The following is a 144,179-nucleotide window of genomic DNA, read 5'->3' as shown; positions in this document are numbered from 1 at the left end:
TGCTGACTGTATTATTTGTTTCAGGTCAGAATTACAGCGCCCAGGCTCGCTCAGCGGCAGCAGCTCCCGGGCAGGGGCTGTAAACACGCTCTGGCCTGTTTTCATCTTCAGCCTGAATGCGCGCTGCCTGTTTCTCCAACACGCAATGTGGCAGTTAGCTTGACCTTCCTCCTAAGTTTTGGAGCGCCAGAAATCAGCAGGAGCAAAGACATGCAGACCCCAGTGCTCTCCCAATCTCCCGCTGGGGCTGTTCTAAGAAGATCGTCTGAATATCAGAGTAAAGTGACAGCTCAAATGATCACTTTGGATTTCTAGCAGAGCCACCGCTCAGGACCTCCCAGCTTTACATATCCGGGGAGGTGGTAAACCTTTTTCAGATGCAAACACAACACAAGAAGGGAAGGTGTCTGGCATATTTTGATTTCTACTATGTGTCATCTGAAATACTTCACATCCAGTCTCTTATTGAACCCTCACAACCACCCTGTGGTGACTGAATGATCGTTTCTATTTTGCAAAGAAAGAACTGAGGCAAGGAGTCGTTCAGTAAACTCACACTAGGTTACACAGTGGGTAGGTGGTAGAGCTAGGACTAGATTCAAAGACTGGATCCAGATCCTAGGATCCTTCCGTCCTCACATTCTAGAGGATACTATACAACCTCTAGGGACACGGATATTGTTTCCTTACTCTTGGGCCTCCCTACTCACCCGCAATATTTCCACCCTTATTTCTGAACAATGACAGATCCCCATGGATGTCATTTCTGTGCTATATGACTCAAGGCAGTTTTCTGATAAATGTTAAGAACACCCTTTATTCAAATATCAGAATTTCAGTGGGGTCGTTTGGCCAGAGCAGTGTGGTAAGAATAATTTTGCATCACTGAATTGCACTGTGTGTCTAATATTTGTGTGATACACAATCTGATTTTTTTCAGGCGTGGTCTACTTGCATCGATCCAGTTACACTTCCTCTCTTTAAAGATGGTGTTCAGATAGATACTGGCTGTCTGCCTCTGTGGTTATGAGTGGTGGATGGATGCAATTTTCTATGGCTGTGGTGTCCTTGGGGTTCAGCTTGGGGACCGTCCCGGCCCATGGTAAACTCACTAAACCCTAGGAGGTCCTTTGGAAGATGAGCTGCTGGCCTAGGCTGGGGTCTCCCGTGGGAATTTCACTGCAGATGCGGAGGCCTACTCACCTGGTGCTGCTTTTAGCTGGGATTCCTGGGTTATTACATGGCTCTGGTCACAAGAGGTTGTGGAATTAACCACAGCTCTTCCAGGAGGCCGTTCACACATTTCTCACGGGCAGGCCTGACGTACTTAGCAGCTAACATCCCTGTGCCTGTGTACATGACCGGGAAGGCTGGTGAGGCCCATCATTTCTTCACTGCGCAGTTAATTCACCCTCTAAGAATGACAGTTTCCTGACTACTCCGAAGGCCCTGGGGCTGCTTTTCTTTGGATCAGAGCACTTTGGCCATTTGTCCAGCAATAATTTATTCTGTTACTTTACTGTCGTCGTTGATTTTCCATTAAACCGTGAGTTCCTTCGGAGTAAGCACAGGCCCATTTTTACTTTGCTTACTGTCTTGCACATGACCTGGCACCCAGCAAACATTGAATAAATGGCTGGGGAGTGAATGGGAAGGGACTAGGCACAGCTGCCTGGGCGCCACTGGCATCAAACCCAGGATCCCGGCCTTGCTGTCGTGGGGCCCTAACCATGGCAGCTAACCAGCCGTGGCCGACAGCCGTCAGTCTAATGCCTAGGAAGAGCAAGTTCCAAGAGCAGCCTCACCGAGGTCAGAGAATGGGCATCCTGCATAAAGACAGAATCCACACTGCGGTAAAGCGCTGCCTTGAGTGTCCTTTGCCAGGCGTACTTCGGTATGACTAATGAGTAGAGATAACTAAATGAGAAAGGGACTTAACTTTTAAGTTTTCTCCCCCCTAAGGGAGTGGTTCTATTATTTCAGAACTGCCTCCACCATCATCCTAACTGCTGTTTTGTTTCTCTTGCAGATATCACACAGCTCCCTTAATGGAGCGTATACTATACGCAGAGAGTTGATAAACCTAATGACCAGGAAAAGCACTGTTGGCTTTTTTTGACTTTGGACTGACTTCCAGAGCCTACAGCCTGAAGGAAGTCAGGCAGAGTTTAGCTTGATCTTCAGCATAACTTGGCCAGCAGTTTCCCTGAAAGTTAGGAAGACTGGTCAAAGGCAATAGAAACTTCAGTGGGAGATGGCATCACACCAAAAGGAGCCCGGGCATCTGGGCTTCTGGAGCTTACCTGAGGAGATCTGAAGAACAGCTACTCCCTGAAAGAATTTGTACTTATTCTATTATTTGATGACAAGAATAGAAATGTGCGTGGGGTGTCGGGAGCATGTTGCAAAAGATGATGTTTACCTACCACTTCAGCCAATTCAGTTTCCTATGGAGCAGGAACAGCTGAGAAAATCCTGCAAAACATAGTGGGAATATTAGATAGACTTCCGACATGGTTTAAAATTCTGACTCTACTTCTTACTGTGTGGCTTTAAGCAAATTATTGACCCTCTCCAAATTTCATGTAAAATGAAAAAACATTGCCATTGGCATTGGGTTGCAGTAGGAATAAGTGAAACTGCACACAAACTCATACTAAATGCCTACCATGTAATAGGTACTCAATGCATATTTAGTTTCCTAGACCACCTAAAGTTTGAAACATGTGCCTTCATATCCTTTACCTCTGGAGTAGCCTCCTACTGGTTTTGTGTATGATTGGCTCCTATCAAATCCTGCAAAGGAGGAGTCTCCTCTCTGAAGCTTTTTTGGCCTTTCAAACAGAATTGCTCTCCTTCCTCAGGTCTACATCCAGCTTTGTCATCAGACTTAAATGATCATATGCATCACCATGTGTTAAAATTATTTATATCTGACTTTATTTGTAGCAAAAGAACCTCTTGTTATACTCTCTCTGAGCAAAGGTAAATAGCAAGGGTTGGGTTATCAATGCTCTGAGTCAAGTAGGAGGCAACTTTGTATTCTGATTGTTTAATTCTAAATTTTAAGACAGTAGGATGCCTTTGGTAGGAACCAACATGCTTTATTGGAAGGAGTATATCATAAAAAGATAATGTGATGATGGGACCAAGGTCAGCCAACCAATGACAGTACTTTCACTAAACTGAAACTCTAGTAAACTGGTGGCACTTTCACTACTGAAAGGAGCTATTCATTCTTATGAGTCATCAGATTATTTAAAAAAGAGATAAAAAAACTTTCATACTCCATTGGTAGACTAAGAGATACTGTAAAAAAAAATGTCCTTGAGAAATAACTCGGCACCAACTCTGGGTCATTAAGTGAGTCTGAGAGAGGAGTAGGAGGAGCAGGAGTGAGATAAGTGGTTTTCATATGTGGAGGGAAACAGGGGGTCCCTCTGGGGTCCTGGGGCTTTGCACAGGAGTACCACTGTTGTTGCTTTTTAATTTTTTATATATTGTTATTGATTTCAGAGAGGAAGGGAGAGGGAGAGATAGAAACATCAATGATGAGAGAGTCATTGATCAGCCGCCTCCTGCACGCCCCTGACTGGAGATCGAGCCCATAACCTGGACATGTGCCCTGACCGGGAATCGAACTTTGACCTCCTGGTTCATAGGTCAATGCTCAACCACTCGGCCACGCAGGCCAGGCAGGAGTACTGTTGTTTTATGAAGAGATAAACACACCTGTGCCCTGGGTTTGCCAGCAATGCCAAGCTGTTTCACATTTTAAACTCAACTCAGTTATAAAATCAACGGGTCCCTCTGGAATAGAAATGTGTCAGGACCACAAGCCCCTTCTCCAATTAGTATCAACAATCCAATACCAGTGCCTGAGCTAGAGCTTTTGTCAAATATGTGTCGCTGCAGAGCTGGCCAGCCTGGATGGTGGCCTGAGTCTCTTCCTGTTTCCCATCTCATCCTACTGACCAATACACAACCAAAATGTGCTAATAAAAAGTTCTAGATATTTTGAATAGTGTTGTCTCGGAAGGTCTGGAAAAGCAGACAGGCAAAAATCACTTTGTGAATATTTTATGTAAACACACGCACACACAAAAGGAAAAAAAAACAAGCCCACTGTATCATTTTCTGGGCTTTTCTCATTCTAGTATGAAAAAGCATGTGTGTGTGTGTGTGTGTGTGTGTGTGTGTGTGTGTGTGTGTGTGTGTGAAGGACAGCGGTCTTGGTGGTAGTGGTGTCCGGACCTAGAATTATGTACCAATAGCCTGTGTTTATTTCAGCTTTCAGTTAGAAGAAGCTCAACATTTTTATAAGGCAACTTAATACTGTTTATGTGTTTGTTGCCTCAATGTAACATAGATTTTTTTAAGGTTAAGGTCTAGGACTAGTGTAGTGGTGCATCCCAAATGCTTCTTACAGAGCCTGGAACATGGTAGATCACCAATAAATGATTATTGATTAAATAAAAGGCAATGGGAGGGTAGTGAGATATTTGAATTATCTGATAATTTGAGTTACTATCAGATAACACAAATCTGATAATTCCTAAAGTTCATTTGTACTCTTAGGAGCAGTATCCGGTGGAAATTTATCCCTAAGCTGCATGATAGTGGTGGCATCCAGACTGGCTCTTACTATATAGTCTTTGCTGAGCCCTCGTGAGATTGACCACCTAGTGCACTCCCAACTCTTAATTTTGCAAGATTCATAATGTGAATTAACCATCCTCCTTCTGTCAATCTGAATCTTTAAAATTTCCACTGGTTTTTCCTGCCTAAGACTGTCTTCCACCTTTGGTACCAAGCTGACCCACCGGGGTATATTGTTCCATGTTTCCTTCCACATAAGGCATATGAATTCCAGATGGTAGACTTTCCCATTCTCATGTCCATTCAGAGAAAATGCCCCCCCCCCATTCTTTACTGTGTAAACCAAAGAGGTGACTCCAGAGATGGACATTTCAATCCAGGTTATGGAAAGACAGAATTTATTTATGTAGTTTAATATACCTGCAGTTATTGGCTTATCAATTGCCCTTTGGTCAGATATTGCTAGAAGTGCCTACTCACACTGATTTTAGAATCAGAAAGTCAAAGAGCATGAGGTTGAGGTTCAACCTTCCTCACTAACCAAGTCATTTCGGTTTTATCATGAGTTGTCCAACACAGTAACCACTAACCATATATGGCTACTAAAATTTTAGGGTAAATAAATTAAAATTAAATCAAATTAAAATTTTAATTCTTCAGTTACATCAGCCACAATTTAAGTACTTGGTAGCCATACGTGGCTAACAGCTACTATATTGGAGATAACCAAGAGCACATCTTTGTCATCATAGAAAGTTCTATGCATAGCTGTAGAACCTACATCACTTAGAAAATTTACAAGGAAGTACGTTTGGGAGGCTACCTTAAGTTGTGTGTGTGTGTGTGTTGCACTTGGAAATAAGAAACAATTATTTTGATCAATTTGCTACTTGTACGTGATGTTCCACAATGTTTGAGACCTCTTCTTATGAATGGGTCTACTTTTGGAATGGTGCATGAATGAAAGAACTATCCAATACAAGGGCTAGAGAACTGTCACCAAGTAAAATCATGCTGACTATTACCTTTCTTTCACATCACTCTGTTTTTTTTTTCCATTTTATTTCTGTTCAGATGTTTGCATTGTTGGGCCTTGAGACTGAAATTCCATAGAATGTAGAGCTGACCGACCCTTTGCTGTTCACTGTAATAGAAACAGAAATGGCCTGTCACAGCAGGCATGATGGGGCAAGCGGGGCCTAGGTCATAAACTGCAGTTCCTCTTATGTCTGAGCAAAACTCTGGTGGGGTCCTGGGGCCAAACGCCTGTATAGAACCAACATGCCAGATGGATGTTTAGCTGCAGAGTCAGCTCAGGATTAACCAAGAGTTGACATTTCTTCTTTCGTCTCTGTTTCCCTGACCCTGCTTTCCCTCACCCTCTCAAATTCTCCCATCCCTACCTTTCTCCTCCCACCTCTAAGCATATATTTACTGAGTGTTCACGAGATGAGAGAAAGAGGAGCCTACAGTCAGGAAAACAGATTACAAAGGTAATTATTCAAGACCATTTTGATAGGTGCAATACAGGATAAGCAAACAAAAAGCCTTAATAACACGAGACTTGACCTGGCCTGGAAGGTAAGAGATGGAGGAATAATGAACACTGACATTCTGTTTACCTTTCATTCATTAATCCTTCCTACATGGCAGGCTGGGTATCTGTGCTCTACAGAAATGATACTCCTGACATTTCTTTCATGGAGACTGAGCCTCTCTGAGCCTTCTGGCCAAGATTTCAAGGCTGGTCTCCTGAAGCTGTTCCCAGAGCAAGAGTTAAGAGTTACTGCAGGTGAGCGGAATGGAAGACAGTTGGGGATGGATGAGGGGTGTGGGGGTGCTACTGTGAGCAATTTTCTATAACACAAAAATAAATTTGTTCTACCAAAGGCTCAGGAGGAGAAAGGTGAGGGCACGCACATACTTCTCTGTTGGCATTTATGTTTTCTTGGCAGCTTTGTTACTCCGGACCCATCAATGTCAACTCATTGATCCCGACTTAGCTTGTTGGCTCTCTCCACTGGATTCAAAAAAAGTGTTGCTACATTATGTAGGCTCCCATGACAAAATATACTCAGCTGTCCCCAGCCCTGCAAGCCTGCCTTGGCCTCTGTGGTTACACTGTGAGTTGGGCTTTTTCTATCTATTCATCTCTTTTGTCTTTCTCTATTATTGATCTTTAGATCACAGTATCTTTGGCTTTCAGCTCCATCCTGTTGAGATTCTGACGGATGGTAAGCTATGAGCTGTTAATCGCTGATGCCTCTAGATTCGGAGTGATTGCTTACTAAAGGGTTCAGGGTCTTCCTGCGATGACATTTAAACAATATGATAATGTGTGCAAATATCTGTAACATTGTGTGTGTGTGGGGGAACACACAATCGCAGGCGTATGCTTACTCTTTTCTCAAATGGGCTCCTGCAGGGTAACTTTTGGAATGCAGTTGTCCCCTCACAGTGGCTACCAAGGGAATCAGGACTCAAATTAAGGATTATTAAAAAGACATTCGCACTGAAATATGTTATTACTGCAAAAGCTGTTCCTGCTTTAGCAAAATGAAGTTAGTGCAGCAACTGGCATCGACAGATGAGGCTCTAAATGAACGTTCTGCAAAGCAGTCCTGCCTTTGCACCCTCATAGCATGTTCCTCTCCACAGTTCTGTCGCCACAAACTCTGGCTGCCGGGCGGGCTCAGAAACCAGGAGGCGGCTTGGCTACGGCCTCCTGCGTTCGCCTCAGACGCTGGCTGCTCCTTCTTGGCCTTTGGGAAACTGGAACTTCAGTCTTTGGACACTCCATTTGGGAATCTAGCATTATTGCCCTCCGTCCAGCCAGCTATTTGATTTGTGCTGCGCTGTATGTTGGGTTTTCTAGATGAAAAAGACGCGGGCCTGATCTTCAAGGGCAGCATTTTCGCAGCTTTCCCCACACTCGGCCTTCCTCTTGTATTCTTTAGCTCGCTTCCTCTATCTGTTCACCTCCCTCTAAAAAGCAATCTCCCAAACACACCAGACTCATCATAACGGCTGCTGCCAACATCCTCGATGCTTCTTGAACCTGCTCTCTCCTCTAGTGTTCTTCACCTTCATCATCCTCGGTCTACGACGGTGTCATCATGTGTATCCTGTGTAGCTACACTGACGCCCTAACTGGTCTCTCTGTCTTCAGTCTCGGCTTCCCCGCTCTGCTTCTCAGGATCCATCCACCACAGATCAGAAGTGAGATGCAAACCTCACCAATCACGTCTTTTACTAAAACTCCATCCAGCCCGACCTGCGTGGCTCAGCGGTGGAGCATCGACCTAGGATCCAGGAGATTGCGGTTTGATTCCCGGTCAGGGCACATGCCCGGGTTGCGGGCTCCATCCCCAGCAGGGGGCGTGCAGGAGGCAGCCGACCAATGACTCTCATCATTGATGTTTCTCTCTCCCTCTCCCTCTCCTTCCTCTCTCTGAAATCATAAAGATACATTAAAAAAAAAAAAAATCCATCCACAGTTTAATGGTGGGCATAGAATTCAGTTTGAGCACCTGAACTTGGCATTAACAAGCCCTTTCCTTCCTTTTTCAAGCTTTATCTGAATTCATGTTTCCTCTGAAATACATGTAGTTTTTCTATGGAATTCTCCACCACAGCATGACTCATCCCCCACTCCCATCTCTCTCTTTCTCTCACTATTCATACACATATGCACATGCTGACACACACACACACACACTGGCTGGCCAGATGATTTATCTAAAACTTGTCTGTTGCCTGGAGGAAGGCTCCACCGAACCCCTGGACATCCAGGCTGAGTTGGAGAACCCTTATCTATGCTTTTGTGAAACTACCTCCCATAAAAATCACACTCCACAGGTGGGTTTTTTACAGAAAGCTTTATTGAGATTTGATTCACATTTTATACAATTTATTCATTCAAAGGGTACAATACAGCGATTCTTTTAGTATTCACATAGGGCTGTGCAACCATCAGCACAATCAATTTTAGAACATTTTTAGAACATCAGCCCAAGGATACCTAGTACTCTTCAGTAGTCACTTTGCATTTCCTACCAAACGCCTCAGCTCTAGGCAACTACTTGCAATTCTTATTTCATTAGATTTGCCTATTCTAGATTTCTTTATAGATAGAGTCATACAATATATGTTTTTTTTGTGACTGACTTCTTTTAGTTAGCATGCGGTTTTCAAGGTTCATTCATGTTGAAGCATATGCCAGATCTCATTTTTTTAAAATTTCTTTACATTTTGAATATTGTACTGAATTGGTATACAACATTTGGTTTATCGATTCATCAGTTGGCTATTTCGGTTGTTTTCAATATTTGGATACAATGAATAATTCTTCTGCGAATATTCCTATGTAAATTTTATGGGGACATATGTTTTCAGCTCTCCTGGGTAAATGCCTAGAAGTGGAATTACTGGGTCCCATGGAAATTCTGTGTTTAATCTTTTGAGGAACTGCCAGACCATTTTCCACAGTGGCTGCCCCACCTCGCATTCCCACCGGCACTGTACAAAGGTTCCCATTTTCCACACCCTGAGGACTCTTTGAGTTCCTTGCCTTTTAGTAGGATGGTAGCTTTACGCTTTTTGTAGATCTCCTTCACCAAGTTTAAGAAGTTTTCCTCTATTCCTAGTTTACTGAGAGTTCTTATCAGGAACAGGTGTTGGGTTTTGTCAAATGCTTAATGATTTTTCTTTTTAGCTTGTGGATGTAATAGATTACACTGATTGATTTTGAATGTTGAATGAGCCTTGTGTACCTGGGATAAATACCACTTGGTCATGGTGTATAATTCTTTTTATTAATTTTAGGTTTTGATAGGCTAATATTTTGTTGATGATTTTGCATCTACGTTTATGAGAGATATTGGTCTACAGTTTTCTAGTCTTGTCATTTTCAAGTTTGATTTTTGTATTAGGGCCTCATAGAATGAGTTAGGAAGTGCTCCCTCTGCTCTGTCCTCTGAAAGAGATTGGCGAGACTTGGCATAATTTCTGCCTTATATGTGTGGGAGAATTCACCATTACTTCATCTTGGCCTTCTGCTTTATGTTTGGGAAAGTTACGAATTATTGATTCAAAGTTTTAAATAGATATAGGCCCATTCATATGATCTATTTTTTTTTTTATTGTGTGAGTTTTGACAGGTTGTGTCTCATAAGGAATTGCTCCATTCATCTAGATTGTTGAATTTGTGGGCATAGTTAAAACTGTGGTCAAATTTGAGGATTTTCATGTGGGTTCAAATTACTTTTTAAGGTTTGTCCTTCTTAGCAAAATTGTGCCTTCGGCGTGAAAAACTTAAGTATTTCTTGTGACATAAGTCTGTTAGCAATACTCTCAAATTTTGTATATCTGGGAATGTCTTTATTTTGCTTTATTTTTAAGGATTGTTTACCTGGATATAAGATTCTTAGTTGTTAGCGTGCCGAATATGTCATGAACGGCTTGCTGGTCTCCATTGTTTTTGGCGAGAAATAAGACTTTAATAGTATTTCATGTCTTTTGTGCGTGGCAAATTATTTTTGCTTGCTGCTTTTAAGGGTTTTGTCTTTATTTCAGTATTTTTCGTATTATGTGTTGGGGTGTAGATATCTTTGCATTTAATTGACATAGAGTTTCTTGAGCTCCCAAGATTTGTAGGTTAATACCTTTTATTTGGGATATCTGCCATTATTTTTAAAACATATTTTGAATATTTTTCTACATCTCTGTCCTCCACTTCTGCTAATGTCATTATAAACATCTTGCACTTACTTTTATCTGAAGCTCTGTTTTCTTCTTCTATTACATATTTTCTATTAATATATCTTCAAGCTTATTGCTTTTACGTTTTTGTCAAGTGCAATATCTGAGCCCCTTTCTGTATTAAGAGCAGTTTCTGTTGCCTGCTTTTTATTTTTTATGTATGGTCACACTTTTCTGTTTCCATGTCCTATAATTATTTTGTTGTAAACTGGACATTGTGGATAATTTAGCAGCTTTTGGTCCTTATCCCCCCTTCCAGGGTTTTCTGTCGTTCGCTTGTTGATTTTTTAGCGATGCGGCTAGAATATCTGATTAGAGTGTATTTCTCGCACAGAGTGTGCAGCCCTGAGGTCACTGCACAGAGAGCGCAGGCCGGGCACGCGCGCCGCCTGGGGGTGACGGGGCTAGCAGGGCTCCCCTTGCCTGCGCCCACGCCCTCTAGAGCTCTCTGCCTCTGTTGGGGTTTCATCCAGCTTTACAAACTGCGCTAATTGCTGGTTAATGAATTGTTCTGTTGTTTTTGACAACGCCAAAAGGGCATAAATTGCTCCTTAATCATTTAAATCTGGGACCCCGTGCGGGGATAGTTTTGGAAGCCAGCCTTTTGAGGTTAGCTCTAACCTCAGGTCTCTTGGCTGTTTCTTGCAGTGGTTCTCTCTGGTAAACTAGATCAACCAGGGTTTATCTTACCACTCTCCCGTAGCTACCTACCTCCTCTTAAATGCTTAACCCTAAAATCTCCATTGTTTTCAAGACTCAACCTTCCCCGTTCTCTGTTTCAATAGTGTTTCTTCGAGAAAAGTTTCAAACTGCTCTCTTCTTATGGCCCGTCCCTCCCCCAGGGGGAATCTTTAAGCCCCTGACTTGGAACTGGGGTAGGGACGGAGGCCTGCTGCTCTCAGAGATATTCTACTTTACAGCCCGGGTGCTGATGGAGGCACTAGCTTCTGCTCTTGGCTGGACTCTCCGGCATGGAAACTCCTCCTTACAAGCAGGCCGGAGTGAGGATGATGAGGGCTCATCGCCTTCATCTGGCCAGGCCTCTGCTCAGGCAGCGTGGCTGGGCTGAGAAAGGGGCTCCCGACCTCCGGGCTGGGCTCACCTGGGCCCAGCCTCTGCCCGGGGAAGCTGCGGTCAGCGAGAACTGCCCGGGGCCTGTCCCTCCCGGAGAGGACTGCAGCCGGGCACTGGGGCTGTGGGTGAGTGACCGCCACCCTCTGGGCCGCTCCCGCGGAGAGCGGGGCCCGTGGGCCTCAGCCGGGCCGGGAGCAGACTGAGCGCCGCGAGCTGTCGCTGTTCTGACCATACGTAGTAGCTTTGCTTAAGTAAATGTTTCTTTATTTGCTGCGTGACATTACGATGATTCCCAGAGACTGTAAATGTTGGTTTTCAATAATTTAAGCAATTATGGTTGTTTCACTGGGGAGGACACCCCCGAAGCTCCTCAAACCACTATTGTTGACGTTGTACTTTTGATGGAGTGCGTGTGTATGGGTGTGTTGCGGGAATCACTGTTGGATGCCGTTATTTCCAGGATTTCTTTTTACGTATGGTAAATGATATTGGTAGCGATTTACAGTACTGATATAAAGTTTCCTTTTAAAGGTAAATTAATTTAAACTGCAAGTTTCTATAACAAAGCTCCTAGTAGTAATGAAAATCATAGCCCTTACCAAAGCAGAGAACATCAAGATATGTTAAATTGGGGAAATAAAAAAGAAAGTAAATGAATGGCCCTAAAAGGAAATCTCTCTTTTTTTTTTTTTAAATCCTTGCTTGAGGATATTTTTTCCCCCCATTAATCTTCAGAGAGAGTGGAAGGGACGGAGGAGGGAAAAGAGAGAAACATTGATGTGAGAGAGACACGTAGATTGGTTGCCTCCCACACATGCCTGGAACAGGTCAGGGGATCAAACCTGCAACTGAGTTACATGCCCTTGACCTGGGAATTGAACTTGTGACTCTGTTGTCAGCGGGCCAATGCTCTAACCACTGAGCAAAATCGGCCAGGGCCTAAAAGGAAATGTTTTCTCAGCTGTGGCTCTAAACATGGATGAGTTGTAGCCACTCCACTTTTACTTCTCACCACCACTCATGTTCACTCCTAGCACCCAGCATCTGGTTTCTAAAATTCTTTTTTTTTTTTTTAATATATCTTTATTGATTTCAGAGAGAGGAAGGGAGAGGGAGAGAGAGAGAGAGAAACATCAATGATGAGAGTCATTGATCAGCTGCCTCCTGCACGCCCCCGACTGGGGATCGAGCCCGCAACCCGGGCATGTGCCCTGACTGGGAATCGAACTGTGATCTCCTGGGTCCTAGGTCGATGCTCAACCACTGAGCCATGCTGGCCTGGCTGGTTTCTAATATTCTCCACTGAGAAAGGACAAGGGCTCCCAAGAAAAAAATCAGTACAGTTCCAGAAAAGACTATTATTGACAGAAGGCAAGGACATTTTTAAGACTGCCAAGGGCAGTAATAAAAAACAAAATTTGCTTAAAGGAGCTCTACTGGGAAAGTAATCATTTGAATATTAAAGTAGATAACGATTATGATTAACTGTGAAAGTTTTTAAAGGTTAGAAAGTTTTCATACAAAAGAATGGTACAGTAAAAAAATTTTAATTGTACTGGTTTAATTAGGGAACAAACATTAATACATGTGAGCATTTTATCCATTCTTTTAAGTACACACTTGTAAAGCGCAGATATTTGCTTCCTTACGTCTGTGTGAACAGAGTTTGGTACATCAGATAGTTTTAGACAAATCGGGAGCTGTTCCGATGATTCATGAAAATCTCATCTGTAAAGCTGGCCACACATATCCTGGTGGCTTATCAGTTAGAAAAGGGTCCTTGGTCAACAACCACAAAGTATGACTTACTACCAAATTTTAGTATGTTTCAAGATCTTACATGTCAAATAACCTATGCCCCTAAAAACAGTCTAAATGTGCAATTGATTTTGCGTCTCCAAGGACAAATCGACCTCCAAGTGACATTTCTAATTAGAATAAAATTCTTATAAGGCCTACATTTGTTTACAATAATGATAACACAGTTAGCAAATGTGCTATGATGCGGAATAACGGCAGATACATATAATAAGGTAGCGAGACAGACAGACAATCCTAAGAAAACAAGATTCCAAGCGAATAGTATTCTAGACAAAAGGTGCCAGCTGGCAAAATACTTAAAGATTGGTGAAAGCTGTGGGCCCTAAAGCTTTGTCATCGTAACTAGTGAAGTTAAGACATGGAGAGGAGGCGCAATCTGATGTGATGTGGCTCACGTTTGAGTCACATTTGAACAAAGCAGCTTCAACTTGCACCCTGACCAAGAATTCATTAATTTATAACCCAGGCCCTGCAATCCTGACTGTTCTGAGATTGTACCATTTATCCTTAATTTCTGGTGAAGTTAGTACAACATTGGGAAAATATCTGAATATGTTTAAAAACAGCCTTAGGAAGGTATCATCTGAGTATAACTCCAGGTAAAGATAAACACAAGTGCATAAATAATAGTAAAATTAACTAAATCCATGCTACCTATAATTTAGAATAGGTTTAGAGTGAGCACAGTGATTTTCCCCCCAGAAAACATAGATAATAACTACTTTAATGTATATTTTACTTGGTGTTTAAGGTATCTGAAGCATTGAAAAGTATCAGTTTTCTGAATTTTAAATGTGGCTTAAATTGTTTAATAAAATTTTGTTAATATTTTGTGTCCATCCATGTCTAAATAATAGATACAGAGATACAGAACCATGGAGCAGCCAGATGAATTTCAGAGGGAAGGCAGGGGTGGGGTGGGGGGAGATTAATCAAAGAACTTAGATGCATATATGGGTGACCTATGGACACAGACAATAGTGTGGAGAAGGCCTGGGGGGGGAGGGCCGGAGCAGGGGTGAATGCCAGGTGCAAGGGATCAATGTTGGGGGGGGAAGGGGACATCTGTAATACTTTCAACAATAAAGATAAATATTTAAAAAAGATATGAAGATTCACACAAGTAAAAATAAATTAATTTAATTAAATTTATTAAATATGCATGTATTTAAGTGGGTGATTCCAAGAAAAAAATTAAAGAGTGATAAAGATGCTCCGTGGTTAAGGGTTTCAGGCAAAAAAACTGATGTCTGGGAAAACCTGTTTTAGGGTTAAACACATCTATTGGTGTTGCCCCCCAGGTCCACCATTCATTAGCTGTGTGATTTGAAAGACAATTACCTAAACTTTCAATCCCTAATTGTTTTCATCTGAAAAGCTGGAAAACAATACCTGTCTCACCAGAGTAAGGACACCATGATTAGCTTAGTACGTGACCCATGGTGACATTTTCAGTAAGTGGTCAGTATCTGTTTTATCATCCCTTAAAAATGCAACTATTGTTGAGAATCCATAATAAATTAAGCCAATTCATGCATCTTCACAGTTTACCACGCCTTTTCCTCTTTTTTCTTTCAAGCTCCTTAAAATACTGTGTACATAGTTTTCTCTCACTTCCTCTACATTTATTCACCTCTGAGCCCACCTCAACCTAATTTCTACTCTTATCATTTTACTGAAATATCTCTTACACTTTTCAGGCTTTATTAAAAATCCTCTGTTTGTAGCATTTGACAATACTGACATATCTTCCCATCTAATATCATTTCCTTTCTCTGTCTCCTGGCTAATATCTCTGCTATTCCTCCCCTTCCTCTAACCACTTCTCAGTTCCACTGGCTGAGGCATCTGTACCTGCCAGTCCTAAATAAGGGTCCCATTCCCTGACTTTTTCTCCTTCAGCCCACCCTTATTAGGGAGTCTCATCCGACCCAATACCACGATGATTCTAAAATCTCTATTCTGGCCTTGACCTCTCACAAGTCCTAGTACTCTATAGCCAAGTAGCAAATAATCCAATATATAAGCGGGCTTAGGTCAACAAATTAAAACCCAAATATGTTATTTTGTCTATTTTTCTTAACTTAGTTAGAGATAACACCGTTTATCTCATTCAAAAGTAAAACCTGAGTTTTTTTCTCTGATTTTTCTCCTTACATTATGAGTGCCCACTATGTGTCAACCGCTGTGCTAACCGCTCAGAATGATTAGGGTGCATGTGCGTCTGTGTGTGTGTGTGTGTGTGTGTGTGTGTGTGTGTGTGTGTGTGTATGATAGAAAGAGAGAGAGAGCATCTCTGTTCTCATGAATTTTGCAATCCAAGAATAAATGCTCACTGTGCCCTGGCCAGTGTGGCTCAGTTGGTTGGAGCGCTGGCAAGGTGGTAGGTTTGATTCCTCGTCAGGGCACATGCCCAGGTTTTGGTCTTGATCGCCAGTACAGGTTTGACTCCTGCTTTGGGCACAAACAGGAGGCAACCAAGAAAGTCATGGAGCCCGGCTGGTGTAGGTCAGTGGTGGAGCATCGATCCAGGAACCAAGAGGCCACCAGTTCGATTCCTGGTCAGGGCACATGCCCAGGTTTTGGGCTTGATCCTCAGTAAGGGATGTGCAGGAGGCAGCCAATTGATGTTTTTCTCTCATTGATGTTTCTATCTCTCTATCCCTCTCTCTTCCTCTCTCTCTAAAACATATTTTTTAAAAAAGTCATGGAAGTTTCCATTAAGAAAGTGTTATTGAGTTGCGGCTGAAAGAGGTGTAGGAGTTAGCAAAGTGAATGGCATTCCAATGAGAGGGAACAGAATGTGCAAAGGCTCTGGGTAGTGAAGGATCATGATGCAGTCCAGGAACAGAAAAGTCAATTTTAGCAAGAGTAAATAGAATATTAAATGAGGCTGGATGATATGTGGAAGCTAGGATTTTGGTCTTTACCCAAAGGTTAAATTTAAGTATTATGAGTTTGGTTATAGATATTTTTATTCATTTATGGTTCTTAAATTTATTGAATAGGACTAGATGCCGACCACTTGCCAAAGCTCTTGGGATATATGAAAAAACACAATAGACAAACTATTGCTGCCCTAGTGGAGCTTGTATACTTGTGAGAGGAGCAGGCAAAAATAACACAGTAAGTAAGTAAATGGTATGTCATGTTGGCAAGTGAAAGTTATGGAAATAAAAATAGAGCAGGGTAAGGGGTTGAGGCTCTCAAGATATATTTAAAAATAAAAATGTTCAGAAGGTCAAAATGAATGGAATGAAAAGCACCTTTTGGAAAGACCCAGATAAGTCCTTCACTGTAACAGAAGAGAAAGAGAGGAGGGGTGCAGATGATAGAAGATTTCTTTTGTTTGGGGAGGGGAATATAAAACAATTTCTGTCTGATAACTTATATTTTCTCTTCAAAATAATGGTAGAAGATATTGGAGAAGTGGGAGAAGGGGCTGAATAAAAAAACGATAGACCTGCTAGTCAATGTAGCAAACTCATCTTAGTTTGAAGATCATGGAGTTGTAATGAAACCAAGCTGGCCTCTTGGGTGCTGGGTTTTTGCTTCTCCCCCTTTATTTGTTCTCAGCAACTTGGGTGCAGGCATGGTGGACACATTTGCTTGGGCTCCTTCAGTATTGGGGGTTTGAAAGAGAGATAAAGCAAAACAGAGAGAGGAAAATGAGGTTAGCTTTTTATAGGCATTGTTGTTTCAAAGGTGGATTCTGGATTCCAGAGATAAGAATGGAAGATGGAAGAGTGGAGTGGAGGTGCCTATAAGATTAAAGTGGGGATAATTTGATAAGCAAGGTGGAAGGGGAAGGAAATGTTTTGATTAGAGACGTGGCTGGTTGCCTTCGGGAGTTTGGAGCGTGGAGCGGTCCGCCCTATAACCCAGCTCAGAGAAGGTGGGTTAGAGAGGGCACTTAGGGAGAAGGGGCTCAGGAGGGATCCAGGTGCTCCCTACGCCAGCCTGGTGGAATCTGAGGCAACGGGAGTCCATTCTAGTATTTCAGCAGCGTTGAGGTTGGCTATAGAGTAGAGTGGGATGGAATATTTAACGACTGAAATTCATGGGACAGACTATTTAATTACTGGAGAGGAATAAATTGAAGGTCAATAGTTACTAGTGTTTAGAGAATCGCATAGTCTAAGGGCAGAAATCTCGAAGGAGACGGTTTCATTTTAATAGGAGCAATAAGAAGCCACAGGGAACCAGAGGGAGAGCACCGGCACTTCTTTATCTAGAGTTTAAACACATGCTAGGAAACAATTATCTACCACTTGCAGTAAGTATGAAAATAAGTGCATAAATAATGACAAAATGAAGTAAATCAAAAATAAAATGTATATGTACATGTATATGTATATGTGTGTGTGTGTGTGTGTGTGTGTGTGTATATATATATATATATATATATATATATATATATATATATACACAGTGTCCCCCAAAAATGTATGCACACACTTTGAGTAATTATAAAGGCAGTGTTTATTAATATACATTTCATTGTCACTTAACAGCTCTCTGTTGGTAAAATGTGTATACATTTATGTGTATACATTTATATATACAAAGTGTGTAAATGTGTGTATACACCATATAACACACACACACACTATGCGTGCAGCAGGACTGAGTAAGCACGAAGGGGTTACACAAAGCATGTGCTGCTAGTGCAGTGGAGAGCAGACAGGAGGGCACTCACTGTAAGAGCATGCAGTGTGGTAGATTTGACCTCAGTGTTCACTTGGCAATAGGTGGGCATCGGGCCTACATCCAATCAATCACTTATCCTATATCAGAACAATACCAATAGCTAGAAATTCCAAAAAAAATGTTTCTCCAACCTGTATTATCATTTTTATCCTTGATTTCACCCCCACTACCTTAATTATCGTATCTCTCACTTTTAGATCTTACAATAATTTCCTAATCAATTGCCATGTCTCCCCCCACTCCTGATCCCTTTTAATTCACTCCCTACAAAGGTGCCTGAGCAATCTTTACCTAATGCAGTTTAATCACATAACTGCTCTTCAAAAACACCCATCAGTGATTTCCTAAGACAACGTTCTTGTTTTGTAGGGTCCTGCTTGTCTTCTAAATCTCTCCTTTCTTCCCCAGGGAAGGTTATTCTCTATCAGAATAGAACCACGTTTTCCAGAGCATTTTCCCTGTATTTTACAGGTCCACGCCCTTGCCCACATACATCCTCTGCCCGGAGCTTCCCTGCCCCTTCTTGTGCCTGTATTTCCTCTCCCACAGACGTGCCTCTAAATCAAAGCCTTGCCTGGTCTTAGTTTCCCAGGAGGCGGTCATCAATTTCTCCTTTGCATCTTGTATGTATGTCTGACCAAATTGCTTTGACAAATGCTCCTGGAATTTATTTCTTTTCTTAACAATGTTCTCTGTGGGCCACGGGCTCCTTGAACAATGAGACCTGTGACACAGAAGACCCTTCACCAAGGCTGCCAAATAGAAATGGACCTCACGCACCTGCTCTTGCCATGAGCGCCTTGCTTTCAAGTAAGTTTTCTCTCCTTGGCTCCACTTGTGAAACATAAATTGACCTCTTAGAATTTTCCCCCTAAAGCTCTTGTGGGAAAGCTTCCTTGAACCCCTCCGCCTCCTTAGTTTGGGGGGTCCCACGGCACCGGCTCTGAGAGGTGACGTTGAGCACCTTCCACTGCTGCGCAGCAGGCCGCTCCCTGGAAACCGATGGGGCTCTTTCTGGAAATAAATCTGGCTGCGGCAAAACAAATGGCTGTCTCAGTTGCCATTCATCTCCCTTTCTTTAATAACTTGCATTTATTTTGCTACATCCCTTTTTCCAATTAATATAACGAATGCATTTGCCTTCCAGAAATGGGAGTTGGCAGAATTTTCTAACACAGAGGACAACAAATGTCCCTTAACCAAGTCCCTTTACCTGTTTTAAGATATCATTTGTTTGGGAGTTTTGGTCAACCATTTGGAATCCTGGGTCTTACTTCTCCAAAAGAAATCAATGATCCTAACAAAAAATTTTTAAAGCAAATTTTAATTACTGGACAGGAATAAAATATTCACACTTGTAGTATATTAAAAGAAGCTATCAAGATGGTTTTATATTAAGAATTATTAAATGATATGACTACAGAATAAAGTGTAATTTCCCTTCCGGTTCTGGGGGTGAAAAATAAAACACAACTGGTTGCTGTCTTAAAAGGATGAGGTAAAGAAATCTGGCAAATATATATCAGACAAATTATTAGAAAATGTGGGTCTTTTGTTTTCAAGTATTATTAGAAAATGTGGGTCTTTTGTTTCCTTAAATTGTATTTGCCAATAAAGAGTTAAGAAAAAGAACAAACTAGCATATTTTTGTTGAAATGATAATCTTACCTATTTTTCCCTTGGTTTTAAAATTTTCTGCTTCTATTTTTTTTGAACAAAACTTGCTGGTCAGTAGGCCTCAAGCATCACTTTTTCTCTAGAAAATAAGAAAACTTAGGGTTCAGCAGAAAAAATAAGCTTAAAAATATTGCTCATCTCCTAAAAACCCTGCCTTAGTTTGAATTGCTTTTATACGATAGGTTTAAGTCAATACTGAATCAGAAAAAATACACACACATATGCACCCTTGCATGCACCCACCCACCCACACACACACACTACAAACACAGGAGAAAGCAAACAAATAATGACAACAACTACTCATTGTAGTTCCCCCGACTTAACCCAGCTCTGAAAGTCTTCCACAGAACTTGTCACTGGAGTAGCTGCTTTAGAATGTCTATCTTCGGTCATAAAAGAAGCAATCATGCGTTATCTGGGGCACCTACCAGCTCTGGTGATCAACACTTCAGTGAAAGTCAATTTTCACTCCTTATAATAATACCATTTTACATCCAGAAAATAGGGATGTCTAAAGAGTTCAGTTTTCCAAGACCTTCTCCAGTACTCTTATGACCTGGTGTTTTGTTTGTTTGTTTGTTTTAATATATCTTTATTGATTTCAGAGAGAGGAAGGGGGAGGGAAAGTGGGAGGTAGAAACATCAGTGATGAGAACCATTGATCGGTGCCTCCTGCACCCCCCTTGCTGGGAATCGAGCCCACACCCCGGGCATGTGCCCTGACTGGGAATTGAACCTCCATCTCCTGGATCCTAGGTAGATGCTCCACCGCTGAGCCACACCAGCCGGGCGTGACCTGCTTTTTGAGGCGCATCCTGCAGGGACTTCCAGTTCTATTTGAAGACAAGGAAGCCTGGAGTCAGTGAAGGGAGATTTAAGGGCCAGAAGCATGAACGCTCTGCCGAGTTATTTCACTGGACTCCCAGTTACACGGGGCGGGGCAAGAGGAGGCTCATAGTTGCTCATGTGGAAAATAATGCAATAATTAAAATAATACGAGAAGAAACTCTGTGTTTCATGTACTCACAACTGTGAGCCTCCCTGTACTTACTTACCCTGTACTTTGCCCCAACCTGTACTTACTTAACAGGTAAGCCCTTCACCCCCAAGCCAGCTCGCAAATAGAATATAATGATGCCTTATGGGCAACAAAACCATCAGGGACTAAAAATGTTGTAGGGGAATTTTAAAGATACTCAAAATATCTAATATCCATACAGTGCTTTTCTATATGCAGAAGGCTTTCATATTCGTTGTTTCAGTTCATTCTCACAACTTAGATTATTTTACAGCTGTGAGAAAACTGAAAGTAAGAAAATAGGTTAAAATACTTGCTTATGTTTACAAAATTCATTGTTGTCAGTGGTGGGATTTGAACCCAGGTATTTTGATTTATAGTCTTACTCCAGGGAACTCTTACGGGCAAAATTTATCTCTATAGGTACCAACATAAGTTTTAGTTTACAGTTGTTTTACAAACATTTACAAATATTTATTATGTCTTTCCTGGTATACACAGAGAAAGAGTACTGAATATAATTTTAAAGTTTTTCCCCTTGAGTCTGATGGGCTTAATTAATTTCCATTACTGTACTTTGCTGTATGAATATAAGCCTATCTCTGTATTTTAATGTTTCTTTCCTATTTCTCAATAGGAGTTTGTCAGATATCACCTCTCCTGATATGTGTGCTTGCCTCAAGGAGTATTTCCTTTTCTTTCTCATTTTATCTTATAATGTTATGCTTTTAATATACTCAAGGCAGAGAGACTAGATCATTAATCTTATTAAAGGTGTTGGTCATGGTAATGGGCAAAATGATCAGTGAGAGACTAAAATTCCCAAATGTTTCTATGCACAAACACTGCTTGGAGAGTGCACGAAATACCGATTCATGGCACCTACTCTCTGAAATTGTCACCTGGAAGATCTGGGATGGAGCTCAGGACTTTAGCCAATGTCTCATGTATTCCCAAGGGAGGCTTTCTCCTGTCTGCAGTTTAATCAACACTAATACAGGAACAAAATATATGCTTCACGCATGAAGTGTAATGATATCAATTCCATTTCTTTGAAAATGTTTCCTAGATCCCAGGAAAGGCAGCATGGTCCAGTACCTAGAATTTGGAGTCAGTGGCCCCTGGATTGAAATCCAGTTTTGTTACTTTCAAGTTAAGTGGCCTTGGAGACATTTCTTAACTTTCTTTACACCCCCCCGCCCCCCATGGCATCATCTGGAAAACACCTCATCACCTTACCTGACATGCTTGCTATTTCTGACCAAACCAGATCGCGCCTCTGAAAATATTTTCATATTCCATGTACTTGTCTATAGTTGTTTAGAATTTTAGCTTGTTGTTGCCAGGAGACTTAATGATGGATCAATCAATTATTACTTTTCTGAAGCGCTGGGTTTTCCACTCGGTGAAGCCAAAATGCTGTTAAACTACAATTCTTGTCTGCATCAGCAACCAAAGACATAATGTTCAAGGCTAGTGGACTCCGGCTCTCAGAACTTCAGGACTCATCGCCAGCCAGGTTTGTTCCAGATCCCTCTAGAATGTCGAAGAAAACCACACACAGAAAGTAAAGAGGGAGCAAGGAAGAGCCTGCTGCCAGTGAAACGGAAACTGGAAGGTTTTACTGCAGCAGGTTCTTCCTCCAGGTTTAGCACCTGCTCAGTCACCCAACCCTCCCGATTTGAATAAGTGATTAACAGCTCATTAACAGGTCATTAGCTTAATCAGCCCAGTGTAAGGAAGAGGACCCAGGTTCACTAATTCCCCTGGATTATCACCAAGTGCAGACTGAAAGGGAAATTAAATATATCTGATAAAAAAATGCTAGTAATTATTCTATTTTTATATCAGGGTGGAGTAAAATCGTTTGTGCACGGGGACTCTTCCCTTTGCGTCAGGAAACCAAGAGCTGGTCCCTGTATCTGTGACCTCCTGAGGACAATTCTGGGCCGTCTCAGATTTTCTCATGTGACCGGGTGGGTGCCTGATTGCTGCTGCATCATTAGACATTTCAGTTCTAAGCCTGCTCTCAGCAGCTTCTTGTGCTCATGTCAGATGTGGGTCTGGCTGCCCAGTGACTGTTCTCTGCACTTCATATAAGTAATTAACCTTTTCCCCTTAGCGGCTAGGCTCTGGCAAAGCCTTGGACACATTACACAAACCAAGCCAGTTAGATGCCTCCTTCCTCAACACAACCCATTGCCCTGAGATGCAAACACACCGAAAATGGTTGTGCTTTCATTTTATTCCAGAAGTGGCTGGAGTCAGTCCCTTCTGGTTGGGCCTTGGTTTCTGCCTGTTTCCAAGCCTGGGCCTCCAGCTTCCTCGCTCTGTGAATCCGTCATCTTTCCCATCCACCAGCTCTCCCTAAGCTATCCGGAGTCCATTTCTGTTGCTTTCCACCGAAGAACTCTAACTGATCCTGTGAATGTTTCTGCTCCTGCTTTCAAACCGGAGGAGAGAGACTGTGATGGGAACCGGTTCTCTCACCTGCATTATTTAGATAGCTCCCTGCCCGAAAAGGAGACTTTCCTCCTCTCCGAAACTGTCACCACTACCCACCCGTTGCCCAGGCCAGAACGCTGGAGGTCATTCTAGATTCTTTTCTCTGTCACCCCCTACATTTCGCTATCAGCCACCTGATTGTCTCATCTTCAGATTATGCATAGATTGTGTTCATGCGTCTCAATCCTCAGTGCCACTCCTGCAGGCCTGCAAAATGTTTTCATGCAGCAGTTCCCGGCCCTGCACATTTTAAGCATAAATTGGATAATCTCATTAGATTATTTAAACATCTTCGATGGCTTCCTATTTCACTTAGAATAAATTCCTGTTTGAACCACTGGCTGTCTGCCTTCTCTCATGGCCCTTCCCTCCCTGGGGCGTTTGAGAGACCCTGCACCCCTGTCAGTCCTTTGGAGAGGGATTGCTCTTTCCAGCTCAGGTCTCATCACACTGCGGTGCTATTCCCTCTTTGCATGGATCTTTCTTTTTTTTCTTTTCTTTTCAGGTCTTAGTTTAATGTCGCCTCCGCAGAGAACTGATCATCCTCTGCAAATATATTTAGTTTTCCTTTTTAAGGACCCATAAACTTACAATTGCATTCTAATTTGTTTGATCACTTATTTATTATCTATTTTCTCCATTAGTGGCATGGACAGAAATTATACTTTGTTTGCAACAGTCCTAGTCTAATTTTGTTGCACCAGAAAATTATTAAAGGCCACTTTAGAAATGTCCAGGTTTAAAGTTCTAAACTTTAGATTATAAGCATCATAAGCAATGTTTTGTTGTAGTTGCTATTTTTAAAAGCACACTAATGCATACTAAGTTCCTAGAAGAAAAGTCCTCTTGAGCACCTCCCTAGCTCGTGATTAAATTATTACTATCAACAATCTCACAAAAGAAACCTTTTGAATTATTGTAACAAACCTATAATACATCATCTGTATATAATATTATGTGTTCATCACCCCAAGTCAAGTCTCCTTCTATCACCATTTATCCCCCCATACCCTCTGCTACCACCCCCAAACCCCCTTTCCCACACTGTTGTCTGTGTCTATGAGGGTTTTTTTGCTGTTTATTTGTTGCTTAATCCCATAACCTTTTTCATCTGAAGCCCTGATATTTTAAAAAGTCCACACTATAGTCCCAAAGTTTTAAAAATCTCAATTCTTAGTTCACTCTCACCCGGATGCTTACCCTCTTGAACGACCTGCAACACTCATGCATTACTTGAGGCCTCATATAAGTATATTTCTGCCCATAAAATTTCTATTATCTAAAATTTACAACTGTAGCAAACCTGATATCACTGCTTAATCCTGATTTCTCCACTTGTCAAAATTCTAGTTGATACCTTCAAAACTCTTGCAAAGTGCTAAGAAACAAACTAAAACTCCAACACTCACAATTTTGGGCAAAGGTCATGAATAGATATTCATAAAAGATAAATTGCTCATGTCTAGTAAACATAAAGGGTGCTAAATCAAGTACAGATTTAAATGCAATAAGATACCTACTCATTTCAAATAATATAATAGTGCTTTTTAAAATATATATATATATTTCGTTTTGGCCAGGAGCTCCTGAGACCAGCAACCTCATTTTCTGCTATCGAGAATGTAACTTGTATTTTCTTTTTTGTCATATGTGGCAAAATGTAATGAGAATCCTAAAATCATTTTTGATTTAGTAATTTCACTCATATAAACTTATCCCGGGGAAATGATCAGAAATTCAGACAAAGGCTTATATGTAAAGATATTTAACCGGGTGTTATTTATCACAGCAAAACACCGGAAAATAATTAAATGTCCAATAGTAGGGGAATGGCCACATAAATCATTCACATGTAGCAATGTTTCCACAAGAAATAATGTTTGCCAAGACAGAACATCACAGAAAAATATGTGTGATTAAGCGGAAACCATCTAACACCTTTTGTGTATTATTGGTTGGGTGGGAACTTAAACCTCCCTCCTGTGCCCTCCTTGCGGGGCACGACTGTCCCTTAGGGACGCGCTCTGGCCTTTCCCTGCTCCCTCCCTCCCTCCAGCCCTTGGTGGGGTAACTTCAGAGCTGGGGAATTTGGACACTCAGCTCTTCCTCTGCCTTTTCTATTTTCTTATCTTTTTGACTCAGCCAACTCCCGTTCTGGATTTTCCTATATAAAAGCTTGAGGGGGCAGCTGTCCAGCATCACCTGTGCAGGTAAATCTGCCAAATGTTCCTTTCGAATGTGCTGAGTGATTTACATACATCACCTCATTTAATCGTCACAAAAATTCAGAGCAAATCGCTCTTCCGTTTTCACAGGCGGGGGGGGGAAACTGAGGTTACGCAGCTCATTTTCTATCCAGCCTTTGCCAAGCAGAAAACCTGCCGTCGGTGGGGCCTGTGCTCCTCACTGTCGGCACGCTTACTTCCCTGGCAGGAGAGGCCGCTTCCCACTGAACACCAGAACCGAAGTAAAACCCTGATTTGGCTTAGAGGAAAGGAATTGACTTCCAAACTCTTTCATTTTGGAATGTCCAGGAACTGCTGGGTAGAAGTTCAAGTGTCAAAAAATTACAGAGAAACGTCCAGTTCCAGGCAGTGGTTCTGAGAGAGTGAGGAGCCCGAGGTGAGAGGGGTGAGGGGTGAGGGGTGAGTTACTGCCCTTCCACGCTCTTCCCTGCGGCCTGGGCGCCCACACCAGAGAAGAAGGGCCCTCCAGGAGCCCCCTCAGCAGCACGCCATCCTCAATGAGATGCTCTTCAATGGCACGGGCTGCTTCGGGAGCTCCAGCGATTGCCTGTAAACCCCACTAGGCCCTGGAAGCTTCTGTCCCTTTGTTCAGCTCCAATGTGCTGTGAACCAATAAACCAATTCTTAGAATCATCTCTTGGGAATGGACTGCCCCAGGAAAATGCAAGTTTGTTCCCATCGGACACGATGACTTAGAGCAAACACCCGCCCTGTGGTGGGCTCGTGCAAACGTGTGTGCCCGATGCCCGAGATGCCCTGTTCCCTGGGCAGCAAGAAGCACCTGGCGCCCTCGTCGGTCATGGCACCGGGGGGGGGGTCAGTGGAACATGATCAGGGGCCGAGTCCAGGGATGACGGCACTTCTCTTCATTGCCAAAGGCCTTCTGAACACTGCTCCTTTCACTGAGCTGGACACAGACCCTCAAAAACCGGGCAATAGGCTTTTTATCTTAAGACTTTACAAAAGGTATTCTCAATATGTCTTCATTATCCCACTGAGAAAATAAAGGGGAAGATTGGGAGTAAAGTGGAAGCAGCACCCCCATTCCCTTCCCTCTCTTCGTGTTAGGTACTGTGAGGTCCTGAGCATTAACCCCCACCCTCATCAGCTGGCATCCTTCAGGTGGAGCCTACCATGTGCCCGGGTCCCATTTAGATGCCAGGTCTCACTGAAGGGGCTTCCTAATGCTTTATTCTCCCCCTTTCATCCCCTAGGCCTGGGACCTCAACTCAGTATAACCCCTAAGAAAATCTCTCAGAGACAGCACTCCCATCCAGAGCCAGGCTCCTGCTTGTAAGCTACTAAACACCCGCTCCTCAGTTATTTGCAAAGTGCAGACGTGGCAACCTAGCGTGCAAGCTTGAAAAATCATCTTTGGGCATACTTTACAGCCACCTCTCATTTCCTGCTATTGTCTGACACAAGGTTTTCCAGCAGGGCTAGATTTTTTAATTGTCTCCCAAGCATACCAGCTGTATTCTCTCCCATATATATATATACACACACACACACATATATACACACACATATATATATACACACATATATATATGTATACACACACACACACACACAGGTTGTCCCCCCAAAAGTGATAGCTCACTTTTGAAAATGAAATGTATTTTAAATAAACACTGCCTTTAAAATTATTCAAAGTGTGCATATACATTTTTGGGAATATATGTATATTATTATAGAAGAACTGGATAACTATCTCATGGAGCAGTATAATAATTATAAAGATCTTTTCAAGTATGGCAACGTTGAGACTTTGGTAAGAAATGTCTTGTGATTCACAGGACAATTTAAATTACATACAAATACTAATACAAGGTGTTATTCTTCATTATCGTCCAAAATGAAAATAATAATTATAACAATTACTTTCTACTTTAGGAGAGCTGGATGACTGAACAAAAGACTGATGAGGCCAGCTCCTCATGACCCTGGGGAGATATGGAAGGGGCTACAGAAATAGAAAGTTTTCCAAAACACATCCACATTGACTCTGAGTTGTCTGCTGGCTGGCATGAGAACAAACAATAAAATCAGAGCAAAACCTATAGGCACCATTAATGATTTCAAAGTTATGAATATAAAATTGAAAAAAAGAAAACAGTGGCAATAACAAGTGTGGCTTGTTCAACTCTTCCTCTAATTGCAGGTTGTAAGTTTGGCAGGCAAATCAGGTATGAGGAGGGAACAGCTGTCTGCATGGGTGGTGTGGAAGCAGGATTTGTTTTCCTGGACGATGGCTTTCCCAAACAAAGAGTTCTTGGCAGGAGATGCTGTTCATCTCGCAGGGAACGTGGGAGGAAAGTTGCTGACCTGACCAAAGAGCTTTAAAATGAAATTTGTAGACGAAAGTGAAAAATGCCCAGATAAAACTGCACAACTGGGTGCCCCTGAGGATAAAAATGACAAAGAAAGAAACATCATGACGCTGGCTCTATTCTGTTATTTTCTGGAGAAAATAAGAGGGCAGAGGATCACGATGCTCTGGCCCCAGATGTCTCTATTCCAGTGCAGGCCCGGCCCTGCCCTGTTCCCTGAGGCCTGCTCTCTGCCAGCTCCCTGCAGCTCTGCTGGCCGCTGGGCTTTGGCTGCCCACCCAGACTGTGTGGGCTCCTGATTCAATTCTGATTGGGGTGGAGGGCAAGTAAGATTCCTCAGGCCTCTCAGGGTTGAACCAAAGGCATGCTGCGCCTGCTGGGCTCGCCGCCGCTGCCAGGCTTCTAAGTGTCTCTGCTCCAGGTTGCCAGCGCTGCCAATGAGGCTGAGCCCTGAAGAGCCCCTAGTGAGGGTTGGGCATCGGCACAGATCTCAGCTCTGCCAGGGCCGACCTGCTCTTTTGATGGGAGTTTCTGCCTTGATTTCCTGCTTTTGAATATCCTCGCTTGAGTCACCTAATACTTCAGCCTTTTTATAACGAGGGACATGCCCTAAACTCTAGAACTAGCGGCTCAGTCAATACCGTGCAGGTGCTATTAAGATGAAAAGATTTGGGGTTGGAAAAACTCATGGTACTCACTGATCTCTCTGTCAATATTCTTATTTATAAAATGCGGATTGTTGCCCCCCTGTAAGTCTTAGAGAAGTTAGTACACGTAATAACAGTTCAGTGCTTAAGTCATAGTAAGGACCTGATACTAAATAACTTTTATTCCTTTTATTATAATTTTCATCATTATTATGATCCACACAAGGCACTGCCTGGTGTCTTTCTCTGGGTTGATCAGATGCTGAGAACCTGGGCACTTAGGTATAGATCTCTTGTTGCTTTTCAAGGCCCCAACAGGGATATTGATTTGACACTTAAATCTGTTCACCAGGTGCCCTTCCTGCCATATGGGATGTTCAGCACTGCTGTCCATTAGGCTCATTCCTATTTTAACATCCTGCAGAGGGCTGCAGCCCAAGCTTTTAACCAGGTTAGGAGACATACGGCATTTCCCCACACCGAGCCTCATCTTCTGCTCTGCTGGCCTCATTATATCAGCTCACAAGCATGGAAAAAACAAAATCGCTGGGATGTGTTCCCAAAAGACAAAGGATACCATTGCATATGCGCCCCTGGGGTTTTAATTGGGTGATATTAATGAATGGAATGTGGCAAGAAAAAAATACTCATTTAAAAAGGAAAACAGATATCATGGTAAGGGTGTCAGTGATGTATCTTCAAACACTTGAAGACTTGCCATGGAATCTTAGCAATATATTTATTTTGTGTTATTTCGGCCAGCAGATCGAAGACCAATGAATAGAAATTACAGGCAGGCTGATGTCAACCAATTAAAGATGAGCTTTCTAAAAATTAGAGTTGATGAGCGATAGGATGAAATGGCTCAAAATCTTTGCCTCTCTTCAGGATTCAAACAATAACAGCTCCGTTAAATAATTATCATGCTAACCATTAATTATTCCCCCTTGAGTTTAGGGTCATTTTAACAGCATGATCTCCACGTACTGTACTGCCTTTTGTGCTCAACCCTGGGCTTTCCAGACTCTAGAAACACAGTTATTTCTAAAGCTGAAAGCATTTTTAGTGAAAGTGAAAGCTATAGACAAAAATAAAGCTCGATTCTGACAGAGGCTTTTAACACATCGGCCAAAAAGTTAGCAGAATATCCCACACCCCTAATAGAAACCATGGCTTCTAGAAAACCTCCACAAAGTACCCTTATTCCTCTCACTATTTGGGGTGTGAATTCCTTTCTTCCACCTAATTTCAGGGCACAACTGAGACTGGTCTAGTTAAGGGAATAGTTAACAGATGGTTTGGGACTGGAGTCAGATTCGCCCACTTGGCGAGACAGCCGCTGGGGCAGAAGGTCAGTTCAGTACATGGAGCACTGTGCCCTAACTTAACGCTGGGGCAGAGTTTGCTTTCTGGCCCAGGTCACAGGTAACAAGCCCAGCACAAAGCTGGGGTGCCAGAGAGCCTCAGGACTGGCTAAGAGGAGCCGCAACCAGCAATAAGAAAATTCTGGACTGGGCGGTGTTCAGAAGTCAAGGTGGTCAGAAGTCTGTTACCAGGAACCCTTTTACTCTATATCTCCAGCTGCCAGCCTGTGGTGAGAGGAGGAGTCAGTCCCCCAAAAGGGTATGGAAATAAATCATGGCGAGGATTCAGAGGAATTAGGAAGGAGATGATAACATAGAATCTGCTACAGTGCCAAGGAGGCAAAAAGGCAGTGACCTTTATAGCTACATGCAAGGTGAGGGATAATGGGAGGGAAGGGTTTGGGTTTCAAAAACAAGGTAGAATTCCAGTTTCCAAAATGCAGAGCTGACCACAGGCATCCGCATGTTTTCCCAGGCCCCAGTTTCTCCCTCTCTCAGCTCCCCATCCTGATCATCGAACTCATGAAAAATCCCAGCCAGCACCACCATCCCATATAAACGGGGGGGGGGGGGGGGGGTTGGCAATATTCTGCCACAGCTGAGAGCACAGGCTCTGGAGCCAGACTGCCTGGTTCAAATCCCAGCTCTGCAATTCACTCCTTGTGCGGTCTCAGCAAAGCTACTAACCTCTCTGTAGCCCATTTTCCTCATTTGTGAAATAGTAATAATAATAGTATCTATATCCTAAGGTCGTTTGGGGGGTAAATGAGTTAATATAGGTAAAAGTCTGAGATGCTGTCTGACACATAAGTGTTACCTAACAAATTCAACCCAAGGGGGAAAGGCTTCTATTCGAGAGCAGTTATATAGTGCAAATGCCCACGTCCTGATTTGGGAAACAAAGATGGTGGTGATTATTTGCCAACACCTTGCCATTCACAACTAACTCTCTGAACTCCATCTCCTCTCAGGATCTTCTACATTTACTCTGGGTGGTTGACTGGTTGATGACTGCCTCCCTCTGTAATTTTACTTAATCAAGGAAAGCTTGCCTATGGTGTTTTAAAAGGTTCTCAGGCATGTAACATTCTGCTCTGAAGGGGCCACTAATGAAAGGTTGGAGGACAGTGGGACTTGGAGAACAGCCCAAGCTCTTGATTGTGCGAATGGGGTACAATCTCCTCCAATCACCCTTGAATGTTGATTAACACAGAATAAAAATATAAATATAGTTCCCCTCTTCATGGTTTCACTCTATATCTATATTGTTAGGATGGTTTACCTATGGCCCGTTTTGCTCAATAAGCTTTAGTTAACATCTTCTGTCCAAGCATGTTTTTCTCCATAGTTGGGGGCCACTGACACAAGCAAGCCCATCTGCAAGCAAAGATGGGACCTGACCATTCTGCTTGACCAAGGCTGACCCACAAAACATCCTGTTATCCTCCAAGACATCCTATTATTCTGACAATTCTTCATGGCCAGTGGATGCAACACTGGCCCCTCATTGTACCCTATCTTAAGTCCCTATAAAAGAAAGCTTAACCCCACTTTTGGGGCTGGATGCTTCAATAAAATTTTCTAAAACCTCTCACAGTGCTTCTCAGCCTGGGTCCTCTTGGCATCGACATAACATATATCATTTCTATCTCTATCTATACCATCTCTGGCTATATATATCTATCAAAAGATACATATAGAGAGATTTATTATAAGGAATTAGCTCCTACAATGATGGAGACTGAGAAGCTTCTTGATCTGCCCTTTCCAAGCTGGAGGCTCAGTAAAACCAGTGGTGTCATTTGAAGGTCCTGAGAGCTGATGGTGTAGATTCCAGCTTAAATCTGAAGGTCTGAGAGCCAGAGATGCCAAGGGGAGGAGAAGATCGAAGTCTCAGCTTAACATCAAGCAGGGAGTGAATTCAATTTTCCTCCACCTTTTTTTTCTGCCCAGTCCCTCTATATATTGAATGATGCCCACCCACATCAGAGGACTATTTCCTTTACTCAGTCCACCAATTCCAGGGCTAATCTCTTTCAGAAACTGCTTCACGGACACATCCAGAAATAAATTGCAACCAGCTACCTGGACATCCCTTGGCCTCTTCACGTTGACACATAAAATTAGCCGTTACTGTCCCCAGTGGTCATGACTGAGCCAATGTAGTAGAGCAGAGAGAGCATGGGCCCAGCATAGGTCCTGAGTCACCCCTGACTGTATATCCTTGGGTCAGTCACCTCATCTTTCTGAATCACTATTTCTTTTTTTTTTTTAAATATATCTTTATTGATTTCAGAGAGAGGAAAGGAGAAGGGGAGAGAGAGAGAGAGAGAGAGAAACATCAATGATGAGAGAGAGAGAGAGAGAGAGAGAGAGAGAGAAACATCAATGATGAGAGAGAGAGAGAGAGAGAGAGAGAAACATCAATGATGAGAGAGTCATTGATCGGCTGTGAGCCCGCAACCCGGGCATGTGCCCTGACCGGGAATCGAACCCCGATCGCCTGGATCCCAGGCCGATGCTCAAATGCTGAGCCATGCCCGGCCAGGCTGAATCACTGTTTCTTTATCTATCAGGTGAACTTAGCATTACCGATTTTCTGGAGTTGTGATTATTAAATTACATCCAGTACGTAAGGCAATAGTAAAGTGCCTTCTTATAGACAGTCTTTCATCTCCTTCTTCCATTTAATTATTATAGAAATAGATATAAGAGCATATACAATTCTTCCAAGTGCTTCTGATACCATGCTTCCTTACACTGGGTGTTAGCAAAAACCTCCTGAAGAGGGAAGACTTGATTAAGCAGAGGCAGCGATGGCTGGGATGCTCAGGGACTGAGTGCTCTATATATCCTTTGGGTCTTCAGGCATTTTCTGAAATGGAACTGAATACAATCAGAAAAGGGCCACTTCAGTGATCAAGGAGGTGGAAAGATTGACAATGAGAAGAAACTTGTTAAACATGAAATAGGTTTATGGGAACTGTTGACAAGGCTTTGCAGAGGGAGGCCTACGGGCCTCCTCCAAAGCAATGAAGAGGCAATTTCGTAGTGCAAAGAAAACTTAGTGCATAGTCGGGAGCGAGCCTGTAGACGTTACTCCCACAAAAATGTAGGATAGGATGAACGTGTTAGAAGTTCAACTAGCGTGAGATAGGCTTACTGGTTGGTTATGAAGGGAGATGAGGTTTACAGGGCTCATGTTTAATAATGTAATGTTCCTGTCAGACAATACTGTTGGTGGGTGCCAGGGCTGACAGGAACATTACATTATTAAATATGAGCCCTGTAAACCTCATCTCCCTTGGAGGGCTTTTGTCATGGGCATAGCAAGGGGCAAGTGTCTCCAAACAGTCCTAGGCCATTCGTAGCTCTATTCAATCCAAGGAAGTAGTATAGAAGCTCAGAGGGAGGCAATGTAGGGTAGTGTCTAAAAAGGGGGATTCTAAAATCTGATTGCATCAGTTCCTATCAAGGCTCCAGCCCTTATTACAAGTGTGGTTTTGAACAAGTCATCTAAGCTCTCTGCTTCACTTTGGCCACACGTGAAACAAGGATGATGGCAGTGCTTGCCTCATGGATTTGTTGTGAATGTTAAATGTGACGGCTTTCTGGGGGCAGTGTTAAGCTATAACTTCCTGGTGAAACAAGCAGATCTCTGCTCCCAGCTGACCATGTTAACAATGTCTGACTTCCCTTGCTCTCTTCTTTTATTAATATTTAGATAACTACAGTAACATAGCTTCCTTCTTCTTTGCCTCTTCCAATAAAGCAGCAGAGAAAATTAAACACAATTTGCTCTGAATCCTTTGCAGCTAGAGGTGATGTAGTCCTTTAACACAGTTCTGACCTAGCAGATACAAGTCAGAGTCTCCTGGGAGCTCTGAGAAGGCTTTTAGTTACTCTGATTTAAGAACAGGTATAGTTGCCTCCTCTACTTTTGTCTTTTTTCAAAGTGCATGCTATATTTGAAGATGCAAAAATGGTTTTGCTCCACGGAGGAAAGAATGAAGAAATCAGAGACAATAGCCCTGACTCATGGAGCTACTGAACCAATGCCAGAAAAACACACACAAATTATTATGTGAGAAAAGTAAATCCCTATTTGCTAAAGACACTAAATTATAGTGTTGTTTGCAGTCAAATGCATTCATAACAGATATAGACATACATATGCATTTTCTTAGGCAAGAAGGCAATGGGTTGGGAAGTATATATGTATTGGGGGTGAATTCTTTCCTGGAATAAGGAGTCAGAGGATGGGCAGGAGGAGGTCAACAGTCTTAAGCTCCTTGCAGACATTTTATAACTGTGGCCTTATTTAAGCCTCAACAACCCTCAGCGTTAGGTATTATTCTCACTTTTATAGATGAGAAAAGTCAGGTATGGTTAGGTTGTATCGCTTCCTAAAAATTATACTAGTAAGTGGTAGAGCCTGAATCAGGGCCGAGAATTGAATGAATCATAATGAATCCTGTTTTTCCCAGGATATCAGAATAAATGCCTAGAGGTGAAAGAATTAGATCACTGAAATATCTGAACCTAAATGGCCACCTTTATCAGGATCGGGGGATGAGAGAAATCTCTCATCTCAGGCACACATTTTTGCTCTCTACTTTCCTCCAGTGAATTCTGGGAACTATGGTGGTTTGTGTCAGTCGGAATAGAAGTAAGTTTTCCTTAGCTTATGTTGCTGTTCTCAGAACCACTTTGCCAACCTTCCTCCTTCCTAAATTCAGGCTGGAAACTACACCTTTCCCAGTCCCTCCAGTACATACACTCTTCTTTGATGAACAGAATTCACAAACTTGGAGGCTTCATACCTAGAAGCCTAATAACAGTCTCAAGGAAGTAATTTTGACAGTTGAGTGATATCAACCAACTGAGAAATGCAAAATGGAACACAAGGAAAAAAACCAAGGGATGCTGTGCTGAAAGATCGACCAGTTTTATTAAACCCCAGAAAGCATCTCAGGGTGATGGGCATGGGGCTGACACAAAGAGAACTCCTGTTGCTGCTCCAGGATGGTCATCACAATCTTCTTCTGGCAGCAGGTGCTCTGGAGGAAAAAGCACCCCGAGGTCCTACTTTGAGGGAGAGGCGAGCATGCCATTAGCACTCTATGGGATGGTAGTGGGTGTATGTTGCTGTGACTCGGTAGGGGGTGGAGTTGGAGTTGGTGGACTGGTGAGGAGTGGGGGAGGCGGTGTTCTCTTGATAGTCCCAAATCCAAGCAGTCTGCCAGAGCTAATTGGAGGCTGATGTCATCTCCAGCCCAGGGTCAGCTGGGTCATTGAACTGGCCATGACGCCAGAATGTACCCTTTCCCTTTGGAAAGGCCGCGGCCCACCAGCTCTGCCGCTTCTTGTGTTTCAGTTCCTGGATTCAGCGGGAGGCCTCTCTCCGGCCTCACATCTGAAGGACAGCTGCTTTCTTCTCTACTCCCATCTGGCACCACTTTGTGTCCCATGGATCAAGCTTGGCAGGAACCCAGCTTGGCCCTGCAGATTGATTCTCACTTCAGTTGTCCCAAGATCAGTCTCCAAGAAGTGACTGTGGGAATACAAAACCTAGAGTGGGACTGAGTGCAAAGCTTCAGCATTATAAAGCATTTTGAAGGGAGCTCAAAGCTTCTGCCTGTGGCAACCTAACTTGGTCACCCCGGCAGCTCCATAAATAGTATGTGTGGACATCTAAGTCAGCTTCCTGGGCTCCTGCTCAGAGCCCAGCAGTCAACTCCATGAAACTCTGAGTTTTGTCCTGGTATGGAGGCAAACAATCTTCAAGCTGCAAAGGCATCTCTCGTCTAACCTGAGAAACAAAGCGCACCATAGGACACCCAGCTGGAGCGGGAATACCTCCTGATAAGGGGGCTTGAGGAATGCTGGGCAGTGGTAATAATGAGAAGTGGGGCTGGGGCCAGAGCTGCATTGAGCTTTATGTTCTTTATGTAATACATGGAGAAAAATGCATTAAGCATTAGAAATAAGGAGCAGGCATAGTTTATTGGTTAGAGAGCGTACATGGCTACCAGCATTTAAAAAAAAAAAAAAAAGCAATTGCATAAGAAGACTAGCAGAGGGCATAAAGGAAACTGGAATTCCTTCCTCTTACCTCCTGCTGCACACATTTCCCCTGAGTCCTGCCCACACTTCCTACCTCGCTGTCTGCACCATTTGCACCTCAAGTCCTACCCCCCAGTTCCAGGCATGCATCTCCTATTGGGGATTGTAGCTCTAGATAGTGGGGGCATTGTAAAGGCAAAAAAAAAACCACTAAAGAAAAGAGCAAACATTAGAGGAAGAAGAGAAAGAAGGAGAAAAGTCTCCTTCCAGGAGATGCGTCTCTGACAGACCATTGTGGACACTTGTAAGTTGGTGCTTCTGAAGTGCGGTCCCAAACCAGCCGTAGCAGCATCACCTGAGGACTTTGTTAGAATGTAAACTCTCAGACTCCACCTCAGACTTCCTGAATCTAAAGCTCCGGGTGGGGCCCAGCAGAAAGTTCCAGAACTTCTCTAATGCCTTTGGTGAAAAGAAGCCTGCTATTTCCAGGGCATCCGATCTTCTCTTTGTAGAGCTCTCCTGTGATAGTGTTTATTCCCCTTATAACAAGCAGAATGACATTTATTTCTCAGTGATCCCCAGTTTTTCTTTCATTCACTGGAATAGTCTGAACTTATGCTTTAATTCAGCCACTGCAGACATGTCCTGCGTTTGGCTTACTTACCTTCACAGTACCTTTATTATCCCCATTTTAAAGATGCCAAAGACTGAGGCCCAGATAGATGGCTCATCTGGTAAGCACCCACTGACTCAGCTCTTCTCAGTCAATGATCAGAATCTCTTGTCATGCTAGCTGAAGCTGGCAGTCACTACGGGATAAAAAATACCTAGCAAATAAAAACCTTAAAGGGAGAAACAAACACTAATGGAAGAAAATATTCCTGGCAAATATGATGTAAATAAACCTGACGCTCGGTAAGTGTTACTGAGTGGAAATATTAGCTGAATAAAAATGCTAACTATAGACACAGACGTTAACAGCTGAGCATCGCTGGTAATACACAGCAAAAAGTGTCTGCCGAGAGAAAATATATTAACTGCGGGAGAAAGGGAAGGAGCTGGAGTGATTTATAACAAACAGACACCTAATGCGGAGGATGCCTCCTATGGTAATAGATCGTAGTAGCATTTATAGCTCCGGTGTCAAAGCGCCTCGACTTGACTTGGAAGCTTTTTTTTTTTACTCCCTGCTCTCATAAGATGGACTTACGTTCCAGCCACCAGCAGCGTGTATTCATTTATAAAAGAATTATTCCCCACACTGCCCCGGATTGTTTGCCAAATTGCTCTCCTGTAGCTCATACACCTGGCCTCGCACAGGTCCCTGACACTGCGAGTCGCCTCCTGCAGCATCAGGGGGACAGGACTGCAGACACAAAGGTCCCCAGGCTGGAGCGGTGTGGTGGCCTTTTAAAGGAAAAGTCATTAAAACAAGGACCCTGGATTCTGCAGACAGCTCGCTTGATCACTCTGCTCAAAAGGAACTTTTTAAAAAGTATAAGCTGCCAGGCCCTGTCTGTAAGAGGTAATTGTTATGACACATTCGCTTAATTACGTGAATGAGACGGAGAGTTTGCTGCTCTTCACTGTGTCAAACGAAAAGGAGCCCTTCCAAGTGCCCGTCTACGCAAATCCACTCTGGTACGCTGCGGGAAGTGCCAACTGATACGGGCGAGCTGGACGTGTTGTCATTTGTTCTCACGTTTATTTATTTATTCATGTACTTTTTGCAGCAAGTCTGGGATTCTGCCTGTCGATGGTAGATACAGTCTTTCTTCTGAGTATTGTGTTTGTTTCATTGACCTGATTTCCAAACTTTCTCTAGACTTGACCAGGACTTTAAAAGGTTCAGATAAGTGGATAATACATTATAAAAGAAAATATTGCAATTCTCTCTTACCCTGATACCAACCAACCTCTGACAAATGGGTACTTGACACATAGGCAGGCAATACACAATTATGGAATAATCAGATGAAGTATGTGTCTCAGGCTAGGTATCTTTCACTCACCTTTATGGATACCCCCACCCCCCAACCTGTGAAAATACTGAAAACCTGCAAATTTCACCTGTCAGTGTACCAGATTGTGAACTGTGGGACACATAGATGACTCATTCAAAGGAATGTTGGTTTAATAAACCCTTTGTGCACTCACACCTAGTTCTGCAACTGGATCCGAAAGGGTTAACATCCCCAGAGAGTGTGGAGAGGGGCTAATGTTGTGTGCACAGCTCAGTAAATAATTACTGCTCGGCCTATATGGGATTATGAGACAGCCTCTAGACAGAGAGAAGGAACATGAGGCCTTGGTGCTCATCTGCCAGGGCTAAGGACCCAGCCCTTGGGCAGGTGAGAACACCCTCCAAGCCTAGGCCTCAGCTTGGGGCCCACGTGCTGTCCCAGAGGACCTGCGTCCTGGCAGAGAGATGGTCCCCGTCCTGGTATTATGGACGGGAAGCTGTGAGAGGAAAGCTGTTAGCTGCCCGCAGGGCTCACCCCTAACACTTATCTCACATACAGTCAAGAAGGGGCAGGACTCTGCTGGTGCATTCCTTATCTTCAGAGGTTTGAGAATTCTGATTTTATTTTTCCGTGGGATAGGAAATTACCTGTGGCAGACATGCGTCTGGTGGAGGGAATCTAACCAGCACTCGGAGGCCCTGCTCTGCCAGGTTCTCTCCTGTCCTCACTTCTCCACGTGGGTGTGTATGTCATCTGTTTTGCCCAAATAGCCTGACAAACTGCAGCTGGGTTTGGGCTGGGTTTGACCTGGGCTGGTTCTGACAGCATTGGCCCCAGGGACCAAGCAGTTGGGTGCAGGTCCTGATTCTTCCATGAACTGGGCACTTGGCTCCTGTGGGAGATTTCTCTCCTCCAGGCTTCAGGCTCCTTGACCATAAAGTGGAATATAATGACACCGGCCTTTTTGACCGCACAGGATTGTTGTCAAGATGAATTGAAAGAATTATGGGGAAAGCTCTTTGAAAGGTATGAGCTATATATAGATCCAACATACATTTTTTAGAAACTGGGATCCTGTGACCTCATATAATCATGAGAAAAACTGGAAAGGTAAAGCTGAGAGGTTGCAGCTTCCCAGCCAGGCTCCTCCCCAGCTAGCTCTTCCCCCGCCAGGCTCCTGGTGTAAGATCTGGTGGTCCCTGGAGGAAGAAGGTGACCCCAGAGCTGAAGTTGAGACAGCAGTGCCAGGATCTGGGGACCGAAGAGAGCTGCGAAGTTAAGCTGAATGTTAGTCTCATGACTCTACCAGGATGACCATCTGAACCAAATTGGAACCGATCTTCCCAAACCAGGCTGGTAAGGAGCGTCCTGCTGTGTAACAGAGACCACACAGGGCTGCGTCCCTGAGTCCTGACTTTCCCCTGTGTGATGCCTTCTGTGATCCTTGGACAGGTCCACTGAACTTCTCTGACCACCAGTGTCCTCCCCCAAAGAATGGGGGGTGATTTTAGAACCTGCCAGATAGAGTTGTGGGAAGGGACAGACGCAGTGATCTGTGTGAAACCCTAGCACACGCGAGGCTCTCGGTGAGGCGGCCCGGCCAGTGATGTACTCACTCATTCACTTATTCCCTCATAGACCACAACAGCTCAGTCCTGGGCTGGTGCCTTGGCCAGGAGGTCATTAACAGTTAAGGACTTTTTCAATGAGAGAAGGGCCTGGCTCATAAATGCCATTTCCAGCAGTAGTTAAGAGAAGTGAGAACCCATTACAGCATCTTTATGTGTACCTCAAATTATTCTTTATTGTTCACAGAGTATCAGAAGTCCTGGGTTCTCTGCTGGCTCGGATCCCCCGCCCCTTGCTGCCTGGGTGTGGGGAGGGCTCCCCTGGGCCAGGCTCACCAAAGGGAATAAACAATAGGCTTGTTGCCTTTTGCTCCCCGAGGTGCCGTATAATCAGAGCAGGGCTGTGACAGTCAGCGCGCCTCTTCTCTCACGCGTCCCAGCCATAATACAACATTAGAAGCAATTAGAGCTTGTTCTAGGCTGTTTGCAAGATGATTATAGCCATCACAGCGACGTTTCAAAACAGTGAAGTTAAGGATGGCAACCGTCCACGTTTGCAAAGCTGCTGAAGGGGCCGGTGCTCCGAGCCTAGACCCAGAGACAGAGCCCAGCCCATCGCCCCTGCCAACAAGGCTCAGGGCCTAGAAATGTGTCCTTGGTGTGCGGCACCCGAGGCAAGGACTGTCTCCCTTGCAGAGCTGCTCTGCCCTGGAGGCCGGGCACCAGAAGGGTGGGCTGAACCGGGAGCTCAATCGATTTATTCCTTTGTTTCCCCAGCATATCAAAAAGTCCTCAGGGTGAGAACATCGGAAAGCCCCGGGCACCCGGACAATAGGAGGGCTCTAGCCACAGAGCCTTTCCTTCTGTCCCATCTAGCTCTCCAGGCAAATGCTTGAACACACCGGAGCAGGGAACTCTTTAACCCCAGTCTCCCACAATTGCATTGAAGCCCTCTTTTGTTCAGAGGACGCAGAAAACAGCTGGTAAGCTTGCTGCCTGAGCTTGTCCACCTGCCTTTCCTTGTTAAAGCTCTGTAAACACCATTCTTGGGCCTCGGGCAGGGAATCGGGGGGCTGCCTTGTACTTTCCCCCTCTTTTCATTCCAACAACTATTTCATGTGCTCCTACTACGTGCCAAGCCACTTTGTAGTTGCTTGGATTTACCAGTGAGTGGAACAAAGACCCCTGCCCCGTGAAACTTTTGTGATAAGTATATAAATAATGTAGTATGGCACGGGGGGATCCGTGCTAAGGAGAAAAGTGGAGCCCAGTAAGGGGATCTGTTATTAAGGAGCTCATATGCTCTGACTTGACTATGACCACTCTTTCCTGGGGTTTCCTTTCTCCTCTCAAAGCCCAGCTCTGGTGTCATCTCTCACAGCCTCCCTGTCACCTGCACAGCCGGGCGTTCCAGGCCTGACCTATTATTCCCAACCTGATTCCGCTGGCTCCTCCTCTACTTCATGAACCCCGTGTTCCAGCCCAAATGAACTCCCCAACATGTGCCTGTTCGTAGACTGCAGCGTTTGTGGGGAAAGGAAGCTAAGACTTATTGAGCCTTGCTCACGGACAGGACTTTGCACGCCTCTTACGCCGTTTCCTTCATATTTCATAACAATTCTGTGATGGGTAAGGTGAGGGAACAGAGGTTGACTTGCCTAAAGTCATACAGGAGAATGTGGCAGAGCCAAGATTCAGATCTCTGTGCATCTGAGTCCAAGTCCGATGCTCTTTTTTCCCAGATCACACAATTTATTATGATTCTGTTCTCCAATTCCAGATGGAAACTACTAGAAGAAAGGCTGTGTGTATTTACCTCTGTGCCACTTCTACTGGCTGGCACACAACTTCACACAAACTAGGTTAAAAATATTATCTAAATTATACCTCTTTGAATAAATTGCATTAAGTTTAATGTGCTTTTAGAAGACTGTTCATTAACTGATCTTTCAGCAGCATCCTGTGTAGATGGCTAGTTCTGCTTGTGACCCTTTGGAGGCCTCCTAGTTTCTCTCCTGACCTCTCTGAAGCTCCATGGGCCCACAGCCAGGCCCAACAGAGACCCTTTTCAAGGCAGATAATGGTTGACTTCTCTATCTGTGTCTCTCAGTTGTCTCTTCCTCGCCTTCTCCCTACTTGCCTTATGTTTTCATTTCAGGTCCCCTTAGGGACAGCCATTCCTCTGCTCAAATTTCTTCCTTGCTGACACACATGAGCCTGGCCTCTGGGGTCTTTGGTTCCCTCTACCTCTGTCTCTCATATGTTGGGGAGTCAGGGTGGCCTCAGGGAAACTGCAGCTTCTCTGGGGTGTTGGTTTCCTTATAAGAAACTGCACATATGGTTTTTAAATTCCTACCAGATCTACCATGTGCAATCCTTGTCGTTTAATGTACTGTAATTAGTAAGTACATATTTTTACATCCTACTGATAGAGGCCCTTTAGAGGCTCTCTCCTGGGTGTTCTTCCTATCCTAAGCGATTGTAGGCCAGGCAGCTTGCTTAATGACTCCTCGAAGCAGCTTCGCTTTCCCTCACAGGCCCTCAGCCATCAGCACACACCTCCCAAGGAGAGGCGAGGCCCATGGATAAAGAAGAGATGGAGATCTTGGTCTTTTCAATGAAGACTCTAGGAAAGAGGAGATTGAAGTAGGGGCACTTGGGGCATTTCTCAAACCCCTCTGCCTCTTAATGTGAAAGGCCTATGGGTTCTCTATGCAGACCTTTGATCATAAAATCTCAGTTCTGTGATTTTAACATCTTTAAACACCCACATAGTGCCTCTGACCACTCCCTCGTTCAGTAGCTGTCAAACCACAAAAAACCACCAGAGGCATGTGGTCCCGGTTTCAACCCCTCGGATGGAAATTTTGGTAAAGAGGGGTGAATTGCTAAATAAATAGGATGCATTATAAGCGTTGATAGATTTTCTGTTCTTTCCTGGCATTGTGCTCAGTAGAGGATTACCGCTGTGTGTGTTTAAATGTGACAGCTGTTCCATTCACTCCCTGGTGTGCTGGAGAAACCATGATAAAGCAGCTAGATGCCTTCAGAATCCTTAAAGTGAAATCCTCCAAGAGAAAAAAAAAAATCCCCTCCCAGCCCTCTCTGTCCCCAACTCCCTGCTGGTTCCTTACGCGTATTTCCATTTATTGGATTTAATCTTTGATTTTTAATATTCTGGATGAGAAATACCCCTAAACCACCTTTCACCTCTGGTTGCCGGGCATCCCTGAAGCAGTCGGCTTCATTTTTATATCCTGGGTGCAGAGGGAATACAAAGCATTTAGGAACCTTAATTAAGGAACATTTAGGGAGATAGGCTGATGAGGGGCAGGATTTGCAGCGGCTTTCACTGTTGCCTGCCGCGACTTTCTGTTTAATTATTACAAGGGGAGCTGCCAGCAATGCAAGAGCTGAAGGTCTGAGAGTGAACCACAGTGACCTGGATTTCTTTTTCATTAGATTTCATTTAATTCAGGCATTGGAAGCAATTTCTTAGACCCTAGGATAGCTGAATGTTAACCTCCAGGCCACAGGAGTGAGGGGGAAGGAATGTTTTTATCCTGAGCTCTACCAATTCCTGCCTGGATCCCAACACCTCTGACTGTTTTGGGGAAATAGAGAGAACTCAGACCTATTGCGTCCCACTGAGGGCTTAAATGAGCTGAATAATTCACTCAACATTTATCTTCTTTGAACCAAAGAGAGCCAAAGATAGTCCTCCCCACAAGATTTAAAGGAGAGGATCTTCCTCTCTCTATACTTCTGACTTTTTAGCTGAAATAATTGTGCTTGTTTCTGATGACCCCTAGGGACCACTGAACTTATGTAGCTCGTGGCTAAGAATTTTGGTTAGGTGCTGATTGGCAAGGTAGGGGGTGGGGATGGGAAGACAGATAGGAAAGAGGGGCTGGTTAGGGTTTCTATGTGGGCTGCAGCTAAATCACCATCTCCGTCTGTGTTAACCAACTATGGCCTTCTAGCCTCTTCTGCATCCTGAGCCAATGGTCAAAATTATTAGAGAGATTCTAAAAATTCAAGAAGGAGCTTTTTAGGACTAAAAGGCAGAGAATCTGGATTCTGCTACTCGTCTGGGCCTTAAGCATCACCGGTTTTTCTTTCTCTGTTGGTAAAGGTGTCATATTTTTCTAATGGTATGGGAATCCTAATTCTTATTTCACAGAAAGCTTATAGAATTACATAAAAAATGCCTGTGTGTTAACGATTTTTAACCCTTTTCATCTCCTGGCACACACAAACTAATTACTAAAATTCTGTGCCACACCAAAAAATGTATTATAATTTTTGCTGATCTGACCAAAAATAGGTATAATTCTTGTTCATTCATATCTGGTGACTATGGCTGTGTTGGCTGTTGTCATTTGTTATTCGACATTCTAAGGGAAAAGAGGTCATTGTCCCTGACTAAATAGTCAGGTACCTCGTGTTTTGAAAATTCTTGCAGGGCACTAGTTGAAAATCGCTGCTACATAGCATTCAGACCATAATAGGTTCTCAATAAGTGTTGGCTGCACATAGGGGAAGTAAGAAAGACCACCTTCTGAAGAAAGTCAAAGGATGTCTTACTTTTGCGGGGCTTGTACTCAGCTAAGATAAGAAAATGATTGACATACAAATAAAGTGTATAACTAAAAAAATAAAAAGCTAAGCTGTGATACATGCAAACAGTGAAATGCTTCTCAGTGGTAAAGCGGAGTGAACCACTGATCCATGTAAGAACAGGTGTAGGGCAGCCTTCTTCATAATAAGCAGCCAGCTGCTTACGATAACTTAATGGTAAGCCTCAAGGACTGATTTCAAACTGTCGCCTCCGCATATATATCTAAGGTGACCTGCTCATACAACAACTCTCACTTGATTTTTTATTTCCCTTTGGAAAAGGTAGAACACATTATGCTAAGTGAAGTCAAACTAAAATTCTACATACTATATTGATCAATTTATATGACATTCTACAAAAGATAAAACTTCAGAGATGAAACTCAGATCAGTATTTTTGGGACAGTAAGTGAGGGGAGGTGATTTACTATAACAAGGCACAGGGAACTTTTTAGCTTTGGGGAATATTCTCTATCTTATTTACGATGGTGGTTTTTCTTGAAATGTACAGCTAGAAGGGTGAATAAAGATTGTACCCCAATAAACATATTTTTTTGAAATTTCCTCAAGGTATAATTATCTATTCCCTCCTTTCTAGCTGCTATGACTTGTCCTCATTGTGGGTGCTAAAGGTCCCACAGAGGCATCCTTAGAACTCAGAGCCCATTGAATCCCTAGGGAGCCCCTGAATGGACACGGTGGGCTTTTAAATCAACTGTAATTCCATGCAAATGTTTGCATATTTGTACAAACAAATTTTGCTAAGGAGATGCCTCAGTTTTAAGTAGGAGATTGAAAGTTACTATGGCTCACTGTCCATCTCTCAAGAAGAACCACCAAGTGGCAAGAAAGAAAGGAATGGAGGAAGAACAGAGGGAAGGAAGGAAGGAACAGAGAGAGAAAAAGAGAAACGATGAACCATTATTCCAGAAGAAAAGATACAGTGAATTCATTTTTTGAGCTTCTTCAGATAAATTTCCAGAACCGAAGTCCCTGGGTGGTAAGGCAGTTTCATTTTTAATTTTTTCTGGAAACCCCACAGTGTTTTCCGCAGTGGCCTCCCCAGTCTGCTTTCCTGCCACCAGTGTGCCAGGGCTCCCTGTCCCCACGCCTCGCCAGCACTTGCTGTCTGCCGGTTTACCGAGGACAGCCACCCGACAGGTGTGGGGCGATGTCCCATCGCAGTTCTAATTGGGATTTCTCTGACCATTAGTGACTTCGAGCAACTTTTCATATGTCCATCTAACAGGCAAAATAGTTACAGGCTCATACACAGAGAGCAGGCTGACAGCTATAGGGGGACTTGGGGTGTGTGTGGACGGATCGAGCCAAAAAGACAAAAAAGAAAAAAAACTCCAGGACACGCACAACTATGTGTAGATTCCCCGGGAGTGGGGGAGGGCATAGGGGACGTAAATGGTGATGGAAGGAGACCAGACTTGGGGTGGTGAACACACAGTGCCGTGCACGGGTGATGTGCTGTGGAATCGTGCGCCTGAAACCTGTATAATTTTGTTAACCAGTGTCACTATAATAAATTCAATAAAAAGGAAAAAATGCAAATGAGGGAAAAAAAAGATAACAGTGAGATATGCTGTATGAGTTTGTCCCTGGTGATGGACCCGGGAGGCAATAGTTTAAAGTTGGTCCCTGAGCATTTTCATAAAGTGACTATCTTCGCTGGTGGTCCTTAGTGAAGATAGTGATGCTCTATGTGCAGGCTGGTTTCTGTGGGCCTCTAGTGTCACTCACTCGGGTTCCCAAGCTCCTAGCAGGGAAAAGGGAGCGAGCCTGGCATCAACCCGGCCTAACTGGGGACACTGAATAGGCTCCACGCACAGGGGCTGCGGAGCTTTGGAAACGGGAGCAGGGAAAGAGGTCGCCGGGATGGGTGGGAAGCGATGCCGAGCCCAGCTTAATGGAATCTGTGGTATTGATCCAAGGTGCAAATGCACAGCATTGTAACAGCACTGAGAGCCTCACGCTGAGCACCAGCTCCTGAAAGGCCACAGCTGCTAATTTGCAAAAATCTCAGGGTCTCAAAAGTTATCAAGGCCTTTAGAATATAAATCACTAGGCACCCCTTTAATAACCACAGCTCACTCCCAAGCCTTCACGGGGTGTTTCTATCTAGAAAAATGGGCCCCAAGACCACTCTCCTGCTAGTGAGGTTTTTGTGTCACAGGCTTCCAGATAGAAAAATCACTTCATGCCACACACACTGTGAATAATTAGTCAATTTGAGATGCTAATGGTGATGACAAGAGTAATAAGAGGGCTGCCATAAAGGGCCAGCTGTGCCCCGCTATGGGCTCGAGAGAATGGGTCATTTCGGACAAGGCATTTTTTGGCTGGGGTGCGCACCTACAGTTTCTGGCTACAGAGGCTCCATTTGTGTTAATGAAATGCTCAGGAATGTTCCTTTCGAACACAGGCCCTGGCACAGAAATGATGAGGGTGCTGTTTCTACTGAGCCACCTGCAGCTCAATATTGAAGACACATTTGCGAAAGGATGCATCACAGAAGTGCACCCTTAGATGCCAGTCCACCTCCCGGACACCGCCCTCTCAGTGTCATTGGTACCTGTCCCAGCACCTTGATGCTAACCTTATTTCTAAGCCAGCGATTCTGACAAGAGTCTGGGTCTGATACAATCCTAACAGGGCTGAAGAGGACTCCTTGCTCTCTTACTATATTTTTGTAACTGCTGTCCTGTCCTGTATAAACAGATATCACCTAACAGGACAAGTAACATGTAGAGTATGTTGGGGAGCTAGCAACTCACATGGCCAAGGGGGTTTGGACACAACGCTCCTGGCCCCAGGGGCCTAGACATAGATGCAGAGTTTGGGTAACAAAGAGGATGGAGTTAGAGCCTCTGTCAATAAAATACAAACTTCACAATTATCCCCAAGGCCGGGCAATGATGAGATGCAACACTGAAGTATCGTAGCAACAACAAGGAAAATTCAGGAAACGCTGACTGTTTGAAGAGGTCATAGGGGTCGTTACGTATGCCGAGCACTTGCCTGGAAGAGCAAGACACTGAGGAGGGAAACTTCCTAGGCATGAGACACATGAGAGTAAAGACAGGGACAGAAGGGGGTCTCTGGTGCTGTGCCGCAGGTCGCTCAGCTGGGCACAAGCAGTGGGTGGCGAGTTTCCCGTCTAGTAACTTAAACCATCACGGGAGCAGGAGGCCCTGGAACGACAGCCTTTCCAGGATATCACACCAGGTAAAATGACAAAATATAACCAAAAAAACCCCCACAACCACCCACCTATACTTCTGGTAATTTTCTGTAGAATACAGGAAACAGCAAATGGTATGGCTACTATATTATATCCCGACAAGAAGGATTTGCCAGTGACACGAAACTGATAGAGATTTGGGAGGAAGGGACTAGAGAACCAAGCACTGGGCGGAGTCCAAAGAGAATTCTAGATTTTTAAAGGAGGCTGTGGAAACATTTAGAATGAAGAAAACAAAAGCAGGTGACACAAGGGATTGCAAGGAATTCTATTAAGTGAAAACAGACATTTTTCCCAGCATTGTTGCATAGGGAACTCTCAGAACGAATGATAGAAATAAAGAAAATAACTAATGAATAGAGAGAGCAGCATACCTAAATGTTGGGTTGAATCGCAACTGAACTGGGGCCAATGGCATCTTTCTGGAGGCAAAGAGTGATAAGACAGGCTCATTTGGCCTTTATGATAAAATTCTGTTATTTCCAATATGGACAGAACTTCACAGCTCTTTGAATTCTCAGATTTTCTCTTCTGGGAGATAAAGAAAGATCTCTGTGCTGAAAATAGCGACCCAACAATTTTAAAAGAGTTTGTGCTCACTTATGTCCTAAGTGAGTGAGAGATTTATGGAAAGGGGATCCTGACTTCTGTAACCTCATTGAAACTCTCCAAAAATTCCTAGACAATGGGAGGAACGCTGGAAAACGGGCCAATTAGCATATTTGTTAGCAGTTTTCAAAAATAGAACATTTTCTTTGGTGTATCTAGAGAACACTGGAGCTGTGTATCTGGACTTTTGTATTCTCTTGCCCAACTCGTGTAGGAGAAAGGTTTTAGCAAGGTATTAAAGGGCCTTATCCTGTTAAATATTTATCAGTGACTTGGATAAACATCGTCTGTGTCGATGCTCTGAGTTACAGAGTTACCTGATGTGTTTGTTGAATGGATAGAGATGGAATCCAAGGAGAGTTAAGCAAGTGCTAGTGGCCTGTCAGTTCTAACAAGATAACACTGAATAGCTGGTGAGCTTAAAATCCCTACAAAACACAATCTCACCAACTCATGATGGGTGAGATAAGGTTTAATAGGAGCAGGTGAAACAAAGAAACTAAAAGAAACTTAGAGGTAGCTGGTATCAAAAATGTAAGACGAATTAGAAGGCTGCTGACTCTGCAAACAAATTCTAATGGAATCTTAGGAAAGAGGAATGAGCGGCCTGCTCCACACTGGGCAGGCTGTGTCTGAAATGTCAGGCTTTTTTCTTGGAGGGGGGTCATGTTTTTAGTAGTACATCATCAGTAAAGAAGGCATATTTTAAAAAAATAATAATGGGTATGTTAGAGATACTGTTTCAACTAAGACCCCAAATTGTTTTATGAGTGAGAAATAGTCTCATAAATTGGGAATATTTATATCAGAAAAATGGAATTTCTCTTTAAATATTTGAAAGGCTAACATGAGAAATCTTTTATTTTATTTTACGTTATTTTATACTTTATTTTATATTATATTTTATTCTGTGTAGTCTCAAGAGGCAGAACTCAGGCCACTATAAAAAATAGTAAGAAAATAAATTTCGGGAAATAATTTATTAAGAGACAGACAACTCTGAAGACAGAGAGGCTCTTTCAGTGGCTCAGGGTCCTGCCTCATTGGAAGTGTTCGCACACTTATCGACAACCTGACATGGAAGCTGCGGGAGACATTCAAAGGTCAGACGGACATTCATTAGTATCTTTCCCAGTTCACAGCCCAGGAATCTCCTAGTCAAATTTTAGCGCCTGCCAACTTTTTTTCTCCTGAGTTTCACTTCTTTCTTCCCCCTTCTCTCCTTCCTATTCAAGATTTTCAGTAGAAAATTTAGATATGTTGCTACTACATAGACTTCTGTTTATGTGGCTAATATTTATTTATATCCACAGTATCAGAAATTTAAAAATCAGAAGTCAAAAATGTATTTATTGATTCATTTAGAAATAAGGATACTAAACCCATTACATATAAAAACATAAATAAAATATTTTATGAAAAATTGATATGTTTTCAACACAAAAATAATGAGAAAGTGGAATTTTATATTTTTGTGAAACTCTTTGATACCAGGCTTAACAGAACACGATAGGATTCTCATATCTACTTTTACATTAAATCATAAATATGTACTTGGAAAAATGAAGGAGCAGGGTAATAGTTTTTTTTGGATAATTGTGAATGTTCTTTTTTGATACAACACCAAAATTCAAAAACACCAAAAACTCAATAAATGTTTCATAATCTGTTACACTAAAATTCATAGGTCTGTCTTGCACTTTGAATAAATCTTTTGTTCATGTCTGATTTTATAACATAATGCACTGCTCATTTAGAAAATATTGGTTTGCTCACTCATGTAGATGTCCCAGATGTTGACAGATTTCATTATAAAACATCAAAAAACTTACATGCATTAGTATTGGGCATGTGTCAAGCTACTAGTGAAAGTTTTCCAAAATTCTTCTTTCTCTGGAATGCTCCAAGTTTATCACTGGCAACAAATACTGTCAACTGGTTTTCTTGAAATGACAGGCTCACTTCATTCATTTAAAAAATAATCTGCCAGAATACTCAACTTTGAATTTTGAATAACCATAGTTTGTCAGTTATTCTTTCTAGGGGAAAAAAAAAAAGTTATTTCATGAAAAAAAGCAGCTAGTTCAGCTTGTAACTCAAGCAATCGCTAAGTTGCATTCCCTCGAGGAAACTGTCATTCTTTGGTTGTGCAGCACAAGTACACTGTGTGTACCTCCCATTTTATAAAATACAATATTAAGTAATGAAGAATCGAGATTCAATAAAATTAATACTTTTTACTACTTCTTTAAGATCATTCTTATGTGAAACTGGCTTTCTCTCTTTTTTTTTTTACTGCCAGTATAGGATGGTACAAAATGCAATGGCTAGTGATACAGTTTAGTGCCAACACTTTAATGCTAGTTACAATGCCAGCATTGCTTTTGACCTATTGGTGCAAATGTCAATGCAGTGAATGATGCTAATAATGTTGTGGTGGTTTTATGAAAATAGTTTTGATCTCATGAACTCCTTGAGAAGGTCTCAGGCACCCCCAAGGGTCTATAGTCCACCCTTTAAGAATAATTAATATGGTATACGGTGGCTTGGAAATCTTGCATCGGATCATTTTTAAGAGTTTCCAGCTTTATTATTCTGAGATTCTAGAGCTGTATCTCCTAAACCTTCTCATATCCCTCTTACTCTGGTCATGGGATTTGTACCTTCCATTTCAAAACACAGTTTTCCAATTCCCAATTACACCCATGTCCTGAGAAGTGTCACCTGTCTGTTAACTTTGGTTTGGGAGGGAAAAGAAGAGAAGGATTGGAAAAATGATATGCAAAGGGGGAGGCTCATGAGTCAGCCGTGAGCAGACTCAGCAGGTGAGCAGAGCAGGCCCTCCTGCCTGCACCTCCCCTTGGGGAACACGGCTCTGCTCCTGAGGCAACATAGGGTGTCATTACCCCAGAAAGAGGGCTGTGCGTCAGCAACTCCTAGAGACCTTTAATAAAATTCCCGCGCCGTACACGTGGAGTTTCTGAATTAGTGTGTCTTTGGGCCTGGGGGCTCAGGCGAGCTTAGTTTTCAAAAATCTCAGGTGATTCTGAAGTGCATCCTGGTTAAAAATCGTTGCTTTGCGGGGTAGGGCGAGCAGAAGTGCAACTAGGTCATCACAGTTGAGCCTGGAGATGTTGAGTTTATCTGTTTGAATATCAGGTAAGGAATGAGTGAGCTCCCTTCCATGGTTTGGGCAGAGGGGTCAGGTCAGGACTTGGAAATAGCCCTGGGGGTCGTCAGGGGAGTACATTCAAGAACACAGTTTTGATTGGAATTGATCCCAAATCCCAGGACCTCTTTCTTTGGTTGTGAACCTCTTTATCGAGTATTACTTCACTCTGCAGCAAGATAGAAGTAAATGACAACTAAGAATCTAAAAAGAGAGAGAGAGAAGGAAAGGGTAGACCACTAGCAGCCCACGGAAACGTGTCTGTGTTGTAATTGCCACTTTCATCAACCTAACTCGCAGTCACTCGAGGAAGAACACTTGGGGAGGAAAAATCTATTAGAACTGAAGCTGGGACTGGCTGGAAGCGCAGACTGCAGAGTGCTGCGTTATAGCTCCCTTTTTCTCGGTGTTGTAGCACTTAATCTTTCAAAGGCATTGAGGAGGAAATGGATAGGGCTTCCTTTTGATTTTTACGAGTGACATCAAATACCCTGCTCCTGAAAGATCCACGGGCCTAGTTTATTTTGGAGAAGATTTAGGGTGATGGGCTCTAGTGGGCACAGCCCAATAGATCTGAACACAGATAAGCGAGGCCAATCACGGTCTTTGATGAGCCCAATTCATTACCAACCTCTTCAGATCGCCAACAGAGGCCCAGGAAAGCGGTGGGGTTTCGCCCTGGCCAGTTTGGCTCAATGGTTAGAGCGTCGGCTGCCATGAGGACTGAAGGGTCCTGGGTTCGACTGTGGCCAAGGGCACGAACCTCTGTTGCAGGCTCGATCCCTGGCCCCTGTTGGGACATGTGCAAGGCAACCAATTGATGTGTCTCTCTCACATCGATGTCTCTCTGCCTCTGTTTCTCTTTCCCTTTCACTCTCTCTAAAAACAAAAAAGGAAAAAATATCCTCAGGTGAGGATTAACCAAAAAAAAAAAAAAAGTGGTGTTTCTATTTCTTATAGAATCACACAGTTGGGACAATGGCCACTTGGACTCACATAGAGCTGTCATCTCATGATTGGTTTTTGGAGTTTCAACTTCAAAGGAGATCATGCTTCTAGTAGAAAGCTTCAAGGTAGCCACCCTGCCACCCGGGAGTGATAGTGCGCAGCCTTAATGGGGTCCAAATTATACAGCGTATATTCTTCCTGGAATATAAAATGACTGCTCTAGTCAAGCTCTTATTTGTATTAAAACATCTACTTGCCATACATTATTTAAATGGCTTATTAAAACAATTAGAGCAAAACAAACGTCAAACCAAGTCCATTTTGTGACTCACATGACCTAAACTGTGAGCAAATGACACCTGACGTCTATGAAAAGCCTGCTATTTGCCTGGCATCAGTCAAAGCACTTGGCAAGTGGTGGCTCGTTTCAAGATCTCAATAACCCTGTGAGGCAGGTGCTGTTAACGTTACAATTTTTAGGTAAGAAACCAAATCACAGGTAAATAAAATAGTATCGATAAGTCACAAAGCTCACGAGGGATGGAATTTTCCCCTCACGCCTCCCAGGTGTTCGGCCTATGGAATTCCTACTATTAGCAAAGCTGCCCCGCCTCTGCAAGGCCTCTGTTACTCTAGTTGATGGCTGTTATTACTTTTACTACCTATTCTAATGTTACTCTTATATGCTAACCAATTGTGACATATTTGTGCATGTTTATTTACCCCAGGACGTCCCCATGGTACTAAGTTTCACGAGATATTACGAGCAGCATATGACCCCTTAACGAGGATCCTTGGAAGAGCTGAAATGTGAGAACAGTGCTTCTAATACTAAGTTATTGTAAGGAATTTAATTAATAAAACGTACTATACCTGGGGAGGGGGCAGGAGGAGGGTGGAGGGGGCCAATGGGGGGACATCTATAACATTTTCAACAATAAAGATTAATTTAAAAATATATACTCTACGCCTTATGTGTTGAACAGTATATTAGCATTATATTACATCGGCTCTCTGTTGATGAGACAGCTTCACGGTGGTCTCGAGGCACACAGACACCGAGACACTATTTCTTTTTCTTAGTGGGCCTGTGAGACTGACCACGCTCACTCTTTGGCTGCAGTTTCCCAGTTTTCATGGGTCTCCAGCATGTGCATTAAGTCCTACAAAGGACAAGTATTTCTCTCCTTGCTCTTTCCAACGGAACGGCTATCCCCCGCCCAGCACTGACCTCTCTCTCCACCTGATTTCTCAGGCTGTAATCCTCTGGTTTTCTGTTTTGTGGAAATCTACAGGCTGCCAGTAGCTTTTGTCTGCTTTAAAGCCCTTTCTTTAGCAGAGGCACATATTCTCACCAAAATACTTTAGGAAGCCTCTGGAAGGAAACCACCACCACAACAACGTTATAAAATGTTTTAGTCTTTTGCTGGGAGACCCCATGGCCTTCTCTTCTATTTCTAATCTCTTTTCCTTACTTAACCCATTAATTTTGAGGACCTAGGGGTCTTTGTGACCACTCAACCCTTCAACTCCCTGAAACTATACCCTTATATTCCAGACTTGACATCGAATATAAGCTTTTATCTTGCTCTCAGTCTCTTGCTGACACCCCACCTTACCAGATTTCAACTGGCCTGGTGCTGGAGTCTCGTATAGCTCTGTGCCCTCAAGCCCGGGTGTCGGTGCGGCCTAGGGAAGCTTTTCTGTGACTGACCTTTTCAGCTTTAAAATAACTGTGACATAGTGTGGCCACAATGATCTTTCTCTCCTGGGATTTGTGCCTTTGTATATCCCCCCCCCCCCTCCCGCCCATGGCACAGGGCTGGCCTCCGCAACCAATAGTATAGTGCGGGAGGGATGGTGTGTGACTTCCAAGGCTCGGTCATAAAACATGTCCTGGCTTCTGATGTGCTCCCTCTTGGTTCACTCACCACTCTGGAGCTGTCATGGAATGGGGACACGGGAGCAGCCCCCAGGGAGACCCATATGGCAAAGAACTGAGGCCTCCTGTCAACGCCTTGCACCAACCTGCGAGTCAAGTATGAGCCACCTTGAAATCCAAGCCTGCAGCCCCGCCGAGCATCTGGTGACTGCCATCTCAGGGGGAGCGCTGAGCTGGAACCACCCATCGAAGCTGCTTCTAAGTTCCCGATGCGCAGACACTGACACACAAATGCTGCAGAAATTGTTTATGCAGCGATAGATGAGTAAAGCATAGAGAGTTCTCCATCACCAACTGGCTCCTTTCTGCGAGAAACATTTGGTAATTCCTGTGATTAGTTTGCTGTCATCTAAGAAGAATTTTCTACTACTTCTCTCTCTAGGAAAGGGGTTGAATAGTCCTTCCCCACCTTCAAACCCACCCCCCAGGCCTGTAGCCATGGAGCTGATTTGCAGGGGATCCTGAGATTACTTATCTAACAAGCTTTGCTAAGTTGCCCCTCGCTTATTTTAAGTAGTTTAGAGTGGCCACATCCCCTGTAAAACTACAGGTAGTAAGCCTCTGCTGCATAGTGGCAAAAACTTTTATAGGGTTGGAGCCAAGAATATCTGGTTTTAAATCCAGTATTGGCCACTTAGTAACCCTGAATATTAAATAATGTGTCCAAGGAGCCAAAGGTCACCTCTGAGCTTTAGTTCCTTATCTGTAAAATGGGGATATTATGTATCGTGCAGGGCTGTGTGAAGATGGAATGATATACATTATAAACTAAATTCCACAAAATACAGTGCCATGCAGATAATGGAAATTTAATAAATGATAGCCACCATTAATATTAAAAGAACACCTTGAACAACAGATAAAAGTTAGAAAACTAACTTATTTGAGGTCAAAAACCCCAAAACATGTTTCGGTATCTCTGATTCCGATGCAGTGTGGGCAGGAAGGAGGCCAGCATCTCAAAGGCAGGTGAGGAGGGATGGCCTTTCAGGTCTAGGGAACAGCGTGAGCCAAGTTGGAAAGGTGGGACAGGATCACGTGTTTGGGGACAAGGTGAGGGCAGAAAGTAGTTTAGATTGGCTCGATCATGGGAGACACCGAGAAAGCAGGGGGTGATATAAGTGGGTGAGGACTGGAAAGCCGCTTGGGAGGACTCTGCTTTAGGTGTCTCAACCTCAGCAGTAATGACATTTTGGTTTGGATAAGTCATTGTGGGGGACCGACCTGCTCATTGTAGGATCTTTAATAAAGTCCCTGGCCTCCACCCCCTAGATACCACTAGCACCCACTCCCTACCAGCTGGGACAGTCAAAACCATCTCCAGACATTGCTAAATGTCCTTCCTGATGAAGGGCCACTGCCTTGGTCCAACATTCTCCACTTTGCTGAGAATGTCACTGGAGCCCAGAGAGGACGTGTGCCTGGGCCAAGGACACACAGCTGGAGGCTGCAGAGCCAGGCGTAGACCCTTCCAGACCTCTGTTCTTGTCTAGACACTTGAAAAGCAACCAGATGGCCTTTGACGTATTAAGCAAAAGAACCAAGAAAATTATCATGACAGAGACTTAGGGGCAGGAGCAAAGCATATCATTGGGCTGGGTCTCTGCTGGGGAGGGTTCCAGATGCCATCTTATTTAAGAACCATGAGTGTGGGTATCGAATGAATTAATACCAGGATGGGCCTGGCATAGTGTGTGATGCTGAGAAAGTGACCAGAGGTGATGAGCTCTCTCCTTCCTGTCCTGATAATAGTTTGGGCTTAATTCAGTGGGCCACAGGGAGCTATAGCGTACTTTTTATAGGTCAGCAACATTATCGTAGAGGAAAAGCGACATTCTACCTAAAGCTCATGTCTCTAGCTTCATCCTGAGGAGGTGCCCTATGTCTGGGGGACATATGCCCCCAGGGACTGGAGTGAAGCCTGCTCCTTAAGTGTCCTCAATTACCGTTTCCACCCACCAAGGAGGCTACTTTCTCTAGAGAAGATCGGGCCTTAATGAGCCCGGTGCCAGGAGTGATGAAAACAGATGACACTGCAGCCTCGCACGGTGGCAGGGCAGGGGGAGGTGGCGGAAGCGACAGGCTCCTCTTCACTGTTACCGCCCAACTTTGGATAACACAGCCGCGTGCCCAGTGGCCGTCGGACGCAACCCTTTGGCGGCTGGTCACCCTCCAGCGCCTCCGGGATGGGGTCACCGGGGCCGGAGCGCACTTTCTGAATTGAAGCAGCGGACTGTGAAATAGGAATTACTGACAGCTCTTAAGTATATCCAGAGAACAGCCCCATTCCTTAATACAGAGCCACTAATAGACATCTAGAAGCCTATAAAACAGGCAATTCCTCTACACCACCTTAGTGAAATCAATGTAGTTATATTACCTTCATCATTTTCCCTTTAACGTTTATTACATTTTGCCACAGTAATTTATTTTTTCATATCCATCAGCCGATTAAAGACTTCATTTTGAAGACACACACATCCTTGTGATCCACTTGAAACTGACCTACACGGGGAAGCAGAAGCAATACGGTGGGGATGTTTCTCTCCCTGTCTGTCTCTGTCTCTGTCTCTGTCTCTGTCTCTGTCTCTGTCTCTGTCTCTGTCTCGGGCCCTCTCTCTCTCTCCCCCGTCTCTAACACTTCTTCTTCTGGGGAGGTTACAAACAAGGGCATAAACTTACATTTTTTTGCACCATTCCTTTCTAGTTCTCCAGATGATGTCTTAAGCTCCCGGAGGGTCTCCTCATCAGCTCCTCTCCAGCCGAGTCCTTGCTTGCTTTCTTCCCTCCCTCCCTTCCCCCTCCAAACCCTTCTCTGTTTCCTTGCCCTGAGTTGCCTGTGAGTTCCTGATTGGATCGATATTCAAGACCCCCAGGCCCACGGGCAGCTGGAGGACCCTGGGGCTCCTCTTCCTGAGTCCTTCCTGCACCCCCTGCACCCCTGCAGCCTCAGCTCAGCTCAGCTCAGTGCACCTCTGCCCTTGGAGCCCCAGCCAGGGCCCACCTGGTAGACGGAGGAGGTGGCTGCTTTAAGTAGACGGTTGAAACCATCTTCCTGCCCGGCCGGTGTGGCTCAGCAGTTGAGCATCGACCTAGGATCCAGGAGATCCTGGTTCGATTCCTGGTCAGGGCACATGCCTGGGTTGTGGGCTCGATCCCCAGCAGGTGAAAACCTGGCATTGGCAGCACTGGGCAGTTTTGTGGGGAAGGTGGTTTCTTTTATATATATATATATATATATGTATATATATTATTTTTTAATATATATTTATTGATTTCAGAGAGAGGAAGGGAGAGGAAGAGAGAGAGAGAAACATCAATGATGAGAGAGTCATTGATCGGCTGCCTCCTGCACGTCCCCTGCTGAGGATCGAGCTCACAACCTGGGCATGTGCCCTGACCGGGAATGGAACTGGGATCTCCTGGATCCTAGGTTGATGCTCAATCTCTGAGCCACGTCAGCCAGGCAACAGATGCACCTCTTGTTTGCTCTTATAGCATCTTTGTGTGTGTTTCTACCATAATACCTGTGATACCCTTCGGTGATCATTGTGTGTCACCCCTGGACTGCTGGCTTCTGGGAGACAAAGGACAAGCCTCATTGAATGTGGTGTTTCTGGCACACGGGGCACTGCTTGGCCCATCGCTGCTTCTCAATCAAGTTCTGCCAAGAAAATAAATAAATGAACAAATGTTTGCTGACAGTGTTCGGTTCTACCATTTCAGATCAAGACCCTAGTCCACAGGCCCCTCTTCCAGCTCCTGGACCTACACACCACTTCTGTGTAAAGCACACATTCGTGCCGCCTGTGTGCTAGACTGTGCCCATCTTCCGCAGGTACCACTCTCCCTCACTCCTGGAGTAAACACTTTGCCTTGTGGCATTTCTCATCAATTTTCTCTTGCATTTGCTTATGTTCCCACTGGGCCACAGTTGTGTGTAAACACCCCTTTGTCATAGGCATTTCTTAGTGATAGTCCTCCGCAAACCTTTCATAAACAATAATTAATTTGTTCCAGAGATTTACTAAGATGAGATGGGCATCTTTAATCCGTTCTTTGCACGCACGTGGATACCTAGAGAGATGTAGTGATTTAAAAGTAACCATGTCTTAGATCAGTGTTCAGGATCGGCAAAGGGATTTAGTGCTTTCTGGACTTATGCTTTAGCCTCCAGGTCCTGCTGCCTCAGATAAATTATATACTTGGTCGGGGAAACCACATTCATACTATTTTGCTTACACAGACAGAAATCCCGTCCATATTCAAGATTTCTCACAGGCAACCTAGATTCTGCCACCCTTATTCTCACTCCTCCAATGTAATATTTTTCAGAGCCCTTTGGCTCTTTTGTCCAGGATTTTACCCCAGGGGAGTTCTTTGTAATTAAGTATGTAACTATAATTTTACTTTGTAATTAAGTCTTGCTAACATTCCTCATATGATCTTAACTGTAAGAAAATTAAGTGACAGTAACAGAAAACACACGTACATACAAGATCCGTTTCTTAGTTTATCCTGGAACCAAACTCAATCTCAAATCCTAACCCTAACTGGAATCCAAAAAATGCAACACTTCAGAAACTAAACTAAGTGCAACAAGTTAATACTTTAATGAATATCATGAATTCAGTGACTTTAAGATTAGCCAGTTAACAATATTAACAGTATAATCCTTACCTGCTGTGTAACCATCTTTGGCAATCCACAGGTTTCTAGTTATTTCCTAGTCTCTATATTTATATGCTGATATTCATGCCAGTTGTTAAGGATACGGATACTTGAAAAAAGCAATTAACAACCAGCTGCCTTAAGTCATTTCCTGCATAAAGAAGCATAAATGGATTTGGGTTCCTAAACTCTGGTTCCCAGAAACCTCGTAATATCTCCCACTGTTTCAATGGACTAATACAACTGACATTTACCGAGCGCTCTGTGCATCAGGCGGAGCTCTATGCATTGTACATGTTTAAACCCCTGTGTCTCTTGTAGCAAACTAAGATGCAGAGCCGTCAACAGCTTGCCCAAGGTCACCGTCATGGGTACTGAAAGATCTTGGATTTGAACCCAAGCAGTCTAGCTATAGAGCCCACATCTCAAAATAAGTTATAAGCATGGCACTTACTTACATCTTCTCTAAAACTTAGAACTTGTGGGCTCTTGGGGCCTTGCTGCTCAGAATGTGGTATATAGAACAATAATATTGGTATCACCGGAGAGCTTGTTAGAATAATAGCATCTTGGTCCCTCTGCAGATCTACTGAGTCCTAATCTCCTCTTTACCAAGTGAGTCACGTGCACGTTAATGTCTGAGAAATGCTGTTTTCGGTCTCCTCTAGTTGCGCAATCCCAGAGGCACACTGAGGAGTCACAAGGAACTAGGGTATTCGGAAGGATTTAAAAAAAAAAACTACCACACAGCCATGAGCACTGTTTTCTCTGCATACAACTTCACACTTAGCCCTGAGGGGTTTCATGAATGACTCCAAAGCACCTCATGTTAGCAGAGGGCCTTGGGGAAGATGACCTTCAGTCCCACACTCAGTTTCTGAGCTTCTACGTTTGTGTCTTTGACTGTGTCATTTATGACCAAGGATAAGATTTGCTTAATAATCGGGTTTGTGGAGAACACCAGTGTCTATTATTTAAGAATATTTGGCAGAAGTGTATCTACCTAGTAGAGTAGAAGAGCATGTGGGAACTGAGTTGAGTCAACCCAAGGCTGAATCAGTGTGAATTCTGCCTGGGTCTTGGATACAATCCAGAGCCAGCTGCCATTTACTATAGCAAGTGACAATTAAAGCTAGAATGTCTATAGTTTCCCCATCGATGTGCAAATGAAAAAATGCTCCTGGGTCTGTTTTGAGCACTGCCCTTATATTACTCGATTAGCTTTCTCTTTAGACGTGAACACTTTAAAGAGGGAGAAATCTTAAGAGGTCGTCCACTCTGTTCCAAAGTTCTCTAAGTGGCAGGTGGAGATGTGAGGCCAAGTTTATCTGACTTGTGCTCTTTCTTGTCGCCTTTCTACCAAGAGTGAGAAAATTACCTTTTTTCCCCCTGCGAAACTGCTGTTTGTATCTCTTGAACCTCAACCTCGGGCAAGGGCAGTCAGAATGCACAACATAATGGAACAGAGCTCAGAGTTGGGTTGGGATAAACAAGAGAAAAAAGAAACATCGCGACTGGTTTCCTCTGCCTTACATTCAGAATGGGGTTGAATTCCTAATATATATAAATATATATGTTTCCATCTCAGTGTGCTTATTGAAAGTATTAAAATTGGAAGGGATCTTTCTGATCACATATTAGAAATGAACATTATAATAGTTTTAGAGATGGACATCCAGGCAGGTTCCATGTCTTGCCAAGCTAGCTCATGACTGAACCAAGCCTAGAACTCAACTCTTCTCCCTCCCAAACAAGAAACTTTCCATTAACCTGTCTGCCTTTCTGCCTTCAAGTAAATCACAAGTCGCTTCTCTAGTGACCCAATACCCTGGAAATCAGACCAGGAAAACTTAGTTACACTCGGTTCAAGAGTCCCTTTGAGGAGCTATGTGGCTGACCCCCTTCCCTCCTCTTAGCTTCCCCCATGCCTGCCCACCCGGTCCTTTCCATTTAGCACACTTCTCAGGGTCTTACTGCATTTGTCAGAGTTGTCAGAGAACAGAGAGGTCATCAGTCCAAGGATTTCAAACTGCATGTTTCAGAGGCTGAGCTTTCAAAGGAAACGCTTTAGAGGACACCTTCCTCGGGTACGTGAGTGGGCAAGTCATCACTTCAACCAGAGCAGCTCTGCTTTCAGGGCTATTATACTGTGGTTTATATAAAATACTAGTTAAAAACGTGTTCCAGTGCCTATGGAAGGGGGGGCAGGTTAATGGACCCAGTCAGCCCCGTCCCTTTCCAACATTTTTCAGATAAGAATAGCTGAGGCCCCAGCTAGACTTAAGGGACTCATGCAAGGTTACACAGCTCAGTTTCGCTGTAGCTATGATGAGAAATAAGCTCAGAGAACATATTTTCTCAACCAAGAAACCAGGGTACAAGGCCTGACAAATCCAAGTGTGCTTATGGGGACAACAGGACAGAATATTTAAAATCGAGCCAGTCCCAGAAAACCCATAATATATGGTCACTCCAGGAAGAAGGTGAGAATATTTCCAGACTCTGAGACCAGCCGAATGACAGGTGAGTGAACTATGGAATGAAGTCACAGAGGGTGACTGTTACGTCTCTGCTATTTTCTGCATTCTCTGATCTATGATGGGACTTGCCAAATCCTATTGATTTTACTGATGTTTTCTGTATTAAGATTTATTTCCTAATGGCTCCTTAGGACGTCTTGGGCTGGCTAGACCCTCAACTTCTGGAATGCTTTGGGAAAGCTGGGGCCAGGAGAAAATGATTCAGTAACTCACCCGACTTCTGATAAATCCTAGAGGAGAAAGTCCTGTGGGGTGGCAGTGACTAGAGTTTTAATGCCATCACTGTGAGCAGCCATAGATAATATATGTGTCCCTTAAATTTTGTAAGAGCTTCTAGCTGCCACAGCATGAGGTATTCAAGGGACATATTCTCTAAAATAAATGAAGAAATACAATGGGGGAAAAAATGTGGTATTGGCACATATTCTTCCAGCCTTGATGGTTCTGCTCAAAATACAGCGCTGCTGGGCATTAAAGATATTACTCATGTAATAACACACAGCGTCCCCAGAGCCCACATCTCAGCCAAGGGGTGAGTGTCGGCAGCAGGGGGCCTGTGGTGACACAGCTGTGCTGGTCGGGGGCACGGGCCAGCCAGGGAGTCACCAGTATCATTTTTACTCTGCAGGGTCCAGAGTGGCCGATCTTTCATGCCACGAAGGAGTTACATTTCTCCTTTCTCTCGGTCTTCTTTTGTTTTGTTTATGTTCTTTTAGTTTCTTTTCTCCCCCTAAGAAAAACCTGATTTAAGGGACTGCTACCCTGACGCTCAAGTCAACCTCATTACTTTGAAAGCCTGGCTTTCTCTGGCCAGAAGGAGCAGGTCCAATTTTTCTCAGCTTAACATTTGGGTGAGTCCTGCTTCCTCCAACTTAAGGATGCAATGACATCTCAATAATAATAATAATAATAATAATAATAATAATATTGAATACATATAAAACTCCATAATTAAAAATCATTTAATTTAATTTAATTTTATTTTATTATTTTACTTTATATTTTATTTTATTTTATACTTTATTTTATTATTTTATTTTATTTTATTATTTTATTATTTTATATTTTATTTTATTTTATTTTATTTTATTATTTTATTTTATTTTATTTTATTTTATTTTATTTTATTGTTGAAAATAATTAAAAATCTTGTTCTTGGAGAAGTTAAGCCCATAGGATGAATTTTGGGGCTGGAATCAGAAATTCAGACTTGGCTTCACCGGCACAAGCAGTCACACAAGCCCCTTCTTAGAAAGGCTTCCTGCTCCGTGTCATGCTCTGTTGCTGTCATCTTAAAACTCTAAGTTGTGAGCGCGGGCCCTGATACTTCGTTGAGCCTGGGAGGGAGAAGTTAAGTCTCCAGTCCCGCAGGGAGCCCGTGCCCGGGCTGCGGGACCCTCCGGCTCTGCTCTCTTTTCGTTCCATGGCCGCTGGCTGTATCTGAACCGCACACGCTCCCACCTAGCAGCTCTTCCGTTGAAGGTGAGGTGCTGCTCCTTTGGGGTCTCAGTTTCCTGATCTGTGTAGTGGGGTCGGCAGTGTGATCGGTCCCATCACTTCGGAAGATGAGGTGCAGCACTGTATCTATAGCACTTACCTTAGCCGCTGTCGAGGGCTTGATCTCCGCAAATATTTGTTGACTAAAGGATCAGGGATAAAACCATCACATAGGGTCCTGGGATTTCTGTAGCGCTTTGACTGTCCAAAGCCAAAATCTCCTGAATTCTCAGGAGATTAAAATCGACTTCTTTTGTCTTGCTGTCTACTTTATATATTTTTTAATCCCCAAAGGCCTCACTGAATGGTCCAGGAATCAGCAGGTCTAGCTTTTAAAGATTAAGAATGTGGGAGCCAGAGCTGTAGATCAAAACTGGCCAGTGGAGAACTCCTGTGATACTCTGGGACCTCGAGGCTATTTCCACTTTGTCTCCTACGGGCCAGTCCACCAAGGCCACAGAGGGGTCCCTGCATTGATGGGTGGCTCTGGTACTTTTGCAGGTGCGTGCCCGTGGCGAGCATTGACTTCAGAGGGGACACATTACTTCAGTTTGTTTCTCTGGATCTGTGTATTGATGATCACATTATGAAGACTATGGTAGTTAATAAAATGTATCATTTAGTCGTGCCTGTGGGTGTTTAGAGATTTGTGACCTAGAGGTTGCAATCTCAAGCAAGCCAAAAAAATAATTTCAAAGCAATCCAGAATCTTTAGAAGAGACTATATAGAGCATGGTCACAGTTACAAATGCAAGAAAATATACAGATCACAGCAATACTTCCCAAACCCCGTTCTCTCCCCAGTCACCTCCATCACTCCCTCCTGCCCCACGCAGACTTTCCCTCAGCTTTAGCCTGAGAGGTCTTCACGCTCTTCCACTTCTCTCTCCTCCTAAGTCCGCAGTAGGAGAAGCCCGGCCTGTTAGCACGACAAAACGTGACTCTTTTTCAAAGAGTGGGAAATGAAAGAACTGAGAGGAAATTTGTTTCAGAGGACAGTGCAAGGAAAGGTCAATGTTAATTTTTTGTCCTATCACATACGATAACAATAACATCTATTAGAATGGTCCCCCAAAGATGAGGCAGTCACTCAAGTTGTGCTTTGCGAATCCCATTCTACTTATCTTCGCCACGGTTTTATAAAGTGGCTTGTTTACCAGGAGAGATACCAGTCAAACTAAACCCAAGACAGGCTGACTCCAGAGCGCATGCTATAGTCTTTGAACTTGCAGCAGTTACTCAGGAAACGTCGCCTGGGTGGCTGCGTATGGAGGGCTTTTTAATGGTCTCTGTGACGTTTGGCAGGGCCCCGAGTACCAGGAGCTTAAAATCAAGTCCCAAAGATTAGGCATGAGCGAAAATGTCTGCATTGTAAGATCATGATTAGTGTCTCATGAATGGTGCTGACTACAAATGCCAAACACAGTGATGTTCTTTTAGGGGAGAAATCCGGGTATGTCATTTGGAATGTCTTTCTCAGAATTACACAGGACAGAATTGCATTCTGGAACCTGGGCTTAAGAGATGTCAGTTGCCACTGTAATGAATCATGTTATGTACCAATGTCATGTCACATCGAAAATAATTAGTCCAATGTTTGCTGTTTTCCTGGCTTGACTTCTGTCTTCCCATAAAATGAAACACATTTCATCAAATATTCTTCTTAAGTCAAGTATAACTCCTTCCAACTTTTGGGTCTAATACAAGGTTGACTCATTTCACAGTTTACACCTCTGCAAATACCTGGAAGAAGTTGGGAAAACAGTCGATTAAGTACTCACCAGTTTGCAGAACCCTGCAGCCCAAGGTAACTGCACTGCACCAAGTTATACCTGTGCTGTGCTGAGTGAGTCTGGACCCAGATCTTAGACTCTGCGTGTTGTGTCTGGTCCACTTTTTCTTAGTTATGGCCTGGTGGGAAGCAGCAGCTAGGCTTTTGGAAGAATTTAAATTCAAATTGAGCCTTAAAGGGTGAGATGTGGACTTAGGTATTTATAAAAAGGCATTTATAGAAAGATGCAGCTTCAGGAGAGAGCTAGATGGGAAGGTCCCCCCCAAAATGGTTAATGATGGATTTAGAGGGGGCATGTGGCAGTGGGGCAAAAATTACAAGTTAGATTGGCAATGTTGGTTAAAATATAAAATGACAGGATATGAACTATTTTGCACTGATTTCTTTTTAGGCATGGGGATATATTAATTTTTAACGTAGGAGACTAATATGATCGGTTTTGGGGAGATAACAGCAATAGAGAGAGCTAAATAATGTTGATAAAGGACCTGAGACTGAGGCTAGGGTCTACTAGTTAAGAGTCTTCTGTAAAGTCTAGGGAAGTGATGTGAGTGTCTGGTTTGGGCCTTTGGTTGCTGCTGACGTGGAAAGGACGCCTTGTCTGGTGGCTGCTGCATTAGACTTCAGTGAGATGTGCAGGGACCTCAGGGGCACAGATAAGCGCAGGAGACCCTAATGTAAAAGAAATTTAGTTTGTTAGGTAAAAGAGAGCTCAGGGAGTCAGGGTGGCGATAACAATAACCAGTGGCATCGCTAATAGCTAAGATCTATCCTGTGCGCTCTGCAACATGCAGCTCTCTCAGTGCTAACTGATGTACCTGGGGTATCTTAATAAGTTTTAAATCAAGTTTATGAATCAGATATGGTTTTCTCTGTTTTAGATGGAAAGCCAAGACTCTAAGTAGTTAAGTAAACTATTGTTACTTAACCCAAGTTCATGCATCTGGCAAGTGGCAGGGCGGGGGCCTGAACCAGGCACACCGAGAGGGGAGCTTGCTCTCTGCCCCTGCACAGCGCGCTCTCCGATAGCCACAGCCAGGGATCATGGTTCCATTGCACCTGCATGGTGGCGAATGCCACTCCTTTCAACATGACCAGCAGTGATGCTTTGGCAGAAATATTGAACACCACCGAGCCTCAGCCTCTCTGTGCACGGTGGGGCAAAAGTTGTTCATATGGAAAATAATAGTATAATTATTAATAATAAATAATACAACACTAAACTCTGTGTTTCGAGTACTCAAAACTAGAAACCTACTTTTGTCTGAGCCTGTGCATGAAGCAGGAATAGTTAATAATCATTTCGTAGGGATATTTTGAAAGTTAAAGTTGATAATGTGTGTGAAATGATTGGCAAGATAAACATTTCATCTCTCTCTCTTTTTCTAAGATGAGTATTTCAACCAGCCGGATTAAGAAGGGCTTTGGGGTTCCAGGTGGTAAGCAATACCCGAATCCTGGCAACGTGGCTGCGGGCAATCGCTTCATTCAGCACAGGCCTCTGACGGGCCCTCAGGAGTGAGAGGCAGGAGGCCATGCTGTGTCCAGCTGCCTAAGACAGGACACTGTCCAGGGACATCCAGTGTACCTGGCTGCAAGTTCCTAGATGGCTTCAGTCATAGAACTTTTTAATAAAAGTTCAGTCCCATAGATTCCTGAAGCAACAGAGGAGTGACGTGGGGGAGACTTGGAAACATGCAGGCACGTGGCTACTCAAGTTTAGCCCAAATCAGAATAGATACGGTATTTATGTTGGCAAATTAATTCCAGACCCCTCCAGCTAGTGTCCTGCACACTCTCCTTCCAGGCAGGAGGGGGTGGAAGCTGTTGAAGGGTGTTGCTGGGCCCTGGACAAAGGGGTCAATCAGTTGAATGGAGGGTGGCCGTGCATTCAGCTTGGAGTTTGAGGTGATCATATACTATCACCTTACCTATTTATTTGTCTGTCTATGTCTCTCTTTCCCAATAGAATGTGAGTTCCATAAACACAGGACATCGTATGTCTTCCTCACTGCTGTATCTTCAGGATGTGGCACAGAGCTGGGTGCTCAGTAAATACCCGCGGAAAGAATGGATGAAAATACTCGGGCATATTTAGGCCACTGTCTTCTGTTAACCCAGAGTACTGCTAATAAAAAAGTTTCAAAGTTGTAAAAACAAACACCTAGATTTAGGTGCAGCCCTATCTTCTCTCTACTCCTCCCCCCACTTGACGGTTAAATAACTATGTTGTCAAGAACCCCCCACTGAAGTTAGAATTTATTCTATGAGCTTAAAGGAGTTTTGGGAGGAGATTGAGCTGGGAAGTAGATTTCTACTTCAGAAAGAGAACTTTGGAAACAGTGTGCAGCCCAGATTAGTGAGTATTGGGAGCCTAGGACCCAGTTACGAAGCTCTCACTTGTGATGAGCAGATGTGTAGGTGCCGGGCCAGGCTGGCGGTGGTAGGTGCTCTTAGAGCTAGTGGCTGTGGCAGCAGGTACTATTACCCCCACTTAATAATACTGACGATAGTAATACTAATAATGATAACAGTCATAATACTACACAATACAAATAGCTAACATTTATTGAGTATTTCTTCTTTGCCAGGAGCTCTTCCAGGAAGTTTAGGAGAGTGCCTGAGTTATCCAAGTTTGCACAGCTATTAGTAAGTGAAAAAGCTGAAATTCAGACTTAAGTCTTGATGGTAAACCCAGACCCCTCCTGGCCGTGCTACAAACGAAGTCTAAAAGTACAATATATGCACTTAACACATGCATACCATGTGTACATGTTACTTGTGGAAATGCGCTTTGCTTTTAGATGGTGAGTTTTTTAGGCTGTGAACCCCTGGAAGCAGAGCCTGTCTGCTTTTGTTTCCTGCAGCAGCAAACTGCATGCTCTCAGGGAGCTGCGGAGACAGACACCTCGTCCCCGAGGGAGGCCTTCGGAGGCCACGCTCCCTGGCAGGCAGCAGAACCCTTTGGAGAGTTTGCAGAGCCTTCCTTTATCCCTCAAATAGCAGGTTGGAATTTACTCGCTTAGCCTCCACCCCCTCGGCTGGGTAAAGGTCTTCACACTTGGGGGGGAGCAGAGAACAGAGGCGGGGAGAAGGGCTGGAAGGGGTGATGCTGGGCATCGCCTGGGCCCGGGGACCTCTTTAGTGTGTCCTGCAAAGCTAATGCTCTGTGCTCGCTTCCCCCTGACTTGCTGCTTTCTTTATGCAGCAGCTGCTTTTTCTCCAACGCTGCGTGACGCCCCAGGAATAAAGCAGCTCAGAGGAGAGGGTGGGGTCCACACAAGGATTTCTCAGCTGAGAAACCAGGCGCCCTTCTCCGCTGGCCCTGCGGGGGCCCGTGGCTGAGGCTGGGCTCCCGGTGGCCTTCCTGCCCCCTGCCACCTCTCCCTCACCTCCCTCACCCACTTCTTCTCAACAACACTTTCTTTTGGACGTTCCCAGGCAAACCGGAGCGAATCCTTGCGTGGAGATTTGCAGAGGTGGATTCCGGAGCCTTGGGGCCAATTCATTTGTGGGGCGGGTGGGTGCAGGCCTTGGTCCTGCCTAACAGAAGAGAGAGCTGGGAACCCCCAGAGTTCTTGGAGATCGTGGGCACACAGACTTTTCCCCGTAGGATTTTCATTTTAAGCAGACCCTCAGGTTTGGACTTGCCTCAGGGAAGTGTGTGACAGGGCAGAGAGCAGGGAATAAAGGGCCTGTGAGTCTCTGTACTTTGGTTTCCAAAGGCCCAAACCATGAAGCAGATCATGCTGGTGTCCGGGAAGCATAAAGTGAGTGTCTCTGAGACAGATAGCTGGGATCATCAGGAGGGGAAAGGGTCCCCTCCCCACCACCCCCAGTGGCAACAACAGAGTCCCCTGGCTTAGGGTGGGGAGAGAGACACAGGAGAAAAGATGAGACGGGTTCAGGAGGTCCTGGGGGAGAGGCCCCGGTGGGAAGCATGGCTGGCTGGGTGCCCCCATGCTGTGTGGGAGCAGAGTCCTTGTCTGAAGGCCGCCCTGTAGGCCCGCAGGGGCTCCTCTCAGCTCCCGCCCAGGAAGGAGAGGGCTCCCCTCCATCAGTAAGCAGCACCCCGCGCAGTGACTGTCCAGCAGCCATCTACGATGTGCCACTTGGCTGGACCGCTGGCCACCTGGCCCACATGGAAAAGTCCCACCATGAATGCTCCAAGGCACTTAGATGCCCCAAGAGGAGGAGGCTGGCCACAGTCTCCTTGCAGAATTGTGGGGAAGGCTCAGAGTGTCCTGCTGCAGAGACCTGGTGACTAATCACCCTGTAATAACTGTCAGCAGCACAGCAATGGCTACTGTCACTGTGTGTCCCACCCCTCAAATCTGGACAGAATCTTTGATACAGGATTTGCCTACAGCAGCACTTTCCAACTTTTTCACCTCACGGCACACATTAACTAATTATTAAAATTCCGTGACACACCAAAAAATATATATTTTTTGCCAATCTGACAAAAAATAGGTATAATTTTGGTTCACTCACACCGAACTGCTATTGTTGTTGGCTGTTGTCATTTTTTTGTTTGACAATCTCAGGAAAAAGAGGTCAGTGGCCCTGACTAAAGAGTCAGGTACTGCCTGTTTCAAGAATTCTTGCTGCACACGGGTTGAAAATCTCTGGCCTACAATAAAGAAATTGTAAATTGGGACAACCTCAGACACCCAGCATTTATGGTTTGGCCTATTGTCCTGAGGCAGATGCTATTTCCGAACACCACGTAGAAGCAGTTCTATGAATTCCTAAACTGCTCAAGCGAAAATATACATATATTCTCCCGCCACTGACATCTGCCATCATCAGAAAAGTGGCCCGGAGATAGAATTATCTTCCCTAGACTCTAACAGCAAGTGCATTTTTCTAGGTACAAGACGATTTGAGGCAGGGCTTGGATACCTACGCTTCACAGCACAGATTCGGCCTGCAGATGTTTCCTTCCAGGTCGCAGAGCACACAGATAAATAACTGCTGACTATTAAGAAATCAAGAGAGGACATGCAGATATCCAGGTGTTGCTTCTTTGGAAGAGCAGGAAGATCCGGCAGCATTGACCAATATTATCATGTGCTGCTCCCTTGAGTCCTGGCAGCTCTCAGGCTCTCGGCGTCCTCTGGCTCTGACTGCACCTTTGACACTGAGGGTCACCGGCGCCCTCTGGCTCTGACTTGCATCTTTGATGCCGAGGCAAGGCTGGGTGACATCTGTCACTGGAACCATGCTTTTTTGTTCCTCTCACACTCAACCAGCAATTTTCTTTTCTGTTACCATTAAAGTCCCAGAGAACATGGTGATTCTGTCTCAGCAAGAACATCTGCTCCTGGCCTTTAGCAAGTGTTTGGATTTGGAGTTGAATGTTTAGTCATGAGTCCCATGGGCTGGTCATCTCCTCACCTGAGAAATATTTGTGAGTTTGCTTGTGGAAATAATACCTTCAATTGCATTAGGGCGTTTTTTTGCATTTAAATCTCCAAATTGTTCTTCCTAGGAGTCAAAAAGTGTAGTGTGTGTGTGGTGGTGGGGAGTGGGGGGCAGAGACAAGACTCATTAGCCCTGTAGCCTGGAGCTTTTAACGTATCAGAGATTTCCCCAGCTATTCTCACTCTTATAGTGTGCTGCACCTCCCAGGTTGATCCCCTTTGGGCTGTATTGGTGGCTCTGCATATTGCCCACTCAGAGCTGACTTAAGGATTCTTTACCCCTTTCTCCATGTGCATGGAACTATGTGGTTCCTCGTAGATTATGCAGCTCTAAGGAACACATTTCTCTTAGGCTGTCTAGCAACTCTGTGGCTTGGAATTGTGCCTAATGTGTTTGATAATTAATTGTGTGACTTTAGACAAGTAACTTGCCCTGCCAGTGCTTCCCTTTCCTTTTATAAAATAAGACTAGACCTTCCCGAGGCTGGAGTGGCTCAGTTGGTTGTGTATCGTCCTGCTCACTGATAGGTTACCAGTTTGATTTCTGGTCAAGGCACGTACCCAGGTTGCTGGTTCGATGCCTGGTAGGGGTGCATGTGGGAGGCAACCAATCGATGTTTATTTCTCACATCAATGTTTCTCTCTCTCCCTCTCCCTTCTTCTTTCTCTAAAATCAATAAAAATATATCTAAAAAAAATAAGACTAGACCTAAACTGACCTGTATTTATTCATTCAAATGATATGCATCAAATAACTCCTATATCACAGACACTGTCCTAGGAGCTGAGTATATAACAGATGAAAAGACAATGTCGCCACTCTTGGGCATCTTAAAGTTTGGAAGTAAAGACATAGTTTATATCTACTTACCTCTTTATTATCTATAATAATTTGTGATAAGGATCCATATATCTGGAGTAAAAAAATATGTTCATATTATTTATAAAGCAGTGTGATAAGGGCAAGGATAAACGTGCACAAAAATGTGTGTCATCTTTGAAAATGAGCCCTTGCAGCAGACAGGGATGACTTCAGAGTAAAAGTTAACATTGCATGTCAACTGTAATTAAAAAAAAAAAAATTAAGTTGAGTTTTGTGAATGTCTTGAAGTATGAACAGAATCCCACAGGGACTCAAGGATTAGGGGGCATCACGTGTGAAGCCTGGAGGGATAAGTCAAAGTGTTTGGGATGTTGGAGCTTGGGAATAGCTGAAGTGGGGCAGGAAATGGGAGAAAACAGGGCTACAGATTCTCTCAAAGAAGGGTTCATACGCTGTGCAGGTGATGCTTAGTGTTTTAGAAAGTCATTCCTTTGGGGGTATTTGCACACTAATACTCATTTATGCATACATTCTTACATTTTCTGGAATATTTTGATATTGTTCTATTAACAACTGGAGATCGTTTACCCTCTTAAGTTTCACTTCAAAACCAAAACCTTTCAACAGTTGAGCTAACCTGCGAAGCACTAGTAGAAAGCAATGTATAGATTATGGTTGGGTAGTGTTCCTACAAATGTTTGGGTTGTGAAAAAGAAATACTCATCAGAAACAGAGAAGTACCTCGTCGCAGGTTCGGGAGGAAGGCAACCCAAGTAAACCGAACACAGATGGCTCTGGTAACCTCCGTCTCACGAGATTAACCAGTAACCATGGAGTATAATTTCAGATAAACTCGTTCCTTAATCTTTTGGAATGATTTTGCTTTAACAGTGCCCTCTCTCTTACTGGGTGAAAACCATAATCAGGGAATCTTCCCAGTTAGGAGCTCAAAGGTGAGAAAAAGAGACAGACTATGTTTCTTTGCAGCTGTACCAGACCAGGGCCCACCCGGGGGCCCTCTCATTTGTCAGCTGTGCTATTGCCCGAAGCTGCCTGGTGGACTCTGGTCGGCTCTCCGTCTTTATAGCAGTAACCGTGTAGCTCTGAAAACATGGTGCTTGTAGTTCAGCTCTCGGCCCTCTGCTGGCCAGATGTCGCCTCACAGCCGCACAGTGAGGCCATTCCAGGGGAGCGCCTTCACCAAGACGACCATACTGGCTCTTTTAATTTCTTGGCAACGCAGTACTGAAATTTTTTAAAGGGGATTTAAAACCCAACAGTTTTTCCTCTAGGAGATTATAATAATTTTAAGGCGCCACAGATTAAATTTGGGGCCTCCACTGGGTCCCTGGCCTTGGTATTAATTAACAAAGCTTGAAACGAGCTGTGATTAATTGCAAGTCCAGGAGCTCAACGCAGTTTGATGACTATGTTCAGATTTCAGGGAGAAAAACATTCAAACTGTTGCTCAAGGCAGGATCTTCTGCAATAATAACCACCAACGTGTCTTCGCCATACAAACCGCGGGGCGTATCACCCCTGGAGTGAAGTCTGCTGATAACGGTGTCGGGTGAGAATCTGCAGCCATCTGCACGGTGTGAGCCTTTGAAGGCTCCCACCTTCCTTCCTTCTTCCCTCCCTTTCTCTCTCTCTTTCCCCCCCCTCATTCCACCTTTCCAAATAATCAGGCTTGAATAATAAATTAGGTCAGGGTAGGCAGGGGAAGTGAGTACAAGATGTGGAATTGAAAGAAAGGAAGACACATGGACAGTTTAAAAATATAGAGAAATCTATCCTTGGACCGTTTTTACCTTCATTTTCAGAACCCTTGTAGAGATGGTTGTCCACTGGTGCACAAGGGTGTAGGGGGAAGATCATAGAACTTTGGAGGGGCAAGAGACCACATTGCTTATTTGTCTCCATCCTGGGTTGATGGTAGAGAAAACTGGGGTGTATGTCAGTTCAGCAGGATATGTGCAATGTCCCAGAGATGGTTGGAGGCAGGCCAGGTTATGGAATTCTGACACAGCCAGAAGAAGGGACTGAGAAAGGTGGACATGGACTTCAAAGACTTGAATTGGACCCTGGCCCCATCTCCACCCAGTAGCGGGGCCAGTTCCATGAGTGTATGACTAATGCGGTCACAGGCCCCCCGCACAGGAGGGGTCCACACTTGGTTTGATGATCTGCTGTCACCATCTTGAAATTTTTATTTTATTTTATTTTTTAACAAGACACCCTGCATTTTCAAATTATGCCTTGCAAATTATGTAGCCAGTCCCATCCAGCAGTATAGGATCGTAAGCACATCACTCAACCCCTCAACTTCTCAGTTTTCTTATATGTAAAGGGATCATATCATGCCTGCATTGGATGGAATAACTAAGTGGGGTAATTAGGGAGGGGAGACTGTAAATGGTGCTATGCAAAAATAAGGCAGACTTGTGAGCTCTCCTGAGCTGCAACTGGTCTTACACAGCAATATTGTTCATGTGTTTTTCTGGGAAATTGATGGGCTGCTTTTATGTTTTTACTCAGGGTGCTGCCGTCCCTGATTTAACTTCACGATGCCTTAAAAAGAACCTCTGCACCTCAGAAGTAGGGCTCCTCTCTCTTTCAGGACATACAGCTCTCAAGGGGAAAGAGAAAGGAGACAGCGGTGGCCAGAAGAATGTTTAAGATACGAGACATAATTGCCGTTTGGGGTGAGGACTTCAGGAGAAAGCCACACAGAGAATGATTTAAGGGTAAGAGTTAATAGCAGTTTTTCTGCCAGGTACTCGAGCGCAAAGGTCAAAAAAGCAAAGCTTCTGGTTATAGCTTTTATTTATCCAAGCATATCTGGGGGGTGAGAGGGTGGCCCTTCATAAAATGGGATGTGGGTGAATGCGCTGGTCTTGGAGGCCTCTGGCCTCTTCCTGCTGCTTTTCCCACCTCTGTGGGGTCCCCCTGCTCAGAGGGGAGAGAGAGCAGAGAGGAGCTCAGGGTGGGAGACCCCAGAGAGCAGCAGTTATGCTGGAGATCCTAGGCCAGCCTCTCGGCCCTGTAGAAACATCAGGGATTCTCATGACACTGGTATGGGGAGCACTGCGATGGAAAAGACGGTAACGATGATAGAGGGGAGTTTTAGAAAGACAGGGAGGGTTCCTCTTTGTTAATACATTTCTGTGCCCGCAGTTCAGTAAGCGTGAAGACTTCCCTGAGCATGGTATCAAAGAAAGCTGTTAGAATCCATGCTGGCAACGGACATTAGACCTGTGTTAGAAAGAAACATTTTGAATTTGTTCTTGGTGATCTGGTTTCATTATTTCGCATGTACCTGTCCAATTACCCTTTGGGACGGCATGGATGGACCTGGAGAGTATTATGCTAAGGGAAATCAGCCAGGCAGAGAAAGACAAATACCACATGATCTCACTTATATGTGGAATCTAAAGGACATAATAAACTGATGAACAAAATAGATCCAGAGACATAGGAGCATGAAACAGACTGAGGGATCTCAGAGGGAAGGGAGGGTGGGGAGGGATTAACCAGAGGATTTACATGCACGTATGCACAACCCAAGGACTCAGACAATAGTGCCGTGAAGGCCTGGGGTGGAGGGTGGGTGCGGGAGGAGGGGGCCAATGGGGAAAAAAGGGGACATCAGTAATACTTTCAACAATAAAGATAAATAAATAAAAAAGAGGGAAACTACAGACCCCAAATGGAGCACTTCTGCTAAGCCCCACCAAGGCTTAATACCTAATCTAACTGCAGTTTCGGTCTCTCCCAGCAGTGGAATTTTAAACCAGACTGGAATTGCTTGATCAACACTAGTGAGGTAACCTGCTTGATAAAAACCCTTCACTTCTCCCAGGAATGGTGACCTTGCCTGAAATAACTGGCTCTTATAACCTTGCCCCACACTCACCTTCTGTCTGTAAAAAGCTTATAGGACTCTGAGGTGCTCTCTTCTATTTGTTATATGGGATTCTGCCCCACTCATGAGTTGTTCCATAAAGCCAATTAGATCTTCACATTTACCTCATTTAATTTTTGTTTAACACCTGTAAGAAGCAAACAAGAGAAACAATGTAAGATTTGTTTGAAAATTGTGTGCTAATTGAGGTCATCGTGAGATGCATTAACATATTTATAATTAGTTCCCCCCCCAACACACAGTAACTGTTATGGATACCTTTACTGTGCAGAACATTTAGGGCTTTATTTGTGATGCCTGAAGTGGTGCACTTCTAGCCTTTGATAGTTAGTGTTGCGTAGTTGTCTGTGTAGGACTCACAGGAAGCAGGGAAGTGAGACATCACCTGTGGGGAGGGCACAGGTAACATGTTAGAAAATCAACAGTGTGATGGAAAAAGAAATAGAGCCGGGAATCAAAGGAGGGTGGGCAGGTAGGTCCAGTAAGAGGGTGTCTGAGAAAAAACTGAAAGCCTTGAAGCACAGGAAAGGAAATGGTTAGTAATTCCAGACCAGGAGAGACTTTTTCTTTTCTTTTTTTTTTTAAGTGTGGCTATCTTCAGCCCCATTAGTGTGGCCAAGGTAAAAAGGTATCAGACAAGAAGAGAGACAGGGGCGCTCAGATACCAGCGCCAGGCAAAACCCATCACACAGGCCTGCGTTTTGTGTCCGTGGAGCCAGCTCTGTGTCCCCGCTTCCCCGGCAGGGTTAGCTCTCCTAAGCCTAGCAGAGGAGGGACGAAAGGGACCCGGGTCGGAGGGAAGCCTGCTCTTCAAAAACACCGAAGGACAAGCAGTCCTAGGAGGACAGCCACCAGGAAAAGGCAGAGAAGGCTGAATTATTCTGATTTGCCTTCTCCTGCTAATTAGGACCCTTTGCAGCAGAGCAGACTTTCAGGAAGGAAAACATCTTCTTTCTCTCCTTTCATATGGAATGTAGTTTTCTGAGATGTCATTCAATATTCTGTATCTATCCTTAGAGAAATACTTTTGAGATAAGGCCAGTTTCTGGAAGGGGTGAGGCTCAGAGTCCTGCAATCCCTGGGTTAGAGGGAGGAGTAGATTCTTCCAGGACCTGAGACAGGAAATGCCTCTCAACTTCTTTTCTGGTTCTTCTGAGAAAGTCTGGAGTCCAGAAAGCTCATGAGCTTTTCCGCCCCCTCTTGACCTGAATCTTTCTGGTCTGAGTCTATCTCTACGAAAAAGGTTGCTGTTGATCTGGGCTCTCCACACAAAACCTGTCTGCAGGGGCCTAGTGGGAATTTCAGGCTTGCCCCGGAATTTGGGTGGTGACTTAGTAGTTAAAGTTGGGGTGGAAGTTGCTGAGTTAGTTGCTCCTGGAAAATAAATGTCCTTGACAGTAAATAAATGCCCTGCATTTCTTGGACGAGTGCACCATCTAGGCCCTGTCTCCAGATACAATAGTCTCCCTCCATCTTTTGTGCATAGTAAGCTCTTACCCACCCTCACTCTTGGTCAGGGAAATAGAAGACAGAGTAGGAGCGAAGGAATAAGCTTGCCTTGGGCATGCATTTGAGCCACACCCGATCTCGAATTTTTTACATCCTCTTGTTTTGTTTTTTGGTTCGATTTTTGGTTCTCTATGTTTCCATTTCTGAATCTCTTACAACTGAGTGTTGACCATTCATTGGAACAGTAAAAGAAAGAGGTAAACAGGTAAATGATCCCCAGTCTGTTGGTTCATAAAAGTCATTAGAAATTCCATGAGTTATTTTTGCTTTTTTAAATATGAGAAATACACAGTATATTTATTTGGAGGAGGGTATAATGGGTTGACTAAAATGTTTTGGCTCCTTTTTTCTTGGCATTAAACCAGCCCAATTGGTAATTCTGGTTATCTGAAGCTGATCAGAAACTGTGGCTGGCTTTGATGCCACTGTTCTTTATTTCTTTTTCCTTAGCATATCTTTGAACATTACATATTTACTTATTTATGGTGTTTCTTCTATTTTGTTAGTCTCTCCCTACTAGAATGTGAGCTCCATGAGGACTGAGCATTTTTCATATTTTGCTCACTGTCGTAACCCAAGCATCAAGAAAAGTACAGGGAGTGCATTATTTTTGTACAAAACAAATGAATGAAGGATTATTTACAGAAACTTTCAATTCAAGTCAATAATTTATTGTAGAGTTCCTACTCTGCTCTGTGTCCTATTCTAGTCACAGAATATCAGGGGTTCTTTAAGTCTACCCACCTACCTAGTTTAACTATACTGGATGACACCACCCAAGGAGGCCATTAATGAATGAAAGCATCTTAATATTAGGAAAGGAGTCTGGGCTGGGAGATTCCAGTTTTTTCACTGACCACCTGGGTATTAATCATGGATAAGGTGTATACTTAGTTTCTGCATCTCTAATGAATAATAATTACTAGGTCTTTGAAAGGCTAAAATAATACAAGCAAGAAGCACCTCATTTGTTGTTTGTCCTATAATAAGCATTCAACAAATGTTTATCCCTCTCGTCTTACTTTGATAGGCAATAAAATCAATGGTAGAACAAGCTATAAAGTAATGCATTTTCACAGCAACAGCTCCTAGGGGGTAGGCATTATTTATTTTATGCATTCTTGACAGCTTCTTACTTCCAAGTGCTTAAAGAATATATATCATCAATAAAAACTGCTTTTCAGGCCATTAACCTATCTTATTAGGGCGGGTAAAATATCATTTGATTATTGAATTACTGTAGCTATTTTTCATATGTGTGTATGGTACCCCTCCTTCAACTAAACTATAAGAGCCACCTATGTTCCCCTTTGTGCTTTATAATATATGTTTTGGGTAGAAGCTTTCAATACATTTTGTTCATAGGTTAATGAAGACTCTCACCATTATGTTAAATGTTCCGTGCTTTGCTTTAAGAGAAGCTCCCCTTAATCTCTACCTTCTCAACCCATTAGCCTTGTCTCTGGCCCCCCTCCGGGGAGTTTCCGATGCGGTTCACACCGTGTAGACACAGGGCCCTTCTCTCCCGAGCCTCTTCAACGCTGCCATATTTCTGGGAAACTCATTGGGAGCTGGTGCCAAAGGACTGTCAGTGTGTCTGGGCATCCTCCCAAATGTTAAACGCAACTGGAGAAACATTAGGCTCTTCTGGGGATGCAATTGATACAATTGACTAGATGACATTAAGTAAACTGCGCGAGAGTTGATAACTAAACCAGACCTCAGGGTTTCAGCCCAGGCGTAAAAACGAGAACGCAGGAAGGTAACAGCCTACACACTAGGTTTTTCTCATGGGGTCTGAGCCCCATTTTCAAAAGAATCACTTAGAGAGATTTTAAAATATGGAATCATAGGTCCAGCTCTAGACTTTCTGAATCCAAATTTCTGTGTTTAAACTAAACAAAAAAGACAACAATAAAAAAATCCCCCGGGAAGATTTTGGTGCAGCCAATCCCATCCATTGGCATCAACGATTGTTTTCCACTTACTGTTGGCCAGAGGTCTGACCGCATCAGAATATCTGTACGGTTGTTTCCTCCAGATGTGCCTGGCATCCTTAATTAAATGGACAACTGGGTGTCTTTGCACACCTTGTTCCTCTTTCTAGACCACCTTTCCGCTCTCCATATGGTGAATTCTCCAGATAGAGTTGATTTATCGCATTTATAAGCCCTCACTTATTGCCACCAGGCTCCACTCATCCTTGATCTCCTATGTGAGGCCTTTCCAGGCTGCCCTGGAGAAGACAATGGTTTCCCCCACCCCACTTTCATTTGTGTTTCTCTCCATTTCTTCACTTATCAAAATATGTAAAATTACTTGTTTGCCTGTGTCCGTCCTCACTAAACAGCTCTACAAAGGGAAGGATAATACCGTTTTTATTCGTATGTCTCCTCCAGTGTCTAACGCAGTAGTTAGTTTAGTCCCAATGCTTATTATTTAGATGGATGTATGGATGAAGGTATGAATTCTTGGGCGAATGTTTAATGAATTATATTAATAATTATTTTCAGCAGGAGGAAAAGGGCTCCAAGACGAGCACGGGGCTATTATTCATACTGTGGCTTTCTGGCCACTGCTCCTGTCTTCACCCACCCACACGCAGGCGGAGCACAGCGCTGCAGGTGAAAAAGAACAGCAGGGTCAAGAGGAGCGACGCCAATCCAAATTCAGAAAATGTGCCTTCCGTCCGCGAGCTGGAGCCGGTTACCTGGGGAACCAGATTTATCTAGGTATCCTCTGTACAGCACATCTCAATGAGGGCGCTTTTAATAACCAAGTGATGTGTAATTGCCTGTGTAAATTATGTGCCTCTTGTCCAGCTCCAGCTCTGGTGCTCTGAGTAAATTATGGAGAAAAACCTCCTCTTAGGATTATTATATGGCTGGTATGATGTGATTGCTGGGCTGTCCAGTGAGTTTTAAAGGGGACTCCATTTATTTATTTTTGGCTTTTGAGTCATTTTTTGAAGAGAAGGCAATAGAGGAAAAACAGTCATTGGACTCTGCAAACTCACGTAACAGAGAAGCAGAAATATCCAATTATCGAGGTCTTTCTAAGACCTCAGAATCACAGACTTCAGATTCCTCATGGTTTAATCACAGGCAAAAGACATGTGAGGGGGTGTTGGCCTCTGCCTGAAAGCCTTCAGTGGTGAGAGCTGGATTGTGCGGTGGAAAAGCAAAGTCTTTGTTTGGTTGGACAAAAGAGTGATTGATCACCGAGTGACTTAGTCAAGAGACTTAAGTCTCCATGGGCCTCAGTTTCTTTGTGGAATGGGAATGAGGCTGTTTGTCTCGCTGGGTTGTGACTATGAAATGAAAAACTATACAACGAGAATAATATTTTGAAAATATGAAGTGTACAGTAATTTCATCATCTTCCCCCTCCCAATCACAAGTCACCTTCCCATACAGTCCTTCTACCTGTAGGATCCTTGAGAGGGGGGAGGATTCATTATAGAGAAAGTCACTCCATCCGGGAAGGGCAGAAAAGAGCGCCCTTCCAGTTCCAAGGGCGCATAGGAGAGACACAAGAGGCAGGTATGTGGGAAACATGGGTTTCAATATTTTAGTCCCTACTCTCAGGAAAATCCTGGAGGAGTGGGGTTAGGATGGTCGATGGGAGAGCTGATGATGGGGGAATAAATGCTTTTTCCTTATGCAGAGTCTAGGAGGCTGGCCACTGCACGTGGTCATCTCATGCTGACCATGCGCATCAGTAGAGTGAGAATGAAAGTGAGGCACATTCGAACAGAGAGACGACATGTGTTAGCTTTTCTGGGCCTCTGTCAGCCTCAGTAGAAGGGATCTATGGGTCTCTGAATGGTCTTCAAGAAAAGGAGAGGTGGCCAATTTTAGAGCTTTTGGGCTTTCCATGGAGATGCCACCTCTAGTTGAGAGAGATGCCTCCATCATCACCTCTCCATTGCAGGGTGTTTAGCCTAAACCCGGGGCAAGGAGAAGCATGTGGCCAATGTCCAAAGGGATCTTCAGGACCAGGAGGAGATGAAGTGGGTCTGGCCAACAAGAGTGGTCTAGCAGGTCCTGATGGGACCATGAGAACAAAACCATGAGGTCACCAACCCTGTTGCCAAGGCTTGGGTGGATTAGGTAATTTGCTCAGGACTACACATGTGGTAAGTGTTAAAGCCAGAACTCAACTAGGAGCTTTGGTTAGATCTTCTGGGGCATCTGTGTGTCTATCACATATCTAATTATTTGACTTGCTCAGAGGGACATCAGACACTCTGTGTCACTTGGAAATTGAGCAGATTGTTTATGCGTCTCCTTCCTGAGAAGTGGAATCGAGCTGTGGACAGACTGAAGGCACATCCTTCTGACCAGAAAACTTGTTTTATTTACCACTCACTGTGCCACACTGTGCTGAATGTTATACAAGGTTTATTTCTTAAACACAGTCTGTGTTCTCCAAGAACTCAGAAATAAACAGCCATTGTCACAGGCACTTATGGGTGAGGAGCATGCAAAGCACTAAAATAAACCACAAATTGAATAAAATACATGTATTATAGCAAGACAAGTTTATCACATAAAACTATCACGTGTGACGGCTGGAGGGTAAGTGGGTATCACGGAGGTAGGTGAGGAGAGGCCAATGGCAAAGAGCGTGGACTTTGGAGACACAGTTTAAAACTCTCATTGGTGGTATGACCTTGGGGGACTTGACCTTACTACGCCTCGGTTTCCTCATGTGTAAGTAGGAACATTTTGAGCACCTCATAAAACGGTTTTGAAGATGAAATGAAATAGCGCCTGTGAAGCACCTAGCACGAGTTCTAGCAGAGATGTGGTCCCCTGGGAACATCAGCTGTGAGTGGTGGTGGTGTGACTATGACCATCCTTATTCCTGAGCACAGACTGGTGAGAGCTCTGGAAAGGCCATCCGCCCTTTCCTGACCCACACAGAGTAGGACGTTCAAAGGGAGCCTGAACTTTCTTCTATGCCTTCTCTAAGGAAGGACAGATGTTGAAGCATCCCTTAGACTTTATGCCTAGACTCAATTCTTAGGCCTCTAGATGCCCTCCATTCCCAGTTGCCCCAGCTCACTGTGCTTGCATGGGAGGCTCTTAATCTTGTGCGAGGGGTGGGGCTGAAAAGCTCTTCCAGATATGCAAGTTTCTCTCCTTCCCCATCACAACCTCCCCAGAAATGATCACCTTTATATGATGAATTGCTTTGTTTGAAGTAATTTTAAAATATTTTTCTCGCTTACTTCTGATCCTTTTTAAAAAGGTGCTAATGCAGGACTCAAAGAATTAGCAACAAGGGATAATTTATTATGTCATGTTTTGATACATTAATAATATAATTTTATACCTGATTAAATTGAAAGCAAACTCAATTCAGTCTCATTTTAATTACAGCCATTCTAACTCTCAGATGTCCATGTTTTTTTGTTTGTTTGTTTTCCTCCCCTAATTATCAAGTGTTCTAATGTGAATAAATAGATAATTCCCTGGGCTGTTCTTTTCTGTCACCCCTCAGGTTGAAACTGCCTTTCTTCTAAAAGGGCCCTAATAAGGGGAACCACTGTCTGAGGAATTCATTTTCAGTAGTGATATCTTCTCTAAGACCTTTTAATTTTCTTGGTAACTGGCTAAAACCTTGGCTCTTAACCACAGTGCCCTAGATACAATAGGATCACCTGGAATTGTAAAAGTGAGTTGAGATATGTGTGTCAGAGGAGCCTGAGTGCCTTGGGAGGGTCCCTATAAAATTGAATTCAGACCAGAATGGATAGGAGCTGATAAATCACTTAGGATGATAAGAGCTGATTGGAGACTTCTGGGCCCTGTCTTCTTGAATTAATTAATTACACTCTGTGCCATTTCCTGGTACCTGAGGTCTTTAAGGACTTGGAGTTGAAATCGAGTAATACCACAGAGGCTAGTTTGAATATTTTCCCTTTGCCCTGATATCTTCTGAATTGATAATTATGAATACTAATGGCTTCTATTAACTGAATGTCTTATTTGCAGGAATTTTTGCATATGCTATCCCTAAATCTCATGAAAATTCTTTGAAGTAGATGTTATTAGTCCCATTTTGTAGAAAGGGAAAAAAAAAACCATAAAAGTTCATACAAATTCACTATGATTTTATATCCGATGAGCCACAGAGTTAAAAATCAAACCTGAAACCCGCCTTCCTCTTCTCAACTTGGCCTACATCTCCGTAAAGCAGCATCTCCAAGAGAGGCAGAGTTTACTGAACTCTCAGAGAGGTTCCCCCGACTCCCGAATCACTCCTGTGACAGCTGTGGTGGAGGGTGGAACAGAAAGACGGGAGTGCAAGCTATTTTCAGAAGCAGCCCCTGTTCCAGATGGTGATGGCTCATCTCCATACAAACTGCCAGGACTCAGGTGGGACCCTCCCCAGGCAGCTGAGCCAGGGGGTAGCCGTTCACCGCGGCAGCTTCTGAATGCAGAGGGCAACCTGCCCTTGAGAAGGCGGGGGGAGGGTGAGCATTTTAGAGCAGAGTTAGCAAACTCTCTGTAAAAGGCCAGGTAGTAAATATTTAGGCTCTGTGGGCCATATGGTCCCTGTCTCCACTGCTCAAATGTAGTGTTTGAGAGAAAGCAGACACAGACAGCGTGTAAACAAATGGGTGTGCCTGTGTGCCCATGCTACAACAAAACTTTATTTATAGACTTGAAGCTTGAATTTCATGTAATTTTCATGGCAAAACATCTTATTCTTCTGCCCCCCCCCCCAGCTATTTTAAATGGCTGTAAACTCTCAGTTTACAGCCATTCTTAGCAAGCAGGGTGGGTTGGAGGGTAGGGGGCAGATTTGGCCATAGGATGCAATATGCAGGATCCTGTTTTAGAGATTCATATTATTTTTAACTTATAATTCATAATAACAGCTAATAATTTTAATGACTATTATATAGCAGGGACTGGTATACAATTTTAGGATCTTTTTTAAATATTATAAAATGATATTCATATAAAAATATATAAACACACACACACACACATATATACGTTAATCAGTATGCATATTTGGCACAATATATTATTTAAAATATCAGTTTACGTATACATATGCTATAACTAATAATATTAAAATAAACAAATATATAACCAACATCAGCTTTAAAAATTACTGATACCTATGAAGCCAATGGCCTTCGCCCTTGCTACACCCTCTCTGTCTCTTAACAAGACATACCTTTTGGGTCTCTAAGCATTTTTTCTTTTATGGTATAATATAAGGTACGTACAGAAAAATGAAACGTATATATAGTTTAACATGTAATTATAAAGTGAATTCCTATCTTTACTGAACAGAGAAATAAAAACAGAACATCACTAGCACCTTTTTCATCTTGCTTCTCCACGAGCGCAATCCCACCCTCTGCTCTCCTAGGTGGAGTGACAATCCTTCCCTGCTTCTCTTTTCAAATCTTACTCCATCTCTCTATGAAGCCCTTAAAAAATTCTATCTATCCATCCATCCATCCATCTCTCTGTCGCTCTATCTATCTAGACTCGCTTTTGCATGCACCCTGACTGGAAATTAAACCAGACCCCCGGTGCACAGGACAACACTCAACCAACTGGGCCACACTGGCCAGGACAAGCCAGTTTGAATTGCCCCTTTCCCCCCATGTGTATGTATCACATGTTCCTGTGTCTTTGCATGTTTCATATTTTTGTTGAAACGGATATTTTAAATAATGTATTGTGCCAAATATGCATACTAATTCTCACCCTCTCCCTTGATATATTATTGCTATTCTAGTTGTTTGGCCGTTTTTAATTTGTTTGCTGACTTGGTGGTGCTCTTTGCGTTAATTCTGTTTCTTCATAGTATGCAGCCTCTGATGTCTTCAGTGAGATTTCCCCCCTTTGTTTTACCTTTTAGTTTGCCTACAAAGGGTGTGCCTGTAGTTAACTAACTAAAGGTTGTGCTGAAGCTCTTTTAGACTATTGAGAGTTTTACTCCTTACTATTGAATGGTGTGTGTCTTAGAAGCTGCTACTGCAGTTCGGGGAATTTACATTATGTTACCACATGTCCAACCAGGGACTCATAGTTGTAGGATTCCTTTATAATCACTTTGAAGGGACACAATTTCTCACATTTACCCAGCCTTTCAGACTGCCAGAAGTGTGTCATTTTATTTTTATGCCTGGCTTTCTAGGAGTCTCCCCAGCATCAGAGTAGTTTATTATCTAGTCAATGTTTGGCCTGAGCTTGTGGTTAAGCTGTTTGTGCCAATGAAGCATCCACCCTGTACTGAGGGTCTATGTGAGTCTTGGGAGATATTTAAATCTGTCCCATGTCCTGCTCTGATTGTTCTTGAATGGGTGCACCTTTTCTGAATCCCAGAGTTGACTAAGATCCCAAAAGGGTTCTTCTTGACTGTCTCTTCCTATGATTCTCTATATCAGCAGTTTTCAACCAGTGTAGCACAAGAATGTTTAAAACATGCAATACCTGACTATTTAGTCAGGGGCACCGTCCTCTTTTCCCTTAGATTGCCAAATTAAAAATGACAACAGCCTAAACAACAATAGCTGTCCAGTGTGAATGAATAAAAATTATACCTATTTTTTTCTCAGATTGACAAAAAATAGATTTTTTGGTGTGTCACAGAAGTTTAGTTAAGAGTTGATGTGTGCCATGGGATGACAAAGGTTGAAAATCACTGCTCTATATTAAGCTTCTGGATGCTTTGCTATTTTGCTTGTATCAGAGTTACCAGGCTAAATGCTCTCCACCCAAATCTCCATTGCTGCACAATGCTCTTAGGCATTGAGTATTCTATAGTCTCTTTCTAATACAGGGAGTCCCCTTAGGCAGAACTACAGAATTCTTCATCTTTTTAAAAAATGTATCTTTATTGATTTCAGAGAAAGGAAGGGAGAGGGGAGAGAGTGAGAGAAACACCAATGATGAGAGAGTCGTCACTGATAGGCTGCCTTCTGCATGACCCCTGTTGTGGATCGAGCCTGCAAACCCAGGCATGTGGCCTGACCGGGAATTGAACCTCAATCACCTGGATCCTAGGTCAATGCTCAACCGATGAGCCACACCCGGCCAGGCAGAATTTTTCATTTTTATGGATGCCTTCCCTATGGGAAGAAACCCAGCAATACTGCACCAGAGGTGGAGTGTAGACTTGCTTTCCTTAGAGTGATTCATATTCTACAAATGGGCATTGAATGAGAGTTGTCGCAGCCCCTGGTCTCAGCTCTCCCCTCTTGGCATGGATCAGCCTATGAGTGATGTAGGGTGGGGGTGATTTAGGCCCCAGTATTCTTGGCCTGCAACAATTATCTTAAAGCTTCTTCTCCATGAGTAGGGGACTGGTGAGGGAAGGTGACTGCTCCTTTCTGCCATGACCACTTAGAGTAGAGGTTCTTCAGCATGGAGCTGGGGAGAGGGGATGACAAACCCTGGGATCTGTTCTTTCCGATGTAAAACTATAGCTCTACCCTGGAAGCTGGGAGTAGCAGGAGCCCTCATCTTCTTGACCGTGCTTGCCTGAAGCAGTCACCCAGGGTAGAATTTCCATAATACAGAACTGGAAATGGGGGTCAGGGAATGGCCAAGGCTCAGATGACATGGACTGTCACTATTCTCTCTGAGATTTAGTATATTTTTGTGAATGATTTTTTTATTGTTATTTTCTGCATGCTGCTGTTAGTACAATTCTAGAGATTTAAAATACAGTGGTCCCTCCATATCTGTGGGTTTCACCTCCACACATTCAACCACAGTCGGGACTCCAAGGATGTGGATGGCAAACCCTATGGATTCTTCTACTCCGCTGTACATAAAGGACTTGAGCACCTGTGGATTTTGGGGGTCCATGGGGGTCCTGGAACCAATCCCCCACAAATACCAAGGGAAAACTGTAATTGTTTTATTTAGTAATTTTCATTTATTTGTTTATCTATTTATTTATTTGCTGGAGAGAGGATCTGCCAAGCTTCTTACTCTGTCATTCCAGAGTCCTGCCTTCTTGCTCCTAGGTTGGACTTAAACTTTATCAAATGTTTTATCTGCATCTAGTCTCTTGAGTTCTAACATTACTTTTTATTTTAAATAGGTTTTAATTTTTATAAGTTCCAATACTCTATTAAAATTCTACATTTTTATACTTATTTAACTATTATCGATTTATTTAGATTATTTATGGTTACTTGAAAGTCTTTTCTGCTAACTTCAATACTTGGCTAACTTGTGAACTTGCTTCTATTTTATCTGTTTTTTTCTCTCTCACACACATATATCAATTACTTGGTCCTATCTGCTCACATGTTTAGTAATTTCATTTTAACTGTTGGATATTGTGTTTTAAAAATTATAGAGGCTTCAGAAGATATTTTCATGAAGATATAGTCTACCCTTTTCTCTGCTGGGCATGTAGAGGGTGCAGATGATCATGGTAATTTAATCAGGGAGTAAGCTTTGATGATACCCAGCCAACTTCTGGTTGGACTCTGCCTGTGAGCTTGCCAGAGCTTTTAATTGCAAGCTTGGCTAGTCTTAGTATTTCCCTCTTTAGATAAAGGAATATTACTACCATTGATAACAATAAGTTACTTATAAAAATGACCCCTTGTCTGTATCTTTGTCCTAGGTACTAAGAGATTAGGTCGAAATCTTAGGATATGAAATATTCCCTCTCCTACTTCATATGGATTTACTCTCTCTTACTTGTTTTGCTGAAAGCCAAAGTGACATTTCAAATTCCATTTAAAGTAGTGCAATTTATTCCTTTCATATGCAAAAGAACGATTGCTAAATAGAAATGCTTATAAGGATCAACAAACCTAGGTTCTAGCTTTTTGTGCCTTTATTAGATTGTAAGGTACTGTGAGCTTGCCAGTGCAGTGCAGTTGCTGATGTTCTGGGATCCAGTAGGTAGTTATAGGCATACCTTGTGCTATTGTGCTTTACTTTATTACACTTCACACATAGTGTTTTGTTTGTTTGTTTTTGTTTTGCTTATCTGCACAATTTTTCAATAGCATTTGCTCACATTATGTCTCTGTGTCACATTTTGGTAATTTTCATTATTTATTATATTTGCTATGATCATTTTTGGTCAGTGATTTTTGATGTTACTCTTGTAATTGCTTTGGGATGCCACAGACGATGCCCACAAAGTGAACTTAGTCAATAAATGTGTTTGTTCTGACTGTTCCACCAACCCACTGACCATTCCATCTCTCTTCTCTTTGAATCTCCATAATCCCTCAGACACATTTTTGAAATTAGGCCAATTAACAACCACAGGATGATCTCTAAGTGTTCAAGGGAAAGGAAGATTAACACTTGTTTCACTTTAAGTTAAAACCTAGGTTAAGTTTAGTGAGGAAGGCTTTGTCAAAAGTTCAGACAGGCTGGAAACTTTGTCTCTTGCGCCAAGCAGCCATGTTATGAACGCAAAGAAAAAGTTGTTGAAAGTAATGCGAAGTTTTACTTCAGTGAACACACAAATGATAAAAAAGCAAAAGAACTTTTTTGCTGATATGGAGGAAATTTTAATTCTCTGGATACATCAAACCAGCCACAATATTCCCTTAAGGCAAAGCCTAATCCCGAGCAAGGCCCTAAATTTCTTCAATTCTATTAGGCTGAGGGAGGTGAGGAAGCTTCAGAAGAAGAGTCTGAAACTAAAAGAGGCTTAAGGGAAGCTCATGAAGTTTAAGGGAAGAAGCTGTCTCCATAACATGAGAACGTAGGGCAAGCAGCAAGTGCTGATATAGAAGTTGCAGTGAGTTATCCAGAACATCTAGGTAAGATGATGAAGGTGGCTACACTAAACAACAAATTTTCAATGTAGATGAAATAGCCTTGTATTGGAAGAAGATTCCACCTAGAGCTTTCATAGGTGGAGAAGTCAATGCCTGGTTTCAAAGCTTCAAAGGACAGGCTGATTCTCCTGTTAGGGGCTAATGCAGCTGGGGACTTTAGGTTGAAGTCAATTCTCATTTACCATTCTGAAAATCCTAGGGCCCTTAGGAGTTATGCTACTCAGCTAGTGCTCTACAAATGGAAGAACAAAGACTGAATGAAAACACATCTGTTTACAGCATGGTGGACTGAATGTTTGTTTTAAATTCATCTTTATTGTTGAAAGTATTACAGATGTTCCATTTTTTTCCTCCCATTGACCCCATCCATCTCACTCCCACCCCCTCCCCAGGCCTTCACCCCATCATTGTCTGTGTCCATGGGTTATGCATATATGCACATAACTTCTTTGGTTTATCTCTTCCCACCCTCCACCCTCCTTCCCTCTTCCCTCTGAGATATGACTGTCTCTTGCATGCTTCAATGTCCCTGAATCTATTTAGTTTGTCAGATTCTTTTGTTTATTAGCTTCTTCTTAACAAAGACCCTTCAACATTTCATGTAGTACTGGACTGGTAGTGATGAACTCCTTTAGCTTTTTGTTATCTGGGAAGCTCTTTATCTTACCTTCAGTTCTAAATGATAGCTTTGCTGGGTAGAGTCATCTTGGTTGTAGTTCCATGTTTTTCATCACTTTGAATATTTCTTGACATTTCCTTCTGGCCTGCAAGGTTTCTGTTGCAAAATCAGCTGACAGTCCTATGGGAGCTCCCTTGTAAGTAACTAACTGCTTTTCTCTTACTGCTTTTAAGATTCTCTCTTTGTCTTTAACCTTTGACATTTTGATTATGATGTGTCTTGGTGTGGGCCTCTTTGGGTTCCTCTTGTTTGGGACTCTCTGTGCTTCCTGGACTTGTACATTTATTTCTTTCACCAGGTAGGGGAAGCTCTCTGTCATTATTTTTTTCAAATAGTTTTTCAATTTTTTTGTCTCTTTCTTCCCCTTCTGGCACCCCATAATACAAATGCTGGGCCTTTTGAAGTTGTCCCAGAGACTTCTTACTATCTTCATATTTCTGGATTCTTTTTCCTTTTTGCTTTTTGGTTGGGTGTTTTTTGTTTCCTCATGTCCCAAATTGATGATTTGATTCTCAGTGTCCTCTACTCTACTGTTAATTCCCTGTAAATTATTCTTCATTTCAATTTGTGTAGCTTTCATTTCTGATTGGTACTTTAGTATGTCATTGATGATCTCACTAGTTTCCTTAATAGTCTTACTAAGATCCTTGAGCATGTTTATAACCATTATTCTGAATTCTGTATCTAATAGCTTGCTTGGCTCTATTTCATTTAGTTCCTTTTCTAGAGATTTCTTCAGTGTTTTCCTTTGTGACATGTTTCTTTGCCTCCACATTTTGGCTGCTTCCAGGTGTTTGTTTCTATGTATTAGGTAGAGCTGCTATGTCTCCTGGACTTTGTAGAGTGGCTTTGTGTAGTAGGTGTCCTGTAGGGTCCAGTGGCTCAGCCTCCCCAGTCACCTGAGCTGGGCCTTCTAGGTGCTCCCCTGTGTGGGCGGTGTGCACTGTCCTGTTGTAGTTGAGCCTTGGGTGCTGCTGGCATCACTGGGAGGAATTGACCCCCAGGCCAATCAGCTGTGAGAACCAGCTGCAGCTATAGCCAAAGAGCTGCTGTGCTGGAGACACCCCTATGGAGCAGGATTTACTTCAGTGGGGCTTTGGTGTTCAACAAGTGTGCCCCTTGAGTGCGTCACTCGTGGATGTGGTAGGGTTGTAATCCAGCGTGGTCGAGTCTGACCACCAGGTGCAGTGTCTCTGGGGCCTCCAGGGAGGTGCAAAGTCAGCCTCTGCCAGTGCCTTGCCCAGGGCCACCCAGCATGAGCTATACAGCAAACCGTAGTTGGCTGCTCCTTGTGCTGGGCTTGGAGGAGCCCAGGAGAGGCCCAGCTATGAGCCAGTGCAGGTTGCCGCTAGTGCCAGGCCTGGGGCCGCTTATCAAGCCATAGGGGGCCTGCTGCTGCTTGTTTGAGAGATTTTAGGAGAGTCCTAAGCATGAGGCTCGAGAGGCCACTTGCACAGAAAAGCCCCTGGAAACGGCCTGGATGAGCTGCAGGTGGGGAGGGGCGGGGCCTCCGGGAATCACGGGGCGGGGCCAGAGGCGTGAGTCAGGTGCTGGCGATTCAAACATGGCTCCTGCCCCCCTGCCCCCCTCCTGCTCCCCGCTCTGTGGGGGAGGACTCGCCAAAGAAGCAATGGCCTCCGCCAGCCCTTCTGTCCGGGAGGAAGCCGCCCTCCGCCTCTTGCCCAGATCCCAGGCAGGTTAGTTCCTCCCCGAGTGTCCCAGGTCCTTTCAGGCTGCTGCCCAGCGCTGGGCTCAGAGGGTCCGTGCCGGGCCCTTTAAGAGGAAAGCCTGGCCGCCCCCCCCCCCCCCCCCCCCCCCGCAACCTCTGCGACCCTCAGCGACAGTCCCCGCTGGTTTCACAGCCGGAAGTTGTGGGGCGTCTCTTCCGGCCCTGGAGCCCTGGGCTGGGGGCCTGCTGTGGGGCTGGGACCCTCGTTTCTCCGGGAAACCCCCACCGCCGAGATGCCCTCCCGGGTTTACCTGCGCCACCGGGTGTGGGCCCGCGGCCGCGTCTCTGGGATCCAGCCCCGTCCCACCCGCGTCTCCACCCCTCCTACCGTCTCGGTGAGTCTTCAGTCCCCTGGTTGCAGGGCTTCTGCTCAGCAAGATCTCAGGCGGCTGTGTGACAGTGGCTCTGTACTTCCCTTGCGATTTGGAGGCGGTGGCGGGAGGCGGCGGGACGCGGCCCCTGCGCCGCCATCTTCCGTCTTGCCTGTCTTGCCTCTCGGGGCTGTGTTCAGTCCGCCCCCGGCACCCAGGGCTCCGAGCGAAAGCCCCTTTCAAAGTGCTGCTGCTCAGTGACGAGGCGCTTGGTCGCCTAGGAGCCTGAGGGGACGCACAATGAGAGGACTGCCTTCATGCTTGCTAACGCGTCTATTCTGCAGCCCATGGACCAAGGAAGGATTTAAACTTTCAAATCTTATTATTTAAGAAATACATTTCATAACGCTGCAGGTGACATACACAGGGACTCCTCCGATGGATCTGGGCAAAGTAAATTAATTACCTCTGGAAAGGATTCACCCTTCTAGGTGCCATTAAAACTATTTGTGATTCATGGGAAAGAGTTAAAATATCAACATTAATAGGAGTTTGGATGAAGTTGACTCCAACCCTCATGGATGACTTTGAGGCACCTGTAATATTTTGAACAATAATAAAAAAAAGACATTAATGGAGGAAGTAACTGCAGATATGGTGGAAATAGGAAGAAAACTAGAATTAAAAGTGGAGCCTGAAAATGTGACTGAATTGCTGCAATCTCATGATAAAACTTTAGCAGATGAAGACTTGCTCCTCACAGATGAACAAAGAAAGTGGTTCTTTGAGATGGAATCTACCCCTGGTGAAGGCGCCGTGAAGATTGTTGAATGACAACAAAAGATTCAGAATATTACATAATTTTAGTTGATAAAGCAGCAGCAGGGTTTGAAAGAATTGATTCCAATTTTGACAGAAGTTCTATTGTGGGTAAAATGCTATCAAAAAAGCATCACATGCTACAGAAAAATGGTTCATGAAAGGAAGTCAATCAATACAGCAAACTGTTTTCTTATTTTAAGAAATCGCTGCATCCTTTCCTCTCCTGACCTTCAGCAACCACCACCTTGAAATGCCAGCAGCCGTCAACATCCGGGCCAGACCCTCCACCAGCAAAAGGATTATAACTCGCTGAAGGCTCAGATGATAGCCTTTTTAAAGCAATAAAGTATTTTGAAATTAAGGTATGTACATTTTTAAAACAATGTTATTCACACATCTATTAGACTACAGGATAGTGTAAATATAACTTTCATATGTACTGAAAAACCAAAAAATTCATGTGACTCACTTTATTGCAATATTTCCTTTATTGCGGTGACCTGGAACCAAACCCACAATATCACTGAGGAATGCCTAGATTCCAAGGACGATCCTCTAAGGATGAGATTACATGTATATTTATAGTTCCTGACTCCAGCCATGCCAATATTTTTTTCTCTAAGTTAGCTTAAGGTTTCAGTATAATAGAAGAGTGTCCCTCAAAATGGCCCTTAATCACATTGGCGTGAAAACCTCCATCAGCTGCTCCTACAATTACTAGGCGAAAAGGCAAGGATGCAGTAAACTATTAGCTAAACTTCAGGCAGCACGTCAGCTCTGGGGTTGTGTTGCCATAGTTACCTTGACTGGTCTAATCATTCCACTTGGGAGGTGAGATTAAAATACCCCAAAAATAGAAGGGTCTAGGGGAAAAAAATATCATCTTCTGTTTTTATTTATTTGTTTCTTTGCTTGGAAATTCTCGAATTTTTTTTTTTTTTTTTTAATCAAAAAGCAGGTCCATTTTTCTAGTTCTAAACACGGAGTGGGTATGCCATTTTATGGGTTTATAATGGGAGGGCGGTAAATTGCATGCGTGTGTATTTGTTTGTGTTTGTGGGGGACTGTGTGTTAAGCTTTTGAAACAGGCCTACAAACTATTATTCATACATATGCCAAAGCCAGAGTAAATACATCTTTATTCCTTAACAATGTAGGTCCGTGGAAAAATGCTCGTGATTATTACTCACTTAAAAAATAGGTTTGTGAGGAAACACAATGCAATAACAGAAGCCCAATGCAGTGATGGAGAAGCTCAAAACTCTTAATAGAAACTCTTAATAAAGTTTTCAAGTTCTATTGACAGCCTACTCACCAAATGCATGTGTGCAGGCGTGGGTGCGCACACACACATACGCATATGTGCGCGCTCACACAGGCGCCCTTCCCCAATCTCTGATACTTTCCATCTGTCAGGAAGGACGCATCTTTCCAATCATTTTTAAAACCATTCTGTTTCTGTGAAGCTTTGAGCTTTTACCCAGCGAAAGCTTGGCAGGAAGCATACGTTTCTTCCTCAAGTTCCCAAACGTGACAGCTGTGCTTCTCTCACATAACTTGGGGAAAATGTTCCCAGTCTCATCAACTGGCAGGAGGCAGCGGAGGGGCTAATGCAGCCTGTGTCTCGGAGCAGCAGCAATGTGTCAGTTTCTCTCTTCTCCTAGTGCCTCTATCCTGTACCTTTTATTTTTTAATCAGCCCCTATATCTTCAGTCGGCGTCGCTTTTCTATCTGGTACTGTGCCGATTCTTACACAAGATGCATCTTTGTCTTGTTTTCTTGGCTGCATAGCAACTCAGAGTAAGTTAAGGAAAATTAGTCTCTACTTTTCCCCCATATAATCTATACTATAAGTAAGAGGCTAAAACAAGATCTTGCTTTCATTCTGGAGTAACCTCACAAATTCTGTGCGGTGTTGACACAAAATGCACCCTACGAACAATAATATAAATAATTGCACTTGAATTTTTAATGCTTGCTTACTAAATGCCAGGCACTATGCTAAGCTCTCTATATTCGCCATAGTCACATCAGTCATTGTATATATTATTTCTACCATTAAATTAAATTATTAAATTAAGTTATGAAATGAGTATTATCTTTACAGGTGTGAAAACTGAGGCTTACGGAGGTGAAGTGACTAGCCTTGGTCACACATTTAATAAATGTTTGCTTTGCAATGATAGGCTCTTTTTCAGGTCTGACATGAGGACTTGAGCCAACTCTGTATGGAAATAATTTCCTAACTAATTAGAGTTATCCTTGGAGTTGTAGCTGGGCCACCCAATAGAGCAAATTCATAGACAACATTTAACTTTTAGTCAAACTACAAAACTTATCCACTCTTCTCCCTTTAGGTGGAACAAGACTTGCAACCAGACACCTGGGTTTTGAAAAAATTCTGTTATTTCCAATGACTACCTCTGTACTCTTTGGAAAACCTTCAATACTCCTTGAATGTTTGTTTCTTTGTATATAAGACTGTGATTAAAATGTCTGCCTGACAGGGTTTCTCTAATGCTTAAATGAGATAATGTATGTGGTGGTGCTATTTTCCTTTTAATACATACAACATACATATATGCATATTCGATATGCATAAATAGGCACTTGCATACACATAAATATATATTTGAGGAGAGGCTGACTCTATCTGAAGTTCCACACAGTTTTCACAGATAGCAGATATATCTAGGAGAATTTGGAAACTTCTCCATACATGCCAATAATTTCAGCTAATGACAAGTAGTCCTCCAGGTGAGAACACCTTGGTGGCTTAGAGACATTATGGTTCGCGACTATTTAACATACATTGTGATAGTGGCCACTATCATTTCAATCATTATCATCATTATTCACTTTGTCATCAAGCAACTACCTGTCAATGTCAGAGGTTTCTTCAGAGACTTCTGAATATAAAGAAATATAAAATAAAACTACTGTAAACAGCAAAGATTAATTTGGGAATATCATGTGCTCTTCTGAGCTTTAAGCCCTGTCCTCTACTTAAGGCACTTGGTTGTTCCATGGCTTCTCATCCTGCAGAGCTTGCATATCCCTATACCTTGCTCTTACTATAAAGTTTTGACTTTGGCTGTTAAGGGCCCGTTTGGTCACCCCTTTTCCCCCCATCTGAATTTCGTCTGGTGATGGCCTTAGATCATCATTTAGTATCTATTACAGGACTCTGTTATAAGACAGGGATTTGGCATCAAAGTCGCTCTTGTTACTATTTATTTGCAAATATTATCGAAGATTCTCATATTTTTTTATCAAATAAAACCAATTCCAGGATAACTTACCATGTTTTAAAAATCAGAGTATTTCCCACTATTTTCTCCTTTTTGAATATTTATAATCTGTGTAATTTAAATAAGTGTATGATCTATGGGTAATGGTCATCAACCACACCATTAATGAAATGATATCCTGAAAACCTTGGATACACCAGTATTTGTGATGCAATGTCACAAGATTCTAAGAGCCAGCAGGGTGATGAGAGATTGAGAAATTTGAGGGTAAACAACTCTGAGTTCAAAATGAAGCTTCTCTTTTTTTGTCGATTATGTTCTTACTTTATCATGTGACATGGCTATTATGATATTGAAAGGAGATAAAAACCAACAGGAAATTGTGAAATATTAGGATGGAAATAGTTACTCTAATATTATACGTCATGTTCAGAACACTTATTTTGGAATTAAGTTGAAGAAATTTATTGACCTAACTTCCATGATGTCCAGGGACAGAATCATCATCATCATCATCATCATCATCATCATCATCATCAATCATCTTATTTAAGCCAAACTGATCTCTTTCTCATTTAAGTTAATCCAAGTCCCCAAAGAGGAAGGGGAGCTGTGTTGCAGGTGAGAGCTTACGCAGAGGCTTCTGCAGGAGCAGACGGGCTTGGCCTTCTCAGGCACTGTGGTCTGCATTCTGAGGTTTGCTGTTGGCTCAGGAGCCAGACACATCCCTCAGCTCTGCCCCACTGCCTTTTTTCTAGGCCAGTCTGTTCTAGTGATGTGGAGATGCTTTTGCCAGGGAGTCACGTGGGGATCACAAATACTAAAGCAAGGAAATGGAGCTAATGTAGCACGCCTCATCTTTTGAGTTTAAGCTCTTCATCTCTGGCCTTTGATATCTGCCAAATGAGACAGAGATTGTAGCTTTTCAACATTAATTAAATATTTACTGAGGAAGGTAGGGGATGGGTGAAAAAGGTGAAGGGAAATTAGAGGTACAAACTTCCAGTTATAAAATAAATAAGTCATGGGGATGTAATGTAGAGCACAGAGAATATAGTCAATAATATTTTAAGAACTTTGTGTGGTGACAGATGGTTACTAGACTTAGTGTGATGGTCCCATTGTAAGATATATAAATGTAGAATCACTATGTCATACACCTGAAACTAATGTAATATTGTATGTTGACTATATTTTAATTTAAAAATTTAAATATTTATTGATCACTTATTATGGATTAGACAGTTTGCTGGGCAATACAGAGCACTAAGGTGATTAGGTAGAGGTAATGGTCTACCCTAAATAGTATACACAGATTGTTGATTTTGAGGTAAAATGGTGATAAATAAGAAGAGATCTTTTTCCTCTGGGGTTAATAGAGGAAGTTGCTGTGTAAGATGGAAATGCTGAGTACCTTACACCAATAGGTAATTATTTCACTCTGAGAGTGAGATGAATTGGCATGAAATTACATACTTATTAGGCTATGGTCATTTATGAAGCAAGTGTTTTAATGAGATTAATCTTTAAAATAATAATTCAGTATAAAGTAGAAATGTTAGCTTAGCAAATTTCTTTAGAATCTCCAAAATGTCACAGTTTAAAATTTCTTCAGTCTGGGTTTTATATATACTCAATCATTTTAAGTCTTCTGTCTTATACACACACTTTCAGTCAGGTAATCAACCTTGAGGATAAAAGAAATTCATGGGGACAGGGAGAGATGAGTGTATCATTAAGTAAATATTTACAGAGGTATTAACTAGCTATAACTTAAATCTTGAATATAATTTTTAACTCTGTAATTTCCCTTTACTGGAAATGTTAAAATGATTTGGCCTCTCCATTTCAGCAGGCAGCATTGTTAGTATGGAGTCTCAAGGTACCCTCCTATGCTCATTTAATTTTGGGGGGGAAAAGGTATAAAATTTCTAAGTTTCTTCTATATCTCAGAAGTTCATCAACATAACTTAGACCCCAAATTGATTTTAACCCTTGAACATTCAGCATTGAGTCACATTTTCAGATTGCCTCTATTTTTTAAGGTTTTTATGAACAGAAAGTTGGTTGGGAAGCTTGAAGTCTTGGATCTAATGAGAGTGCAGGGGTCTCTAGGTTTAAAACTCCAGCCAATGCAGAAATTCTCTGGACTGAAAGACAGGTAGGAGAAACAGTGTGTCTTCTGATGCAGACTTCTCTGTGTCACATGACATTCTGTTGTATTTTGGTAAGTTCGTTATGGTGAATTCCATCTATAGGGCTATGTCTATCTCCCTATGATTTTCACCCATTTTTCTGTCATTCTGTCCTTTGGATCTCAGAGACTATATCTTCTCTCTCTCACTATTGCAAATGTTTGAGACCATATAGGCCTTTTGTTTATTACACTAACATCCAGGTTATTGAAAAAAAGTATGTTAAGCAATTAATTCAAAATCTAGTGCATATGACATGTTCAATAATTAGTAGCTATTGTTATTCCATAGGCTTCCTTTAAGATATGATGAGATGAGTCTCTGAAATGGAACACTATCTTTGTTTTTGTATTACCCATATCTTTTATTGGCTGTTCTGATACTTTAAATTCAGTGAATTTGCTGACTGGAGAGTCTGACCCACCCAGTGTTAGCTGATTCCTAGAGGCTGGGTTGTAAATAATGAGCCTGTGAGCAAGCCTTTCATATGTAAACCAACCACTCCAGAGCTTGTGCCTCCAATCACCTGCTTTGCTGGGCTCTCACTTTCCAGGCACTATCCACCTGTTCTAATCATCTGGAGCCAGGTACCAGACAGCTAGGGACAGCCACTCTGCCCCAGAGCCCTCGAAAATTATTCAAACCTGCCAATCCCAACTCTTTAAAGGTAACAATGCAATAAAAGTAAAAAAGTTAGCTTATCAAATTTTCTTAGAATTTACCCTGCATTCCTTCTTCTTGTCTGCAGAAACCACAAGAAAGACTCCTGCCCACTGTTTCTCCACCCCTCTGCCTCCTGACCCAGCCTAGTGTTTCTGCATATGTCCCCAGTGGCATGATGTGCTCCCTTCTCTTGGGATCCGTAAGTATAACAAACCATCTTTTCAATGGCCGTTGTCTCCTGATCTGTTGGCCTTATCATACCTAAATAATAATAAAACCTATATTTTAAGACTGGTTCCATCATCTGGGTACCTGTAGTCAGGTCTTAATTGTCTCCTGATTATAGACACTAAGAAAAGGCATTGTTGAGCAATCCATTTGCAAGGCCAACCCTCTCATTAAAGATTCTCGAATTGGTATTTCTGGTCTAAGATCATATCATCCTGAAACAGCTGGTTAGTAATTGCCTCCTCTTCCAACCATGTGATGCTCTAGGCATTATAATGCCCATTTGTGGAAAGGCCCAAGGCTTCACACATCTGGAAGAGATAGTTACCTGTATAATGGGATTGAAGGATCACCTCTGTAGCTAAGAGAATGACCAAGAAGTATTTTTCAGGATGTGTCTCCTTCAGCCCACAGCTTTGCCTTAGGCAAGAAGCCAATGGTCTCTATACAAGCCTGTTAAAAGTCCTTGATGTCTGTTGAAAAGGAAGATACCTTGCATTCAATTCAGGCACTCATTAATTTATTAATGTTTTCAATCAATATTTATTAGGCTCTTATTGGGTAGCAGAAATCATAATAAGTTTTAGAGATACTAGCAATTCATATATAAAAAAGATCCCTAATCTAATAAATAATCAAGAAAGGCCAAAATAAAACCACAACCACCAACCAGGTTGACAAATCTGTAAAAGACTGGCAATATCAATGGTTGATGAGAATGTTTCAGAGGTCCCTAGGTGCCTACTCAGTTAGCCACAGATTTCTAAGCTATCATTTAACGGCCTTCATGGCTATTTCAACTAAACAGTCCTCTAGTCACTTACCAATAGCATATGTATCAGTAAAGATGATAACTGGATGTACTTCAAGAGTATCCTGCATTTCAAGGAATTGTGCATGCTTTAATCCCATGCCAATCATAATCCACCTCACTGTTCAGAGGTGGATTCTTTGTCACACTGTCAATCAAGTCTTTTTGAGCTTCCAAACATACTGTTATTAGAACTATCATAATAATGGAAAACTGACATACTCTGAGTATTTACTAGGCAGTAGGTACTGTCAGCTTTGTCTCAATAGTCACAAAATACCTATTTAATGAGAAAAAATTATCAAAATATCAAAAAATGTTCAGTAACACAGCAAAGTTTATAGATCTGGCAAGAAGTAGTGGCAGATTGTAAACAAATATATTCAGACTCTAAGACTTTTTATTGACAGCTCACTGCAATTCCATCTTACGGATAAAGAATCTGAGGCTCAGGGAAGGAAATCCTTGTCCAAAGTACTTCTCTGATTCCAAACTTCGTGATTAAATGCTCCCTTCCTTATATACAGGTGGCACAAAAGTAGGTTTACAGTTATGAGTATGCGAAGCACAAAGTTTGTTCTTGTAGTATTATTTATTAATTATTGTGTATTTCCCACACGAACAACTGCAAACCTATTTTTACCCCACCCTGAACATGTATGTTCTGCCATTTAATAGAGTTAAATGCATATCGACCACACCTCTCTAGATAGTGGTAAGCTCTTGCTCTCTGGACTGTATTTAACTCCGAAGACTTACCTCACGCTCTTCCCATAGTATATGCTCAACCAATATTTGACAGATAGAATGGGACAAATCATTTAACAAATCTGAGGCTCTATTTTCTCACTTGATAAATGAAAAAAAAAAAATTGCCTTTTTATTTCAAGGGGATATTGAAGGACTTAGTGAAGTTATGTGCATGAGCATGTTTTAAACACATTGTACCATACAAATGTAAAACACTATGACAGAAATAACTGCAAAGAGACTTAATTTACATCTCCTTTCAAATACCCTTTGTGAAATACCCTGACAGGATACATTTCAAAGGAGGGGTTTTGACACACCAGACTTCGTAAGTCTGGAGAAGGTGGCGTTAAAAGTGTAGCCTTGGTGTTAAATATGAAAGCAACCCTTGAGATCTGGTGATGACCTGAACTCAATTATGTGCAGCTGTAGGAAACCTGCCTCCTGTGTCTCTGTGAATTAAGTTACCCAGAAACTAATTGTGAGTACTACTTATTTTAAATTCTTGCAAAATAAATTTTTCTAAAGAAGAGGAGGCACATTTCTTGAGAATTGATGAGCATTGGTGGAAACAAAAAACCAGAGGGAAAAAAAGAAACTAAAGTAAGAATACAATAAAAATGCTATTAGCCAACTTCCATGAGTGTGTTTTTCTCCTAAATGAACTGTCAGGCATTTGTGGGCTGAAGGCCCATCCATCTGCTCATCTCTCACTTTGTGCTTACAAAAGTCACCTCCTCAGTGTTAAGTCAGTTACTTAACTCAACAGTTTGGTTTTGGGTAACTAATTCAATGTGTGAAGACATCCTAAAAAGCCAAGAGGAAGGCTTCACACTTCTGCACAGCACAGGTAGGATACTTGAGGCATGGCATCTATCTATATAAAAAGAATAGCAAATAATGTAACTGAAAAATTGTCCCTAATGGAAAAGGTCAATACGATTTACTACAATAAAAATTTAAATCCTCAGAATTGAAATAACTACCATAAACAAACGATATGATGAAAAAATATACATAGCACAAGTGACAGATAAGGGAAATTTTTGAAAATTTAAAATGCCTTTATACATTAAGTAGAAAAGTGATGGGCAAGCCAAAAGGAAAATTGGCAAAGAACATGAACACAGCAATCAAAGGAAAATCAATGAAAATGGTAAATAATCTATGAAAAGAGGATCATTTTTACCTAAGTATGTCCCTCTCTTGCATCTCAGTACAAACATTTTTTCTCTCTCTCTTGCTCTTACTCTCTTTTTTTTGTGTTCCAAATATGTATTAGTTCATCACCGATGAACATACAATCTGTATAATTTTACTCTTCTACTTATGATGATTAAGGGAATTTCAACAATTCCTCCTCATACAGTCAATTTAAACTCCCTTCAGAGACTACCTTCCATATGGTGTACATTTTAAATCCATGACATCATTTTCTTTGGGGGCAAAATTATTTAGTTAGGAGAGATTGGAGTGAAAGTTTTCCAATAGGAAAAAATATTGGAAAATGCTGAATGGGGGTAGTTTCATGGCAGTAATACAAGTCATGTTGCAGTCAGCATGATTGGGCACTCCTCTGAACACACAGCATGACCCTGATTTCAATCCAGGGGTCAGTTTCAGGCGCAACATGTCATAATCACTTGCACTATTGAGAATATTTTGTAAACATCATTTAACCAAAAATTAGGGTAGGGTCAGTTCTTTGGTGGAAGTAACAAGGACCATTTACATAATCCTATTTCTATAGTCATATACACACACAGAGAAGGGAGATAAGCCAACCTCAGGAAAGACATCTGCAAAGCTGATGTCAGGACGAAGCTTCACATTTTCATGTTTTCCTCAAATAATCTTCATTCTGCGGATGGTCTGTTTCATTTTCACAGGGCTAGCTGGAAACTGCAATGATTAATACTAAACGGACTCTGTCCCGCAGCCGCCTTGCTCCCAGGGAAGCCGAGGCAGGGCACTGGTTCCTGCTAGACAATCAGAGGGAACAGTGACTGTGAAATTAGTGTCCGAGTGGGCCCTGGCACCATTAAAATTTAGAACAAGGCACCAGCAGACTGTGCCACTTTCCCCATCATGAGCTCTCAGTTTGAGCTGATCGGCTCTATACAAAAAAGAGAGTGTCATAGAGTTAAGCCTAAAATTCAGCTCTTAGTGCAATTTTCTTTTACTGAATTTAATACGGGATGTATTGTGATAGAGAACAAATTTACATTCCCTTTGTCCCTTAAATGGAAAGGTGAGGTCTCCTCCGTGGCCAAAGCAATGAACCCACAGTCCAATCAAGGGCTTTGGAGTTCCCTGTGCCCCTGCCTTTTGCTGTCTTAGAGACTTGAGGATTTTCCCTTCATTTCTTTATTTCCAGTTTAAGGAAAAAGGGCTTTAAAAATCTCTTGAACCTTCAGATTAACTTTCTGGGCATCAAAGAGTTTTAACAATAGAGATTTTCATTATGACTAAAATTAGAAAATCATGGCAAGTCCTTTTTCCTTGAACTAGCAAGGCTAATCAGGGTAGAGTAATTAACCTAGGACAAAAACAATTTTATCGTTTACCTTAAATTTTCAATAGATAGAAAAAAGTATTTTAATAAATAGGTACAGAATAAAAAAATAAAGAAAAATAACATTAAGGAATGTGCCACTTGTCTAAGGTGTAAAATAATACCAATACTTTCGGAATCCTTCTGCCTCCTGGTTCCCAACCACCTCCCTCTTAGAGAAAGACCTAGAGATAACCATTTTCCTGAAATCTGTATTTATTATTGACTTATTTTAAATATGTATATTATATATGCATATATGTATATTAGTAAAAACATAATATACATATAGCATAGATAATATATGTAAATATATTATTTGTATAATTATATCAATATGTTATATATTATGTAATATATAAAGTATAGTATATCAATATGTGTGTGGCATGTGCTGTTAAGTTGGCTCCGACTCCTGGTTCATTATTGTGTTTTCCCTATTGTCACGATGTGCCAGAAGTAAGACAGGTCAATTTTGTCAGTTTTTGCCTCCAGAAATATTTCAGGTTCAGTTTGTTCTGGGGCCCATCTGTTGGTCTTTCTGGCAGTCCAGGGTACCTATAGAGCTTTCTTCCAACACTGTATTTGAAATGAATCAATATTTTCTCCTATCAGCCTTCTTCCCTGTCCAATTTTCATACCCATACAAAGCAGTTGGGAATATGAAAGTGTGGACGATCTTAGCCTTGGTCTCTAATGACACACCTTTGCTCTTGGTGATCTGTCCTAATTCTTCCATTGCTGCCCTTCTGAGTCTGAGCCTTCTCTTGACTTTTTGGCTCCAGTCTCTCTCTTGATTACTGAAACAAGATAAGCAAAATTTTTACCAAGTTTTCAGTGTTTTAGTGTCTTTGTTGTTTATATTAAAATGTATTTTTTTCTGTAGTCATTTATCTATCTATCTATCTATCTATCTATCTATCTATCTATCTATCTATCATCTATCTATCTATCATCTATCTAATCATCTATCTATCATCTATCATCTATCTGCAGATGTTTTTAGGTGATATAAATGGAGGGAGACATTTTATGGCACTTCAGTGATTTCTTTTTTTAATTCAATCTTACCTGGCTGCAATTTAGCTGCATTGATTCACAGAGCTATAGCTCATTCGTTTTCCTTACTCTATAGTATATTATTGGATAGATATCCACAATTTATTATCTATTCTTTTATTTATGCACATTTGGATTGTTCACCACAGATTTTTGTTACTTCAACTACTGCCATGTCCTTTGCATGGTATATAAGGCTCCTCACCAGCTGCCCCTCATTTGTCCCTTCGGCGATATTTTCCTGGGCTTACCAACCACTTTTGTTTCCCTGTGCCAACGGCTGTTTCACCTCCTTGTTTCTGAACATGCAATTCCCTTTGCCCCATGAAGCCCCCATGCGGCTGGTCTGCCTTGAGAATTCCTTTGCATTCAGATAAAAGGTTATTGAGTCTGATCCTCCTGGCTGAGCACTCGCTTTGACCCTGAGCATCTGTCACAATATCAATGATCGCCATACATAGGAGTCAAGCTCCTTAAAGATATAAACTATTAATACAGAGTTTATCTCTGGATTACTAGAGTCAAGGAGACAAAAAAAGGCTGAATATTCTACATTTCTGACTCTATTGTTTCCATAACACTGCCTAACTTTGTGTTTATAAGAAATATCTTCTTTTAATAACATACCCCATCATTGATACACAAATCACACATTCTATTATGCCCTTTACATGGTGATTTCCAATTTGTAGTCCATGGAACACTTATGCCACTCCCTTGCTACTTCAAAAAAATGTTCCAGAATTAATGGGGATTACAGCACTACTTTCAATAACACACATTAATTCACACAATCAGTGCAGACATGGATACACACGCCTCCCAGATGATATTCAAAGCCTGTAGGAATATCCAGGTCATACTTTGAAAAATCTTATTTTCAATGGACTTGAAATTTAACATGGTGCTTTACGGAGGCTCACACATTGCAATGGGCTTTGTTAACGGACATGTTATTAACAGGACATTTTAATGATATCTTTTTTGTTAGGAGTTTCAGCTTTTATAAACTCAACATTCAGTATAAAATAGCAATGACCTATTTAAAATTTTTTATTAATAATCTATTTAGTTTCCAGATTACCATGCTATGCCTAATACAACTCTTGAACATTTTTTTATTAAAAGGTATTTCATGGAAATTTACAAAATTATTTTTAATGACAACAAAATTGTAAACAAATTGAACAGATTGTCAATGCTTAGATACTTTTTTACTAGCTGCCTTATTGAGGCGGATTGCCCTAAATGTGTGCTTTTGCAGGACAAGCCAATTGAAACATTCTGATCTAGCACAGCTCTAAGAATTCGGAGAAGGTGGAGAAATCAGGCAACTTACCCATCTTTATGCCCCTAAGTCCCGAAGGCAGGAATTGCACCATTGAGCAAACAAGTGACCAAATGCCATAGACGCATGCTGTGAGCAAGATGGGCAGACATCCAATGTCTGTATTCTCATCAGTGTATCTCTTTCTGTTATATATTCAGAGACCAGAACTCCCAATATACATCATGCCAAGGAATGGGGCTGTGAGTGAGGGTAGGCAGTGTTATTTGCATACTAGATCCTTCATCATTTAAGGTGAAGTGTGAAAAGCAAAGGCAGAGAGAGAGGTAGCCCTAAAAGCAGCGCATACCGAGAAGAGTGGCTTCTATATTTTGCATGACACGGAGAGCACAGTAAGCATCTGATTCTCTTACGTAGAAGTCATGGGCGCCATAACAGAAACATGGGCGCCACACCAGGTAAAGAGTGCTAAGTAGCATAATTTATGGAGGAGCTGTACATGTCTTTCTCATCTACATCTGATAGTAGCTTGACACTAGCATCTAAGAGGTTGTGGAAAGGAGCTAAGAATACGAACTGACCCAAATTTCTGAAAAAATGCAACACCTGAACACTCATAGCAAAATAAAAGCAGCCTGGGACTTTGGAAAACATATTACAGCATAAGGGGATTCGAAGCATGGCACGGAAAACCCTAAAGAAAAACGTGTCTCAGAAAAGTTGTTTCTAAACAAAACAGTCTCAGTGAAACGAAAATAAGACCCCTACTTGAAGTCTGTAGAAAAGCAAATTTTGACCTTCATGGAATGTGAAGGAGAAGTATGGTAAAATAACATGTTAAGATTAAATCAGAGATTTAAATAAGCTCACTGATGAAAGGAAGGACTGCAAAGAGAAAAAGCAAAACAGCACTTAGGAAATCAGATCAGATATGCCAAAGGAAAACTGGTGAATCCCTCCTAAAATGCAGAGTAAAAGGAAGACAATGGTAGATTATAAATATAGTGATGAGAGAGGAGATGCAATTTAGACATTAGATAATTGTGGGGTGAAAAAACAGCAGAAGAACTAGAAGAGATGCAATAATCAAAGAAGAGAAAGAAGAGAGCGAAAGAATTCCCAAACTGAAAAGAGAGTCCCAAGATACTAGAAAGGAATTGTTCCCTCACTTACAGTCTTCTTAGCTTTTTTTTCAAATCTTGATGAAAAACTTGGAAGCTCACATGGAATATCATTAACATTACAAACAATAAAACAAAATAAAGCAAACTAAGCTCAGACATCTCTTAATACTGAGATACTAGAAGATGCACATCAGTCTCTAAAGATTTTCAAGATTAAGTGGCTGTTAACCAGGGAATTGTATACCCAGCCAAACTCTCAATAGGTCAACATGTGCATATTTTCTAAAGCAATTTCGTAAATATTTATTTCCTTTACATGAGAACAATTTATTTAATATAAGACTTTAAGTATGGGTAAGTACTGAATATATGATTACAAAACTGAGATTAAGTTTAAAGTCTATTCTTGAACACAAAATATACAGTAAAGTATGTTAAATTTAGTCAATAACGCAGAATTTAATTCACACAGCATGCAACTTTGAATGAGTGAAAAGCAGGGATGGACCGTCACAAGATATAATGTCATTTATTTATTTGTCATAAATGTGGGAAAAGCTATTATTTTAAGGAGTTTTATTTCTGATTGTTGGGAAATGTCATTAAATGTTATTTCATAAGTTTTAATTTATCCCAGAAGTCATGAAGGAAATAAACAATAAAATTGATTTTTTAATGTTTAAAACAATGCCCAAAGGTCTTATGTTTAGAAAAAAAATATCAAAAAGTAAATGTAGACATCAACAGCAATGAGACAAAAACCTGCACATTCTATGAAAGACAAGAGCTAATTTCTTTAATGTGTAAAAAACTCATATATTCAGGAATAAAACTATTAACAACAGTATAGAAAAATGCACAAAGTCCATAGATAGGAGTTTTATAAGGAAAGGAAAAAATGCTGAGAAAATATTTAAATTGTGAGGCAATTTTGTAAGAAAAGAATATTTACTATATTTTTATTAGTTAAAACTGAACTGTCATAGTAGAGAGAGCCTAAATATCATTATTTATGCAGGAAAATCTGATAAGTGAAGAGGTAACAGTTCTAATCAGTGGGAAAAGAGCATATAAATAATGCTGTGCCAATTAATTATTTATCTGGAAAAAAAACCCACCAACAAACCATACACCAAATAATTAAATCTCTATTTCAGAAGGAAACCTTAGAACATTTAGAAGAAAATTTAGCATAATAACTTTTAGCCTTTGAAGTAGTGGGAGATTTCTTAAACAACATGCAAAAAGAACACATCTTAATAAAACATACTTCATGATATATATATATATAGAGAGAGAGAGAGAGAGAGAACTTTAAAACTTTTGTACAGAAGATAACATACACAAACAAAAAAGCCAAGTTATCCACTAGAACACATTTGAAATGTATAAAACAAATGAAGAATTTATAGTAAGAATACATAATATATAACTCACACAAAAAAATCATAGAGCATATGTGCAAGTGAATCACAAAAAAAGGAATCTCAATGGCCAATAAAATTTATAAAACTAGTTAAAAATTATGAAAAAAGAAAGTTCTCTTTTCTTATAATAAATTAAAATATAAAATATTTAGAAGTACCAATGATTTTTTTCACAGAATTGGAACAAATAATCCAAAATTTATATGGAACCACAAAAGACCCCCAAATAGCCTCAGCAATCTTGAGAAAGAAGAGCAAAGTTGAAGGAATCACACTACCTGATATCAAATAATACAAGGATATACTAATCAAAACAACATGGTAGTGGTATTAAAACAGACATAGATTAGTGGAACACAGAAAGAGCCCAGAAATAAACCCACACATATATGGTCAATTAATCTATGACAGTGGAGGCAAGAACATACAATGGGGTAAAGACAATCTATTCAATAGTGTTGGGGAAATTGGACAGATTCATGCAAAAAATGGAACTAGACCACCTTCTTACATCATATACAAGAATAAACTCAAAATGGATTAAAGCCTTAAATGTAAGACTCGAAACCATAAAACTTGTAGAAGAAAACATACAAAGTAAAATCTCTGACATTTTTCTTAGCAATATTTCTTATTTATCTCCCCTCAAGCAAGGGAAACAAATGGGACTACATCAAACTAAAACATTTTGCACAGCAAAGGACACCATCAACAAAACAAAATGATAACCTACAAACTGGAAGAAGATAGTCACTAATGATACATCTGATAACTTGTGTAAAGAATTCATACAATTCAACACCAAAAACAAAACAATCCAATTAAAAATTGGCAAAGGACCTAAATAGGCATTTCTCCAAAGAGGACATACAGATGGCCAATGGACATATGAAAAGATGTTCTATGTCACTAATCATCAGACAGATGCAAATTAAAACCATAATCAGATATCACCTCACACCTGTCAGAATTCCTATCATAAATAAATCAGCAAATAACAAGTGTTGGCAAGGATGTGCAGAAAAGGGAACCCTAGTGCACAGTTGGTGGGAATGTAGATTGGTGCAATCACTATGGAAATCATTATGGAGGTTTCTAAAAAAATTAAAAATGTAACTGCCTTATGACCCAGCAAATCCACTTCTAACCACTAATTTGAAAGAACATATGCACCCTTAAGTTTATTGCAGCATTATTTACAATAGCCAAGATATGGAAGCAACCCAAGTGCCCGTCAATAAATGAGTAAATTAAAAAAGCTGTGGTACACATATATAATCAAATATTACTCTGCTATAAAAAAAAAAAAAAAAAGAAAGAAAAAGAAATCTTACCATTTGCAACAGCATAAATGGACCTAGAGGGCATTATGCTAAGTGAAATAAGTTAGACAAAGAAAGCCAAATACTGTATAATTTTACTTATATGTGGACTCCAAAGAGCAAAATAACCAAACAAAACAGAAATAGACTTATAGATCCAGAAAACTGATTGATGGTTGCCGGAGAGGTGGGGGTATGGGGGTGCATAGGTGAAAAAGGTGAAGGGATTAAGAAGAACAAATTGGTAGTTACAAAATAGTTTCAGAGACATAAAGCATAGCATAGGGAATATAGTCAATAATATTATAGTAACTATGTAAGGTGCAGGTGGGTACTTGAAATATTGGGGGGATCAACCACTATGCTATACATCTGAAGCTAATATAAAATAATATTGAATATAAACTATAATTAAAAAATAAAATTTAAAATAGAAAGAGAAAAAATGGGTTTTTTAAAAGAAAGCATTCAAATAAGTAGGAAGTTTATTTTTTAACAAATTCTAGAGCTAAATAGAATGTGAACTATTTCTATCTTTAAAATGTTGCTGTATGTGAGATCTAAAGGGATTTACATGGGGAGGAAATGATTGACATTCTGGTTACTAAGGTAACTAAAGTAAAATTCTTTCTGATTGGGAAAGAGTCATGAGTATCCTTTTTATTTATTCATGTTTTAAAAGTTATAAGCAGAAAGCCATGTTATATGGTAATGTCTCTAAAGCCTGAACATTCATAAATAGAATTGATCATTTTATCAGGTAAAAATAAAACTCAGTATTACGCTTTAGGGGAGGTGCAAAAGTAAAGAAATTGTGAGTGGTTGGGAAATGGATGAAGTCGAGAGAGGGTTGAATGCAGCGTCTCTTAGTTATAAAATTATAAACAAATTAGGGGTGGATGGTGATGTGGGGCAAAAGAAAAGATGACAATAATAATTTTCAATGAAAGAAAATTCACAGTTCAATTTCCACACGGATTAGACACACTGGTTAACCAACAACTACATTATTTGAATTTCTGAAAGGTACCAAAGTAGAAGTTCACAGCTGGAACAGCTGGTGATTAGGTCTTACATTCCGGAATGGATCAGGGTATGTGTAAGCCTTTTTAATTTTTTTTATTTTTCGTGTGTGTGTGTGTGTGTGAGTGTATGTGTGTGTGTGAGTGTGTGTGAGAGTATGTGTGCAAGTGTGTGAGTGTGTGAATGTGTGTGAGAGTGTGTGTGTGCGAGTGTGTGTGGATGTGTGAATGTGTGTGTGTGAGTGTGTGAGTGTGAATGTGTGAATGTGTGTGAGTGTGAGAGTGTGAGTGAGTGCATGTGTGTGTGTGAATGTGTGTGAGTGTGGATGTGTGAATGTGAGTCTGAGTGCGTGTGAGTGTGAGTGCATGTGAGTGTGCGCTGTTTCTCCTCCCCCTCCTCCTGTTCATTCTCATGTCCAAGTACGTCCCCGAGACACGGTGCGGGAAGCTCGGGGTCCGCTCTGGGGACGGAAGGCGCTGTCCTTGAAAGGCGCGCCCAGCGAGCCTTGAAGCCGGTGCACCAGCTTTAGTGGGACGTGGGTGCCCAGGGCCTGAGCAGACAAGCAGTCGCACCCCAGGGTCTCACACTCCAGCTGGAGCGGGGACCCAGCCCTGAGTGATGCGCGGCACACAGACCTACAGGGCCCCGGAGCTCCGGTTTGGACTCGGGGACTGTGCGCTTAGAGCTGTTCCATGTGCTGTGGAGCGTTCCTATCAATTCCCAGTGCCACGGGATGCGATTTGGTCTTTGTTTCTTCCCCATGTCTCTCCCTCTCTGTTTCCTCTTTAGCTCATCTTTATATTAGCTGTTTGGTAAAGGCCTCCAGGCCCTATTTCTGACATTTTCAGGAATACTAGGACAGTATTTGTGTTTGTGGTGTGGCAGGATCCAGTGATTCACTGGGGCCATTTGCACAAATGTGCACAGACACAAAGGTAATAGGAGTAAAACATAAACATTAATTAACTCATTAAGTGTTTTACTGAAAATGTACAATATGTGAGCTACTGTCATAGTGGGCCGTAGGGTACAGAAATATGGAAAAATTTTATCCTTGCCCTAAAAAAAACGTAGAAATGAGTGAAAATGAAAATAATTACAATAATATGCATAGTAAATATCATTTTACATAGCAATTAGGAAAAATTACAAATAGTAGATTCAGTGACAGTAATTAGCATTGCTCTTACACAAATAGACATTTTATAGCTTTAAAAAACTTTCTTAGTATAAATCAGCATTAATATTCACCAATTTTTTAGATGCTATCCACATATGGAAAAATCCTCGCATTATACTCACGGGCATGCACAGAGATTCCTCATCCATATAAAACGGAGGCCTTGGAGCCGAGACCTCGGCCAGTCTTCTGTGTCTCCCTCCCTCACAGCCGTGGGCTATAGCCAAGAAGCCCTGGGTGTCTTCGGGGCACTTCTCTTTGGGATGACCTTGAGGAACAGTCAGCTGCCTTCCTTGGTCATGCCTGGAGTATCTTAGGTCCTGCGGCCCTGAGGTTCCAGAGCTGACTGCATTTGTGCTGAGAGTGGGGGTGATTTCATCCACAGATAGGCCCGCAGAAGGAATGGGACACCGAGCAGACAGCGCTAGAAAGGACTCCGCATGATTAATATTTGTGAATTTTGTGGTGGCGCAAGGGGAAGGTTAAGTTACGGTCAGTTGAAGAGTAGAAAGAAATGGGCAGGGAAGAAATATAAGAGGAATTTAGTAAAGGTTACAAAATCATGGTTCTTATAATTTAATATGCATAATAATTACCCAAGTGTCTTATTAAAATACAGATTCCTGAGCTCCATCCCAGGGAATATGTCTCTTGAAAGTGGCCCTGGCCATTCTAGGACAGGTAGTAATATCTTTAAGGAATATTTGTTCAAGAGACAAATAATGACAGGCTGACCTCTCAGCCGTCATAAGGTCGAAATGGTATTAGGTAGGCTCAGCACCCACGTCTGCAAGAGGAAGCAGCTTCCAAGTCAGCTTGCATTATCCTGCCCTTACAGCTCCAGAAGTTAGTCCATAGGTGGGCACACATAGTTCTGTTTGGTTGGTTTTCTGCAGAAAGACCTGGGACACCTGGGGAGGAGGGATCGTGGGCCATGTTTTGTTTTCCCGCTCCTTCTCACCCACTTGCACAAGAAGACTTTTGGGAAGTTATGCCTAGACTTTCTTTGCATATGCAAAATATCGATTTGTGATTTTGGGGTTAAAATTAATTTCCTCCAGACCTTCATGGCCTGCTGATGCAGAGTTCCATTAAGAAGAAAACAGTTTTTAATTCTATTTCCAATTTCTATAATTAAGGTTAAAAAGCCTAAAAAGCGAATACTTAAGAAAGGGATTAATACACCCAAGTAATTCAATGTACAGGTGATGCAAAATAGTTGTTCCCTGCTCACAGGAGCTTATACTAGTGGGGAGGCTCTGTCTGAATGAGGGGTTAGGTCCGTCCAAGGAAGCAGGAGAAAAGTAAGAGTCTGGGGCAAACTGAAGACGGAGTGCTTCATGCATTTTCCTGAAGGCAGCACAGGGGATGGGGTACTGCAGAGGCAGGAGGAGGCTCTGCTCCTGGTTGAGGCATGAGAGAAACCATAATACAGAGTTTTTCTCATCAGAGCAGAAGCAGAAGCTAGAATGGCTCTGAGTCACAAGTGCTCAAGATCCTGGAGCAGATATGATCCTTTTAAGGTAAAGTAAACAAGTTAATGAAAGACTTCAAGCTTGAAATGCAAGAACAAAGCCAGAAATAAACTTCCCAAGCAATGTGTTTTCTAAAAATGAGAGTAGCACCCATGCAATGGAACCCCCTGAAGCTCTGTAATTCTGGGCCAGAGGGAGAGAGAGAAGGTGCACTTGTAAGGTATTTGGGGGCAACTTCAAAATTGAAATTACGATGAATTTCAATGTTTAAGTTTAGCAGGCCAAATGGTACAGAGACTTTTTTTTTAAGCAGTCTCTTTTATATTGTATTAATTTTGTTATATTGTTAACTATAGTTTTGATTTTTAAATGAAGGGTAAAACTATATTCTCTTCGTTCCAAGATACAATGGATTTTGAAATGCACCACCAATTTCATAACAGGTTTTGGGGGGTGGGGAGCAGAAAGACCTGCAAGATTAAATGTACACGCAGATGCATGCATGTACCAAAAGTGTCAAATGTATTTGAGAGAAGCTATTGTATTTCTCCAAGCCAGCCTGGATTGTGCCAGCCTCCCTCTCTATCATCTGTGCTCAGCCACACTGTTGGACAGGCTCAGAGGTCACGTGGTAGCACCTGCCAGAAATGCAGGCAGATAGGCCAGGAGGACTCTGGTAGGCACTTCTAGGTCAGCCTTGCATTTACCAACATTCTCAACAATGACAGAGGTCCCTGCTGCCTAAGCAGAGTCCATTATAAAAATCCCATGCAGAGGAAAAACATCCCTGCCGATTCTGGAACGAGAAACAGAAGTATTTCAAAATAAGCTCATTAGAACATATGGCTTTTCTCCATTCACAGTCCTTGCTAGAAACCCAGCTGCCTTAAGAACATGTGCTATTTCTTGTACCTGGAAGAACATTCTACAGTTGGCTTATCCAAGGCGGAAAGGAGTTGCTTGCAAGGCCTGCTTCTGTCAACACAAAAATATCTGGCCTTGTGTAGACGAAATGCAGCTCAGCCAGAAAGCATCGGGTCTGCCTTGTGGGAAAGCACACCTATGTTTAAAGATTAATTTAGAATCTGCAACACTTTGTTAAAGCCTTACCATTAATCCCTAAGAAGTGTAGGGATTTTACTGTCTGCAGTCAGACTGTGATGTTTTTCCTCCTGACTCTAAAGGCTGTGATCATCAAAGTGGTGAAGGCCCTTAGGGATGGAGCAGGAGGGCCCTCCCTTTATCTTACACTGGGGAGCCCAGCCCAGCCCTGAGTTTTACATTTCAAGGACAAGCATTTCCAGAGGGACTAGTTATCTGACTTTCCCGTTAAGGGTCATTTTATTTTGAAAATCGGTGCCTCAATTTCAGTTCAGGGTTTTCACCTTCAATTCCTAAGTAAAATTAATCGCTCAATGGCTTCCCTTTAGTACCTGTTTTCAAGGAATCATGTGTGGTAGTGGCAATAAAGACAGAAGCATTACAGTCACACAAAATGTGTGTGGAAATTCTAACAGTAACTGAGAAGGTGTCCCACCCATGCTTTTGATTCCTGCGTTGTGCTATTGGGTGTACAAATTTTAAATTAAATACATATAGAACTCATCTCTAGCTATGATGGCTAGTAAAATCCAAAATGACTCCCATCTGGAAGACTATACACGGTAAACTCATAATATGTCCTAAGAAGTATAATTTGCTACACTTGTGGTTGTGACTGTTTCCACAATGGCCACTCTCCCTTCAGAGTTTCTGAAGGCTGGAGAGTAAACCTGACAACTGATTCACATTTTTGCTCTTTTAAGATCCATTGCCCTGTGACCCTTGTTGGGATTTCAGACTCTCGGAAGGCACACCAAGGGTAATACTGCCCTTACAGCCGTCATGAATACTGGACATCTCTGCGGACTGGGAGGAAAGCTAATCCAGAGACCCCAGAGATCCTCTCCTGTCTGTGGCGTGCAGGGCAGAGGACAGTCTGACCAGGGTGGAGCAACAATAGCATCAGATGCAGACCCTGATCGATCGGGAAGTTGGCCAGCCCTCCGCTAATAGATGTTTACTCATGCAGGGAGGGAACGGGGTAATTTTCTCTGTGAAAAACACCAAGCGCCCTCATCAATGTGTCAGGGAGCAGAGCTTTTACAAGGAAATCAGATATAGAATTTGTCCCTTGGATCAGGAATTCGGAGGAATGTTTATTAGACCAAGAATCTTCTTGCTTTTGTCACCGTTACTTACACACACACACACACACACACACACACACACACACACACACTCCTGAGGATGACATTTCATAGGTGTGATCTTAACTCCTGTTAGTATCACAGCGATCAGCATATGAGGGCCAAATGCCTACCCACGTTTCTGTTCCTTGACCCTAGCTCTTCCTTACAGACCACAATCTTGTTTTATTTTATTCAATATTTCTTCATCTATTTGTTGATTTACTTAACTATTCAGTAATGACTCATTGACCATCTGTTCCTTGCTGCACAGACTACGAGTTGCTAGGTGTCTAATTGTATAGTCCCTGATTTTAAAAATGCATCATCTTGAATGGAAATACGATACTCCTATATGTTACGAGGGAGACAATAGTAAGTGGCTTGCAAGAAGTAGAGTGGAGCTCTGAAAATGGAAAAGAGGAAGGTCTTGTAGAAGATGTGATGCTAGAATGAAGGGTGAGGAGGTGATATGTTGCCAGGTTCTCAAGAGGTAGGACATCCTGTACTTTAGAGCACGCATGCACCCATATGAAAGCTGTGGCATTTTAAATGTGATTAATGACAGAAGGAAAATAATTACAGATTTTTAAAAAAAGTGTGTTTGTTCGGTAGTAGTCTTGGTTTGGCAGGCTGAAAAATGTGGACCGTATGCCAGGAAAGCAGATACCAATAGTAAAAAATATATTGCTTTTTTTGGAAATTAACACAGGGTAATGCACAGAGAAGCTGTTTATTATTATGTTTTTCATACTCTATGGATTATCACAACAGTCACTCCTTTGTGTTTAACACAAACCTGATTAACAGGCTTGTCCTCAACACATGTACTTCACATTAAATAATCAATCACATAGCTCATAGATTGTTTACATTCATTTTCCCCAACAAGTTCTTATCGAGCACTCACTGTGCTTTATGTACCATTTTGAGCTCTGGGAACTCGGTGGTAAAAAGAGAGAGCAGAGGGTTTTTCTTTTTAAAAATTAAAAATGAATAAAAATGTATTATAATTTCAGACAGAGGGTGTTATAAAGAAAAATATAGTAGGATAAAGGTATATAGGATTGTTTGGAATAAGGAGACTATGAAAGTACCCTAAATAAGTAAAATCTGAAGGGGGCTCTCAATGAAACGAGGGAGGAAGCCATGTGAAGATTTAAGGGAAGAAGTGGAGATTTCATGCACAGAAACTAGCAAATGCAAAGAAGGTCATACAGGGCCTTGTAGGGCATGAATGGAGGAGTTTGGATTATAGTCTGAGCATAAGAAAGGCTATTGGAGGATTTGTTGCTAAAGGCCATGCTGATTGCCATGTAGAGGAAAAACTGTAGCAGGACAAACATAGAAGGAGCTAGAAAACCCTTCTAGGAATCCAGGTGATGGAAGATGCTAGCGTACAACAGACGAAGGTGGTGAAGGGTGAGAAAACCATTCTAGTTGTATTTGGAAAATTTCATGAAAGCTGAACCACCAGGACGTGCTCAGGTTGGGGCATGAGGAGTGAGAAAAATTCCACATGGCTTGAGCAGCCAGGAGAATGGCTGAAGTATTTACCGAAATAGAGAAAGCTAGAGGTGGAACCAATAACAGGGTAGTTAAGACGTTTGATTTTGAAAATCCTGTTTTAGGTAAGGAGATGAATATACACCTGGAGCTCTTGGGAGAACCTGGACATAGAAACACATGTTTGGGGCTGAATAAGTTTACTCAGGGAGAGAGTTTAGTTGGGGGAAGTGTGTCAAGGAAGAACCTTGAGAAATGCCAACACTTTTAGAGTTGGTAAGAGAGGGAGGGGCCAGCAAAGAACACAGAGACTGAGTGACCAGTGAGGTAAAGACGAAAGCCTGGGGTGGAGATGCCCAGGGCCAAGTGAAGAAAATGTTATGAAGTTCTGATGTGGCTAGTGCTGCTGAGAGGCCACTGAAGATGAGTTCTGACCATTGACCATTAGGTTTTTTAATGCAGATGGAGCTGGTGACTTCGACAAGAGTTAGAGTAATATTGACAAAGTGGCAGGGAATCAAGTGGAGTAGGCCTAAAAAAGTATTTGGGATGAAGTGAAAAGAGTTAGTATAAACCATCCTTTTGAGAGTTGTGCTTGATAGTAAAATTACTAAGTGGTACCTGGAGGGGTGGGCGTGTTCTTTCAGGTGGACTCTACCACTGCATAAAACAGTGGGCTGCTATTGTATTGGGAATGGCCACTAGTGCACTAGGAAGGTAAAGTTGATGAAGGTATGAGAGGGGAGATAACTGCAGGAACAAAGTTCTTGAGATGTCTGGAGGAGACCAGGTGCAGTGTTCAAGTGGACTTGGCTTTTGCTAGCAGCAGAGAGGGTGCCGTTATTATAACAGGAGGGAAGGCAAAGTTGGGTAGAGGTGGAAGGTAGGTAGGTAGTGGATTAGGTGTTTGGAAAATGAATTCCTTCCCTTCTTATTGTATGTTTAATTGAGGGAGATACTGAAACATTTGCTCTGGAGAGAGCCAAGGAAGAAAATGAGCATAAGCAATGTAGTCAGAAAAAATGTTCCCAGGCACACCACGGCCCTATGTGAAGCCCAGATACACGTTCTTGGAAAACAATGGAGCAGATGGAACCTGCCTGGCAGTCTTTCTCCAGAGAGCGAGGTGGAGGGAACCAGGGGAGCTCTTCCTAAGTAAAGGCTGTCATGGAACCTGAGGCTGATTCACCATCTGCCAACGGGCTCTGCGGTGACACACCAAAAAGCAGTATTTCTAAGTTTGTGAAGTGTGTATATCACACCCAGATCAGACTCACAAACCCATACCCCTTGGAGGGTTTGTGGGAAAGGCAGAGACCGAGTATTGTCGTGGAAAATGATCTACACAGACTCAAGTTCTAGTGCCCTCTCTTTTCCAAGCTCATTGTGATTTTTGGACCAAAAAAACCGCTCAACGAAACTAAAAAGCTCTCTGAACTTTTGATTGCTCAGCCCTTAAAAAAATACTAAGAGGGTCGATCTTATGTTAAGATGGTAAGTGTTCTTAACATAAACAGATGTACACACACAAACAATAATGAAGGGGATGGAAGGAAACTTAGGGAGATGATGGATATATTCACAGTCTTCATGGTGTTTATGGTTTCATGGGTATATACTTACCTCAAACTCATTGAGTTGTATACATTAAATATGTACAGCTTTTTACACTTCAACTATATCTTAATAAAATATATTTTTTAAAAGGGTGGATATGGACATTGCAGCAAACTCCTCCATGAAATCTGCAAGCCAGGCCTTCCCTCTCCCTCATGAATTCCTGCTCCTTGGTCAATAGCCCAAGCTCTTGTCTCTCTCCCTGCCACTCACTGAGGCAGGGAATTTAGGAAATAGGGTTGCTGAGCTTGTAGAGATCAACCAAATCAATGCATAGGAAAGAGCACTGAAAGGAACAACCATTACTATGACAGCCAAGTAGTGAAACTTCAGATTCCTTGGAAGTAGGTCAACGGTGCTCATACAACCAAAAATAGAATCCCAACAAGGGGCTTCCTCACCACCAGAGACTGACAGCTGGTCTGAGTGCCCCAAGAGAAATGGCTGAAGTTTGCTTCTACTACTGTCCTTGGTGATGGCATCTGGGAAGAATATTAGGAAAATGTGAACCCTGTGTTCTAGGAAGGAAAGTTTGCATCCATTTCTTTCAATGACCAACAAGTTGATATTCTTTAATCGTCTTTTCTTATACTGGCATCATAGTTTTTTTCTCTTGCAAATTGTCTCTGTTATCTAAGAGAGAGGGGAAAGAAGACAAGTATGCAGAAAACTGACCTTTGAGGCATGGATTCATGGAACAGACTAACAGAGGTCAGAGGGGAAGGGGAAGGGAGGAATTGGACAAAAGAAAGTGAAGAGATTAGCCAAAGATCTTATGTATATGCATAGCCCATGGACACAGACCACAGTGTGGTGATGGCCAGAGGCAGGATACAGGAGGCTGGGTGGAGTTGGGTAAAGGAGGGGGAAGGGGGAAAGTCTCTAATAGTGTCAACAGTAAGTATAAAAAAGAAAAAGAAAAGAAAACTGGCCTTTGAAGCCAGAAAAGAACTGAGCTTGCTTAAGACTTGACTGGGTATAGAGCATGAATTTGTTTGTTTTGTGTTGAGCCAGAGCTAATCCTTTTAATTACAATAAAAGAGGTGCAATTCCATGGAGTCCACAAACTTCCAGGTGCTCCTAGGTACTTAAAAGCTCAAATGGCGCAAAGTCAGATAAAACAAAAAACATGCAATTTCAAGTTTCTCCAGCTGGAATATTCAGTTTTCTCTGTAAGAAAACATAGAGAACTTAATTTTCCTCTTATTAAGAAATTTTTCCTCTTGTTTTATTTTTTTATAAGTTTTTCATTCTTTGTCATAAATTTCTTTTGATGCTCAGTGAAGTGTTGAACAAAGATCAATAGTTTGGAGCTTACAGCATTTTATTGATCTCCCTTTCAACTTCTTACTTTTTATTTGTTCAAAAAAAACCAAACAAACATAAAAAAACACACAAAAAAGAAACAACATAGGAAATAGGTTAAAAAGGGGAAGTCATGATTTTTCTTTACTGGTCTTTTTTTTCTTTCTAAAGTGTGGTTCAAACAAGAGCTTCCCTGCCAAAGCAGATAGTGATGGTACAAATCAAAGTGTCTCCCTGCCTTGGTGGTGAAAGTGGGCATTGGACTGCTGGGCCCAGAAGCAAGCTTTCATTACAGAGGAGATGCTGCTTTGTTAACATCAGAGCACGCTCAGACAGAACTGGACTCAGTCCTGTTTTCTGGGCTATTGAATGCTCACACACACGCCTCTTGAAGAGGTTAGGATGAAATTAATGTCCTATGAAGGAGGAATGTGTGATTTTTCCTTGGAGATGTTTAAAAGCAGAATGAAATTGTTGAAATAATTTTGGTGTAAGACTTCTATATACAAAAAGGGACTCCAAATATTTCACTTTTTAAAATGGTAACAGCATCCTAGTGAGGTAGAGAACGTCGTGCCTATGTTACCAATGGTGTCACTGAGGCTCCCCGGTTAGGAAAACCTAGGTTTTTATACCCTGCCCTCCTTTCCCCATGTCTGCCTACTCACTCAGCTTCAGCTTCTGCTTTCACTTCGGACATGCCCAGAGGTTTGCCTCAGGACTTGGCAGGCTGGAACTAAAGGCTGGAGATCCTGGTACCATGTTTTTTTCATGGAAGCTTTAGGAAGCAGGCACGTGCTGTTGGTTGGCAGCCCCAGATCTGAGCTCTGATTCTTTCCGCCTCTCTGTGCTCACTTCCGGGACCAGCTAGGGTTGCTTTACTGATCACCAGAGTTGCACTCTCCCGAACTGCAAATCTTCACTTAAAAGACATACTGATTTCTTTCATTTCATAAATCCAACATTTCTTGAAGAATTGTAATAGCCCATTAAACAAGAGCTAAGACACAGTATAGGCGTAGAACAATTTACACATGAAAGATAGAGGTATAAAGGAGCAAAATGTTGCTGGATGTTGGTTTCAGAACTGGTCTAAAAGCCAAACATAGATATTCTATGGTTGCTTTAGAGACTTATTCTTTGGCACTGGTCTGAGGGCTGGTGAGAGACTCAGAGCATGATTCTTTGACCTGTCTTCAGGCAGCCTCATTCGGTCATCTTCATTACTGTTCCAATCTTTGCTCCTGGAGGAAAACAGGAATTTCCCTCTGAGTCCCTGAGACTTGGTGAAATCCAGAAGATACGATGTTGACCATATTTCCCTTTGTTGGTCTTATGTACCAGTATCCTATGGGAGTTCTACCTAGACTCTAACCCCTCCAGCCTCTCTTTCAAAGTTTCTCTAGGACCTATTTATGGATTTTCATTACAGCTGCTTTTTCCCCATGGCAAAGCTCAGCTTTTCCACCTATAGTTCTAAGTCAGTATCTGGAATGAAATTCTCCAGGGATTATGAGTATTTTGATGGTGAGCATGATTTTTAACTGGACTTTTCCCTCATAGCCATAGTCAAAGATAAATGCTCTTCGTTTCTCAGGCTCAGAGCAACAGGATAATTAAGAACACACATTCTAGAATGAAACTGCTTGAGTTCAAATCCTTGCCCTATTATTTGGAAACAGAAGAAAAGAACTAACTGCCCAATTTTCACCTCTGCAAAAGAGGGATGAAGACATAGCACAGTGGTTGGCAAATTTTTCCTTAAAGGATCACGTAATGAATATTTTAGGCTTTGCAGGCCGAGAAGTAAATGGAGGCTATTATATAGGTACTTATATAATCATCCCAAATGTAACCATTAAAAAATGTAAAAAACTATCTCTAGCTCACAAGCCATAATAAAACAGGCAGCTGTCTAGATTCACAGGCTGACCTCTTTTTATTAGAATGTTGTGGAAATTAAGTGTGTTTGTATATATAAAGTTATGAGAGAATTTCAAACATGTAAAATATTCAGCAAGAGTTTTTATCCTTTCTTCTCTAGTGAAAAAATTTGATTTAAAAAGGAAGAAAATATACAGTTTTCTCTAACCCAGCACCTGAGCTTCAATGCTTGCCTTAGTGCACCATGTGTTGTACCCAATTTTAATAGCTTTACCATGGATTCCAGGTAAATCCATCTCTCTCCATTTTTTTAAGTAGCAATAAATTGCTCTCCCTCCACTGTTAAAAAAAAAATCTTACCCATCTTTATATTATGTCTAGTGGGCTATCTCAAATCCACTATTATAAAAGATGACTGTAGTCATCTAGAATACTAACGACTACTCCTTAAAACTGCCTCTCTCACATAAACAACCTTAACGCAAACGATTTTTAATGCCTGGGATGGTATGTACACCCTGTGAGACCTTTGCCATTGAGAGTTGGTCATTATACCAGAAAAACAACTCTGGTTTCCTGATTAGGAAGATACCACATAAATAGAATACATATATTAACAAGACATAGAAGTGAATTGATCCCTTAAATCGTATTTGCCCTGTGACCTTAAATATCTAGTTTCCACACCTCTCCATGATGACAGATGTTAAAATGGCAGTGACCAATCCTATGACTTGTTGTTGTTGTTGTTTTGTGTGTGTTTTTAAAGAATATATTTTTCAAATTGATTTTAGAGAGAGAAGAAGGGAGAGAGAGAGGGAAAGAGAGAGAAAGAGAAACATCAATCAGCTGCCTCCTGCACACCCCCTATTGGGGATCATGCCAGCAACCCAGGCATGTACGCTGACCTAGAATCGAACCAGCAACCTTTTGGTGCACTGGATCACAACACCCAACCAACTGAGACACTCCAGCCGAGGTTCCCATGGGCTCCCATGTTTTTATTACAACCACTATTCTCACCAGCTCTTTCTAGGTAGAAAAAATTTAATCACATTATTGGACTCACCAATGAGTCGTTGGCAGGGCTGTTTGGAACTATAGAAATTAACCTCCCCAAATAGATGAATGGTCATCACTATGAACAGTCACTCACTGCCACATCCTTACAGAGCACCAGACTCTCAGCTCCCATTCTTGGCTGCATGAATGCCAGGTGGAGCTCTAAATTTCTGTGTCTTCTTCAATGTTTCAGTTTGGTTTCAACAAGCAAAGACTCGATATTCAAGTGGGGATGTAATTTCCCATACAGGGAAATCAAGCTCAGAGGTGTGAAGTCATTTAACTGAAGATGTTGTGAAGTAATGGAGTTGAGCTTTAAATGCAGTTCTGTCTAGCTAGGCAGCCTGAATCCTAAGCCTTTTCCCCATTATATTCTCCAGTCTCCCTCTGAAAAAACACCCACTAGGGATAAGTACGAAGTGACAGCTAATCCTTTCCATCAATCATTATCCCGGTGGTGATTAGGAGCTGAAGGATAACAGTGGGACTTAAGTAATCTGAAGCTAAAGGGGCAATGGCCGATATTGGCCAAAGTCAAGAGTAGAATGAAAGTGTGTGCTGGGTCCCAGATGACCAAAGGTGTGGCTGGATGAGGGGGGCTTCTGGAGTTATGTGAGGTTGGCTAGCACAGTGGGCAAAGCTTGGGATTTGGCTTCATAGACAGACAGACTTGAATTTAAATCTCAACTTGGTCACTTCAAGGCTTCATGAGCTAAGGCATTTCCTATCTCTGATCTTTCATATCTCTTCAATTTCCTCATCTCTAAAAAAACGACACTAATGTCTATCTAGTAATTTTATTTTACAAGCTAGTGATGATTTATGTAAAACAGTTCCACAATTGGAGGAACCCAGTGAGTTTCCAAAAATGGTATTAATATTGTTATCCCATCAATTGCCTATGTTTAATTGATGTCCTCATTAATTGAGGCCATATCCTCTCTGCAGGACTTGGAGGAGGAATTGGATCTTTCATGTCTTGGGTGAAATTTGTTCAATGGGCTCATCCCATGGGCCACCCAATCACAAGGTATGACTACAGAAACGTCGGATTTCAGCAAGGTGTTCTTTCAGCCAAGTCATTATCTTCAAGGTTAAAGAGCAGCTTGATATGAAATGTTCCCAAAAGAAGTCAGTTGAGAGAGAAAGAAACTCACCAAAGCATGAAGACAAGTTTTCAGGTAAGTGCATCACTTTGAATCTTTTCAAAGAGGGATCTCTTTCTAAAGAGATAATATCCTAATAGCCTCATATTAGGTATTTAGAGAGGTATATGATTATAAATTAATTATTTCCACCTACGTATTTTGTTTCAATCTTTGAAATCTCTATCTTACAGAGTCCTTTCCATTTTTAAAATATTTTTAAAGGAGCTTTGGTATTTAACCTTCTTTGATTTTATATTTTATTTTTAAGACTTCCTGAGTAGAGAGGCTTATTTTCATCTTGAGTCTATACCTTCATTCCCATCAGTTATAATCAGGAACAGAAGAGTCCATCCCTTTAGCAGTTATTTACTAAGTAGTTATATCTACCAGATTCTGTTCCTAGAGCTGTGGTTACAGGCAGAGATGAATGAGAAAAACACAGATCTTTCCCTCTGAAAGCTTGTGTTACAGTGGCATCTATTTATGAGTGTATAGACTCAGCTTATATTAGTCTTTCCAAATACTTAAATGGAGAAACATAAGACTGTCTCATATTTCCATTTAAAGCTATTATTCTTTCCATATTAAATATTACCATGGATTAAGATACAATAAACATTAATATTTATCAAATTTTCAAGTGTTTATACACAAGGCACTTGGGCAACAATTATAAAATATAGCCCTTGACTACAATATGCATTTCAGTTGGGCAGAAAAAATGTAAACACAGAGGTAAACAATATCGCATTCAAATAATAAACTAAACAATGCTAAGCAAAGTTATCATGAGGCTTGGACATTCCTGGAGGCTCATTACTATGAAACTTTTCGTGAACTTGCAGAGTGAATGAGGAGCACACAAGGCAATTGTTGTTTCTGCTTTTTCTTCCATGGTAAGAGCAAGAAAAAAATCTTAGGAAATAAAGCCATCCTTTCCCTCTTCTTTGTGAAAACCTGTAGTGACCTCTCTTCCAATCAGGACAGAGTTTCCCTTAGCAACCATATCACACATCCTCCTTCCCGAAAAGGCTCTGTAAATAAAAATTATTTTAAAGCCAACTAAAGATGACTCTTTAACAAATGATCTGCTTTGTCTCACTACCAAGTGGAAGTCGATATGGACTCTAATTTAAAGGAAATGCACTTCTTATCCATTCTGAACATTTTGAGAAAGAGTTTGAATAATTTAAAAACTTATTTACATAAGAATTATTGATGCCCTTTAATATGGTAACTTAAAGCTCTCAAAGTCTTCTGCCTTTTCCTTTTAATCTTGTCTATTAGATTAATCAAATATAACCTCAGTCTGGCTTTAGGTGTAATTAGGGACAAATGATTGAATCAAGGAGAATATCGTGGCCTCATAAGTCAGAGTTAAGTACAAATAATTAAAATGTATCTAAACAGAACACACACCAGTTCGAAAATACAAAAACAAAATATTTCCCCGAAATCCAAGTGCAGAAACATGGAGACTCGGGCCAGTGGTGCAATGGATAACACCTCTGACTACCGATCAGAAACATGGTGGTGAGACTGACATGATCATAGGGGTATTCTTGAATCAGGCTTAATTTATTAAAAAAATAAATTAGTTGCAACATATAGCGCTTTAATAATATTTAGGAACACAGTGTTTTGTTTGTAACCTTAGATGATACTTATTTCAGGTCAATGGGCTGCAGAATGATATTTAATAACTTTGGATTGTTTAGTAGAACTCATAAATGAAAAAAAACAACAACTACTGAGTCAGCAAGCTTTCTTTTTTTCTCTTCAGGAGGAACCTGACTAGATGAGGCAATTCTGATGCCACCTGAAATGCTGCTGGGTTTGCCCTCTTTCTCCTTACTCGTGGAGGACATGGTGTAAGTATTTTAAGAACATGTGAACAATGCCTCTTCATGCCCACTAGGATTGTTAAAATTAAACCAAACCAAAATAAGAACAAAAAATCAGTGCTAGAAAGGATGTAGAGAAATTAGAACCCTCATATCTTGCTGGCAGAATTGTAAAATAATACAGCCACTTTGGAAAACATATTGGTAGTTCCTCAAAAGGTTAAACATAGCATTATCATATGGCACAGCAATTCTGCTCCTAAATGTATTCCCAAGAGAAATGAGCACATGCCCATCAAGAACCTGTACATGAATCTTCATACCAGCATTATTCATAGTATCCAAAAAGTGAAACCTACTCAACATTTCTGAATGCATGTTCACAGTCTTATGAATGGATAAGCAAAGTGTGGGTTTATCCATACAATGGAATATTATTTGGCCATAAAAAGGAATAAAGTACATGCTACAACATGGATAAACCTTGAAAACGTTATGTTAACTGAAGAAAGCCAGTCACAAAAAGCCACATGTTGCATGATTCCATTTATTAGAAATGTTTAGAATAGTCAAATCCACAGAGACAAAAAGTAGATTCATGGTTGCCAAGGGCTGACGGGAGGAGGCAATGGGGAGGGACTGCTAATGGGTATGGTGTTTCTTTTGGTATTGATGAAAATGTAAAATGAGGTAGTGGTGATGGTGGGACAATGCTGTGTATTTACTAAACACTGAATCGTATATGTTAAAAGAATGAATTTTATGGTTCATGAGTTATATCCCAATAAAGTTGTCATTTTGAAAAGTGTTTATCATCAAGAGATTTGATTGAAATGAGCAACCATCCTGATTTGCATGGAATGGAGGTAGTCTCAGGACTTAGGACTCCTACAGCTAAAACTGAGACCATCCAGGCAAACAGGGATGCATCTGTCACTCTTACTCACGGGAGGAATGCTTTAATTAAGATTTGAAAGATAGGAAGGGAATTAGCTGATGAAGTGGGAAGAGAGTTGCACATACTAACACCTATGGTAAGAGACAGAGAGAGTTTAAGGGAATAAAGAATCGTGATGGGTGCTGGGTGAACTTGGGTTGAGCGGAACTGGAGGGGAGGTAGGGTCCAGGTTCTGTGTGTGACACGGGATGGAGAAGCCTCTAGGGGTCTATATACCTGGCTCCTCAAACATGATAGCCTTCATTTGAACTTTGGTGGAGTCTTACTGTTCTGATATTTGTCATTGTTGGGGACAGTGCCTGGCATGTAGGAGGCACACAATAGATGTCTGAGGACAATGTAGTCAGTCCAATATTTTGGTTTCTGGCTTCTGGTTAATTATGTGCAAATGGATGTTGCACCGTTTCCAGCTCTCAGGCTTCTCTTTTATTTGTCCTTTTGTGACTGTTACCTGTCAGCTGGAGAGGCTAGACTAACTGTCACAGCGCTGAGATGAGCCCAGACAGGTGCATCTCAAAAGCGAAGACACCCAATGGATGACGGGGCTCTCAGAGGGGGGAAGTGACAACCGGAGCTAAGAGTTTTTGGCTTTTAATTGAGTAACTTATGCCTGAAACTGGCAACGGCTTATCTGTTGCCCACACCCCCCTTACGTTAGCACACACCCGCCTCTCCCTGCCTTCCGCTGCCTGTCAGGATGGCGGCGCCTTGAACTGTCAGGAGGCCAAAGTAGCTCCTGGGTAGCAAGTGGAGCAGATCCATATGTCAGCAGAAACACAAGAGACACAGACAGGTGGAATCGCACCGCAAGACAGAGGGGAGCGGAGTATGAAAAGGAACCGAGACTGGGGGAGAGAGGGAGAGAATGAAGGAATTCTAGGAAGTGCCCAGCACAGTGGGAACGAGGCCAGTGGAAATCAGGAGGAGCAGGGAAAACTAACAGGTGCCCGGGCCGGATGGGACGTGTCGAAGAGAATCAGCCTATCTTCCTCGCCAGGGCTCGCCTCAAATCTTTGCCCCTGCTGAGATTCAAATGCAGGCACCACCATCACTAAAAATGCTGTTCGAGATCCCCTAGGCTCTCTTGGAAATTGCTCACGAGGCCTGCATTCGAGCAACTGAACAGAAGTCATCCACTTCCCCTTCAGACACTCGTTCAACGCGGCTCTCTCCTCCTCTGCCCAATTATCCATCCTATTTGCACTCGAAAGGAGAGTCCTACGTGAAGGCAGATTAGAAAATATTTATTTAGAATGCTATTTACCACATTGTGCCGGGGTGACGAGGCTAGGTAGTAAGTAGGGGACACTTTCTTTAGAAAAAGAAAAAAAGGAAATTTAAACGGTAGCATCAAAGGCAGCATTTCTATTTCAAAACACAAGAAAATAACCTTATAATGAGGAGTCAGAGAGAGAGCTCAGGATGCTGCTGTTACTACAGATCCATTTTCAAAACCCCATTGTTCCAGTTGAAAGGGAGAGCGCCAGAGATGGGAAGAGTCAGTAAGTGAGAAGAAAGGGGAAAGTATAAATAAGTTATGCTTCCTTAAAGGCACAGAGGCGAGATGAAATCCATATTTTAAAAAGGGCTCTTTCTGCTGTTATTAAAACTTAAAGAACTTTGCAAAGCAGCTGAATTACTCTGTACCATTCATCCTGCGCACCCGTTCCCTCCATTGCGATTTGTAGCCTTGGACCGGGGGGAAGGAAGGTCAGTTTTCCTTCAATGTCTCTTACTTTCCCTACGAAGTTTTGTCTATTTGTTTTCTCCTACCCATGTGCATTTGCGTCAACATCCACAGGTTCTCTTTAGAGAAAAATGAGAGTTTCTTAATTTCCTTTTTATTGCAAAATCTAAACAAAATGCACACTAATTCTTTCAGGAAGAGTCAACCAGAATCAGTTCTCTGGCCATTTCTTCACGCCCCCTCCCCCTTTTATGGAGAAACTGCTTATTACTGGCTGCTAACTTGGCATTTTTATACAACCCCATTTAAAGGGGCTCCCCGTCTGTGGAAAGGTACAGGGTCCTCTGTCCTTCAGGTTGTTTTCCCCACCATGGACTTTTAGTGCAGAAAATGAATCATCTCCTAACCTGGATCCCTGTGCTGCCACCTCTTGACCTGTTCTGGAAGGACCTACCTGTTCTGGAAGAAAATTAGATGGACTCTTTCTTCTTTGCACAGTGGTTTTCAGTTTGGTCCTCAGAGTAGGTCCATCAGCAATTACTGGCAGCTTGTTAGGAATGCAGATTTTCAGGCTTCATCTTAAACTTACTGAATCAAAACTCCGGGGCTGTGGCCCGGCAACCTGTGCTGCATCATAGAATTATACACCTGAAACCCATATAATTTTTTTATCCTCAGCTGAGGATATGTTTTTACTGATTTTAGAGAGAGAGGAAGGGAGAGAGAGACAGAGAGAGAGAAACACTGAGGTGAGGGAGAAACATCAATTGGTTGCCTCCTGTTTGTGCTCCAGCTTGGATTCGAACACTCGACCTAGGTATGTTCTCTGACAGGGAATCGAACCTGTAACCTTTTGGTATAGAGGAGTCACTCGAACCAACTGACCCACTTGGCAAAGGCTGAAACCTATATAATTTATTAACCAATGTCACCCCAATAAAGTCAATAAAAAGTAAAATAAAATAAAAGGCTGTTGGAACATCATTTAAAATACGCAGTGAGAAAGACTTTGAAATGGCTTAATATGCCAGTAAGTCAAAATAGGGTATATTGAAGAGGCAGCCCAGCATTTATATGCTAAATTCAGGGCAAGTCACTCCTAAGCAGAAGTTATTCTGTGCCAGATTCCACAGCATTAAAATAGTAATAATAATACTGCATATCTCATTTTTGTTGCATTTTGCTTTATTGCACTTCACAGATATTGCTTTCTCCCCCTCCCCCCTCAATTGAAGGCAAGACCTCCCACAAGCAAAAAGAGTAAGGTTCGCTTTAATGCAATGGTGTGGCGATCTGGAGCCAAACCCACAGTACCTCCAAGGTGCACTGATAATATAAAAACATACCTATAAACACATAGATCTTCAACTCAGCTGTGCTTCTGGCCTTGATTTGATGAGTAAAAATGAATATATAAATGTATTTGTGATTAATAAAATTTGAACCTCATTTCATGAGAATAAATATATGTCGTGGGATGAACAAACCAACCAAAACATCTCTGGGGTGGGGCAGGCAACCTGTGATCCTTCTGCACACTTGTGTTTGAAACAGCTGCTCTGCAGGATGAGTGGTAAGCCACTGATCCAAGCTTTAGTCAGGTTTCCTTCATTTAGAATTGGAATTAACCAGATTTCAATAAGCTCAGAGAATGGCTGCAAAGAGAAACAGAGGTGGAATACGGTAGCTTTATTTAGATTGACTCGCTTTGAGAAAATTCAATCAAGGATCCATTAAGAAACCCAGAGAAACCAACCCAGTTAATATATTTTTGTGGAACAGCTTGTATTCTTTTAGAATTGTGGCCCTCGCCAGCATGGCTGACTAGAAGACAGATGTATTAGCCTCAGGATTAATAAAATTCCATGATTCTCATTTGCCGAATATGAATTAGTTCCACCCTCTCCCTTTCCAAAGGCTTCCGAAGAAGCCTTTTCACCTTCCCCATCCTCGGTTAAGATGCAGAGCATCTGTCCTCGGAGCCGAGTTGATAGAATGCTCGGCCCGGGCCAGCTAGAATGCTGGAATTTGTTGCACACCATGGTTAGACCACATAAAGTTGTCGCCCACTTAGAATAAATGTATCATATCAGGCATTACTTGGGATTTAACGGATCTCACCTTTTGGAAAAACACTGTTTTATTTGTAAGAAGTAACTTAATACTGTGTTCCAAATCAGCAATGACAGCAGATACTATGTTTTCTCACAACTGGAATGAGAAAAACGGAGCTATGCGAAGGAAAGTAATGAATTTTATTCAGCAACACAGACGTTACCTACACCGAAGATGTTAATGTCTCTGGCTTTTTATATGCCCACTGCCTGACGCACTGTTATTTCTACGTCTCAGACCTTTGCTCAGGAAGAATCAGCTACATACAAAGAGTGAGAAGATGCTGGAGTGCTTGGCAGGATCCATTAACACTACCAAACTGCCCAGCCAATCCTCTTTTTGCTGACTATCTTTGGAGACTGAGAACTGGAATCCAGCTCAGAGAACTGGGTAGTGGGGTGAAGCGAAGCTGCCTTCTAGACTCAGACGGCTTTGCTTCAAAGTCCTGCATCGGGAGGAGTGCTGACCGCAGAATTACCCTCTCTGCCTCCTCTGTTCCCACAAACAACGGCTCTCCCTTACAGATCTTCCTCACCTGGTATGGTCCCAGAGATGTCATGAACGGTTTCGCTGTAAATTAAAATCTCAGGTATACCTGTGATATCAAATTTTTGAATGGCAGTGCATTCGGGTACCGAGAAGGTGAGCATTTTTCCTTGCTAATTGATGGGCCTTCTGCCTTTACATTTCCCTGTGGCTTTATTTCTATACACCTTTCCCACAGGTCTCCGTACTCTATTAACATGTGAGAATCCGAGAGAGAAAAGACTGCTAAGAAATCCTGTTAGTACAGGTATAACAGGTTGAGTTTTCTGTGAAGCAGAGTGTAAGGCAGAGATTATTAGCATGCAGGATTTTAATTAGGGAATACTCTGGAGATCAGCATCTGTGGAAGGTAGGCCAGCATGAAGGATTGGGTAGAGAGGAAAGCTGAGCTGTGATGCAGTCCCAGTGACTTTCTCTGTTGACCTCCTCAGTAGCTCTTGGATCTCGGATGCTTACTTGGGACAAGGGAAGGTAGAGCTTTATGTTAATTACGCAGTCATTAGGCTTGGGATGACTGGGAAGAGGTGTGACTTTGGGCGAGGAAGATTTCTTTAGTCAAGTTAAGGCTATTGCATAGAGGGCTGATAGTTGAGGGCCCTTCTGGACACATTCTTAGCAGATGGGGTAAAATATTGTTCCTCATGGGGGTGTCTGGGTGGCTTATCACAGTATTTGCAACAGCAGGTGCATGGCACCTCTCAGAAGAGCACCTGAGGTATTGTCAACATTTTATTTTCCATTGCTTTTCAGAGAGAGTGGGGGGCGGGGAGGAGAGAAGGAGAGAAGAGAGAAACATCCATGTGAGAGAGACTCATCAATTGGTTGCCTCCCCCATGCACCCCAACAGAGGCCGGGGATCAAGCCTGCAACCTAGGCATGTGCCCCTAGGCTGGAATGGAACCTGGGACCCTTTACTCCGCAGGCCTACACTCTAGCTACCGAGCCAAAGCAGCTAGAGCTATAGTCAACATTTTAAAGTCTATTAGATCTTCTTAAAGATTCCTATGGGAAGGTCACATTGATGTTGGCTCACCTACTAAGACTTGCAGGCACTCCCCCAAAAGGATATGTCCAAAAGACTATAAAGCTTATCATATATGGCAATTATGAGAATTCTTTTTCTTTTCAATTTAAATTGGTGGCCAATATACCAAAATCTAAAATGTCTGAATAATATTGGGCTTGTGGGATCATGTAAATTTTCTTCCCACAATTATTTCCTTATTAGTGATCTGTCCTATATGCAAATGCAGCCACCTCTGGTGTAGCTTCATGGTGCTCAGAGAGGTTTTGATAACCATTAGAGCTCTGTCCATAGCTTGGAAGCTTACACTTTTCACATCCTCTAAGAACACAAACTGGCATCAGGAGGGGTGAAGAAATGTAGTGTTCATGCCAATAAGGATTATGATATAATTGTTTTAGTAAAAGACAAGCAGGAAATTCCCAAGTGGATAGTCTTCATATAAATGGTGACTCTATGGGGCTAAGAAGGGCAAAAAACGCAGGTGTTACCGCAGTTACCAAGCTGTCATCTGTTTCATCATAGTAGCATATAAGAAAATAACCATGTAATTCTTTATAGGCTTTCCCACTCCAATATCTCCACGGCTATGGATTCCACCAAATAAAAGGCATAAGACGAGGCAATGCCCACAGGTAAAGAGCATTGTTTTGTTATCCGGAGGGTCTGGATTTAAAGTCTTGTCTCTGCTGCTTGTTATAATGGCTTTGGGTGATTACTCTGTTGAGCCTCAGTTTCCCCTCCAGTAAAACAGACCAAAATTCCTCAAACCTCAAAGAATTGTTTTGAGAATTACATGTAATAATGCATCCAGATTTTAGCACAGTACATCACAACAATTCAATACATATTGGCTCTCATTGTTATTACTCACACCTTTGAATTTCTGTAAACAGCTAAATTCTGCAGACCATAGGCCTTGACTAAAGAACTAAGAAAGGTGGACTTGGGGTTCGTCTTGTGTCTTGGGCCTCTGGGCTTTCCTATGTTCTCAAAAAGTTCTAAACTTCAGTTATTTGGGGATTTGAACCATTATTTTGAATAGGACTAATTACCATCAGCTGGAGTTGGAAGCCTGGAGTTGTTTCCTTTGGGAAGGCAGCCTACTTACACCAATCTCAATCCTCTCATTTTTTTCTATTTTTTGAAAATCACATCACTGAAACAGAACTCATGGGATAAATTGTCTTAGGCTTCATTGCCAATGAAATTACATTAATGAAAACTACCTGGAATGGTTATGCCTACTGACATTTTTTCACATGCATCTATCTTTTCTTCTCTTGCCCCCCAAAGCAATAATGAAATTCTAGACCTGGATTCTATTTAAATATCTGTGGTTGATTAAATGGACAACGATCTTGTGTCTTGGTCATTTGCAAGTAATGGTACGTCAGGACAAACTGCATAAAGATCAGCTCTCTTGGCCTAACTAAGCAATGCATTCATTCCGGCAACGAGAAATCCCCAAGCATCCAATTTAGTATTGGATTACTCGAAAAGGCAGTCAGTAGAGACTTGATAACTAATTTGGATGAGTAGATGAAGCTGAATGAGACACATTACTGAAACTTCATTCAAATTTCTTGAATCACAATGTTTTACATATTTATAAAGCACATGTAAGTCAGCAGAATCTTTCCATTTTCAAGATTCCAGTTCATAGATTATGGATGAGTGCATTGTTACAGAATTCCATTTATACCCTCATTAGATTTCTAGTGAGGTAATTGTACAGTTCATACTACATTATGTCTTATAAAATTTCACTATAGATAAGTAAATGCACCCCTTTTCTACTTAAGGTTTGAAAGAAGTGCTTCTTGCCATATTGGATAGAAAGCAGTGGAGACAATTAAGACCAGAAAGTAGTCTTATTTTTACCCTAGGAAGTCATACATGACAAAAATAAAGAAGTACTTTGGAAAGATAACATTTAATAATTATGAACTACACACCTACGATGGCTAAGATTCTGATAGGTGCTGCAGATGGAATGACAAATACCAGCCTTTTGGTACTGGATCCACCTCTGCCCAAGGCTTAGTCATTGCCATACTATTTCTTCTTCTTTTTTTTAAAAAAATATATTGATTTCAGAGAGAGGAAGGGAGAGGAAGAGAGTAAGATAGAAACATCAATGATGAGACAGTCATTGATGGGCTGCCTCCTACACGCCCCCCACTGGGGATCGAGCCTGAAACCCGGGCATGTGGCCTGACTGGGAATTGAACTGTGATCTCCTGGATCCTAGGTTGATGCTCAACTGCTGGCCACGCCGGCTGGGCCATTGCCATACTGTTTCTAAGAGATTTTGATCTCCTGCTCATATACATGCATTGATAGTATGTGGTTTGTCTATATATGGTCTATACTCACATTTGCATGAAGTATACAGTAGGTTCTTCCCTGCTTCACTTAGCATCACATTTCTGGCCTAGAGAGTAAAACTAGAATGTAGATTTCTATGAGATGTAACTAACCAACCAATAACAAGGCTGACACGTTTTTTCACTTGCTTCTTGTTCTGTTTTCAAGGTAGAGTCTCGTGAGGAGGACCTAGGACTGTTTGAGAATTATCAAAGCATTTGAATAAGTATATAACTTCAAAACTTGATGGCTTTGGAGACTAGCACCCATCTGAGTGGGTAAGTTCAAAATAATTTGTCCAAAGCATGTTATAATATTTATTAGTGATCTGTTTACCCAAGAAATTGTGTCTACATTTTAGGAAAATTAAACTTCTGTTCAATGAAGCACCTAGCAGAGTAGGACTATGGATACCACCATATATGTGTCCAGTGGAAATACATATATCTACACACTCTGATTATTTTGAGCATGCTTATATTTCATATAAATATAATCCAATCACTAATAGTCTATGGTTGCTGTTGAGATAAATTAATTACATTACATTTTCATAAGAGTAACACTGTTTGTATGTCCCTCAAGCAGACTCAGAGACACAACATGTCCAATGTTGTCTCCCCTAGGACAGACTGCACACTGTCTTATTTCAATTTTAGAGACTATAGTTTTCACTGAATTCCCAGTGAGGCCTCACTCATTCCTGCCTAATGATGGTGATGGGAAGTGACCCAGTTCGGAAGCTCTGAACATAATTCCCTTGAGAATACCTGCTCCAATCTAGAGTCCAGATGGGAAAACTGTACCAACACGGAGAGTTAATTGTTGTTAGCTATACTGTATCTTTGTCTATTATAAAAGAGAAAGCTTACCAGAAAAATTCAAATGGTTGATGTTGGGGTTCATAATTAATTCTAGTCTTTATTTCGAAGACATGATATTAAAGCATGTCTCTTTTATTGATAGGCTTATCTGTGGTCACTGGCTGACATCAAACCATAGCACAGTGCCCAAGTCTAAAACTGACTAATGTACAATGCAGTGCCGTCACGTAGGTTTCAATATATAATATGTTGAGTTTCAACTATTTTCTACAAATTATATTAATCCTTTTGGCAACAGAATGATAAACAAGCTCAACCATTACCTTCAAAACCCCTACAGCTTCAAAGAAGACCAGATAGTATGCATTCAAATGATCATAATGGCAGGTGAAACATGATAAATGCCAGACCATGATAGCAGTGTAAACACATTTCTAGAATCAATTTCTTCTTTTCTGTTGTTATCACCATTTCCCTATTCTATAGATATACTTTTCCTCTCTTATCTGGACTACCTCCCAACTCACCTGCTTGCTTCCAGTCTAACTCTAAACCATCTTTTACACAGACAGCAGAATATTTGTCTTTATAAAATATACAAATATAACTCTGTTGCCTCCATGCTTAACCTCTTCAGTGGTTTCTCATGGCCTATGGGATAAAACCTGAACTCCTTTGTATGGCTTGCCAGGTCTTTTCTGATTTGGCTCCTGCCTACCTATTCAGCCACCTTTCCCCCTCTTTTCCCAGATACTCCTACAGTCTAGCCACACTGAATTACTTGTGCTTTCTCACCTCAGACCTTTAGATAAGTTATTCCCTTGGCCTAGATTGCTTTTCTTTCCCTTCTTTGTCATTTGAATGACTAATCATTCTTTAAGCTCAGCTCCAACAGTACTTGCCCAATATTCTATGGCCTGAATTGGACAAGTAGAGAACCTTGTTCATATCTCTACAATGGTCCTCAGCATCCTGTGTGGTAAATGCTGGTTTGTGAGTGGAAGTATGAATGGGCACTGGTACTGAGATACTTGGGAAGATGAACCTGTCTGACTTATCTTTGTGGGCCTAGGGTTTAACATAGTGCTACATGTATAGTATGTTCTTAAAATAGTTTGTTGAACAAAGTGCATTGAAAAGAGTAGTTACCACTAACTGAGATCATCAGGAAGGGCTTTAGAGAATGTATGCTAGGGCTGATCTCCAAGAAGAAAGGATTTCAGCAGGCAGAGGTGAGAGAAAGTTATTCTTGGAAGGGCACACACCCTATAAAAGGGCCCAAGCTTATGCTCTGCACAACCTTTGAACCAGGTTTTGAAGTTTGGTGTTAGGTTGATTCATTAAGGATTTCTCTTGGCTCAAAATTAATCCTGATTCTTCAGGCAACTCTCACCCAGAAGACTGCAATTGTGACTCAGGAAAGCTTGGTGAGGGGCTGATAGTTTGGGCTACTTCAAATGCTGTTACCGAAGCAGCATGCTTTGTCCTGCTTTCTTGGCAAAACCCCAGTCCTCCGATGGTGCCAGAGTCCTGTTCTAGCTTCTCTTTCCCTTCATTATGACTCTTAAAACTTTTCTATCTAACTAAGTTCTCTCATTCATTAATTATTTACAGTTTGGTCTAAAATTACTATTAGATGGGTGAAAATAGCTGACTATTGCCTATAGAATTAGAGTTGATCCTGGAGACAGAGAAAGCTCATTGTTACAGCAGGGTTGTTGACTTTATTCTTGTACTTTAAGGATGTGGCTGTTTTTAAATATGGAATTTCAAGAATCATTTTGAAGCGTTTGCTTATACGAGTCAGCCTTGACAGGTTGTGCTGAGATAATTCCAAGTAATGACTTGAGCAGTGTTTATGCAGATAGACTAATGCAGAAGGCTAAACTATTGCTAAAATAACCCAACACCTGTAGATAGTCCATTGGATGTTCTGTTTCCAGTCAATTTGCAGTTTTATTTCCTGAGTGGTCTGGAAAATTGCTTCTATTCTGAAATTCACAACAACCCAAATCATAGAAATATAATTTTACTAACAATTTAATTGGAGACTAACTACAGATTTAGATGATAGCTATGGAAATTTACTTTTCTCCCTTTAAAACATTATGTCACCTGTACAACATAGCATTTTGGATACCATCAACTCTGGTTCTGAGAAATCACATGGCTCATGCAAAAGAGAAAAAATAAAAGATATTCAAATGCAGGAAAATTGTCAGTTTTCTTGTTAATCCTCGGTGGATATCGCTTCCTTTCTTTGCAGATGGTTTTCACTCCCTTAGAGTGCCTTTCTACTGATTTATATTCATTGCTGCCTTTAAGATCTGGCACATTCATTCAGTCATTCATTCACAAAAGTACATTGAAAGCCTATATTGGACACAGAGGATACAGAGATTCATTCATTCAACAAAGTTTTATTGTTTACTTGCTGTGTACAAAGTATGGTTCCTGCTAACAAGGAAATTTTAGCATATAAAGAAGAGACAAAGGAAAGCCAGTAATACCATTTGGGAGATTCAAGTACTATGCTAGGAATATATATATGTATTTATGGTGACTCTTAAGATAGGGCGTGATTGCATCTAACCCTGTTGTGGAGAATGGAATGAGTATTAAGAGGGGCTTCTATAGAAAGCACCTACGAATTGCCCCAACCTGCTGACAAACTCCTTATCAATATTATTGACGAGTTGCATAGTATTTGGAAAATATTGGCTAGTCCCTGCTGCTTTTATTGTTTCTATTTTACTGCTAAAGAAATAAAAATGATTAACTCTTTAATTCTTCATTCGACTTTAAATCGTTTTTTAAATTTTTTAATATTATAGTTGACATACAATATTATATTTCTTTCAGGTGTACAACCAGTGATTAGACATTATAAAACTTACCAAGTCATCACCCCGATAAGTTTAGTATCAATCTGACACCATAAATAGTTATTACAATATTATTAGTTATGTACCCTATCCTGTACTTTACACCTCCATGAATATTCTGAAAATACCAATCTCTACTTCTTAATCCCTTCACCTTTCTCACCCATCTCCCCAAGCCCCCTCCCATTTGGCAACCTTTAAAATGTTCTCCATATCTATGAGTCTGTTTCTGTTCTGTTTGCTTTATTTTGTTTTGTAGATTCCACATAAAAATCACATGGTATTTGTCTTTGTCTGAATTATTTCACTCAGCATGACACCCTCCAGGTCTACCCATGTTGGTGCAGATGTCAAGATATCATTCTTTTTTATGACTTAGTCATATTCCACTGTACACATGCTCCGCTTCTTTACTCATTCATCTATTGATAGACATTTAGTTTGCTTCCATACCTTGGCTACTGTAAATAATGTTGCAATTAAAATATGGATGTATGTGTCTTTTCAATTTAGTGCTTTGGGCTTCTTCAGATAAATACCCAGAAGTGGTATTGCTGGGTCCTTCTTTGTATCTTGTTATGTATCTTTGTTACGTAGCGTTTTTCCTGGTATAAGCATTGCCACCCCAGCATTCTATTATTTGTTTGTTTCGATTTTCATGAAATATCTTTTTCTATTCCTATACTTTCAGTCTGTGTGTGTCTTCTATCTGTAGTGAGTCTTTTGTAGACAGCTTACATAGCAGTCTATTTTGTGATTCATTCAGCCTCTATATGTCTTTTGATTGGAGCATTTAATCTATTTGCATTTAAAGTGTTTGTTGATAGATATGTATTTGTTGCCATTTTATGACTCATATTTTTCATTTTTTTCTTCTTAAGGAAGACCCTTTAACATTTCTTGTAATACTGGTTTGGTGGTGATGAACTCCTTTAGCTTTATCTTATCTGGGAAACTCTTTATCTGTCCTTTGATTCTAAATGATAGCTTTGCTGGGTAGATTAATCTTGGTTGTAGGTCCTTGCTGTTCATTGCTTTGGATGGTTCTTGGCAATCCCTTCTGGCCTATAAGGTTTCTGTTGAGAAATCAGCCAACAGTCTTATGGGAGCTCCCTTGTAAATTATAACTAACCGTTTTTCTCTTGCTGCTTTTAAGATTCTCTCTTTGTTCAACCTTTGGCATTTTAATTATAATGTGTCTTGGTGTAGGCCTCTTTGGGTTCCTCTTGTTTGGGACTCTCTGTGCTTCCTGGACTTGTATGTCTATTTTCTTCACCAGGTTAGGAAATTTTTCTGTCATTATTTTTTCACATAAGTTTTCAATTCCTTGTTCTCTCTCTTCTCTTTCTGTCACCTCCATGATGTGAATGCTGGTACCCTTAAAGTTTTCCCAGAGGCTCCTTATACTATTCTTATTTGGAGTTTATTTTTCTCCCTTTCCTGTTCTGATAGGGTGTTTTCTGCTTCCTTATCTTCCAAATTGCTGGTATGACCCTCTGCTTCATGCACTCCACTGTTGATTCTTTAATGTAGTCTTCATTTCTGACTGGTTCTTTTTTTTTTTATGTTTTCTATCTCCATTTTTATATTTGTTATCTCTTTGTTGAAGCATGAGCTACAAAGTGATCTTTAGATGGCTTCTACTTATGCCTAGTTTGGAGGTACCCAGGAGAAGCCAAGCAGCAAACCAAGGCTGGCTGCTGCTAGTGCCAGGCCTGGGGCCACTTAGCATGCTGAAGCCAGATGCTGTTTGTTTGAGAGATTTTAGGAAAGTCTGAAACATGAGCCAAGGGAGGCCATTTGTATTGAAAAGCTACTGGAAATGGCTCGGGTGGGCCCACAAGTTAGGTGGGGCAGGATCTCAGGGAATTACCAGGGCAAGGTGAACAGTGTTAACCAGATTAACGGAGACTCAGACGTGGCACCTGCCTGCAGGCTCTGTGTGTGGGGGACTCAACAAAGGAGCAATGGCTTCTGCCAACACTTCTGTTAGGGAGAAAGCTGCCCCTCCAGCCCTGGTCCTGAAGTCAGACAATTTCGTTCCTCCCCATACATCCCTGGTGCCTTTCAAGCTGCTGCCCCAGTGCTGGAGCTCAGAGCAAATAAGTTCAAGTACATCAGTGTGCGGGCCCTTTAAGAGGCACTCCTGGGACTTCAGCAGTCTTCTGTCTCCCTAGGACACAATCTTTGATGGTTTTTACAGCTAGAAGTTATGGGGACTTCTTTTCCTGGTACTGGAACCATGGTATGGGGACCCTGCGTAAAGCTGAGAGCCCTCACTCCTCAGGGGGAATCTTTGAAACCAAGATAGTCTGCCCGATCTTTATCTCTTACACATGGGTGTGGCTCCAGCCTGGTCCAAATCTCTGCTTCTCCTACTAGTCTCAATGTGGCTTTGTCTTTATATCCTTAGTTACAGGATTTCTGTTCAGCTAGGTTTCAGGCAGTTCTGGATGATGATTGTTTTGTAGTTTACTTGTAATTTTGATGTGGTTGTGGGAGGATTGAGTACTGCATTTACCTATGTTGCCATCTTGACTGGAGCCCCCTTTAATTTTTCCTAATTTATTGGTTACATGGTATAGGATTTAGATTAAAAATGCCTCCAGGACAGGGTCTATTTTTTTTTTTTTTTGAGGTCCCATAGGTCTACTAAGTTTGAAGGCTCAAAGCAACTGCTCCAAAATATTTATTAAATAGTTGCACGTATACATTTCCCTAGTTTGGATCTCAGTGTCTGAAAAACTTGTCTCCATTTGTCTTCTCAGTGTGAAAAAGTGGTTGCAGGTGAACGAAATAAGGACTGACAGCTACCTACTGGTAACTGGTCCCCCTGCCTCCAGGAATACATTTCCCCTGAAGACTGGAAAAAGCGTAGCAACATTATCTAGTTAATCAGTGCTTATCCTCACTCTCCATAGGGAAAAGAAAACACATTATGCATATACACAAATTGTGCATGCACTTTTATAGTTTCAAGATACTCTCTTTTCTGCCATTATCCCAGTATTTCATGGGCCCTCCTGATATAATGAAAAAAATATTTATTTGGAGTCAGGAAATGAGGGTTCAAAGCTCAGCTTTGCTATTAACTAGTTGGTTGTTATTAAGTGTCACATAATAATAGCTTTGTTTTCAGTTTCCTTTTCTCTGGAAATTGAGTAAAAATACATTCTCCATCTGCTAGAGCTGTTAGTGATTAAACTGAGATAAAGTATAAGAGGATATATTGAGGAATAAAACGTACTAAATGTGTGTATTATCAGAGATCCCAATAATAATAAAATAAGAAATGATTTATAATATTACTGCAAAGTAGTTTGTTTAAAAAGAGGGCAGTCCAGTTGGAAAATTTCCCAGATGAGCCACAGAAAATATGTTACGGTAATATAATGAGACTGACCCTAATTTCAATTAATGAAACCAGCAAGCTTTTAAGAAATCTGAAATGGGATCTGATGAACTTATTTTTACCATTACTGAATTATAAAAATGTATGGACTTTGTGGTGTTTCCAAAGGTACACTCATCAGAGTTCCAATAAGTCAAATTCGTAGCATGTTAAAAAAAAAAATAGTATAGATCTTTTCAAGATTTAACATGTCTGTTCAGAAACACTCTAGCAGATAATGCCAAAGCAGCAACTCACTATATTGCTTTATAGATTTTTGTTTTCTCCTAAATTTTAACATTGAATTGCTGCTGCAGACTGAGAGACATGGGAACTTAGTGGATAGTTCTGATCCCCTCAGAGTGCTCAACAGTTACCCAAAGAGGCACTTCTTCCCAGAGAGATTGGTAAACAGCCTACTGTTAGTAATCAGCAGCCTACAGAACTAGAAAATTCAGAAATTTTAAAACAAAGGTGGTTTGCATGTTTACCATTAAAAAAATTCTTTAATCAGTCATGTATCATCTGCAAAATCTTCAAACCAGAAGCAGTGGAGATGTGCACTTTATTCTATTATTTAGCCCTTTCTTAACATCACCTTACCCTCCCCCTGTTTAAACTGAGCTTTGACCTATGATCAATTATAAACCTCTTTGAGCACTTGGTTGTATACCTGGCCTAGAAGGAAAGAGTATAACTTAAATTGAAGAAGAACCCAAGACACCAAGGAATTCTTCTGGGCAAGAGAAATCTAACTGTATGTCTTTTCCAAATTCTGACTCATTGCAGTAGCCCAAGAACAACAACAGCAACAAAAATCAATAAGCAGATAGAGTGAGTTGAAAGATAAATAGCACAAATAAGGAGCCAGACCTGCAATAAATAAGTCCATTGATGTGAAACCTCTATATAAACAGCTGCTTAAAATTGGTTGGACATGGAGACCCAGCTGTTAGCTAGACAGTAGGTAGAAAAGAGGTAATTGGATACAGTAGGTAAAGGGATTGACTTGGTCGTTTATACAAATGTCTACTCCCCGATGGCATTTCAGAGAATAAATACCCAGAGACTCAGCTCCAGCCTGTATGCACCATCCATCCACCTGTAATGAGGTTTATGAATCATGTTACTTCTGAAAGACAGCCTGATCTGTCACTGTAGTTGACAGCTGTCAATCACAGCCGCCACAGGAGCCCACGTTCGGCATTCCTCTTCTGATATTTTTCAAATCCAATTCAACAGCTCTCCCTGAGAGTACAGATGCAGATTGCAACCACTCAATCGTATTAGAGTCCCACACAATTTGTTTTCCATTATTGCTCTGGTGAAACTTTCCATTAAAAGACATCAGAGCAGACTATTTTTAACCCTGAGAATTGACGCTGAATACTAAGAGGTAATGAGCTTGGCTCAAACTGCAGTCTTCTCCATGCAACTGATGGTTATATCACGCCCCATCCTATACAGGAGGCAGAGCTCCAATGCTTTCCCTCATGTGTGAGCTAACCTGTCTACTATAGAGTATAATGGGAAAACTGAAAACCCTGGGGGTGTGGAGGCTGCCAAGAAATTGAAAATGGATGAAATATCATTACCCTGTCAAGAAGATTTTTTAAAATTTATGTGGAGTAATAATATCTTTTTTTAGTGCCTTTCTTCTAGCAGAATCCCAGAGTCTTTTATGAGCTGTGTACAGCACACGGGGAAATCACTTTGCCTGACCATGACATGCAGCCATGTCTAGAAAGGTATAAGGAAGGAGACAGGTAGAGCCCAGAGGAAGTGTGTTGGCATGTCATGGGAGGATGTTCCAAGCTTTATTTTCATTTTCCATATGCTAGTTGTGCCTTTAAAGGAATTTGTTCTGATGTCCATGATGAATTCTGTTTCTTTTCCTACTTGGGACTGTAGGCTTCCTCCCAACTTTTATGCACCTCTTCAAAGTTCCCCTTTTCTGTAGGATTTCGTGGTCAACACAAGGTAGATGTGATATCAAGACCTGGCCAGCTTTGTGTGAAAAGGCTTCTTTGTTTCTTGGAAAGGTACAACAATCTTAGGAGGTGAAGAGAGTGGGTATATTATTACCTTTACTTTACAGTCCTGGCAGAGAGCTTCATCTGTCTTTTTCAGGGGACAAATGGCAGAGCCAGAACCTAATCTCAGGTTGCCTGACTTGGAATCCTGCTCTCCTTCGGATTTAGTAAATTTCTTCACAGGATGTGCACAATTTGTAATTCCTCAACATTTCTCTGGAATTGCAGGAATCTAGTCCTTTCCACAAACCCATCCCCTCTACCTCTGCTCAGTATGGAGGCTGCCCTAAGGTTCTCAGCCATTGATCTAGAGCAGCTATGATTGACGCTCAGGAGTCTCTGCCCTGTGCAGCTTGCCAGGCCCTCAGGTCCTGTCACCTGTAGGATTCTCCTTGACTCCCAGTTAATTTGCCTGTTTTTCTTGGTCACCAAGTCCCATGTGCAGCTCTCAGTTATATTGTTAAACATCTTTAGCCATTTCTTTCTATTGCACATTTCAGGTTAGCATCACATACCAAAATAGCTGTTTTCCCAGAGAGTGACAAAATGTGACATGTTTACAGTCAGGCACTGGTCCAGAACCATGCAGACATGGTTCTTCATGTCTATATGAAGGAGACAGAGCACACAGATTATCTGCCCCAGGGGAGGTCAGCAGCAGCACGAGGTGTGGCACTTTCCCTGCAATTCCTCACTGCAAGGAAAGGTAGTGGGAATGACGAGATTTCCTCCGAAATGTGGAGAAGTTGTAGTCTGCCTTTTGAGGAATTATTTCCAAGGAGTATCTGGGCAGATATACTCATATGCTGATAGCTCCCAAATTGCCCTCTAAGAAATGCTTCTGCTTTAGCTAGAAGTTTAAACAGGAATCGCCATAGCCACTGGCCACTGCCTGGCTCAGGGAGGCTTTCAGATTTAGATAACTGGCCTGATATCTGATACACACTTGACCAGTTACAGCCATTCTCTAGGGTTTTGAACATATGACCAGAAAAGTGTGTTTCTCGGCCATGAGTGGTATGGTGTGTGTGTGTGTGTGTGTGTGTGTGTTGACTCTGAGAGGGTAGACCTAGGAGCTATTGATGACTCCTGGAATATAAGCTCCACATAGCATAAATCTTTGTTTTACTTATTAATATATTCCCAGTGCCTCATACAATGCCTGACATATTGTTGAACGAATAAATAAAAGGCTGTCTGTCCTGCTATATGAAACAAAATGGGATAAAGGGGCGAGTTTGCTATGTAGGGAGATGAATAAAGGTAGAGAATGCCCCTCAGTGTTTAAGTTCCTACATCAGTCTCTAGATTCCTGTCTCTGTTGCTGCCTTCTCAGGGTCAGGAGAGCCAATAACGCCTTCTTTTGATTTGAATTTGTTTTTACCACTTGCAACCCAAAGTGTCCTGGATTACATGCCTATATACTCCTACATACAATTTAATATAAATGCAAACACTTTCTGTCTGCTCAGCTACCTGCCTGCACATCTATTCACTTATTGTGGAAGAAGGTAGATGTGCTATCCGGGGGGGATGAGTGCGACTGGATTAGAGTGAATGTCAGCACGACCTTGAAGTAAGGTGTATGAATAACTGAAGGAAAGAGTTTAGAAAATACATAAGGAGCCCATTCCAACCAAGAGGACAGCCGGTCGAGGAAGCTCTCTGCGAGACAAGAGACAACTCTCCTGGTCGGAACTGAGAGTAGAAGCAGAGGAGTGGTAGCAGAGGGGGCCTGAGTGCAGGAATGCGGCCAGGGGCTCTGAACAGACCTTCCTCCAGAATCAAGCTTTCATGCTGCAGGGCTTGCCTCCCTCTCTTCATCTTGTGTCTGTTTCTCTCAGTGGTATAAAGAATCTCTTGCTAGAACAAGGTGTCTTCAAGAAAATGTTTGACATAAGGAATCAAATGCATGTTCCAAGCTACTCCCCGGTGCCCAATGCCACCTGGCAGGTTTATATCCGTTGTCCAGCTGCTAG

This window comes from Miniopterus schreibersii, assembly GCF_964146895.1.
Source record: "Miniopterus schreibersii genome assembly, chromosome: 20".
In the NCBI taxonomy this organism is placed as follows: domain Eukaryota; kingdom Metazoa; phylum Chordata; class Mammalia; order Chiroptera; family Miniopteridae; genus Miniopterus; species Miniopterus schreibersii.
This window is presented reverse-complemented; position numbering follows the sequence as displayed.